Source organism: Hemiscyllium ocellatum, chromosome 24, assembly GCF_020745735.1.
Source record: "Hemiscyllium ocellatum isolate sHemOce1 chromosome 24, sHemOce1.pat.X.cur, whole genome shotgun sequence".
Lineage (NCBI taxonomy): Eukaryota > Metazoa > Chordata > Chondrichthyes > Orectolobiformes > Hemiscylliidae > Hemiscyllium > Hemiscyllium ocellatum.
Window position 1 is genome coordinate 30,707 of NC_083424.1, and position 144,179 is coordinate 174,885.

The 144,179-nt window shown below is 44.3% G+C and overlaps 1 protein-coding gene across 6 annotated transcripts; it reads left to right on the forward strand.

Annotated features, from left to right (window-relative positions):
* Positions 1 to 1,245: 1,245 nt before the first annotated feature.
* Positions 1,246 to 115,504, forward strand: scarb1 (scavenger receptor class B, member 1). Of its 6 annotated transcripts, XM_060843891.1 has the most exons (16): positions 1,246 to 1,394; positions 1,500 to 1,617; positions 12,870 to 12,951; positions 21,736 to 21,914; positions 22,631 to 22,791; positions 33,178 to 33,319; positions 37,818 to 38,021; positions 51,623 to 51,718; positions 52,214 to 52,329; positions 55,529 to 55,695; positions 66,081 to 66,199; positions 81,195 to 81,268; positions 81,527 to 81,578; positions 82,474 to 82,629; positions 104,563 to 104,679; positions 114,487 to 115,504. In XM_060843891.1, exons 5-16 carry the CDS (start codon positions 22,670 to 22,672, stop codon positions 114,583 to 114,585), a joined length of 1,464 nt encoding a protein of 487 aa, XP_060699874.1. In that variant the 5' UTR covers positions 1,246 to 1,394; positions 1,500 to 1,617; positions 12,870 to 12,951; positions 21,736 to 21,914; positions 22,631 to 22,669; the 3' UTR covers positions 114,586 to 115,504. The 6 variants fall into 6 exon arrangements, with proteins under 6 accessions (XP_060699874.1, XP_060699875.1, XP_060699871.1 ...); XM_060843892.1 differs by lacking the exon at positions 21,736 to 21,914; XM_060843888.1 differs by lacking the exons at positions 12,870 to 12,951; positions 21,736 to 21,914.
* Positions 115,505 to 144,179: the final 28,675 nt, after the last annotated feature.

Sequence of the window (144,179 nt, forward strand, 5' to 3'; positions counted from 1 at the left end):
CATCTTCCGCCTGGGAACCCTACAACCACAAGGGACGAACTCCGATTTCTCCAGTTTCCTCATTTCCCCTCCCCCCACCTTGCCTCAGTCGAATCCCTCGAACTCAGCACCGCCTTCCTAACCTGCAATCTTCTTCCTGACCTCTCCGCCCCCAACCCACTCCGGCCTATCACCCTCACCTTGACCTCCTTCCACCTATCACATCTCCATCACCCCTCCCCAAAGTCCCTCCTCCCTACCTTTTATCTTAGCCTGCCTGGCACCCTCTCCTCATTCCTGAAGAAGGGCTTATGCCCGAAACGTTGAATTTCCTGTTCCTTGGATGCTGCCTGACCTGCTGCGCTTTTCCAGCAACACATTTTCAGACCAGTGTATCAGAGGCAGCTGTGGCAGAGGGAGTTGACTTTGTGTTCCCAGCAATGGAGCTGAGTTTGGGCCCACTGCAGGACCTGGCAGTTTCAGTGGTGGCTGTATTGCCGAGGGCAGTAGCAGCACTGGTTAAGACAAGATGCAGCTGAAGAACGGTGACACAGTTCTGCAATGGCGGTGAGGTGAAGGGACTCGAGGCAGGCTGACTGTTTTGTGCTGGTGACGGTCTCACTGTTGGGGAGGATGAAGCCAGATCCAGGCCCATTGCTAAGCCCTCAAGGACTGTAATTTTGAACTTTTGCCCTTCTTTATTTTTCCACTTTAAACCGAAGATTTTGTACCTAAGTACCTTTGTACCTCAAGTGGCACCAGAGAATGGTGACTTTGTCCATTTTTCACTTTACTCCGATACCCCTGTATTTCAGTACACGTGGCAATAAAACATTCTAATTCTAGTTGAAGGGCTAATAATAAGGGCACAATTTTAAGGTGAAAGGCAAGGAATTCAGAGGAGATTTAAGAGACAAAAATACCATCCAGACGGGAATCTGAATGCACTGCCTGGCAGGAAGCTCCAATCCTTAAAATGTACTTGGAGGAGCATTTGAACTATTATAGGCTGGAAAGTGGGACTAGGATAGATCGGTCGGCATACACTCAGTCGGCCCAATGGCCTCTTCTATGCTACATGACCTTTTCGGAATTGAACGTGCATCTCCTGGCTCAGAGGTAGACATTCAAACGGCCCTGGTCAACTACACAACAACAACTTCAACTCCAGAGATAAATGAAATCAATGAGAAGCAATCGCAACGGTGGCTGGATTAGGGGTCATGTGATTTCGACAGTTCACGTGATCAGATCTCACATGATGACTTTGAGATTAAGGTTGACATTTGCGATCCTGTGGACAAGTGGAGTTTGCGAAATGGAGAGAGTTATTGTTGTTGGAGGAGGCGCTAGGTCAGGTTGTGGTACTGACTCTTTATAAAAGGTTCGGAAGCGAAGCTAATTCTCATTCCGTGGTACAGGAACAGAAATTACTGTAAATTTCCAGCATTCATAGTTATCAGTTTTAGTTCAGATTGTGGTAACTGAAGGATTTTGTTTCTTGGCTTTAAACTAAATAGAGATCTGGGTATGAAGTTCCAGCCGAGGTTTCTGGCGGTGCCTGGAGTTTTGCTCCTTTTGTTCGGTGTGGTTTTGTTGTTCGCTGTCCCAGCGATAATGAAGCGGAAAGTGATGGCGGTGAGTGTCTGCGAACGCCACTGGGCTCTTTGACTTCCTCACCTTGATTCTCTGCCTCTTTCTTGCGTCGTCCTATCCCCTCTTCGATTCTGGATCACTTTATATTCTAGGTCACTGTAAATCTTTTATCTTTAGTAAGAAACATGAGCTCAAGATCATCAGCCAGTGTTTACGAGTTGAGATTTTGTTTCTTTATAATTTACTGAAGGTTAAAATGTTGAACTCCTCTGTTCAGGTTTGTTTAAAATGCTCGAGTTCGAACTGTCTTATTTTAGCAATGGGATGTGCTTTGGAAGAAAGGCCAAGTTCAGGGAGTTTCTCACGAATGGCAGGATACTATCTCAGAGGGACAGAGAACAGTGATGCTGGGGATTGTTGGAGAAACTCAACCAGCCAGGCAGCATCTGTGGACAGAGAAACAGTTAACATTTTGAATTTTGAGTCTAGTGACCCTTTCAAAACTAATCAGAAACTAAGGAAAAGTGATATTTAAAAAGTAAGCAGATAGGTGTAAATAGGGTCCAGAGATGATGACACTTAGACAAACGAAGGGTTAGCTGAATGTTTTTACCTTGGGATACAATGACTGCAGATGCTGGAAACCAGGGTCTAGATTAGAGTGTTGCTGGAAAAGCACAGCAGTTCAGGCAGCATCCAAGGAGCAGGAAAATCAACGTTTCGGGCAAAAGCCATTCATCGGGAATACAGTCAGAGGCTGAGGCGCTTATAAACTTGAGGGGCATGGATAGGGTAAATAGGCAAAGTCTTTTGCCTGGGGTCGGGGAATCCAGAACTAGAGGGCATAGGTTTAGGGTGAGATGGGAAAGATATAGAAGAGATGTACAGGGCAACTTTTTCTCAGAGGGTGGTATGGGTATGAAATGAGCTGCCGGAGGAAGTGGTGGAGGCTGGTACAACTGTGCCATTTAAGAGGCATTTGGATGAATATATGATTAGGAAAAGTTTGGAGGGATGTGGGACTAGATTGGGTTTGGATATCTGGCTGGCATGAACGGGTTGGACCGAAGGGTCTGTTTCCGTGCTGTACAGTATTCCTGATTGTATCCCAAGGCAAGAGAATGGTTGATTACTGGGAGAACAGAAGTGGGTGAAAGTGGTTTGGCTCTGAAAACTGTCCCATGTTGCGACCGAGCTGGGGGTGTGTGGATGTGTCAAGAACATCAGAGTGTGTTCAATTCTAAAGTGATTGAATTCAAAGTTGAGTCTTGAGGCCATGATGTGGAGATACCGGTGTTGGACTGGGATGGACAAAGTTTAAAAATTCAACAACGCCAGGTTATAGTCCAACAGGTTTATTTAGAAGCACTAGCTTTAGGAGCGCTGCTCTTTCATCAGGTGGTTGTGGAGTATAAGATCGTAAGACACAATTCATATCAAAAGGTTAGTGTGATGTAACTGAAATTATATATTGAAAAAGACCTGGATTGTTTAAGTGTCTCATCTTTTAGAATGGCCATGTTGGTTTCAGTTCTTTCATATGTAGATTGCAAAACCTTTTAAAGTTACATTCTCAAATGAACTTTAACAATTGGTGTCATGTCGGCCCAGATAATGTATTGAAGGTGTGAGCCTCCCTGTGAGGCGGTCTGTGCCACAATGGTCAGACTGATTCTAACCTTAAAAAAAACGGATTTGCAAAATCTTCCATGGATTCATGCAGTTTTGCGCAAAGTAACATGTAATTCTGCAAGTACAAATTCACCCCACAAACATGTGTATGTGGAGGGGAGGGGAGGGGATTGGGGGGGGGGGGTGGTGTGGCAGGGGTTATGAGTGTAAAGGGGTATAAGTATGTGAGAGGTTCTGCACCTCTTTGTCTGGCTTGCTTGCTTTCTAGCTCTCTCTTGGCTGCAGGGTCCAAACAGCAGCAGACCCAAATGTGCTGGAGTGGCAGGCGACTGGAAGCTTGGGGTCGTTTTTTGTGAACACAGTGTGGGTGTTCTGCAAACAGTCATCCAGTCTGCGCTTTGTTTCCCTGGTGTAGAGGTGACCATGTGTGAGCAGCGAATACAGTCGACTAAGATTGAGTGAAGTGCACGTAAATTGTTGCTTCTCCTGGAAGGTGTGTTTGGGGCCTCGGGTAGTGAGGAGGTAGGAAGTATACAGGCACCTCTGCACTTGCAAAGGCACATGCTGTGAAGTGGTAGGGAGGTGTTTCGAGTGGACCAGTGTCTCCTGGAAGGAACGGTCCCCACAGAAGGCTGGCGAGAGGGTAGGGGAATATGTCTGGTGGCATCCCATTGGAGATGGTGGAAATGGCAACTTATGATCCTTTGGATGCAGAGACTGATGGGATGGTAAGTGAGGACCAGCAGGACCTTATCGTTGTAGGGGGGGAAGGGATGAGGGCAGAAGTGCAGGAGATTGGTTGGATGCTGCTGAAGATCCTGTCAACCATGGTAGTGGGGAATTCCTGGTTGAGGTTAAGGTGAACATTTCTAATGCCCCCTCCCCTGCAGAGTGCAGCATCATCATAACAGATGTGATGAACAAGGTAACTGGGACTCATTGGGTTTGTCATGGATATTGGTGGCCAGCCTATTCCCAGATCTGGAAACTGGTGGAAAGGAAAGGAGACAGAAGTGAATCAGGTGAAGTTGAAGGCAGGGTGGAAATTGGAAGCAAAATTAATTTTTTCCAATTGAACAGAATGGGCCCTGGAGAAATATCGGAAGAGTAGGGCCAGTCTTGAACGAGGAATAAAGCAGGATAAAAGGGGTCATGAAATAGCTTTAATGAGCAGAATTAAGTAGAATCCCAAAGCATTTTATCATATAAGCAGCAAGTGGGTAACTAGGGAAAGGATTGGCCCACTAAAGGATAATGAAGGAAGGCTGTGTGTTGAACCTGAGGGAATGGGTGAGATCCTGAATGATTACTTTGCATCCAGTGTTCACTGAGGAGAGGAACATGAATGTTGAGATCAGGGATAGAAGTTTGGTTAGTCTGGATCACGTTGATATTAGTATGGAAGATGTGTTGGGTAGGCGAGAGGTTATTAAGGTGGACAAATCCTCAGGACCAGATGGGATTTATCCCAGGTTGCTGAGCGAGGCGGGAGAGGAAATAGCTGGGCCCTGACCGATATCTTTGTGGCATCCTTAAATACAGGTGAGGTGCCGGAGGACTGGAAGGTTGCTCATCATGTCCCCCTGTACAAGAAGGGTAGTAGGGATATTCTGGGTAACTACAGGCCAGTGAGCCTGATGTCAGTGGTGGGAAAGTTGCTGGAGCAGGTACTGAGAGATAGGATCCATTTATATTTAGAAAAGAATGGGCTTATCAGTGATAGGCAGCATGTTTTTGTGTGGATGTATTGGTGTCATATACATGGGTAAAAAGTGAGGTCTGCAGATGCTGGAGGTCAGAGCTGAAAATGTGTTGCTGGTTAAAGCACAGCAGGTCAGGCAGCATCCAAGGAACAGGAAATTCGACGTTTCGGGCCAGAGCCCTTCATCAGAGCCCTTCATATACATGGGCTTTAGTAAGGTGTTTGATAAGGTTGCCCATGGTAAACTAATAGAGAAAATAAAGTCCCATGGTGTGCAGGGTGTCCTGCCAAGGTGAAGAAAGAACTGGTTGTGCAACAGGAGTCAGTAATATTGAAGGGAGTTTCTCGAAATGGAGAAAGGTGACCACAGGGATCTGTGCTGGGGCCACTGTTTGTGATATACATGAATGATCTGGAAGAGAGCACTGTTGGTATGATTAGCAAGTTTGCAGGTGACACAAAGATTGGTGGAATAGCAGAAAACATAGGGGACGATCGAAGAATACAGGAGAATATAGATAGACTGGAGTATTGGGTGGAAAAGTGGCAGATGGAGTTCAATCCAGGCAAATGTGAGGTGATGCATTTTGGCAAGTCCAATTCTAGAGCAAATTATACTGTAAAAGGAAGAGCCTTGGGAAAAGTTGTTGGGCAGAGAGATCTGGGAGTGCAGGTCCATTGTACCCTGAAGGTTGCTGCACAGGTGGATATAGTGGTCAAGAAGAAATATAGTATGCTTGCCTTCATCAGACAGGGTATTGAGTATAAGAGCTGGCAAGTCATGTTAAAATTGTACAAGACATTGGTTCGGCCGCATTTAGAATACTGTGTACAGTTCTGGTCGCCACATTACCAAAAGGATATGGATGCTTTGGAGAGGGTGCAGAGAAGGTTTACGAGGATGTTGCCTGGTATGGAAGGTGCTAGCTATGAAGAGCGGTTGAGTGGGTTAGGTTTATTTTCATTAGCAAAAAAGAGACTGAGGGAGGACCTGATTTGAGGTTTACAAAATCATGAAGGGTGTAGACAGAGTGGACGGAGATAAGCTTTTTCCCAGGGTGAAGGAAACAATAACGAGATGTCATGCTTTCAAGGTGAGGGGTGAAAAGTTTAAGGGGGATACACGCGGCAAGTACTTTACACAGAGGGTGGTAGGTGACTGGAACACGTTGCCAGTAGAGGTGGGCACGGTAGATTCATCTTAAGATGTCTGGACAGATGCATGAGTAGATTAGATTTAGAATAGATTCCCGACTGTGTGGAAACAAGCCCACACCGACCCTCCGAAGAGTAACTCACCCAGAACCATTTCCCTTTGACAAATGGACCTAACACTGGCCAATTTAGCATGGCCAACTCACCTGACCTGCACATTTTTGGACTGTGGGAGGAAACCGGAGCACCTGGAGAATGTGCAAACTTCCATAGACAGTTGCGCAAGGCTGGAATCGAACTCCGGTTCCTTACGCTGTGAGGCAGCAGTGCTAACCACTGAGACGCCATGCCGTGGGTGGGGAGCTGAGGGATACGGATGCTTAGATGGCTGACAGGTTTAGGTAGTGGATTTGGATCAGCTCAGGCTTGGAGGGCCAAAGGCCCTGTTCCTGGGCTATAAATGTTCTTTGTTTGTTCAGTTATGACTGGCTTGACCAGACAGGAGGCTGGGTGGTGGAAGGTGATGGTCAGCCCATCTGAATTCTCCTGTAATCTCGGGCTACCCTCCTCACTATTTTACTGCTCTCCAATTTTTGTGTTATCTGCAAACTTACAGATCAATCCTCTTTCATTCAAGTCGAAATCACGTGTTAATGCCACAAATGGCAAGATTAAAAAAATCTCTCACCACCAGGTTGCAGCCCAACAGGGTTTATTTGGAAGCACTAGCTTTTGGAGCGTTGTTCGTTCATCAGGTGGTCACAACCACCTGATGAAGGAGCAGTGTTCTGAAAGCAAGTGCTTCCAAATAAACCCTGGTGGTGTGATTTTTAACTCTGTACACCCCAGTCCAACACCAGCATCTCCGTTTCATGACAAGCAGCAAGGGTTTCAATGCTGATCCACTCCAGTGACTTGACCATCACTCTGTACCAGACAGTCAAGTCTGGATCCAATTATCTGTCAATCACCCATGCAAGAGAGGACAGCTTAAAACAATAAAGGAGGAGATGATGAAATATGAGGGTAAGCTAACTCAAAAGAAGATTGCAAGATTTTTTAGGAATGAATAAAAGAGGCAAGGCTGAACATTCTTCATTTGAAATGAGGTTGGAGAAGTATTAATGGAGAGCCAAGGAATGGTAGAGGAACTGAAAAGGTACTTTGCATCATTGTTCATGGTGGAAGACACAAGCACACTGGAATTTTGAGTCTGGGCAGAGGAGAGTGTAGTGGACATTACCACAGAGAAGATGCTCGGGAAGCTGAAGGGTCTGAAGATGGATAAATCAACTAGACTAGATGGACTACACATCAAGGTTCTGAAGAAGATAACTGTGGAGATTGTAGAGGCATTGGTGGCGATCTTTCAAGATTCACTGGAGTCAGGGAGGACCTAATACCAAGATCCCTGTATAAAAAGAGAGAGGGAGGCAGGAAACTGGAAATTATAGGCTGGTTATCCTGACCTTGGTCACTGGCAAGATTTTAGAGTCCACTGTTAAGGATGAGATTGTGGAGTACTTGGAAGCGCAGCTTCATCAAGGTGAAGTCATGCCTGATAAATCTGTTAAATTAGAGTCATGGAGTCCTACAGCACGGAGGATAAAGTGAGGTCTGCAGATGCTAGAGATCAGAGCTGAAAATGTGTTGCTGGAAAAGCGCAGCAGGTCAGGCAGCATCCAAGGAACAGGAAATTCAATGTTTCGTGCATAAGCCCTTCATCAGGAATGAGGAAAGTGTCCAGCAGGCTAAGATAAAAGGTAGGGAGGAGGGACTTGGGGAGGGGCGATGGAGATGTGATAGGTGGAAGGAGGTCAAGGTGAGGGTGATAGGCCGGAGTGGGTTGGGGGCGGAGAGGTCAGGAAGAAGATTGCAGGTTAGGAAGGTGGTGCTGAGTTCGAGGGATTCGACTGAGACAAGGTGGGGGGAGGGGAAATGAGGAAACTGGAGAAATCGGAGTTCGTCCCTTGTGGTTGTAGGGTTCCCAGGCGGAAGATGAGGCGCTCTTCCTCCAACCGTCGTGTTGTTATGGTCTGGCGATGGAGGAGTCCAAGGACCTGCATGTCCTTGATGGAGTGGGAGGGGGAGTTAGTGTTGAGTCACGGGGTGGTTGGGTTGGTTAGTCCGGGTGTCCCAGAGGTGTTCCCTGAAGCGTTCCGCAAGTAGGCGGCCTGTCCCGGCACCTTCCTCTGCAACCGCAAGAAATGCAAAACTTGCGCCCACACCTCCTCCCTTACTTCTCTCCAAGGCCCCAAGGGATCCTTCCATATCCGCCACAAATTCACCTGCACCTCCACACACATCATCTATTGCATCCGCTGCACCCGATGTGGCCTCCTCCTATATTGGGGAGACAGGAGTCCTTGGACTCCTCCATTGCCAGACCATAACAACACAACGCTTGGAGGAAGAGCGCCTCATCTTCCGCCTGGGAACCCTCCAACTACAAGGGATGAACTCTGATTTCTCCAGTTTCCTCATTCCCCCCCCCCCACCTTGTCTCAGTCGAATCCCTCGAACTCAGCACCGCCTTCCTGACCTCGCCGCCCCCACCCCACTCTGGCCTATCACCCTCACCTTGACGTCCTTCCACCTATCACATCTCCATCACCCCTCCCCCAAGTCCCTCCTCCCTACCTTTTATCTTAGCCTGCTGGACACACTTTCCTCATTCCTGATGAAGGGCTTATGCCCGAAACGTTGAATTTCCTGTTCCTTGGATGCTGCCTGACCTGCGCTTCTCCAGCAACACATTTTCAGCTCCTGCAGCACGGAGACAGGCCCTTTGATCCAAACTGATCCATACTGCCCAAAATGTCCATGCATGCTAACCCCATTCCCAAGCACTTGGCCCATGTCCTTCTAATCCTTTCCTATCCATGTATTTATTTAAATACCCTTTAAATGTTGTTACTGTGCCCACCTCAACCACTTCCACTGGCAGCTCATTCTGTTTGCATACCACCCTTTTTTTTAAAACAAATTGCCCCTCCTATTCCCTCTTATTCATTCTCCTCTAACCTTAAATTGATGCCCTTTATTTCCCTAACCCTTGGACAAAGACTGAGTGCATTCACCTTATCCATACCTCTCATGATCTTGTACACTTCAGTCTTCTCTGCTGTAAAGAAGAAAGCCCTAGTTTGTCCAACCTCTCCCTATAACTCAGACAGTTGGCTCCAGGCAACATCCTTGTAAATTTCTTCTGCACTCTTTTCGATCCTTCTTGTAGCAGTGACCAAAGCTGAACACAATATTCCAAGAGCAGTCTCGCCAACGTCCTGTATAACTGCAACATAACTTCCCAACTTCTGTATTCCATGCCCTGACTGATGAAGGCCAGTGCGCTAAAAGCTGCCTTCACTGCCCTGTCTACCTATAACTCCACCTTCGGAGAATTATGAACTCGTGAGCCTGAGAACTCCTGCAGGTAATGAGAATTTAGACAAAGGAGAACCAATGGCTGTGATCTATTTGGATTTCCAGAAGACCTGCTGTGCAGGAGCTGCTAAATAATATGCTCCCATTGTACTCAGCACAAGAAACTGGCATGGAGAGAGGGTTGGCTGACTGGCAGAAGACCGAGTGGGAATAGAGAGATCTTTGTCAGAATGACTGCTCGTGATCAGTGGAGTTCCATAGGGGTCTGTATTGAATGAAGAATAATAGTGCACAGGAACAGGCCCTTTGGCCCTTCAAGCCTGCATTAATATATTTTGCCTTTCCATACTAAAACAGCTTTCACTTATAGGATCCATATCTCTCCTTCCCTTCCTACTCATGTATTTGTCCAGGTGTTTCTTAAATGCTGCTATTGTGTCTGCTTCCACCACCACCTCTGGCAACCCATTCAAGGCACACTCTATTCTTTGTGGAAAAAGTAGCCTCACACATGTCTTTTAAACAACTCCCCCACCACCACCACACCTTGAGTCTGTGTCCCCCAGTAACTCTCCTCCACCCTAGGGAAAAGCCTCATTTTTCACACTATCCATGCCATTCACAATCTTTTAAACTTGTAGATCATCCCTCATCTTCCTGCATCCCAGTGAAAACAAATTTCTTTCTGGATAGCTAAGATCCCCAATACGAGGCAACATCCTGGTAAACCTTTTCTGTATCCTCTCGAAAGCATCCTTCACCTATTAATGTGTGCAATATTCCGAGTGTGCCTAACTAAAGTTTTACCAGTTGCAAGAAAAGAAGCGTAGACTATTTTCAAACAGGGTAAGGTTTAAGAAATTGAAGCACAGTGACTTGGGAGTCCTCGTTCAGGATTGTCTTAAGGTTAACATGCAGGTTCAATTTGAAAAGGGTGGTGCTGGAAAAGCACACTAGGTCAGATAGCATCTGAGAAGAGGAGAATCGATATTTTGGAGATAAACTCTTCATTAGCACATCCCTGAGGAAGGGCTCATGCCCAAACTGTCAGCTCTGTTCCTCGGATGTTGCCTGACCTGTGCTTTTCCAGCGCCACTCTTTTTTTCAACTGACTCTCCAGCATCTGCAGTTCTTTCTCCCAGCAGGTTCACTTATGAATAGGAAGGCAAATGCAATGTCAGTATATATCTCAAGAGCGAGTATACAAGAGCAGGGATGTACTGCTTGGAATAACCTCTCACAGGCTGGTATCCTGTCACAGTCACTTCATTTACACACTAACAGTCCTTGACTATAGTATTGCCTCATACGGAGTCAGGTACCAGAGAGTTAGTATCTTTGACACTCAACCCTTTTTAAGTCAGCCAGGTCTCCCTGACTGGACCAGATTAACAACCTAATCAGAGGTTCAACTGGCTGAACCCTCTTACCATCACTGCAACTCTTTCCTCCTAAGTCCACTGACATTGGTCTTTTTTTTTCTTGGAGGGTCTCCTGGAGTGTTTTAGTACCAGGTCAAGTCTGATCTCAACTGGACGGCACGGTGGCTCAGTGGTTAGCACTGCTACCTTACAGCAACAGGGTTCTGGATTCGATTCCAGCCTTGGGCGTCTGTCTGTGTGGAGTTTGCACATTCTCCGTGTTTGTGGATGGCACGGTGGCACAGTGGTTAGCACTGCTGCCTCACAGCACCAGAGACCCGGGTTCAATTCCCGCCTCAGGCGACTGTGCAAACTCCACACAGTCATTCTCCCCGTGTCTGTGTGGGTTTCCTCCGGGTGCTCTGGTTTCCTCCACAGTCCAAAGATGTGCGGGCCAGGTGAATTGGCCATGCTAAATTGCCCGTAGTGTTAGGTAAGGGGGAAATGTAGGGGTATGGTTGGGTTGTGCTTCAGTGGGTCGGTATGGACTTGTTGGGCCGAAGGGCCTGTTTCCACACTAAGTAATCTAATCTAATCTTTCTGGACGTGGATGGTGAAATGACATCAGGAACTCCAATACCAGACCCAAGACTGCCAATCGAGAGAGACAGTTTGACAAAAGTTGGTGTAAGAATCACAAATGGCCCCACGTAGATCAGAGGTGTGGTCAATACTTTGTGCTGCTGGTCCTGACCTTGCATGGGTAGGTGTGATTGTCCCGAATACTCGGATGGACCAAAGATGCTGCCAGAACCTTCTGTCAAATGTTGTTGAGTTCTCTGAATCAGAGATGGACATGACAAAAGTAGCCACCTGGATACCTGTCACGCCAGTAAGGTGACGGTGAAATTCTACCGAGGCAATCCTGGAACAAGATGCTAGCTCCCGTGCATTACACAACTGAGGCAGTATCAGGCTTTGGTCAGACCACATTTGGGATATTGAGTAGCTTTTGGCCCCTTATCAAAGAATATGCTGATCTTGGAGAGAGTTGGAGTTCAGAAAGATGAGTGGGTGTCTTTTTGAAACTTGCAAAATACTGAGAAATTTCCACAAAAAGGAGAGACATGGACCTGAGGGCAAGCCTTTGAGTGAAGGGACGGTCCTTTAGAAGTAGAGCGAGGAGGAATTCCTTCAGCCAGAGGGTGGTGAATCTGTGGAATTCATTGTACAGAAGGCTGTGGAGGCTAAATTGTTCGGTATATTTAAGATCGAATATAGCACAGGGCCAGGCCCTTCAATCCACCATGTCTGCCGACTATGATGCTATTCTCTATTAATCCCATCTGCCTGCACATGATCTATATTCCTCTCTTTCTTGCATCTGTCTAAATCTAATATCTCTTAGAATAGTAATATTTATCTACTTCTACCCTCTCTCCTGGATATCACCTTTTTTTATTTTGGGGGAAAAAAAGGCTTTCCTCATATTTTAAAGCTCTTTCCCCCCCCTCTCATCTTTAAATGTATGCCCTCTGTATTTGACATTTCCACCCTGGGGGTGGGGTGGGCAAGAATCTGACTCTTCAGAGATGGATTATGGGGAGAAGGCAAGTGAACGGGTTTGAGAAAGAGATATGTCATGATCAGATTGCAGTTGATGGGCCAAATGGCTTAATTCTGCTCTGACATCTTATGGTCTTGTATATGAAAGAGACCTTTTGGCCCATTGAATCTGTACTGTCAAAAACGTACTAGTACCTACAGTCAACTCCCTTCCTTGCATTAGGCCTGTAGCCTTGAACGTTATGACATGTCAAATGCTTATCCAAATTTTTTAAAGGTTGTGAAGTTTCCTGTCTTAATTACCCTCCCAGGCAGGTCATTCCAGATGCCCACCAATATCTGGGTGCAAATGTTTTTTCACAAGTTGCCTCTGAACCACTTGTTTTCGCTTTAAAATTTATGCTCTTTTGTTATTGACTGATTTTGACTTAGGGGAACAGCTGCTTTCTGTTTGCCCTGTCTATGCATTTCATAATCTTATACAACTCTTTCAGGTGCCCCTTCTCCACCCCAACCTTCTCTGCCTTAAAGAAGTAAACTCAAGCCGATCTTGTTAGCTAAACTGCTCCATCCCAGGTAATGTGTTGCTGAATTTCATTTGCATTCTCTCCAATACAATCTCATCCTTCCAATAATGCAGAGACCAGAACTCTACGCAGTTCTGTAAAGTTCCAACATAACCACCCTGATCTTAAGTTTTTAAAATTTTTGACCCCTTCTGAATAGGTTGATTTTGGAAAAATGTTATTCCACACTTTGAATGGGTGGGACTTTAAATCTGGCCACTCTGGTCCAGGGGTAAGGACACTACCACTGTGCCACAAAAGGGTCTCCTCTCTCTTCCTTTAATGTACATCACAATTGATGAGCATTGTATCTATTGCTAAATTGCTTTATTAACTTGTGCTGCCACTTTTTCACGGATCTGTGGACAGGTGTCCCAAGATCCTTCTGTTAGATTCTTTTCCTGAGGTTTCTCTCACGATGCAATTCGCACACACCAACTTCTGCAGATGGTTAAAGTTTATGAAAGCTTGTACAAGCTAGGTGACCCCCTCTTTTGACACACACACACACACATACATACACACACACACACACACACACACACACACACACACACACACACATATATTGCAGGCATGCGAAATCAAGAGGCCCTGAATGAAGAAAACTCATCCCCTTTATACAGGTCAGTTGGTCATGCTTCAGAATTTCCGGCTTGCAGGCACCAGCTGTCTCCTCTTCACCATGGACATGCCACCTCCATCAGGATGGTCTTGGGCTTCTCCGCTTCTTCCTGGGAAGAACCATTCCCATCAGCAATTAGCCGAAGGGCCTCTGCTGTTTGGCCTTCTGACTCTGACTTTAAAGTATTGACAGATTGGAAGGTGGTTTTCCTGCACTTCTGGTCCAGAAAGAAAGGAATCTGTCCATGGTGAAGAAGAAATAGCTGGTGGCTGCAAGCTGGAAATTCTGATTCTGGTATGAAGTTTCGGAAGAATCACAGATCGAAGTGGGAAGGCTCTGGACAAGGAGAGACAGCAAAAAAACAAGAGGACAGGTCGGAAGACATAAGTTGGCTGAGAAGATTAGGGTGAATCCAAATAGATTCTTTAAATATATTAAGAAAAAAGAATAACTAGAGAGAGAATAAAACCCCACATGACCACCTTGTTCCTTATTCGTACAATTCCTACAATGAATCATTGAGGAAAATCTACACCTCACTATTTGAGAGAACCCAAGCCATCGAGAAATAGGGTCAACCTTCCTGTCCTGTCTCTGACAGTATAACATAAAGAAAGCAATTTTATGCACTTGTTTTTTCAATCTGGACAATGTTTGAGAGGCCAAGGTGTCACATTGGTATGCCACATTTGAGTAAGAGGTGGATGTAACAAGTGCAGATTCAGCAACAAAGCTTTAAAAAAATCACAATACCAGGTTATAGTCCAACAGGTTTATTTGAAAGCACTAGCTTTCAGAGTGCTGCTCCTTCATCAGGTGGTTGTGGAGTATAAGATCATAAGACAATTTATATCCAATGTTTAGTGTGATGCAACTGAAATTATATGTTGAAAAAGACCTGGATTGTTTAAGTTTCTCATCTTTTAGGATGATTGTGTTGGTTTCAGCTCGCTCTTATGTAAATTCAAGAACTTTTTTTAAAAAAGTTACATTCTCAAGTGAACTTTTGTAGGTCCCTTGACATCTCCGATAGTGCATTGAAGGTGTGAGGTGCTGTGTGAGGCTGTCTGTGCCCCATTGCCCACTATGCTTTGCATTGTTTTGCTCATATTATTTGTTGAGCTCCACACCAGAACTGGTTGAAGGTACAGTCCCTCTTGGTAGGTGGGCAAAGTTTAAAAATCACAATACCAGGTTATAGTCCAACAGGTTTATTTGAAAGCACTAGCTTTCAGAGTGCTGCTCCTTCATCAGGTGGTTGTGGAGTATAAGATCATAAGACAATTTATATCCAATGTTTAGTGTGATGCAACTGAAATTATATGTTGAAAAAGACCTGGATTGTTTAAGTTTCTCATCTTTTAGGATGATTGTGTTGGTTTCAGCTCGCTCTTATGTAAATTCAAGAACTTTTTTAAAAAAAGTTACATTCTCAAGTGAACTTTTGTAGGTCCCTTGACATCTCCGATAGTGCATTGAAGGTGTGAGGTGCTGTGTGAGGCTGTCTGTGCCCCATTGCCCACTATGCTTTGCATTGTTTTGCTCATATTATTTGTTGAGCTCCACACCAGAACTGGTTGAAGGTACAGTCCCTCTTGGTAGGTGGGCAAAGTTTAAAAATCACACAACACAGGTTATAGTCCAACAGGTTTAATTGGAAGCACACTAGCTTTCGGAGCGACGCTCCTTCAAATCATTGGTAGGTGGGGTTTGACTTCCACAGCTTTGACAGTGAAAAGAATCTGAATTTTGGACATGGCACCTTCCTAGCTCTTGAGACTGATACATTCCCAAATGTAATTTGTTCCCATGCGTAAAGGAGCACTTTATCTAATCTAATGCTCATTTCTTGCCATAGAATTGCCCAATCTTTATCACTATTAATGGTGAAATTACAAAGAGATCTTGACCAAATGGGTCAATGGGCTGAAAAATTGCAGATGGAGTTCAACTTGGATTATTGCAAGTTTTTGCATTTTGGTACAACAAATAGGCAGGATGTTTACAATTAATGACAGGGCCTTGGATAATGTTGGAGAACAGAGGGACCTAAGGGTTCAGGTATGTAATTTTGAAGCTAGGATCACATATAGACAGAGTTGTTTAAAAAGGTGTTTGGCATGCTTGTCTTTGCTCAATCTTTTGAGTATGATTTGGGGTGTTATGTTGAGGTTATACAGGACATTGGTGAGGCCTTTTCTGGATTACTGTGTCCAGTTTTGGTTGCTCTGTTTATAGGAAGAATACTATTAATGTGGAGAGGGTTCAGAAGAGACTTACCAGAATGTTGCTGGGTATGGAAGGTTGAACACTAGAACATTACAGCAGAGTACAGGCCATTCAGCTCTCGATGGTTTCACAGCTCGGTGCAACAATCTGAAGCCCATCTAACCATCGCTATTCCATTTTCATCCATATGTCTATCCAATGACCATTTAAATGCCCTTAAAGTTGGCAAGTCTACTACTATTGCAGGCAGTGCATTCCATACCCCTACTACTGAGTAAAGAAACTACCTCTGACATCTGTCCTCAATTTGAAGCTATGTTCCCCTCATGCTAGCCATCACCGTCTAACCCTTTTGATTACCTTATGTCTCAATTAAGTCACATCTCAACTTTCTTCTCTCTAACAAAAAACAGTCTCCAGTTCATCAGCCTTTCCTCATAAGACCTTCCCTTCAGGCAACATCCTAGTATATTTCCACGATCAAAGCTTCCACATCCTTCCTATAATGCGGTGACCAGAACTGTAAGCAATACTCCGTGTGGCCGCACCAGTGTTTTGTACAGCTGCAGCGTGACCTCATAGCTCTGAAACTCAAGCCTCCTCCTGATAAAAGCTAACCAAACGTGCACTATCTTAACAACCCTATCAACCTGGGTGGCAACTTTCAGGGATCTACGTACATGGACACAGATCTCTCCACTCCTCTACACTACCAAGAATCTTACCAATAGCCTAGTACTTGGCATTCCTGTTGCTCCTTCCAAAGTGAATCACTTCAAACTTTTCCAGATTAAAACCCATTTGCCACCTCTCAGCCCAACTCTGCAGCTTATCTATGTGCATCTGTAACCTGCAACATCCTTTTGGCACTATCCACAACTCCACTGACTTTAGTGTCATCTGCAAGTTTACTAACCCATTCTCCCATGCCCTCATGTAGGTCGTTTCTAAAAATGGCCAGCAGCACTGACCCCAAACAAATCCTTGCAATACACGGCTATTAACAACTCCAGGATGAACATTTTCCATCAACCACCATTCTGTCTTCTTTCAGCTAGCCAATTTCTGACCCAAACTGCTAAATCACCCTCTATTCCATCTGTATTTTGTGTAATCGCCTACCATGGGGAACCCTCTCAAATGTCTTACTGAAATCCATATACACCACATCAACTGCTTTACCCTCCTCCACCTATTTGGTCACCTTCTCAAAGAACCCGATAAGGTTAGTGAGGCATGACCTACACTTCTCAAAACTGTGGTGACCTATCCCTAATTAACTTATTCTTCTCTAGATGATTATGAATCCTATAACCTTTTCCAACACTTTACCCACAACCAAAGTAAGACTGACGGGTCTACAATTACCAGGGTTGTCTCTACTCACCTTCTTGAACAAGGGAATAACATTTGCTATCCTCCAGTCCTCTGGCACTATTCCTGTCGGCAATGACGACATACAGATCAAAGCCAAAGGCTCTGCAATGTCCTCCCTGGCTTCCCAGAGAATCAGAATAAATCCCATTCCGCACCGGGGACTTATCTATTTTTACACTTTGCAGAATTGCTAATACCTCCTTGTGAATCTCAATCCCATCTAGTCTAACAGCCTGTATCTCCGTATTCTCCTCAACAACATTGTCTTTTTCCAGCGTGCATGGTGACGAAAAAGATTCATTTAGCACTTCCCCTATCTCCTGAAACTCTCTGCATAACTTCCCACTACTATCCTTGATTGGCCCTTATCTTAGTCTAGTCATTCTTTTTACTCCTGATATATTGATCGAAAGCCTTAGGATTTTCCTTGGTCCTATTTGCCAATGACTTCTCATGTCCTGTCTTGGCTCTCTCTTTGATCTTTCCTGGCTAAATTGTAACTCTCAAGTACCCTAACCTGAGCCTTCATGTCTCATCCTAACACAAGCCTTTTTCCTCTTGACAAGAGCTTCAACCTCTTCAGTGAACCATGACTCCCTTGCTTGACAAATTCCTCCCTGCCTGTCAGGTAATACTTAAGGACAAGCAGTAGCTCTTCCTTGAATAAACTCCACATTTCAATTGTGCCCATCCCCTGCAGTTTCCTTCCCCATCCTATGCATCCTAGATCTTACCTAATGGCATCATAATCGTCTTTCCCCCAGCTATAACTTTTGCCCTGTGGTGTATGTACCTATCCCTTTCCATTGCTAAAGTAAACATAACCAAATTGTGATCACCTAAGAGCAAAGTGCTTACCTCCTCCAAATCTAACACCTGGCCACGTTCATTACCCAGTACCAAATCCAATCTGGCCTTGTCCCTTGTTGGCCTGTCTATTTACTTTGTCAAGAAACCCTCCAGGATACATGGGTCAGGTTTTGTCCAATCTAAAGTAGTCAAACTATAGTATTCCCAGCCAATGTTTGGCAAGTTGAAGTCTCCCATAACAATTACCTTGTTACACTCGCTCCAATCCAGAATCATCTTTGCTACCTTTTCTTCTGAATTTGGAAGTGTTTGGAGCCCTGAATAAAACTCCCAACAAGGTGACCTCTCCTTTCCTGTTTCTAACCTCAGTCCATACAGCCTCAGTAGATGAGTCCTTCAGCATCCTTTCTGCCATTGTAATACTGTCCTTGACTAACAATGCCACACCTCTTTCTCTCCCCGCGCCCCCCCCAAATATTTTCTGTTTTACTGAAACATCTAAACCACGGAACCTGCAACAATTATTCCTGTCCTTGCTTGACCCATGTCTTTGAAATGGCCACACCATTCCAGATCGGAAGATCTGGACAAAGGCCAGGTTTAGCTGAAAGTGACAACTAATTTTCATGCCCCATAAATGTAAAGACCACGTTATTAAAAAAAATTCACGTATTTTTAATGGTGGATAGGAATGAGAAAATAACATTCTTTAAAAAATCAAGGATTGTTGCATGTTTTGAAAGCCAGTAACCTGATGCCCATCATAAGCACCATTGCTTGTCTGAACAGTGGCTGAAGTGAGCTTGCAGTTGAACTGGAGACAAGAGGTTGACTACTGGTGGAGCTTTGGTTCGTACAAGAAGCTGAGTGGTGGCTGATTGCTTCAGAGATCAATGACAAAGGTCTTCTACTTACCAACAGTTATGTGATTGGTTCTTAAGTAGTTGAATAGAACAATAGAGCGCAGAACAGGCCCTTCGGACCTCGATATTGCACCGACCTGTGAACAACTCTGTCCTTTCCGCACTCTGCGTAAAAAAAACCCGCCTCTGATGTCCATCTTAAATCTATCACCCCTCAATTTGTAGCTATGTCCCCTCATGCAAGCTGACATCATCATCCTCGGAAAAAGACTTTCACTCTCTACCCTATCTAATCCTCTGATCATCTTGTATGTCTCTATCAATTCCCCTCTTAGCTGCCTTCTTTCCAATGAAAACAGACCCAAGTCTCTCAGCCTTTCCTCATAAGACATTCCCTTCAGACCAGGCAATATCCTTGTAGATCTCCTCTGCACCTTTTCCAATGCTTCCACATCCTTCCCGGAATATGGCGACCAGAACTGTACACAATATTCCAAGGGTGGCCGCACCAGCGTTTTGTATAGTTGCAGCATGCTATTGCGGCTCCGGAACTCAAAATCTCTACGAATGAAACCCAACACACCGTGTGCCTTCTTAACAACACTAGCCACCTGGGTGGCAATTTTCAGGGATCTATGTACATGGACTCCACGATCCCTCTGTACATCCACACTACCGAGAATCTTTCCATTGACCCAGTACTCTGCCTTCCTGTTATTCTTCCCAAAGTGCATCACCTCACATTTAGCTGCATTGAACTGCATTTGCCACCCCTCAGCTCAATCCTGCAGTTTATCCAAGTCCCCCTGCAACCTGTAACTTTCTTCCAAACTGTCCGCTACTCCACCGACTTTAGTGTCGTCTGCAAATTTACTAATCCATCCACCTATGCCTGCGTCCAAGTCATTTATGAAAATGACAAACTGTAGCAGTCCCAAAACAGATCCTAATGGCACCACTAGTAACCGGACTCCAGATTGAATATTTTCCATCAACCACCATTCGCTGCCTTATTTCAGAAATCCTGTTTCCAATCCAAACTGCTAAATCACCCTCAATCCCATGCCCCTGTATTTTCTCCAACAGCCTACCATGTGGAAAGTTATCAAAGGCTTGACTGAAGTCCATGTATACCACGTCAACTGCCCTACCCTTATCTACATACTTGATCACCTTCTCAGAAAACTGAGGTTTGTGAGGCATGACCGGCCATTGACGAAACCATGTTGACTATCTGAAATCAAATTGTTGCTTGCTAGATGATTATAAATCTTGTCTCTCAATCCTTTCCAAAGCCTTTCCTACAACAGAAGTAAGGCTCACAGGTCTATAATTACCTGGGTCATCTCTACTGCCCTTCTTGAAAAAGGGTACAACATTTGCAGTCCTCTGGTACTAAACTTGTAGACAATGACGACTCAAATATCAAAGCCAAATGCTCTATCTCCTCCCTAGCTTCCCAGAGAATTCTTGGATAAATCCCGTTCAGTCCTGGAGACTTGTCTACTTTCACTCCTTTTAGAATTGATAACACCTGTTTGTAACAAACCTCGATCCTTTCTAGTCTAATATCTCGTACCTCATTCTTCTTCTCTACAATACTCTCCTTTTCCTGAGTGGAAACTGATGAGAAATGTTCATTTAGCACCTCTCTGATCTCTACATGGTCCACAGTCAACTTCACACTTCTGTCTTTGACTGGCCCTATTCCGACCCTAGTCATTCTTTTATTCCTAACCTACCTATAGAAAGATTTAGGGTTCTCCTTTATTCTATTTGCTAAAGAATGCTCATGTCCTCTTTGCTCTTCTTAACTCTCTTTAAATCCTTCCTAGCTGATCCGTAACTCTCCATCACCTCATCTGAACCATTTTGCCTCATCAACACACAAGCCGCCGCCTTCTGTTTAACAAGAGATGCAACTTCTGTAGTAAACCGCAGTTCCCTTACCTTTATCACTTCCTCCCTGCCTGACAGGGACATACCTATCAAGGGCATGCAATATCTGTTCCTTAAACCAGCTCCACATTTCCATTGTCTGCATCCCCTGCATTTTGCTATCCCATTTTATGCATCCTAATTCTTGCCTAATCACATTATAATTGCCCTTCCCCCATCGATAACTCTTGACCAGTGACATGTACTTATCCCTTTCCATCGCTAAACTAAACGTAACTGAATTATGGTCACTCTCTCCAAAGTGCTCACCTACCACTAAATCAAACACCAGGCCTGGTTTATTACCAAGCACCAGATCCAGTGTGACCTCCCCTCTTGTCGGCCCTTTGATCCATCCGACATATTAGATTTATAGCATTTCCAGTAAATAGCTTAGGGCTTTGTACAAGATACAGAAAAATCTTCAGATTATTACTAGTTTAGTAACTCTCTCTGTAGTATAGGGTTGCCTTATACTTAAAGAGAACCATTTTTTCCCTTCAGTAGCTGAAAGCTGTGACTTTTAATTGAAAAGCCAGAGACCTTTTATAAGTGAACCAGCTGCTCTGTGCCTCTTGCAAACTAGTGAAATCATCCAGAGAGGGGCAACTGTGAAACTGTTCTGAACAGTTCAAGAATCAGAACTATGTCAGGAACAGGATTCCTGTAAATAGGAATCGCTGAACTGCCACCTTTAGTCTTTCTGCCCATCCATAACCCCTATGTTTTCAAGTGCGTGTGTAAATGGGGAATGGTTTATGACAGGCTTTAGCCAGTAGGAATATGTCAACCGTGTCTATTGTTAACCTGTAGGTAGAATTATTTATCTAAAATAATTTGTCATTCTTGTTGGATGCAGAAACCTAATCCATATTTTCTGCCAACGTGTCTTTTGACTAGAAAATTGCATAGTCTTCAAATTTATCTTTTGTGATTACTCTGGGAATAGCAGGGTTCAGTTTCCAGCATGTTACCTCAGTGAGGTGTAATGAAATTCCAGACAAGGACTGTCTTCGACAAAAGAGAATTTAACCACTGTTCCTTGACATTCAGTGCCATTACCATCACTGTATCCCTCAGTATCTACATCCTGGGAATACCATTGACCAAGAACTGTGCTGAATCATCCACGTAAGTACACTGGCTTCAGGTTGGAGGCTATTCTCTACGGGGTAAAAACCATGACTGCAGATGCTAGAAACCAAATTCTGGATTAGTGGTGCTAGAAGAGCACAGCAGTTCAGACAGCATCCAAGGAACAGTAAAATCGATGTTTCGGGCAAAAGCCCTTCATTTTACTGCTCCTCGGATGCTGCCTGAACTGCTGTGCTCTTCCAGCACCACTAATCCAGCTATTCTCTACTAGCCTGGGTAAGTGTGACCACCACCAGCTCCATTACTGGCTCATGATCCCAGAAGGCCTTTCTGTGTACTGTGGGTGTAATTAGGACTTCAAGAAGGTGGCTTACTGCCTCTTCATGAGGGTATTTAGACATGGGGCAATAAAATCTGGTTCAGCCTACTATGCTTATTCTGTGAAAGAATTTCAATTGAACAAAACCAGCTGTGATTGCATTCACAGTTGGATTGAACAAGTATGTGAAGGAAGGTGTCAAAAAGGATATGAAAACAGTGGTTTCACATGGTGAAGGCTAGCTTCTATGTCGGGTAAATGCTAAAGTGAGGCGTTAAGATAATTTGATTCTGATTCAAAATATTGACGTAGCCATATAACCAGGAAGCCAACTTTGATTTTAGGCCTTTTGGGAAGCTGCTAACTCTGTAATTTTAATTTTGAGGAGTTTTTAACTTGAACTGAATTTTTTCCACATTTTTATTGTGACTAGAAAGTTCAGATTGATCCAGATAGTGGCCTGGCCTACACCATGTGGCGAGACATTCCCGTACCATTCTACATGTCGCTGTATTTCTTTGAGGTTAAAAATCCTCAAGAAATTCTGCGTGGTGAGAAACCAGTTCTTGAGCAGCGTGGGCCTTATGTTTACAGGTATGTTTCACAGTCATGTTCTCTAGTTTTTTTTAAACTTTCAAATGCAACCCACCATTTAAATGTGAAAGGGAAAGAGTTGAAGTTGAAATGTTACTGTTGATCGGTGTTTCTTTTCTGGATGAATCCTCTTGTGGTGTCACAGAGTTGACTGGACAAAGTAGATAGAAAAAAGTTGTTTCCACTCATAAAAGAAATACTGAGAGCGCTTCGATTCTCCTTTTTAACTCCTTTCTCCCTCTTCAGATCCAAGATATGGCTACCTTCTTGGGACATTCCTTATTCCAGTCCTATTTCAGCCCCCCATCTCCAACTCTCTACAGCACGTCAGTGACATTTAGTGCTCCTTCCCTCTTCCATTTGAAATTAGAAAAAGTATAGATTTCGATTTCCACCGTGTGCTCTCCTTCACCTGGTCTATCTCTGACTCCTCCCTTCTTTGATAGCTTTGCCCATTTTGGGGGATAGGTTGGCCACCAACATTTACTATAAACCCACTGATTGTTACAGTTTTCTTGACTATACGTCCACTCACCTTGCTTCCTGTAGACTCCTTCCCATTGTCTCAGTTTCTTCATCTCCATTTGCATCTGTTCCAAAGATGCCAACTTCTAAAAGCAGTTACAGAACTGAAACCAGCATAACCATTCTAAAAGATGAGACTTAACAAACAGTCCGTCTTTTTCAATATATAATTTCAGTTACATCATACTGTAAACTTTGCTATAGATTCTTACGATCTTATACTCAAAATCACCTGATGAAGAAGCAACACTCTGAAAGCTTGGACTTCCAAATAAACCTGTTGGACTATAACCTGGTGTTGTGATTTTTAACTTTGTTCACCCTAGTCCCACACCAGCACCTCCAAATCATCACAATGAGAGTCATCACATTCAGCGTTGCTCAGACCTTTGAGTAAAGCAGTTGGGACGTTACTGAGGTTGTGCAGTACATTGGGGAGGCCTCTTAAGTACTGTGTCCAGTTCTGGTCGTTCTGCAATAGGAAGAATGATATTAAGCTGGAGAAGGTTCAGAAGAGATTCCCTAGGATGTTCCTGGGAATGGAGGATTTAGGCTATCAGGAGAGGCTGGAAGATTTTTCACTGGAGCTTGGAAGTTGAGGGGTGACCTTGTAGAGGTTTATAAAATCATGAGGGATGTAGACCAAGTGAATGGCAGGTGTCTTTTTCCCCAAGATGGGGGATTTCGATATTAGAGGGCATATTTTTAAGGTGAGAAGAGAGATCTTAAAGACATGGGGGCAGGAGAGTTAATTTTTTGTGTGTGTTTCATGTGTGGCATGAGGTGCCAGAGGAAGTGGTGGATATGGCTACAATTACAACATTTAAAAGAGAAGTACATGCAGAAATATTTGGAGGGATATGACCTGCAGGCAAGTGGGATTAGATTAGTTTGATTGATTAGCTTGGACTGTTTCTGTACTGAATGACTGACTACAAATAGATTGCAAAGGGATTTGAGTGACCTAATGCATAGATAAGAGTTAGCATGTAGGTTTAGAAAGTACTTAGGAAAGCTAATAGTTCATTGCAAGGGTTATTGAATGCAAATGTCAGGAGGTTATTCCATGTTACACAGGACATTGTTGAGACCACATCTGGAGTAGTGTGCAGTTTTTGTCTCATTTAAGGAAGAACATAAATGTGTTGGAATCAGTCTAGTGAAAGTTTACCATAATAACTGGAATGGGTGGTTGTCTTGAGGGAAGAGTGGATGGACGAGGCTTGGAACCACTATTTTACAATAAGAGTCTACATAATCGAACAAATTCCTGAGGGATCTTGACAAGGTGGATGTGGAGAGGATGATATCCATTTGGTATGAGAGGTTTTGACAGAAATCCAAACTACACCTGTTTTAATTGAATGTATTTCTCTTTCCTTTGTTGAAGTTTAACCGTTTCTTTCTTGATCAGTTTTTAAGTGTTGATTGTGTGCAGTTATATCCAGTGATCAAGGTCATGCTGATTACAGTAGTCATGACTGACCAGGTCATTCTCCCCTTTGATTCCAGCAGTTACTCTCTCGCACTCTGCTAGTAACAGTTTGCAATTAGGAAGAGGTTTCGGTCAGTGATTTTTGATTTGTTCATTGACAGCATGATGGCAATACTCCTTAAAGTACTGGCAACATTCCAGTTGCCCCAGATCTTTGAGCAATTTGTTGCATTTCTTTTTGATTAGAGTTTGTTTGTTAGTTACAAAATACAGAGTAAAGTATGTTGTACAGTGTCGTCACTCTCCGGCACCATCTTAAAGCACAAAAATAAACCAAATCATAGAATATGAAGGCAGAAAGATAAAGTATTCACATTTACAGTCCTTCTTGTCAAGTGCTCCTCCATGGGTTTGGTAGCCAAGCAGGAAGTTTCTACTTCCTCTGGTCTGAGATGTTTTTAAGTAATTACTTTTATTTTAACTACCTTCCGATTTGCGAACGAACTCTTAATTTCTACTTGACCATAAAGAATGAATGAGTGATTTGTCAAGCAGCAAAACTGGGGTAAGGGTAGAAATTAATTTTTCACAACTTTCCAATCCTCCTCTAGTAGAATCTGTTATTAAAATTGTATTTTGCTATGCTTTACAAATACTGCTGTTGTACACAAACTAATTTGTTCATTCAGTGACATTTGGAGAACTTTAAATAAAAGTTTTGGGACTGATTTGCTTTGTTTGAATATATCAGTTGACTACATTTTGTTTATACTTCAAAATCTCATTTTGTTTCGCTTGATGCATCCTTTTTTTAAAAAAGGAAGTGCATTGTATGCAACACTGCATGTGATTCCATGTAACTTGTATAGATGTTGCATGACCAATTCATTCCTGTTTGAATCTAGAATATCTGACTTCATTTGGCCGAAATCTCAAACAATTTTAAATATGTAATGTTGAAAGCTACTTAATACAGTAGTTCATTATCTCTTTCAAGATAAAATGTAATCCATGGATAATAAATTTGTGAAAGACTGCATTCCGGTCTACTTATTTGTTCATGAGTGTTTTGCCCAAAGCCAGCTCTTTGCTTGTTTTTGTTTTCTCTCTTTTAATGCTTCCGTCTGAACCACTTTTGATTTACCACGAGCTTCACTCAGGGTGGAAATGTAGGTCTCCAGTTGACTCTTTTAGTTTGGAATTGAACTATTGCTATTTGTTGTGAACTGTACACTGGCTAATTAGTCCTTTTGATTCCCTGAAGTACAGCATCTTAATGGCATTTAAAAAGCAACATTATTCAAAATCACTGATTTAGGTCTCGTTTGGGGAAATGGGCCCAGTTTGAACATCCACCTTTTTAGAAGGATTCCAATTTTCCTGTGGCTCAATGGCAGTCTGACTGGATGATTTTAATCCAGGAGCCCAAGCTAATGTTCCAGGCCAGTGGAATCTATAATCCAAGTCAGTTAATTCCTCCTTCCTCCCCCTCCCCCCACCCCCCAACCCCCCACCACCCCCCCACCCACCCACCCACACCAACCACTCGTAATGTTTACTAACCTACTGTGGACTTTGGGATTTCTCCTTACCTGCTAATCCTTAATCCTAATTCCTCTTTGCTCTCTCTAAGCCCTTGATATTTCTATTGATTCTCAATTTATTTTGTTTCCACTGTCAAAAGCGCACCTTATTTTAATTTCTAACTCCTTGGTCATCCAGGGAACTCTGGATTTGTTTGTCCACACGTTTGCATGAGAAGGAATATACCTCGAGTCCATTGAAGCCATTTGTCATTTTCATAACAGTGCAAATAAATTGCATGTTGAAATAAATAAATATGATCTGATAGCTAGTATGCAGATGTAACGACAGGATGACCAAGGTTTGGGCCCTGAATACTGACAAGATTGACATTCAAGGGGAAGAAAAGACCAGTTAAGGTGAAGGGTGACACTCTTAATCAAGGGTGGTATTTAAGCAATTGTCCGAGATCAGTTCAGGACATCAGATGGTACAAGTGTTTTGAGTGGAGATGAGAAACAGTAGTGGAAAAGTAAGTACTTGGAGGTATGTACAGCCCCCTAACAGTAACCACAATGTTAAATGAAATATTGGGGGTATCTCTATTACTGCAGTGATTACTTGTGAACATCCAAGGGTGCAATCTTAGAAGTAATGTAAGCTGGGTCCCCAAATAACAATCTTTGAAGCTGTTAACTTTTGAACCCAACTTCAAAATAATTCTTTTTAATCTTACAACAAGATATTCACTTTGAACTGGAAGGTACCAAAAGATCTTAATCTCATTCACTTTGTTTCCAACTGAGCTGAGTCTGTTCTACAATGATCAGATAACTGGCTAAAAGATGATCGTCATAAGGGCTGTTTGTACCAAATAGGCTCCTGAGCTAGCAGGTCATTTGGTGACAAGCTAGGACTGTCCAAGGATGTAAAAGGCAACAGATTTGTAATTCTGCCAGCTCTATAGCAAAGCATGCTAGACCACATACCAGTCAGGAGAAAGTGAGGTCTGCAGATGCTGGAGATCAGGGCTGAAAATGTGTTGCTGGAAAAACGCAGCAGGTCAAGCAGCATCCAAGGAACAGGAAATTCAATGTTTCGGGCATAAGCCCTTCTTCAGGAAGAAGGACTTATGCCCGAAACGTTGAATTTCCTGTTCCTTGGATGCTGCCTGACCTGCTGCGCTTTTCCAGCAACACATTTTCAGCATCTACCAGTCACATGAGTACGGAAGAAAATGCCCAGTTTGTGCATAAATCCATTAATTGGTCTGTCATTAATAAGGATGTTGATCAACTCATCACTTCATCAGAAATTTGTTGATTCCATCAACCTCAACAATTGAACTCCTCACTCCATGCAAAGTTCCTTGTGAACAGCGTTTCAAGATTGCAACTGACTTTCATGTCCGAGGACATGGCTACATTCTGGTGTCTGACTATTTCACTAAAGTTCCTCCTTGAGACAAAATGAAGATGCTGCGAGTTGTGGGGATGAATACATTGACCCCCTATATTCATTAGAAGTCACACAACACCAGTCCAACAGGTTTATTTGAAGTCATAAGCTTTAAGAGCAGTGCTCCTTCATCAGGTGCAGCCTAGTCGTGAGGACCAATATTTTTTCATAAATTGTCTGACAATGGTACTCAGTTCACTAATTATCCTACAAAATGTGGAGGAAATGGGGTATTCAACCTATTGCTTCTTCGCCCTACCCTCTAGTGAATGTCTCACAAGTCACACTGTTTGCTATAAAATCCGTAATTATTCTGAGGCAGACCTTCGCGCTCTGGTCAAAAGTAAGCTTCCATCTGTTCGTTCATTGGGCCTTTTACAGACCGGAGTACAAGCTGACTTGTCAAAATGAAAACCTTTCTTGGGATGTGGGCAATGAAGTAAAAAGAATAGTTATTGCCTGTTCCTAGTTGCCTTTGAGAAAGTGGTGGTGAACTGCCATGTTGAACTACTGCGATCTGTGCCCTGTCTTTAGGGAGGGAGTACCAGCATCTTAATCCAACAACAGTGAACGATATTCTTCCAAGTCAGGATGATGATTGGTTTGGTTTGGCGAGGAACTTGCAGGTCATTCTCATGTTTCTGCTGCCCTTCACATTTTGGATGGTCATGGAACTATTGACATCATAGAATTATCTGCCGTGTGGAAAGAGCCTATTCAGCTCATCAAGTCTGCCCCAACCCTCCAAAGAGCATCCAGTTCAGACCCAGGTCCCTATACTAATGTAATCCTGCATTTACCATGTCTAATCCCCCAAGCTTGCAAGTTTGAGAATTAAATTAACAAACAGTGAAATTCACGACTGGTCTTGGAGGAACTGTTTGGGTGAAGTTCACAGCACAGAAGCAGACAAGTATACTGTTTTTAAGTGTGACATCCAGAAAGTCTGCAGTAGCAAGTAGAGTGGGTTCTTTCTTTGTTTTTTGAGATATGCCTCTTGATTTAAACTTAAAAATAAGCCATAACTATTAATTTAACCTGGGGCAGTGTTTTGTAGAGGAATAAGACAGTGTTATTTTCTGGGTTTGTAGGAGCAAAAATGGCCTTTAATAGAGTGATATGTGCTTCTTGTCAGACATGGGAGTTTAAAGAGAGTTTAAGGGTTACTGCAGATTATATCTGCAATAAATACTGTTGGTTGTGAATCATTATCGGATCGAATTGATCAGTTGGAGAGACAGTTAGAAGCAATGAGGGATTTGCAACAGCAACAGTATGTGTTGTATGGCAGTTATAGGAAGGGGGTAAAGTCTCCGATACAGTCACCAAGATAGGGTAACTCCAGAAAAGGTAAGAGAGGTAGGCAGCTAGAGCGGGAGCCATCTGTGGCTGTACCCATTTCAAACAAGTATGCTGTTTTTGAAAATGTAGGGGGTTGACGGATTCTCAGGAGAACGTAGCACGAGCAGCCAAGTTTCTGGGATTGAGACTGGCCCGAAAGCAACGAGGGGTTTGTCGGGTTCCAAGAGATCAATTGTGTTAGGGATTCTGTAGTCAGAGGTACAGACAGAAGTTGCTGTGGACAGTAGCAAAAAATCAGAATGGTGTGTTGCTTTCCTGGTGCCAGGATCAAGGATGTCTAGGAGGGTGCGAATGTTCTCACGGGGGAGAGGGGCCAGCAAGAGGTAATTGGTTCTGATGTGGACAATGACATAGGAAGGGAAAAGGTTGACGTTCTGAAGGGAGGTTACAGAGAGTTAGTGACATAGTGAGGAAATCTGAGACTGGTACAGTTGAGAACAGAAGCGAGTCAAACAGTCAGGGCAGGCAGGGACAAGGTAGGACTGATAAATTAAACTGCATTTATTTCAATGCAAGGGACCTAACAGGGAAGGCAGATGAACTCAGGGCATGGTTAGGAACATGTGACTGGGATATCATTGCAATTAAAGAGACGTGGCTCCGGGATGGGCAGAACTGACAGCTTAATGTTCCAGGATACAAATGCTACAGGAAGGACAGAAAGGGAGGCAAGAGAGGAGGGGAATGGCGTCTTTGGTAAGGAATAGCATTACAGCTGTGCTAAGGGAGGATATTCCTGGAAATACATCCAGGAAAGTTATTTGGGTGGAACTGAGAAATAAAAGGGATGATCACCTTTATTGGGATTGTATTATAGACCCCCTAATAGTCAGAGGGAAATTGAGAAACAAACTTGTAAGGGGATCTCAGCCATCTGTAAGAATAATAGGGTTGTTATGGTAGGGGATTTTAACTTTCCAAACGTAGACTGGGAATGCCGTAGTGTTAAGTGTGTACAAGACAATTTTCTGATTCAGTATGTGGATGTACCTACCAGAGAAGGTGCAAAACTTGACCTACTCTTGGGAAATAAGACAGGGCTGGTAACTGAGGTGTCAGTGAGGGAGCACTTTGGGGCCAAATCCATTAGATTTAAAATAGTGATGGAAAAGGATAGACCAGATCTAAAAGTTGAAATTCTAAATTGGAGAAAGGCCAATTTTGACGGTATTAGGCAAGAACTTTTGAAAGCTGATTGGAGGCAGATGTTCGCAGGTAAAGGGACGGCTGGAAAATGGGAAGCCTTCAGAAATGAGATAACGAGAATCCAGAGAAAGTATATTCCTGTTCAGGTGAAAGGGAAGGCTGGTAGGTATAGGGAATGCTGGATGACTAAAGAAATTGAGGGTTTGATCAAGAAAAAGAGGGAAGCATATGTCAGATATAGACAGGATAGATCGAGTGAATCCTTAGAGTATAAAGGCAGTAGGAATATACTTAAGAGGGAAATCAGGAGGGCAAAAAGGGGACATGAAATAGATTTGGCAAATAGAATTAAGGAAAATCCAAAGGGTTTTTATAAATACATTAAGGACAAAAGGGTAACTAGGGAGAGAATAGGGCCCCTCAAAGATCAGCAAGGCGGCCTTTGTGTGGAGCCACAGAAAATGGGGGAGATGCTAAACGAGCATTTTGCTTCAGTATTTACTGTGGAAAAGGATATGGAAGCTATAGACTGTAAGGAAATAGATGGTGGCACCTTGCAGAAGAGGAAGTGCTGGATGTCTTGAAACGCATAAAGGTGGATAAATCCCCAGCACCTGATCAGGTGTACCTGAGAACTCTGTGGGAAGCTAGAGAAGTGATTGCTGGGCCTCTTGCTGAGATATTTGTATCATCGATAGTCACAGGTGAGGATCCAGAAGACTGGAGGTTGGCAAACATGGTGCCACTGTTTAAGAAAGGTGGTAAGGAAAGTCAGGGAATTATAAACCAGTGAGCCTGACATCGGTGGTGGGCAAATTGTTGGAGGAAATCCTGATGGTCAGGCTGTACATGTATTTGGAAATGCAATGACTGATTAGGGATACTCAACATGGCTTTGTGTGTGGGAAATAATGTCTCTCAAACTTGATTGAGTTTTTTGAAGAAGTAACAAAGAGGATTGATGAGGGCGCAGTAATGCGTTTGACAAGGTTTTCATGAGACAGGTTAACAAGGTTAGATCTCATAGAATACAGGGAGAACTCTCCATTTGGATACAGAACTGGCTCAAAGGTAGAAGACAGAGGGTGGTGGTGGAGGGTTATCTTTCAGACTGGAGGCCTGTGACCAGTGGAGTGCCACAAGGATCAGTGCTTGGTCCTCTTTTTTTTGTCATTTTTATATAAATGATTTAGATGTGAGTATAAGAGGTACAGTTAGTAAATTTGCAGATGACACCAAAATTGGAGGTGTAGTGGACGGCGAAGAAGTTTACCTCAGATTGCAACCGGATCTTGACCAGATGGGTCAATGGGCCGAGAAGTGGCAGATGGAGTTTAATTCGGATAAATGCGCGGTTCTGCATTTTGGGAAAGCAAATCTAAGCAGGACTTACACACTTAATGGTAAGGTCCTAGGGAGTGTTGCTGAACAAAGAGACCTTGGAGTGCAGGTTCATAGCTCCTTGAAAGTGGAGTCGCAGGTAGCTAGGATAGTGAAGGTGTTTGGTATGCTTTCCTTTATTGGTCAGAGTATTGAGTACAGGAGTTGGGAGATCGTGTTGCAGCTGTACAGGACATTGCTTAGGCCACTGTTGGAATATTGCAATTCTGGTCTCCTTCCTTTTGGAAAGATGTTGTGAAATTTGAAAGGGTTTAGGAAAGATTTACAAGGATTTTGCAGGGTTGGAGGATTTGCACTGTGGGGAGAAGCTGAACAGGCTGGGGTGTTTTCCCTGGAGCGTCAGAGGCAGAGGGGTGGCCTTAGAGGTTTATAAAATCATGAGGGGCATGGATCGGATAAATAGACAAAGTCTTTTCCCTGGGGTCGGGGAGTCCAGAACTAGAGGGCATAGGTTTAGGGTGAGAGGGGAAAGATATAAAAGGGACCTAAGGAGCAACTTTTTTATGCAGAGGGTGGTACACGTATGGAATGAGCTGCCAGAGGATGTGGTGGAGGCTGGTACAATGGCAACATTTGGATGGGTATATGAATAGGAAGGGTTTGGAGGGATATGGGCTGGGTGCTGGCAGGTTGGAATGTGAGTGCACTTGTCCCTAAAGATAGCAGGACAGCTAGATAAATTGTTATGAAGGTCTATGGAATACTCCCCTTCATTGGCAGAGCTATAAATACAATATATATTAATCAAACTGTATAAGACACTGGAGTATTGTTTAAACTCTGGTCACCTCAGTGCAGGAAGGACATAATTGCTCTGGACAACAGGCAGAGACTATTTTACTAGAATGTTGCCAGGCTATAGAATTGTAGTCCTGAGGAGTGATTTGAAGAAGTTGAGTTTGCCTTTCTTGGAACAGAGAAGGCTGAGGTGTGATATGATTGAGATATACAGAAATGTGGGCAGTACAGACACAGAGTAGACAGGAAGAACCTGTTACTCTTGCCAGAGAGTTCAAACCCAAGGGTCATAGATTTAAGCTCAGTGACAGAAGGATTAAAAGTGATGGGGAAAAATGTCTTTACGCATGGGATGGTGGCTGTCTGGAATTTTCCGCTGGAGGTGGAGATCTTTAAAACTGTTTCATAAAGTGCCCAGATCCGCACCATAGGTGCTGCAGGGCTGTGGGTCTTGTGCAGGAAGATGGGGTTAAAAAGATTATCTGGGTCGGCATGAACAAGCTAGACTGAATGGCTGCCTTCTGTGCTGTAACGTTTCTGTGGTTCTGTGCCCATGTTATACCTGGGTTGGAAGTGTAGCTAATTCTGAAGCATGAACCTTCAGTGATCTAGTGAATTTATTAGTATAGGAATGTGGCTGTCTTCTCAGAATATGATTTTAGTCCACACCACCTTGTACATAATGGAAACCCTTGCAAGTGTAGCTGTCTTCATATTTGATATTTTAACATTTTGTTATTGTACCTCTGTTAGGATGTGTTTGACTCTCAGCACTCATTATTGGTTCTGATTTTCAGGGAGTACAGACAGAAAAGCAACATAACGTTTCACAGTAATTATACTGTCACATACCGAGAATATCGGCATTACCATTTCTGTCCTGAACGGTCAGCTGGGAATGAGAGTGATGAACTAATCTTGCCCAATATGCTTGCTCTGGTAGGTACATGATTTGAACCAGTCCTTTTTTCGTTAAACACTGATCCAGCTCCCTCAGGCAGCTCTGAGTGAACAGAACCTCTGACGCACCTGTTTTTATTTTTCTTCCCCCACACTACTGCCCAACAGCGGTAGTACTTATTTTTCCCCAGCACCCGTGTGTGTGCGCGCGCGCGCACGTGCAGGTGTTGGACACAGTGAAGAACAACCTATAATTGGGGCCAAGTTAAACTATTTAACAAGGCTGTAATTGTCTCGAGCCTGATTAACAGGAGTGGGTGTCCATTGATTTTTATGCTGGTGGTTGTACTAATTGTCTCCCAGCTCGTTACCTTTTCCTAACATTTGCTCATTCCTTTCTGCCTCCTGGAACATTACAGTGCAGTACAGGCCCTTCGGCCCTCGATGTTGCACCTACCTGTCATACCAATCTGAAGCCCACCTAACCTACACTGTTCCATTTATGTCCATATGCTTGTCCAATGGCAACTTAATTGTACTTAAAATTGGCGAACCTACTACTGTCGCGGGCAAAGAAATGTTTGTATTTAGCCTCCTGCTAATGCATCCCTGCTCTCGCTTTAATTATTTCTGCTGGCAACCGGTTATCTTCCATATTCTCTCAATTCAAAAGAAATATCACCCTTGAGCTTACTGAGGACCGATCCCCTCTGTCTTTCAGACATGGCTATTTGGTTGAAGCATATGCAGTATATTTGCCCCTAAATTGTTGGCACATGCTGTAGGTGTGATATTGATGTATCATGGTGTCATAAAGTGTCGCATTCTCTCATTTGACTATTCTGTGCTCCTCACTATGACCAACTGCCAACTAAGAAAATGCAAGCTTTAAGACACTAGCAATCTCCAGGCTCATTCAAAATGAGTGAGGGCTGCAAAATGAAGTTAAAACGATGTGATAAAATTCCTGTTTAAGCAGATCCTATGTCCCTTTATCTCATGCGACCTGGTAGAAGTGTGTAAGTAGTAGATGACTTTGAGCTCCACGGTAGACCTGAAGGATGAAGTTGATGTGAGAGTTGATCCAGGAGCAGCCATGATGCTGTGGTGAAACTGAGAGTTGGCCAGTGTGCTTGAATGAAGAGAAATTAGGATGTTGTCCTGGAGCATTCAGAATGTGACTGAGATATAGTTGGATTCAGGTGTGGAAAAGGAAGTGGTAAATTATTGCAAGATGATAACCTTTTAATTTCAAGACTGACAGTCCAGTTACTCATTAGCAAGGTTCAGAGCTCTCATTTAAACCTTAAGGGGGGGATTTCTCTTCATTGCAAATGTGTTGCTGGTCAAAGCACAGCAGGCCAGGCAGCATCTCAGGAATAGAGAATTCGACGTTTCGAGCATAAGCCCTTCATCAGGCATAAGAGAGAGTAGCCAAGCAGGCTAAGATAAAAGGTAGGGAGGAGGGACTAGGGGAGGGGCGATGGAGGTGGGATAGGTGGAAGGAGGTCAAGGTGAGGGTGATAGGCTGGAGTGGGGTGGGGGCGGAGAGGTCAGGAAGAGGATTGCAGGTTAGGAGGGCGGTGCTGAGTTGAGGGAACCGACTGAGACAAGGTATCGGCGCTGCCTCGTGCTCCCATGAGGAGGTTGAACAGTTCATCAACTTTACTAACACCTTCCATCCCGACCTGAAATTCACCTGGACTGTCTCAGACTCCTCCCTCCCCTTCCTAGACCTTTCCATTTCTATCTCGGGCGACCGACTCAACACAGACATCTATTATAAACCGACTGACTCCCACAGCTACCTGGACTACACCTCCTCCCACCCTGCCCCCTGTAAAAACGCCATCCCATATTCCCAACTCCTTCATCTCCGCCGCATCTGCTCCCAGGAGGACCAATTCCAACACCGCACAGCCCAGATGGCCTCCTTCTTCAAGGACCGCAGATTCCCCCCAGACGTGATCGACGATGCCCTCCACCGCATCTCCTCCACTTCCTGCTCCTCCGCCCTTGAGCCCCGCTGCTCCAACCGCCACCAAGACAGAACCCCACTGGTTCTCACCTACCACCCCACCAACCTCCGCATACAACGTATCATCCGCCGCCATTTCCGCCACCTCCAAACGTACCCCACCACCAAGGATATATTTCCCTCCCCTCCCCTATCAGCGTTCCGCAAGGACCACTCCCTTCGTGACTCCCTCGTCAGATCCACACCCCCCATCAACCCAACCTCCACCCCCGGCACCTTCCCCTGCAACCGCAGGACATGTAAAACTTGCGCCCACACCTCCACACTCACTTCCCTCCAAGGCCCCAAGGGATCCTTCCATATCCGCCACAAGTTCACCTGTACCTCCACACACATCATCTATTGCATCCGCTGCGGCCTCCTCTATATTGGTGAGACAGGCCGCTTACTTGCGGAACGCTTCAGAGAACACCTCCGGGCCGCCTGAACCAACCAACCCAATCACCCCGTGGCTCAACACTTTAACTCTCCCTCCCACTCCACTGAGGACATGCAGGTCCTTGGACTCCTCCACCGGCAGAACATAACACGACGGCTGGAGGAGGAGCGCCTCATCTTCCGCCTGGGAACCCTCCAACCACAAGGTATGAATTCAGATTTCTCCAGTTTCCTCATTTCCCCTCCCCCCACCTTGTCTCAGTCGGTTCCCTCAACTCAGCACCGCCCTCCTAACCTGCAATCCTCTTCCTGACCTCTCCGCCCCCACCCCACTCCGGCCTATCACCCTCACCTTGACCTCCTTCCACCTATCCCACCTCCATCGCCCCTCCCCCTAGTCCCTCCTCCCTACCTTTTTATCTTAGCCTGCTTGGCTACTCTCTCTTATGCCTGATGAAGGGCTTATGCTCGAAACATCAAATTCTCTATTCCTGAGATGCTGCCTGGCCTGCTGTGCTTTGACCAGCAACACATTTGCAGCTGTGATCTCCAGCATCTGCAGACCTCATTTTTTACTCGAGGATTTCTCTTAATGTCAAGACTGGGACTTTTCATTTCATTTTCAATTTCAATCAATTGCCCATGTAGCTGAAGGAATCGGGGAAGATCCATCAGAATCCCAACCCAGGTATCTCTCCTTTTTTTTTCTCTCTGCCTCTCCTCTCCTTCCACACCGTCCCCCACCCTCCCAACCTCTTCCTAGCCTATGTAAAACAAGGTCCTGAGTATCGATGTAAACACCACAGTACAATCTAGCTGATGATCTTGAATTTGTTTTTCGTGTGACTCTTAGTACAGGTCCAAGTTATATAAATGGCAGAATCACACTTTCTTGCATCCTAAATTTTGATGAGTGCAAGACAAAAACCTTCAACTTCTAGTCTCCTTTTAGCAATGTTTGTGTTTACTGAGTTGCAATCTCCATCACTGAAAAGCTCCCCACTGACAATTCTACAATTTGCCAATTTATTTCTGAACATTAGGTCCAGCCAGCCCCATGTATAACTGGATACATTGAGAATTCTGCAACAAATGTTTCCCAGAAAACATGCCCAATATAAATGTGAAACCAGGGAACCACCTTAAACTCTGATCTTTTGGTTTATGTAGCCCTCATTTACAGTTTTCTATTTGATCTGATGAAGTGACTATTTTACAGTCTGTCAGAATTCAGTAAATACTTTTCACTAATTTAGCATCTACTTCCAAGACACATGATTTCTCTGGTCACTAACTGCTCCCAGCTATGTAGACTTGCAGCTTATCCAAGTTGTCCTGTTGTTTCTGATCCTATCTCTCTCGCTGTTCATCCTTTAATGCTATATGACCACAGTCTGTTTAGTGCTTCATAATTCAAGGGACTTCAGTCACATTTATTCCATTTTCTACAGTTACACTTTAATTCCTAATCTAAAATGTAGGATGAACTTTTAAAAAAAAAACACTCTTAACTCTCTTTGCGCCTCTGAATTTTGTATAAAAACCTCTTCATACACGACTGTTGAGTACAGGATTGGGGCTTTATTTTGAGGTTATACAGGATGTTGGTGTGGTCGCTTGTTGAGGTCTGTGTGTACAAGTCTGGTCACCCTGCTATTGGAAGGATATTATTAAATTGGAGAGGGTTCAGAAAAGATTTACTAGGATTTTGCTGAGACTGAAGGATTTGAGCTGTAAAGGGAGGCTAGATAGGCTGTGACTTTCTTCGCTCTCGCGAAGAAGGTTAATGACAATATATATCCTTCCTAAGGTGTGGTGCCTAGATTCTGCTCTCAGTACTCCAAGTGGAGTCTAACCATGGTTTTGTATAACTGCACTATAACTTCTGTATCACTAAACCAGAAAAAACACAAAACTGAGGCTGCTGGCAATTGGAAATAAAAACTGCTGGAAAAATCTAAGGACTGACTGATTTCTCTCCAAGATTCTAAGTTAAAGTTTCAGATCCACTGACGCTCCTCAATTTTGCTATTCCTTAAGGGGAAGGGTTTGCCAATCCAACTTTTATTTGGTGGTTATTGATTTACTTCCTTTATTTGTTATTGCTTGGTTTAATTACAGGGTACAGCTTTAATGGTTGAAGATTTGCCTTATGCTTTGAAACTGATCTTCAGCACTGCCTTGAAGACATTTAATGAAACCCCGTTTATTAAGAAATCTGTGAAGGAGATCATGTGGGGATATGATGATCCACTTGTTGATTTTCTTAATCGAGTTTTTCCAGGCTTACTCCCATTTAAAGGAAAGTTTGGTTTGTTTGCTGATGTAAGTATCTTTTATTTATTTCAGATTTTAGTATTAAAAAATGTTTCTATGTTAAGGGCAAGTTGTGTATAATGTGTAGCCTCATTTGAAGAAATGAAAGTGCACACTGGATTTGAGACATTATCTGACTTATTTGATTGTTCTCTTTGGTAAAGCAACTGTGAAGGTCAATTAGGGCACCTTGGTTTTTGGAGTTTGCTAAAGTACAAATTAGCTGGCATGGTTCTGCAGTTAAAGCTCTAACATCTACATATAATGAAAATAGGACTTGAGATCAGGATTAGGCTATTTGACTTCATTGTAAGACACTTTGAAGTTGTGAAAGATGGTTTATAAATCTATGTTTGGATTTCATTGGATCAGAAATTGCTGAAAAAGAAGACAGTGGGTGGTGGTTGATGGGAAATGTTCATCCTCTAGTTCAGTTTCCAGTCGTGTGCTGCAAGGATCTGTTTGTCATTTTTAAAAATTATCTGGATTTGGGCATAGAAGGATGGGTTAGTAAATTTGCAGATGACGCAAAGGTAGGCAGAGTTGTACATTAGTGCTGAAAGCCGTTGTGGGTTACAGAGGAACGTGAATAAGATGCAAAGCTGGGCTGAGAGGTGGCAAATGGAATTTAATGTGGAAAATTGTGAGGTAGTTCATTTGGAAGAAATAACAGGACTGCAGAGTACTGGGCTAATGGTAAAATTCTTGGCAGTGTAGATGGACAGAGATCGCGGTGCGCAGTTGAGGCCCTTTGGCCCTCGATGTTGTGCCGATCCAAGCCCACCTAACCTACACTAGCCCACTATCCTCCATATGCCTATCCAATGCCCGTTTAAATGCCCAAAAAGAGGGAGAGTCCACCACTGCTACAGGCAGGGCATTCCATGAACTCTCAACTCGAATCACGATATAAATCCCTGAAAGTTGCCATCCGGGTTTATTGGGGTTGTTAAGAAGGCATACGGTGTGTTGGTGTTTTATTGGTAGGGGGATTAAGTTTTGGAGCCATGAGGATGTGTTTCAGCTGTACAAGGCACTGGTGAGGCCACACCTGGAGTATTGCGTGCAGTTCTGTTCACCGCATCATAGGAAGATTAGATTCCCTACAGCGTGGAAACAGGCTCTTCAGCCTAACCAATCCACACCAACCCTCCGAAGAGTAACCCACCCAGACCCATTTCCCTCTGACTAATGCACCTAACGCTATGGGCAATTTAGCATGGCCAATTCACCTGACTTGCACATCTTTTGGACTGTGGGAGGAAACCGGAGCATCCGGAGGAAACCCACGCAGACACTGGGAGAACGTGCAAACTCCACACAATCGGCCGAGGCTGGAATCGAACCTGGGACCCTGGTGCTCTGAGGCAGCAGTGCTAACCACTGAGCCACCGTGCCACCCCAGAGGATGTGGAAGCCTTGGAAAGGGTTCAGAGGAAATTTACTCGGATGTTTCCTGGTATGGCAGGGAGGTCTTACAAGGAAAGGCTGAAGGAACTGAGGCTGTATTTGTTGGAGCAAAGGTGGTTGAGAGGTGACTTAATGGAGATGTATAAGATAATCAGAGGGTTAAGGTGGATAACGAGAGCCTTTTTCCTCCGACGATGAAGGCTAACAGGAGGGGACATAGCTTTAAATTGAGGGATGGTAGATTTAGGACAGATATTAGGGATAGTTTCTTCACTCAGGGGTGTGGAACAGCCTGTCTGCAATAATAGTAGACTCTCTTATGTTAAGGGCATTTAAATGGGCATTGGACATACATATGGATGATGGAACGGTATGGGTTAGCTGGGCACCAGATTATTTTCAGGTCGGCACAGCATCGAGGGCTGAAGGGTCTGTACTGCGCTGTAACTTTCTATGTTCTATGTTTCTATCTTTTCCACGGGACTAGACTGCTGCGTTTTTGAATTTGTATTCATGATCTGGACCTCTCTGTTTGCAAGGAATTATTTCAAAGTTTGAAGATGACTTAAAAATGAGATTTGAGTGGGATAGTAAGTTGCTTCAGGTGGACACAGGTGGCTAGAACAGATTTAATAATTAATGCAGAAAAAAAATGTGAAATACATTTTAGTAGAAAGACCAAGAGGGGCACAAAGTAAATGGTAAAATCTTAATGGAGATGCAAAACAGAGGAACAAACCATTAAAAATAGCACGGCAAGGCTACAGGATTCTTGGCATTATTTAGGATAGGGGATGCCTGACTGGAATTAAATCACTGATAAGGGAGTTTGGTTGTGCGGAGAAACTGAAATGGCTTAGATTAGATTACTTAGTGTGGAAACAGGCCCTTCGGCCCAACAAGTCCACACCGACCCGCCGAAGCGCAACCCACCCACACCCCTACATATTACTCCTTACCTAACACTACGGGCAATTTAGCACGGCCAATTCACCTGACCCACACATCTTTGGACTGTGGGAGGAAACCGGAGCACCCGGAGGAAACCCACGCAGACACTGGGAGAACGTGCAAACTCCACACAGTCAGTCGGATATCTCTCTTAAGTTTAAGAAGGGATTTCATCGATTTTGATGTAGAAGGGACGAAAATATTTTCGATGGCAGACGGTGCATAAAAGAAGGGATAGATTTTTTACTAACGCTCTGAGAAAGTCATAGCATTAAAACATGTCTTTAAATATTTAGACTAAAATGTAATGCTGAATTATAGAACACATTTACTGCACTAGAAATTAGGCAGGAAGGCCCAGAAAAAGGGGGGAAACTCAAGGAATGCAGAAGATAGGAACATCTGGGCTCACCAAGTGATAACAGGATTTTAAAAGGCAATTAAAAAATTTGCCTTTGCATCGGTGAATCTGTGTGAATAGGACACCAAGTGATAACATTCACAGCAGTTCCCTTGTGAAATTAATGATAGTGTTTGATTCTGACCCGGAAATGAAATTCTGTACTATCGAAAGCTTTGTAATTAACGGTCAGATGCTGTTAATTATAATGGATTCTTATTACCTCCTGCAAGCGGGGCAGACACAGAAAAAAATCTGCTGTTATAAAACCCTGACTTTGAGAGTTCAAAAAGGCACGACAGAGTGCATTTTAGTGCTGAGGCTGTTGGAGCAGTAGAAAATTAACTCTTAGTGCTTATCTGCGATAGATTGAATTTAATTGCATTTTGGGACTTTATGATGATATTGAGCAATTAAATACAAATTCTGTAAAAGGTAATATTGAAGCCTGAACTAACTTGCTGTTCTTGCAGACTGTCCCACTCTCAATTCTAACTAATCAGATCTTCTGTCTTATTTGAATTGGAATCACAGTACAGTCCTGAAAAGAAAGCATGTTAATTCAAAGACTAATGAGTCAGTTTAAATGCAACCTTACGGTAACGTCTCGGCCTCTGGTACAGAATGATGCAGTGCTCAAAAAGCAGGAGCCTGCTCCGAGCTTGGAAACTATTTGAAGCCTAACATTGTGCCAGAATCTCTTCAATGTGTCAGGAAGCCTTTTTATGGTCAAAAGTTTGCCCTCCTTGCTAAGAAACCATTTTGTAAAATAATTGTATCAAACATTGTAACTGTGCAAGGTTATCTTATGAACTCTTCAATTAGCTCAGACTGGTACATCTAACACAGGAGTTTACCTCACTAGCAGGCGCCTAACTCGGCTGGGTATGTTTTTCCCACCTGATGAATGGCTTGGGGCCTGTGATTAGTCAAGCATACACAGACCTGTCAATTAACTTTTTTTTCTTCCTTACAAATTATTGTCTTTCAATGTTATCTGTCTAATTAAGAACATGCAATTTTTAAAAAAACTTTTATATAAAGGAAGTCACTTTGTATCAGTACGTCGGGGTAACTTGCTGGGGCACTGGAAGAGCTGGTACCCTACTCTCCTAGGTTATCAGAACCTAGTTAGTTTAGCATATAGGTGTCAGTGTTATGTTGTAACAGTGATGTTCTTAGTGAATAAAGGGGATGACTAAAATGAAACTAAACTGTCTGTAAGAGGTTTTTATTCCAGACTTCCAAAGAACGTGGTGGCACAATGTTAGCACTGCTGCCTCGCAGTGCCAGAGACCCGGGTTCAAATCCTGCCTCGGGCAATTGTCTGTGTGGAGTTTGCACATTCTTCCCGTGTCTGTGTGGGTTTCCTCCCACAGTCTAAAGATGTGCAGGTCAGGTGAATTGGCCATGTTAAATTGCCCCTAGTGTTAGGTGAAGGGGTAAATGTAGGGGAATGGGTCTGGGTGGGTCTGCTCTTCAGAGGGTCGGTGTGGACTTGTTGAGCTGAAGGGCCTGTTTCCACAATGTAGGTAATCTAATCTACCCAGCACGATCTCCATGACGAACCGAGGGTGGGCCTATTCCCATTGGAGTTAGAAGAAAGTAAGGCAACTTTATTGAATCATCTGGAATTCTTGGACGTGACAGGGTAGATCTAGAAAGGCTGGTTAGAGTCAGAGATATGCAGCATGGAAACAGACTCTTCAGTCCAACTCAACCATGCCAACCTCATCTAGTCCCATTTGCCAACACCCAGCCCATGTCACTCCAAATCCTTCCTATCCATATCCATCCAGATGCTTTCTAATGTTGCGATGTACCAGCCCCCACCATGTTCTCTGGCAGCTCATTCCATACTTTGAAGCTTTTAAAGAGTGGTTGATTAGAGTTCAGGAGGGATACGTTCCTATAAAAATGAGGGATAGAAAGGGCAAGATTAAGGAACCATGGGTGATAGGTGAAATTATGAGACTAGCTAAGAGGACAAAGGATGTATACATAAGGTCTAGGCGACTGAAGACAGACGATGCTTTGGAAGAATATTGGGAATGTAGGACCGATCTGAAATGAGCAATTGAGGGCTAACAAAGGTCATAAGAGATCTTTAGTGAACAGGGTTAAGGAAACCCCAAAGCCTTTTATTCATATATAAAGAACAAGAGGGTAACTAGAGAAAGGGTAGGTCCACTCAAGGTCAAAGGAGGGAAGATATGTGTGGAGTCAGAGAAAATAGGTGAGCTTCTTAATGAGTACTTTATATCGGTATTCAGGACAATGTTGGAGCCCCCAGGGAACTCCAGGGAAAGCGTGGGGAGAGAGAGAGAGGGCGGGAGGTCCGTCATTTGGAGACGGTGCCTGTTTAATCACTAAACAAAAGACCCGATCACTGCTGGAAACACATCTTTGTGTGATGTTTCCATTGGGGCCTCAAGATGTCCTTCAGATAATCCGATTTTCAGATAATTGGTATTCGGATAATCGAGGTTCCTCTGTGTATGAATTTGGAAAGAAATGGGCTTATCGGTGATAGGCAGCGTGGTTTTGTGCAGGGAAAGTCATGTCTTACAAACTGAGTAGAATTCTTTTGAAGAGGTGACAGTTGATTGAGGGAAGGGATGTAGATGTTATATACATGGTCTTTAGTACAGTGGTTGATAAGGTTCCCCATGGTAAATTGATGGAGAAAGTGAAGTTGCATGGGTCTAGGGTATTCTAGCTAGATGGTTAGAGAACTGGTTGGACAGCAGGGGACAGTAGTAGAAGGGAGCTTCTCAAACTGAGCGGTGTCCCACAGGGGTCTGTGCTGGGACCACTGTTTGTAATTTGGAGGAAGGTGTTATTAGCAAGTTTGCAGATGACACGAAGACTGGTGGAGTAGCAGAGAGTGAAGAGGACCGTCAGAGAATACAACAGAATATAGATTAGAGACATGGGCAGAAGAAATGGCAGATAGAGTTTAATCCAGACAAATGCAAGATGATGCATTTTTGAAGATGCAATTCAAGAGTGACCTTTACAGTAAATGGCAAAGCCCTGGGGAAAATTGATGTACAGAGAGATCTGGGTGTTCAGGCCCACTGTTCCCTGAAGGTGGCAATGCAGATCAGTAGAGTCGTCAAGAAGGCGTACAGCATGCTTTCCTCAATCGGGCGGGGTATTGAGTACAAGGGTTGGCAGGTCATGTTGCAGTTGTATAAGACTTTGGTTCAGCCACATTTTGGAATCGGCGTATATTTCTGGTCGCCATGTTACCAAAAGGATGTGGATGCTTTGGAGAGGGTGCAGAGAACGGTTAATTCGGTTGTTGCCTGGTATGGGGGTGCTAGCTGTGAGGAGAGGTTGAGTAGATTAGGATTATTTTCATTGGAAAGGAGGAGCTTGAGGGGGGACCTGATTGAGACCTACAAATCGAGAGGTGTGAACAGAGTGCATAGCAAGAAACTCCCCCAGAGTGGAGGATTCAATTACTAGGTGTCATGAGTTCAAAGTGGGAGGGGGGAAACTTTTGGAGAAATGTACATGGAAAGTCCTTCATGTGGTGGGTGCCTGGAATACGTTGCCAACGGAGGTAGTAGGGGCGGGACTGATTAGCGTCATTAAAATGTATCTCGACAGATACATGAATGGGCAGGGAGCAGAGGGATACAGATCCTTGGAAATAGGCGACAGGTTTAGATGGAGGATCTGGATTGGTGCAGGATTGGAGGGCCAAAGGGCCTGTTCCTGTGCTGCGATTTTCTTTCTTCTTTATTCATGCACACTCCACCCTCTGCGTGAAAAATTTGCCCTTCAGGTTTCTTTTATATCTTTCCCCTCTCACCTATGTCCTCTCATTCTGGACTGCCCCGCTCCCCACTCCAGGGACAAGACTTTGTCCATTTATCCTATCCATGCCCTTCATGAATTTACAAATCTCTATAAGATCGCCCCTCAGCCTCCAACGCTCCAGGGAATACAGCCTCCGCCTATTCAGCCGCTCCCTCTAGCTTAACAACCTGGCAACATGCTTGTAAATCTTTTCTGAATGCTTTCAAGTTTCACAACATCCTTCCGATAGGAAGGAGTACAATATTCCAAAAGCGGCCTAACCAATGTCCTGTACAGCCACAACATGACTTCCCAACTCCTGTCCTCAATACTCTGACCAATAAAAGAAAGCATACCAAATGCTGCCTTCACTCCCCTATCTATCTGCGACTCCACTTTCAAGGAGCTATGAACCTGTACTCCAAGGTCTCTTTGTTTAACAACAACACCCTAGGACCTTACCATGAAGTGTATAAGTCCCGCGAAGATTTGCTTTTGCAAAATGCAGCAATTTGCATTTATTTAAATTAAACTCCATCTGCCACTCCTCAGCACGTTGGGCCATCTGATCAAGATCTTGTTGTAATCTGAGGTAACCTCCTTCGCTGTCCACTGCACCTCCAATTTTGGATGTTCACATCCAAATTGTTTATGATTCCCCTTGTCTAGGACCAAAGGGCAAAATCTGAGTCAATTGGGAGGAGGCGGGGGGTTGGGGTGGAGCAGTATACATACTTAAGAACAGTTTGAGGAGGAATTTCTCTCAAGGTGGTCAATCTGGAATTCCGTAATGCAGATGAGGATGACTTCTTTAGTATGTTCAAGGTTGTGAAAGATTGATTTTTTAATCAGTAGTGGAATCAAGGGCTGTGGGGACGTTGCAGAAACGTAGAGTTGAACCTGAGCTGGTGGAGGTCTGAGGGCGTCTCATTATTTTATTCACAATCCATAGTTATTTGGCTCCCTGGAAGCCAATTGCATAGTTGTTGACAGGCAGCCTATGCTTGGCACTAATCTACAGACCAAACAGCTACTTGTTGCCAGCTGAATCTCCATTATTACACACCCATGACTTGGACTCATCTGTCAACAACAGTTCAACTACTATTTGAACTAACAGATGTGTAAACAGATTTGGAAAGAGCATCAGATAAATTGTTTTTAAAAACTGCAATAAGACTTCAGCAATCCGTGGCAGGAGGAGGGGGCACAAAGCATCAATACAGTAGAAGCTCAACATTTTTGTAAAGAAATGAATGCAGAGGAGGTTTCAGCCATGTTGAGTTTCAGGAGAGTAAGGTGAGCATGGATGACCTCTATTCCTAGCATTAAATATTACAGGTAAGACAGTTAAGTTAAGGGCACAAGTTGAAATTCCTTATGTCAATTAAGGAATATGTAAGAATGGAGATGGTGTTGCATTTAACTAATAAGTGAGGTGTTGCAGTAACAAGGGAATAATGCCATGGAAAGGGCTTCAAAAGAGGTTTTGTGGGTAGAGCTGAGGAATCGAAAGGAGGCAGTCACGTTGGGAGTGTTACTGCCCCTCCAAACAGTCAGCAGGTAAGAGAGGATCTGATATGTAGACAAGTCACTGACGTGTGCAAAAACAGTAATAGATTGTTTACAGTAGGGGATTTCAACTTTCCTCAATATTAGTTGGGATAGTCATAGTCTAAAAAGTTTAGTGGGGGTGGGTTTCTTGAAACATATTCAGGCGAGCTTTTTATATCAACATGTAGAAGATCGGCACGGTGACTCAGTGGTTAGCACCGCTGCCTCACAGCGCCAGAGACCCGGGTTCAATTCCCGCCTCAGGCAACTGTCTGTGTGGAGTTTGCACATTCTCCCCGTGTCTGTGTGGGTTTCCTCCGGTGCTCCGGTTTCCTCCCACAGTCCAAAGATGTGCAGGTTAGCTGAATTGGCCATGCTAAATTGCCTGTAGCCTTAGGTGAAGGGGTAAATGTAGGGGAATGGGTCTGGATGGATTGCTCTTCAGAGGGTCTTGTTGGGCCGAAGGGTCTGTTTTCACACTGTGTAAGTAATCTAATCTAATCTAAATAAGGGAAGATGCAAACTCTAGGGATTGAAGCAGGACAGGTATTTGTAATGACAGTGTTTAGTGATAGTGACCAGAACACTATATTTTTAAACAAATAACTTCAGATTCTGGAATCTGAAAGCAAAAATAGCCGAAGAAACTCCGGAGTGGCAGCATCTGTGGACAGAAAACTGAGTCAACCTTTCGGGTCCAGTAACAGTCCTTCAGAACTGGGTTATGGAGCTGAAACATTGACAGTATATTTTAAGCTTGTTACGGAGAGTACAGTTCTGACATTCTCACTTTAGGGTGAAATGTAGGAGCAAGTGAGGACTGCAGATGCTGGAGATTAGAGCGGTGCTGGAAAAGCGCAGTAGCTGAGGCAGCATCTGAGGAGCAGGAAAAGCGACGTTTCGGGCAGAAGCCCTTCATCAGGAATCAAGGGCTACAGCCCAAAACGTCGATTTTCCTGCTCCTCGGATCCTGCCTGACCTGCTGTGCTTTTCCAGCACCGCTCTAAACTGGACTGAAATGTAGGAGCAACAAGCTCAAAGAATCGTAGATGTCCAGGAATATTCAGGATTAGATAAGAAGGAAAAGTGAGACTGGAATGAATCTGTGGAGGTCCCGGGAAAGTGTAGAAAATGGGAGAAGATGACAGAGCGATTTGGGATGCAATGTGAGGCATTAGAAAACATTGTCAAGTAAAATTATCGGTAATCCCAAGACATCCTTAAGTGTTGCAGAGAGGCTGGCAAGTAGCACTGAGTTTAAAGTGGTATGGCACGGACGGGTGGAGGAAACCAGAGCAGTAGGTCAGTATGGTGAGCGATTTGAAAAGCAGGTTGAAGCTAACTCAAGTAAGTCTGATGGGAAGAACAGGCAGGGCCAGGTTAATGAGCACTGTGGGACTGGCAGCCTGAAGTGTGTTTATTATAATACAAGGAGTATAACGGGTAAGGCAGGGTGAGCTTTGAGCCTTAGTTCCTGCCATTACACAGAGCTATGAGGGTGTAGCCATTACAGAAACCTGGTTGACATAAGGTCAGGACTAGCAGCTCAACAGTCTAGCTACATCCTCCGAATTCCAGTAGATTTGTCAAGCATAATTTCTTATGCGGAAAGTCAGGAGGCATGGGATAGTGGGAAATTTGGCCAGTTGGATAGAGAACTGGCGAATCAGTCAAAGTCAGAGTGGTGGTAGATGGTAAATATTCAGCCTGGAGCCCAGTTACAAGTGAAGTTCCACAGGGATCAGTTCTGGGTCCTCTGCTGTTTGTAATTTTTATTAATGACTTGGAAGAGGGGTCAGTAAATTTGCAGACGATACGAAGATTGGTGGATTTGTGGATAGTGAGGAGGGCTGTTGTCAGCTGCAAAGGGACTTAGATATGATGCAGAGCTGGGCTGAGGAGTGGCAGCTGGAATTCAACCCTGTCAAGTGTGAGGTTGTCCATTTTGGAAGGACAAATAAAAATGTGGAATACAGGGTTAATAGTAGGGTTCTTAGTAAGGTGGAGGAGCAGAGGGATCTTGGGGTCTGTGTTCATAGCTCTTTGAAAGTTGCCACTCAGGTGGATAGAGCTTGTAAGAAGGCCTATGGTGTATTAGCTTTCATTAGATTGGATTAGATTAGATTAGATTACTTAGTGTGGAAACGCCCTCCGGCCCAACAAGTCCACACCGACCCGCTGAAGCTCAACCCACCCATACCCTTACGTTTACCTCTTTACCTAACACTACGGGCAATTTAGCATGGTCAATTCACCTGATCTGCACATCTTTGGACTGTGGGAGGAAACCCACGCAGACACAGGGAGAATGTGCAAACTCCACACAGTCAGTCGCCTGAGTCGGGAATTGAACCCGGGTCTCTGGTGCTGTGAGGCAGCAGTGCTAACCGCTGTGCCACCATGCCGCCCACAGAGTGGTGTCCCAGAGGGATTGAATTCAAGAGTCGTGAGATGATGTTGCAGCTGTACAGGACCTTGGTAAGGCCACATTTGGAGTATGTGTGCAGTTCTGGCCACCTCACCTCAGGAAAGATGTGGAAGCTTTGGAGAGGGTGCAGAGGAGATTTACCAGGATGTTGCTTGGAATGGAGAATAGGTCGTACGAGGAAAGGTTGAGAGTGCTAGGCCTTTTCTCATTGGAACGGCGAAGGATGAGGGGTGACTTGGTAGAGGTTTATAAGATGATCAGGGGAATAGATAGAGTAGACGGTCAGACTTTTTCCCCGGGTACAACAGTGTGTTACAAGGGGACATAAATTTAAGGTGAAGGGTGGAAGGTATAGGGGGGATGTCAGGGGTAGGTTCTTTACCCTGAGAGTGGTGGGGGCATGGAATGCGCTGCCTGCGGGAGTGGTAGAGGCAGAATCATTGGTGACCTTTAAGTGGCAATTGGATAGGTACATGGATAGGTGCTTAAGCTAGGACAAATGTTCGGCACAACATCGTGGGCCGAAGGGCCTGTTCTGTGCTGCATTGTTCTGTTTTATGTTCCCTTGTGTAACCAGGGAAAGAATCAGGTCCAGTCTGTGTCGGTGTGTCTGTGTCCTCCATTTGGAAAAGGAGGAATGTAGGTACAGACTTCTGGAAGAGTTACTGCAAGGTTTTTGAGCAAATTTACTTCTGGGATGAGGAGATATTGGAGGTTTTGCTGGGCTTGAAAAAGGTCAAGTACCTAAGTCCAGATGAGTTGTATCACAGGCTATTGTGGGATATGAGGGAGGAAATTTCAGTGGCTCTGATCCAAATTTTTATTTCTTCCCTGGACACGAGGTGCCAGAGGGCTAATATGATATTCTTTTTAACACCGGGTTGGTAGAGAGAAACCAGGGAATGACAAACCCGTGAGTCTTACTCCATTGATACAAATAGTGTTATAGAAAATTCTGAAGGAGAAAATTAATCTCCATTGGAGAGGCAAGATTTGATCAGACGTGGTCGACGTGGCCTTTTCAGAGGGAGGTCATACTTAACACATTTGAATCTTTTGAGGAGGTGACTAGGTGTGTGGGTGAGGATAATGCAGCTGAGGTAATTTCTAAGGATCTCGGCAAGGCTTTTGACCAGGTGCAATGTGCGAGACTGATAAAGAAGGTAAAATCTCTTAGGATCTAGGGTAACAAGGCACGTTGAATCCAAAATTGGCTCAGTGCCAGGAGACAGAGGGTGATGGTAAGGGCTGTTTGTGTGACTGGAACCCAGTGTGCAGTGGCGTACCACAGGGGTCTGTGCTGGGTCCCTTTTATTGTTTGTGATATTTAAAAATAATGCATATGAGAATGGCTGGGGGAGGTCTGATGATAAGTTGGTAGATAATTGGCAAGGTGGTTGGCAATAAGGTTGGTTTACAGGAAGATGTATACAAATTTGGTCAGATCAGTGGCAGAATACTTGCCACCCTATCAGAAGGGTGTGGATGCTTTGGAAAGAGGATAGTAAAAGTTTACCAGGATGCTGCCTGGCATGGAGGAAACTTACTTATGAAGAAAGCTTGGATAGGCTGGGTTTGTTTTCACTGGAATGCAGGAGGTTGAGGGGCGAACTGAGAAGTTTACAGGATTATGAATGGCACGGATAGAGTGGAAAGTGAGGCTTTTTCACAGGGTGGAGGGGTCAATTACTAGAGGACAGCAGGTTCAAGATGCGGGGTGGGAGGTGAGTGGACTTAGTGATGTGCAAGGCAAGGTTTTCACAAACAGTGTGGTGGCGGTTTGGCGGGGGGGGGGGGGGGGGGGGAGGTGGCAGGAGACCTGATCGAGGTGTATAAAATTATGTGGGATATGGACAGGCTGGATAGAAACCTTGCTCGAAAGGTCAATAAGTAGGGGCGTAATTATAAAATAGAAGGTTTAGAAGAGATTAGTGAAAAAGTTTTGTTGTCCAGAGAATGGTGCGAATCTGGAGTCTACTGCCTGAGAAGGTAGCTGAGGTGGGAAAATGAATAATTTTTAAAAAAAAATTACTTGGATGAGCTTTTAAAATGTCATCACATTCAAGTGCTGGTAAGTGAGACTCAGATGTAGAGTAGGTTTTTTTGTCAGTATAGACTAGATGGGCCAAAAGGCTGCTTTTTTATAGAATTTTTGTGAATCCTTTATTTTCAAACTGGTTCTTTTTTCATTTCGGTGCACAATCAAAGATACAGAATAATAAAAAACAGTCTTTACAATGGTGTTATAATCTTGGTGTATACTAGTGACTTTTGGGGAAAAACAATTGAATTTTGTAACTGGATTTCATGTTTTAAGCAAACTTGTTATAACACATAAGAGTGAAGGAAAGTGGCTTAACTTTATATTTTGTGAGCACTTGTCATTTACACCTGAGAATGTCATCAGTACACCTATTGATCTACCTTCCTTTCCAGTCAATCGTTTCTCATACTTTACACGATCCTGACACCAAACTGTAGCGGGTCCCAGCTCTCGGGAATTCACTAAGCTCCTTGGTGTTCTGTTATAATCTGTAGTATATTGGCATCTGGCTAGGCTGCCTTCCAACTCTTTGTAAGCATCTTGTGATTCTAGACATTGCAATCCATGAACCTTATTTGCTTAGTTATTTCGGTTCAGAAAATATTCTTGGTTTGTGAAGGCCCTCTGCTACTGGTCTGCAGTTTCTGGTATTTTCTTTCTATTTTTGTTTTGTATATATTTTAAAAACTTTTGTTCCCGAACCAAAATTATATTAAAATATTTGATTTTTGAAATTTGGCATTCACAATAATAGCTCTTTCAAAATGCCAGCACAGACGAGAGATTGATCTGTCTGATTCTATGATCAACACTGATTCCAGTGGAATACCCCTGAGTTTGTCGAATATAAACCTTTGATATTAGGTTATTGCTGGGGTCAAAGTTGAACCTCTGCATGAATTAGATGAGGTGAGCAGCTGATTTCCATAATATAAGAAGCCTGGAAGGTCAAACTTCAGATCTTTACATTGCATAAGGAAGTTATTGATGCAGATTTTGCCATTTCTTTATAGATGAACAACTCGAATACTGGGTTATTCACAGTTTACACAGGAGTTGATAATATTACGAAAGTTCATCTTATAGACAATTGGAACGGTGTTAAAGAGGTGCGTGAATTAGGAATTGCTACTTGTTGAGGCCAAGCTTGCATCATTGATTACTCATGTCTTTTCGATCCACTTTGTCACATTTAACCTTTGATAGTACTTTCCAAAGGCAGCGTCTGCTGACACCCACAACTGCTCATGATCCCAGACCCAGCAGCTCATCAGGCAGCTTGTGAGTGATATCACATTTAAAGTTAACACTATGCATGTGCATAAAGGAAAGGCACATTGGAAATGGGTTTCACGGGTGAGGAGAGTCCAATTTAATGAGCAGGAGGGAGTGGTGCAAGGGCAGCGGAGGAGGGAAGGATGGGCAAAGGGGAGGGGTACAAGGGAGAAAGAGAAGTAAAGGTGGGGGACGAGAGTGAGGCAGGGGTCCTGGGAGGCTCTGCTGTCTTCTGGCCACATTTCCCTACCCCAAATCTGTTCAAATGCATGTGCACCAGTATCAGCAAATGCAGCCTTGATTTTTTTTCCCTTTTCTTTCCAATCCAGGTTAACTACTGGCATTCCCAGCAGTGTAACCTGATAAATGGGACAGCGGGTGAAATGTGGCCTCCATTTATCACTCCTTCAGACACGTTAACCTTTTACAGCCCAGACTCCTGCAGGTAGGAAACAATCACTCTCTGTTCTAATAGGTTACACCAAAAAATTATGGAAGTCTCTTAGAAGGCTTAATAGGTTAAAAGCAATGCAATTCAATAGAATGCTTTTGTTTGCAGAATTGTTGAGTGGAAATCCTGAGAAACAGAGTCCTGTGGCGTAGTGGTAATATCACTGGACAAGCAATCCAGGGCTCCAGTTAATGTTTTGGAGAAACAGGTTCAAATTTCATCATGGCTAACCAGTGAAATGGAATTCAATAAGAATCTGAAATCATAGCTAACCTAATGGTGACCACGTAACCATTATCAATTGTTGTGAAAACCCATCATGTCCTTTAGGAAAGGAAATGTGCTCTCTTCTGAGTCTGGTCTACGTGACTCCAGACCCACACAAACATGGTTTCAAGCCAACCAATTCATGGGGACCAGTACTGAGTGACAAATGTTGGCCTTTCCACCGATGTCCACATCTCATACAAGAATTCTTTAAGGTCCAGTAAATTAGCTGCATCTCTGCTGTACTGTTACCTCTGACTACTTGATAATTAATATAGCCATTAAAACCTAGGTTCAAAGGGCCGAATAGCCTATTTCTGCTCCTAGTTTCTATGTTCCTATCGCTTGGGAAAGTTTGCGGGAGAGAATTGTGGAAAGTTTGCTGGATTTTTAGAGGCCACTTAGCCCGCTACATCTGTTGGTCAAATACAATCCATCCATACTAACCCCATTTCCCAGTCATTGGTCCATCGCAGGTTACAGTACCTGAAAGGCATGTCCAGGCACCTTTTATTTTTTTAATGAGTTGAAGGTTTCTTCATCTGCTACCTTTTTTGTTTTTTGTGTATTGGACTGAGCAAAAAGTGGGAAAAAAAGATTTTTAGAAGAAGTATGATTGAAGGAATGACTGCACCTTCTAGAAATGGGCGCTCATTGTAAGTGCTGTTTATCTTGTATGGGATGTGGTTTGTTCAAGCAGCTGAAGGTTTAGTTGTCGATGAGTTTGTTACGTTCAGTATTAACTGTATTTAAAAAACACAACTTTCTTCAGTTAACCCCTTTGCCTGAAGATGGAATGTCTTGAGGTAGTCTTAATTGTCTATAATGTTTGTCAAGAGGCAGCAGTTTATCGAGTTACCTTTAGCTTTTGTGTTTGTTGCTTTAATGACTTCTTCCCAGGGATGGTTAATTAGCATATTGCTTCTAATTGCTTTGAGTTTCTCTGGAAACTTCGTTTATTCCAGAAAGGTTTATTAATGATTCTTTTCAATCCCTGAACAGTTATTACAGTTTTGAAGTTTAAAATATCACAGTTGTTAAAGTTACGGTTCCACAATGTACTGGCTGTTCACATAACAGAATCTATTTTTTTTTCTAAATTGCGATTTTTCATAACAAGGAAGCAAGTATGAAGTATTGACGCGTAACTCTACTCAACATTGACACCTTTAACCTTCAATTCACCCCCCTCGCTCGCGCTCTCATTGTTGAGTGTGATGCAGGAGTATGTGGTGCAGAGGAAAAGATTGGGTAGGCAGTTCAATGATTGTGGTTGGCAAGGTACATGTTTGCCAGAACTTGCTGCTCCTTGATTCTCCTCTGGAGACTTTCTCTTGCTTGCAGAAAGTACTTAATGCCTGGTTCTCATTTATAAAGTGTAACAACACAAGCTGAAGGAGCAACACTTCATTTCCTGTTTAGGCACTTTGCAGCCTCTGGATCTCCAATATTGAGTTCCACACCTTCAGAGTGTGATCTCTTGAATCCAATTTTCTTCTGTGTCCCCTACCTCCCTCAGCCCTGTCTTACTGGTTTTGCTCTCAGGTGAGTGCATCCATTTTCTCCTTTTTTGCAGATAACATTTATAAAGAACAAAGACAACTTACAGCCGTGGAAAAGGCCCTTCGGCCCTCTGAGCCTGAGCCAATCCAAATCCACTGTCTAGCCCTATCGTCCAATTCTAAGCATAGATGGCACAGTGGTTAGCACTGCTACCTCACAGCGCCAGACACCCAGGTTCAATTTCCGCCTCAGGCAACTGTCTGTGTGGAGTTTGCACGTTCTCCCTGTGTCTGCGTGGGTTTCCTCCGGGTGCTTCGCTTTCCTTTCACAGTCCAAAGATGTGCAGGTTAGGTGAATTGGCCATGTTAAATTGTTCGTAGTGTTAGGTGAAGATGGGTTACTTTTCAGAAGGTCGGTGTGGACTTGTTGGGCTGAAGGGCCTGTTTCCACACTGTAAGTAATCTAATCTAATGTAACCTGTATCCCTCTGCTCCCCACCTACTCGTGCATCTGTCCAGAAGCATCTTAAATGAATCTACTCTGCCTGTTTCTACTACTTCTGCTGGCAACGTGTTCCAGGCACCCCTCACCCTCTAAAATATTTGCCGTGTATATCCCCCTTAAACTTTTCACCCCTCACCTTGAATGCATGACCTTTTGTTATTGAATCCCTCACCCTGGGAAAAAGCTTATCTCAATCCATCCTGTCTATCCCTTTCATGATTTTGCAGATCTCAATCTGGTCCCCCCTCAATCTCCTTTTTTTCTAATTAAAAACAATCCTAACTAACTCAACCTCTCTTCATAACTCTCTTCACATCTCTCTCTCTATTATCACAGCCTGTGCACCCTCACCATTATGATTCTCCTCCCATTTTGCCAGCAGTATTTTTAAAAATACTGTTTTTCCAGTTTCTTTCATTTCCAATGAAGAATCGCAATGGACTCAGACGTTTACTCTGTTTCTCTCTCCACAGATTACTTTCAGACTTGTGGAGTTTCGCCAGCTATTTCTGCTTTCGAATCCTCCAGAAATTTGTGGTTTCAAAATCTGACCTTTTTCCCAATTTAATACCGAGAAATAAAAAGATATGATCTGAACAGAGTGATGGGTGATTTTAGCCTGAGGGTCACCACACCTTGGGCAATGGTCACCTTCATGGTGACCTCCACTGATCGAGGAATTGAATCCGAACTGTTGGCATCTCTCTCTGCATCAGAAACCAGTTATATAATGCAAGCAAACCAATCGAAATTTGGAAAATATCACTAGTGAAGACTTAATAGGTTGAATGGGCTATTTGTGTTGGATCTTTCTACAGACCTGACCTTTCGTTCTGTTCAGAGTTTATTCAGAGCCATTGGAGTACAGAAAGAAATTCATTAAAATTATTAATATATATCTTTATTTTTAATTAAACAGAACATTGGAACTAGTGTTTCAGAAATCTGGTTGGACTTTAGATATACCTTCTTACCACTATGTTGCCCCAAAGACCATGTTTGCAAATGGGACTGTGTATCCTCCCAACGAAGGCTTCTGTCCATGCAGAGAGTCTGGAGTTCTGAATGTCAGTACGTGCAGACACAGTGAGTATCTGAACTCCTTTTATACTCAATCCTTTCAAGTCTAATAGTCCATATCTCAGTCTTCTCTACAATATTCGCCTTTTTCCTGAGTGAAAACAGATGAGAAATGTTCGTTTAGCACCTCTCCGACCTCCACGGGGTCCACGCTCAACTTCCCACTTTTGTCTTTGACTGGCCCTATTCCTACCTTTTGTCATCCGTTTATTCCTCACATACCTATACAAAGCTTTAGGGTTCTCCTTTATTCTACTTGTTAAAGAATGCTCATGTCCTCTCTTTGCTTCTCTTAACACTCTCTCTTTAAATCCTTCCGAGCTGATCTGTAACTCTCCATCGCCTTATCTGAACCATCTTGTCTCAACGTCACATTAGCCTCCCTCTTTTGCTTAATGAGATACAATTTCTTTTGTAAACAAAGGTTCCATTACCTTATCACTTCCTCCCTGTCTGACAGGGACATACCTATCAAAGATATGCAATATCTGTTCCTTAATCCAGCTCCACATTTCGATTTTCCCCATTCTGTGCCTCCAAAATCTTGTCTAATTGCATTATAATTGCCCTTCCCCATAGATAACTCTTGCCCTGTGGCATGTACATGTCCCTTTCCATCGCTAAACTAAATGTAACTGAATTATGGTCACTCTCTCCAAAGTGCTCACCTACCACTAAATCAAACACCTGGCCTGATTCATTACCAAGCACCAGATCCAGTGTGGCCTCCCCTCTTGTCAGCCCTTTGACATACTGTGTCAGGAAACCCTCCTGTACACGTTGGACAAAAACTGATCCATCCGACGTACTGGAGTTATAGCATTTCTGGTCAATGTTGGGGAAGTTAAAGTCCCCCATAATGACCACCCTGTTCCTTTCACTCCTACCCTGAATCATTTTGCCAATCCTCTCCTCCACATCCCTGGAACTTTGTGGAGGCCTATTTTTTAAAAAAGCTCCCACCAGTGTGACCTCTCCTCTCCTGTTTCTAACCTCAGTAGACAAGTCCTCGTCAAAAGTTCTTTCAGCCACCATTATACTGTCCTTGATAAACAAAGCCACACCTCCCCCTCTTTTACCACCTTCCTTGATCTTAATGAAAGATCTAAACCCTAGAACCTGCAGCATCCATTCCTGAGCACAAATGGGGACTGCAGATGTTGGAAATCGAAGTCTAGATTAGAGAAGGGCTTTTGCCCGAAACATTGATTTTCCTGCTCCTCAAATGCTGCCTGACCTGCTATGCTTTTCCAGCACCACTCTAAGCTAGACATCCATTCCTGACCCTGTTTTATCCATGTAAGGCCACAACATCGAAGTCCCACAACATAAGGTTTCGCATTTTTAAACATAAATAAAGCACATTGTACATTTAAAAAATTAAAGCAAGCACTACTACAACAGCCCACTGTGTTGGAGGAAGTTGATTGCATGTGTAGAGTATTGGCTCAGGGCAGGAAACTGAATTAATCACTGGTTCTTTTTCAGGTTAGTGACCAGTGGGTTTCTCAGGGATCAGTGCTGAGACTGTTGCTGTTTACAATAAATATTGATGACTTGGAGTCGTAGAGATGTACAGCATGGAAACAGACCCTTCAGTCCAACTTGTCCATGCTGAATAGCTATCCTAAATTAATCTAGTCCCAATTGCCATCACTTGCCCCATACCTCCCTATCCTTTCCTATTCACATACCCATCCACATGCCTTTTTTAAATGCAGTAATTGTACCAACCTCCACCACTTCCTCTGGCAGTTCATTCCATACACGCATCGTGAAAAAATTGCCTCCCTAGGTCCCTTTTGTTTTAAATCCCCTCTCACCTGAAACCTATGCCCTCTAGTTTTGGATGACTCCACCCCAGGAAAAAGACCTTGTCTATTTATCCTATCCATGTTCCTCCTGATCTTACAAACCTCTACAAGGTTACCCCTAAGCCTCCGATGCTCCAGGGAAAACAGCCCCAATCTGTTCAGCCTCTCCCTGTAGCTCAAATCCTCCAATCCTGGCAACATCCTTGTAAATCTTTTCTGAACCTTTTCAAGTTTCACAACATCTTTCCGATAGGAAGGAGACCAGAATTCCATGCAATATTCCAAAATTGTCAACCACCTGATGAAGGAGCAGCGCTCCGAAAGCTAGTGCTTTCAATTAAACCTGTTGGACTATAAGCTGGTGTTGTGATTTTTAACTTCATACCAAACACCACCTTCAGTATCCTATCTACCCGTGACTCCACTTGCAAGGAACTATGAACCTGCACTAAGGTCTTTGTTCAGCAACACTCCCCAGAACCTTACCATTAAGTATACAATTTCTGCCCTGAATTGTCTTTCCAAAATGCAGCACGTCACATTTATCTAAACTAAACTCCATCTGCCACTCCTCAGCCCATTGGCCCACCTGATCAAAATGTCGTCGTAATCTGCGGTAATCTTCGTCACTGTCCACTACATCTCCAATTTTGGTGTCATCTGCAAACTTAACAACTATACCTCCTATGTTCACATCCAAATCATTTATGTAAATGACAAAAAACAGTGGACCCAGTACCGATCCTTGTGGCACATCACTGGTCACAAGCCTTCAGTCTGAAAAGTAACTCTCCACCACCACGCTCTGTCTTCTACCTTTTGAGCCAGTTCTGTATCCAAGTGGCTAGTTCTCCTTGTATTCCATGTGATCTAACCTCGCTAACCAGTCTCCCACGAAGAACCTTGCTGAATGCCTGACTGAAGATATGGATTATGTCCACCGCTCTGCCCTCAATCCTCCTCGTTACTACGTCAAAAATCTCTCTCACATTAGTGAGATGTATTTTCTCCCGCACAAAGCCATGTTGACTATCCCTAATCGGTCTGTGCCTTTCCAAATACATAAAAATCTTTATCCCTCAGGATTCCTTCGTGCCCACCATTGTCAGGCTTACTGGTTTATAGTTCCTTGGCTTTTTTTTTAAACCACCTTTCTTCAACAGTGGTACCACGTTGGCCAACCTCCAGTCTTTCGGCACCTTGCCCATGGCTATTTATGATACAAATGTCTCAGCAAGGGGTCCAGCAGTCACTTGCCTAGCTTTCCACAGAGTTCTGGGGTACACCTGATCAGGTCCTGGGAGTTTATCCATCTTGTGTTTTTAGATATCCAACATCTTTACCTCCTGTAATGTGGACATTTTTCAAGATGTCACCATCTGTTTCCTCACATTCTATATCTTCCATGTCCTTATCCATGGTAAACTCTGGATGCAAAGTACTCATTTATAATCTTCCCCCATCTCCTGCATTCCACTCATAAGGTGCCTTGCTGATCTTTCAGGGGCCCTATGCTCTCCCTAGTTACCCTTTTGTCTTTTTAATGTAGTTATAAAATCCCTTTGGATTCTCCTTAACCTTATTTGTCAAAGCTCTCATGTCCCCTTTTTGCACTCCTGATTCCCCTCTTAAGTATACTCCTACTGCCTTTATACTCTTTTATAGGGATTCAGTCGATCTGTCCTGACTATACCTGGCACATGCTTTCTCCCCCTCCTTAACCAAAATGTTAATTTCTCTAGTCATCCAGCTTTCCTGACACCTACCAACCCTGCGATTTACCCTGACAGGAATATACCATCTCTGGACTCTTGTTATCTCATTTTTCAAGGCTTCCCATTTTTCAGCTGTCTGTTTACCTGCAAACATCCTCCTGCAATCAGCTTTTGAAAGTTACATAGAACATAGGAAAGTACAGTGACCCTTTGACCCACGATGTTGTGCCGAGGATCGATCCTAATGTAAAGTAAAATAAGCTAACCTACACACCCCTCAACTCACTGCTATCCATGTGCATGTCCAGTAGTCGCTTAAATGTCCTTAATGACTCTGCTTCCACCACCACCGCTGGCAACGCATTCCATGCATTCACAACTCTCTGCATAAAGAACCTACATCTGATGTCCCCTTTATACCTTCCTCCTAATATCTTCAAACTATGACCCCTCGTACCAGTCAATCCTGCCTTGGGGAAAAGTCTCTGGCTATTGACCCTATCCATGCCTCTTGTTACCTGTATACCTCGAACAGGTCACCTGTCGTCTTCCTCCTCTCCAGAGAGAAAAGTCTGAGCTTAGTCAACCTCTCTCGTAAGGCAAGCTCTCCAGTCCAGGCAGCATCCTGGTAAACCTTCTTTGCATCCTCTCTCCGAAGCCCTCTGTCTTTCCTATAGTAGGGCGACCAGAACTGAACACAATATTCCAAGTGTGGTCTCACCCGGGACTTGTAGAGCTGCAGCCAAGCCTCACGGCTCTTAAACTCAACCCCTCCTGTTACTGAAAGCCAGAACGCCATATGCTTTAACAACCCTATCCACTTGGATGGCAATTTTGAGGGATCTATGTACTTGAGCACCAAGATCCCTCTGTTCCTCCACACTGCCAAGAATCCTGTCTTTAATACCATATTCAGCATTCAAGTTCGACCTTCCAAAATGCACCACTTTGCATTTATCCAGGTTGAACACCATCTGCCATTTCTCAGCCCAGCTCTGCAGCCTGCAATAGCCTTCTATACTATCAACAGGACCTCCAACCTTTGTGTCATCAGCAAATTTACTAACCCACCCTCCAACCTCCTCATCCAAGTTCATTGTAAAAACTACAAAGAGCATAGGCCCAAGAACAGAGCCCCTGCAGGACCCCACTCAACACTGTCCTCTAGGCAGAATACTTTCCATCTACAACCACTCTCTGCCTTCTGTCGGCCAGCCAATTCTGAATGCAGATAGCCAAATCTCCCAGTATCCCATACTTCCTGACTTTATGAATGAGCCTACCATGGGGAACCCGATCAATGCCTTGCTGATTTCCTTATATACCACATCCACTGCTCGACCTTCGTCGACTTAACTTAACACCTCCAAGAACTCAATAAGGTTTGTGAGGCATGACCGGTCCCCAAAGCTATATGGACTGCCTTTAATCTCACTATGCTTCGTCAAATAGCTATAAATCCTATCCCTCAGAATTCTTTCCAAAATTTTGCTGACCACAGACGTAAGACTGACTGGTCTGTAATTGCCAGGGTTTTCCCTATTCCCCTTCTTGAAAAGAGGAACAACATTCATCTCCCTCCAATCCTCTGGTATGACTCTGTGGAGAGTGAGGAAGCAAAGATCTTCGCCAGCAGCTTAGCAACCTCCTTACTCACTTCCCGAAGCAATCGGGGATAAATCTGGCCTGGCCCTGGAGACTTGTCAATCTTGATGTTTGCCAAAATTTCCAGCACATCAATTTCATCAATTTTGATCTGTTCAAGCCTGTATCCCAGCTCCTCAAAGTTCTCATTCACAACAAGGTCCCCTTCCTTAGTGAAAACCAAAGCAAAAATCTCATTTAGGGCCTCCCCCATCTGTTCAGACTCCATGCACAAGTTCCCTACCCTATCCCTAATTGGCCCTACCTTCTCCCTGATTGTTCTCTTATTCCTCACGTATGAGTAAAATGCCTTTGGATTCTCCCTAATTCTTCCTGCCAAGCCTTTCTTGTGTCCCCTCCTTGCTCTCCTCAGTCCATTTCTGAGCTCCTTTCTAGCAAGCCTGTAATCCTCTAAAGCTGTGCTAGATCCTTGCTTCCTCCACCTTATGTAAACTGCCTTCTTCCTTTTGACGAGAAGCTCCTTTGTTCTCGTCATCCAAGACTCCTTAATCTTACCCCTTCTTACCTGTCTCAGAGGAACAAATTCAGGCATCACTCGCAACAACTGCTCCTTAAACAGTCTCCACATGTCTGCTGTGCCCTTTCTGTGGAACAGTTGCTCCCAGTCTGTATTTCCCAATTCTTGTCTGATAGTATCTTAATTTCCTTTTCCCCAAATAAATGTCTTTCCTCGGTAACTGCTCCTTTCCCTCTCCAAGGCAATTGTAATCATTGTCACCAAAGTGCTCTTCTACCATGAGATCTGACACCTGTCCTGGCTCATTGCCGAGCACCAAATCCAAAATGGCCTCTCCCCTCATCGGCCTGTCTGCATATTGAGTAAGGAAACCCTCCTGAACACATCTGACAAAAACGGCTCCATCCAAACCATCTGCATTAAGGAGGTTCCAGTTGATATTGGGAAAGTTGAAGTCACCCATAACAACAACCCTGCTACATCTGCATTTTTCCAAAATCTGCCGGCCTATGAGAACTTCAATCTCCCTACTGCTATTAGGGGGTCTGCAGAAAGCCCCCAATGAGGTGGCTGCTCCCTTGCTGTTCCTAACTTCCACCCATACTGACTCAGTAGATAAACCTTCCTCAACAATCTTCATTTCTGTAGTTGTGGTGCGCACTCTGATCAGCAATGCTACACACCCTCTTCGTTTTCCACCCCCCCTCCCCACCGTTCTTTTTAAACGTTCTAAACCCTGGAACATCTAACAACTATTCCTGCCCCAGTGAAACCTACGTCTGTTATGGCCACAACATCATAGCCCCAAGTACTGATCCATGCTCTAAGTTCTTCACTCTTATTTGAGACACTGCTTGTATTAAAGCAGACACACTTTAACTGATCCCTTTATTTCATCATATGAGGAACCTTTCCGATAGATTCACTACATCCTGTCACTGCTCCATCTTCAACTACCCACCTCTCAGATATGTAGCTCTGAGAGCAAGGTGGCTTAGTGGTTAGCACTGCGCCAGGGACCCCGGTTCAATTCCCACCCTGGGGTGACTGTCTGTCTGTGTGAAGTTTGCACATTCTCCCCGTGTCTGCGTGGGTTTCTTCTGGGTGCTCCAGTTTCCTTCCACAGTCCAAAGATGTGCAGGTCAGGTGAATTGGCTGTGCTAAATTGCCCCTAGTGTTAGGTGCATTAGTCAGGGGTAAATGTGGGGGAGTGAGTGTAGGTGGTTGCTCTTCAGAGGGTCGATGGCCCAACAAGTCCACAAAGTGCCTGTTTCCATACTGTAGGGAATCTAATCATTCCCACCCCCTTGTCAAACTAGTTTAAACCCTCCCAAACCACATGAGCAAATCTCCCACCCGGGACATTTGTGCCCCTCCAGTTCAGGTACAACCCGTCCTTCATGTACAGGTCCCACCTTCCCCAGAAGGTATCCCAATGGTCTAGGTATCTGAAGCCCTCCCTCCTTCACCAGTCTCACAGCCACGAGTTAAACTGCATTCATTGACTGTTCCTCACCTCACTATCTTGTGGCATCGGTAGCAAGCCTGAGATCACTACTCTACTCGTCCTGCTCTTCAGCTTCTAACCTAACTCTCTGTAGTCACTTTTTAGGTTCTCAATTCCTTTCCTGGCTATATCATTGGTGCCAAAATGTACCACGATTTCTGGCTGCTCACCCTCCCCCTTCAGAATCCTGTAAACCCAATCGGCGACAAAATATCTTCCTGGAGTCCCGTTCCTGACCACAAAATCTCCTGTCAATCTGTATAATTATTGTCTGTCTCTATCTCATTGTCGGGTCTCTGTCGGGTCTCTGTCGGGTCTCTGTCGGGTCTCTGTCGGGTCTCTGTCGGGTCTCTGTCGGGTCTCTGTCGGGTCTCTGTCGGGTCTCTGTCGGGTCTCTGTCGGGTCTCTGTCGGGTCTCTGTCGGGTCTCTGCCTCTCTCGCTCTGCCTCTCTCGCTCTGCCTCTCTCGCTCTGCCTCTCTCGCTCTGCCTCTCTCGCTCTGCCTCTCTCGCTCTGCCTCTCTCGCTCTGCCTCTCTCGCTCTGCCTCTCTCGCTCTGCCTCTCTCGCTCTGCCTCTCTCGCTCTGCCTCTCTCGCTCTGCCTCTGTCTGTCTCCACCTTCCCTTCTGAGCCTCTGTGCCAGCGACCTTGCTATGCAAGCAGAGCAGTATCCAAAACGGTCTATCTTTTGCTAAGGGGAACGGCCACAGGGGGTCCCTTGCCCAGTCTGTTGGTTCTCTTTCTTTCTCCTGACTGTAACCCAGCTGTCCTTATCCTGTGTCTGGGGAGTGACCACCTCCCTGTACATCTTCTCAATTTTCCCCCTCAGCCCCCAGGATGATCCATAGTTCATCCAGTTCCGGCTCCAGTTCCCCAACCCGGTTCTCGACAAGTTGGAGTTGGGTGCACTTCCTGCTAATGTGGTTGACTAAGACATGTGAAGTGTCTCTCCCCTGCCGCATTCTGCAGGAGGAACATGCAACTGCCCTAACATCCATATCCCACTATGCTGAAAGCCCGCACAGGACTAAACAAAGGAAGAGAATAAAAGAAAATGAAATGAGAGAACCTGAAAACTTACCGAGTTTACAGACTCTTAGTAAGGTTAGAGGTGGTGGGTGGGAGGGAGGCCCTATGGTGTAGGGTCTCAGGTTTAGATCTCACCCACTTAAAAACTTCCAGCAGCCCTCGTTCCTCTCCGCCCCCTCTCCTCACTGCTTTGTTCAAAAACAGTTTGCTTTTTATTCACATTCCCAGCAGTCCTCCACTCCTCCCTCGGACCTCTCATCAAAAATTCTTGCCTAATACCATCAAAATTAGCCTTCCTCCAATTTTGAACTTCAACTTTTAGATCTCGTCTATCCTTTTCCATCACTATTTTAAAACAAATAGAATTATGGTCGCTGGCCCCAAAGTGCTGCCCCACTGACACCTCAGATACCTGCCCTGCCTTATTTCCCAAGAGTAGGTCAGGTTTTGCACCTTCTCTAGTAGGTACATCCACATACTGAATCAGAAAATTGTCTTGTATACACTTAACAAACTCCTCTCCATCTAAATCCTTAGCTCTACGGCAGTCCCAGTCTGTTTGGAAAATTAAAATCCTGGTGGAAGGAAGCAAATGTACGAAAGCTGAATTTACAGAAGATACAAAATTGGGTGGAAAAGCGGATTGCGAGGGATAAAACACTTTACAGAGAGCTATTGATGGATTTGGAAGATAATGTAGAAAAACGTGATCATTTTGGAAGGGACAGCAAAAGAACGGTATCATGTACATAGAGAAAAATTGCAAAAAGCTGCAACACAAAGGAATTGAGGGAAATTGTGCATGACACAAAAAGCTACCATATAACGGCGGCAAGTAATCAGGAAGGCTAATGGAGTGTTGGCGCTCATCTCAGAGGTTGGAGTCTTACTGCAACTGTACAAGGTGCTGGTGAGGTCACTTCCAGTGTACTGAGAGTAGGTTTGATCCCCTTATTTAAACAAAGATATTGTTTCATTCGAAACAGTTCACTAGGATGATCCCTAGGGTGAGGGGATGGTCTCATGAGCAAGCATTAAACAGGTTGGAACTCTCCTGGAGTCTCAAAGATTAGATTACTTAATATTGGCCCTTCGGCCCAACAAGTCCACACTGACCCCCCCCCCCCCTGCCCGAAGAGCAACCCACCCAGACCCATTCCCCTACGTTTATCCTTCCACCTAACACTATGGGCAATTTAGCATGGCCAGTTCCCCTAACCTGTATGTCTTTAAACTGTGGGAGGAAACCGGAGCACCCAGAGGGAGCCCACACAGACACACGGAGAATGTGCAAACTCCACACACAGTTCTCTGAGGTGGGAATTGAACCCGGGTCTCTGGAGCTGTGAGGCAGCAGTGCTGACCACTGTGCCACCGGGCTGCCCCAAGAATGAGAGGTGATCTCATTGAAACCAGTTCTTAAGGAGCATGACAGGGTAAATGCTGAGAGGATGTTTGCCCTCCTGAGTGAGTCCAAGACCAGAAAGCAAAGAAAGGGGTGTCTGTTTAAGTGAGATAAGGAGGGACTTCTTCTCTTGGAGGGTTGAATGTCTTTGGAACTCCTTACCAGAGGGCAGTCACGTCAGTGTCCTTGTGTGTATTTAAAATCGTGATTGATAGTTTCTGGATCAATGGGGGAATCGAGGGTTGCGAGAAAAAGGCATGAAAATGGACATAACGTATGTCGTGGCTGACGCAACATTCTATTGAGTGATGGAGCAGGATCAAGGAGCTGAACAGTCTGCACCTGTCCCTCATTTTTATGGGGTTATGGTTGTCTTAGGTCTCATGTTACAGCATTAGAGTCTGTGCAATGCATCATGAATAGTGAGTGAGCAGAAACCGTGCATGTATTAATAGGTTAAATATGGCACAAAAAAGAAGAGACGAGAGACTGAACAATATCTGGGTTTGTGTTGACAAATAGTAAGTAATGCTTGTGTCACAGAAATGCCAAGCAATGACCATTGCCGCTTAACGTTGCCACCACTGAACCCCCACTAACAACATGCTGGGGTGACCACTGACCACAAACTGAACTGGACTTGCCAGAGGAGGTCACAGGACTGGAACACCATGGCAAGTAACTCATCTCTTGACTCCTCAAAGCCTATCCCCCATCAACAAGACACAAGTGAGGAATTTGATGGAATACTCCTCACTTTAATGCTCTGTGTAATATGGTTTTGTTTTTTCTGTTCTTCAGATTCTCAAGTCTTTATCTCCCAGCCGCATTTCTACAATGCTGACCCTGTGCTATGGAAAGCTGTTGATGGACTAACTCCCAATGAGGAAGATCATGCACTCTTCATTGAGATCCATCCTGTGAGTATTGTAGTGAATGATGTTTAGTTATATGTTGGGATTAATGATCTGTCTTTCATTTACTTGCCAATTATAAATATCCACAGTGTCAAGTAATTAATCAGTGATTTTAATTTTTCTTCTGTACCCAGGTTTGTAACTGTACCTTAATCAAGAGTTGAATAATTGAACAGTTCTCTGCAGTAGTTAGTCACATCTTGTCTGTGTTTATGCAATATTTGAGAAATTATAACATAAAGAGAAACAGATGTGGGCCATTCAGCCATTCTGGCCTATTCTATCATTCACCAAAATCCATAGCTTTTCTGCAACCTAAGGTACACCATTCTGTGTTGTCTCCATATTTATTTATTTATTTGGTGTGACGGGTGGATCGGGTGGTGTTGGACCTAGAATAAAAGCAGAAGAGGAGAACAATGAACTCTGGATATAAAAGAGTTGGGAAGGTTGTAATACTTGACAGATTGATCTGCATTTGCAACAACAATTGAGGCATCTCTTTGAGCATTCTTGGAAACTTCTGTTCCACATAGTCCTTGCCAAACTGAAGAATGTGGCTGAACATGTCGCAGGTAGATAGGATAGTGAAGAAGGCGTTTGGTATGCTTTCCTTTATTGGTCAAAGTATTGAGTATTGGGAGGTCATGTTGTGGTTGTACAGGACATTGATTAGGCCACTTTTGGAATATTGTGTGCAATTCTGGTCTCCCTGCTATAGGAAAGATGTTGTGAAGCTTGAAAGGATTCAGAAAAGATTTACAAGGATGTTGTCAGGGTTTTCACTGGAGTGTCGGAGGCTGAGGGGTGACCTTCTAGAGGTTTACAAAATTGAGGGGCATGGATAGGGTAAATAGACATGATGTTTTAGAATATAGAACATTACAGTGCAGTACATGCCCTTCGCCCCTCAATGGTTCCACAGGTCAGCACAACAATCTGAAGCCTGTCTATTCTACACTATTTCATTTTCATCCATATATTTATCCAATGACCATTTAAAATGCCCTTTAAAGTTGGCGAGTTTGCTACAGTTCCACATCCCGACTATTGAGTTAAGAAACTACCTCTGATATCTGTCCTATATCTATCACACCTCAATTTGAATCTATGTCCCCTCGTGTTAGCCATCTCCATCTGAGGAAAAAGGTTTCCATCCTATCTAACCCTCTGATTATTTTGTGTTTTAATTAAGTCGCCCCTCAACCTTCTTCTCTCGAATGAAAACAGCCTAAATTCCCTCAGCCTTTCCTCATAAGACCTTCCCTCCATCCCAGGCAGTATCCAAGTAAGTCTCCTCTGAATCCTTTCCAAAACTTCCACATGTTTTCTGTTAGGTGCGTTAGTCAGGGGTAAATGTAAGAAAATGGATCTGAGTGAATTGCTCTTTGAAGGGTCAGTGTAGACTTGTTGGGCTAAATGGCCTGTTTCCATGTGTAGGGAATCTAATCTAATCTAACGCACCCAACACTATGGGCAAATTAGCTTGACCAATTCACCTGACATGCACATCTTTTGGAATGTGGAAGGAAACCAGAGCACCTGAAGAAAACCCATGCAGACATGGAGAATGTGCAAATGCCACACCGATAATTGCCTCAGGCTGGAATTGAACCCTGGTCCCTAGGGCTCTGAGGCAGCAGTGCTAACCATTGAGCCACCGTGCCGCCCCTCTGATCTCTCTGTTCATCTACACTATCAAGAATCTTACTATTAGCCTAGTACTGTGTTTTCCAAAGTGAATCACCTCACACATTTCCACATTAAACTCCATTTGCCATCTCTCAGTCCAGCTCTGCAGCTTATCTATGACCCTGTGTAACCTGCAACATCCTTCAGCGCTATCCACAACTCCACCGACCGTATTGTCTACAAATTTACTAACCCACCCTCTACACCCTCATCCAGGTCATTTATAAAAATGACAAACAGCAGTGGCCACAAAACAGATCCTTGCAGTACACCATTAGTAACTGAACTTCAGGATGAACATCTCCCATCACCCACCATCCTTTCTGCTCTTGCAGCTAGCCAATTTCTGATCCAAACCAATAAATCACCCTCCATCTTATGCCTCCGTATTTTGTGCAATCCATGGGGAACCTTATCACATGCCTTACTGAAATCCATGTGCACCACATAAACCACTTTACCTTCATCCACCTGTTTGGTCACCTTCTCAAAGATTAATGGGGCACGTCCTACCCTTCACAAAACCGTGTTGACAATCCCTAACTGACTTATTCCTTTTCTAGATGATTATAAATCCTATCTCTTATAACCTTTTACAACACTTTACCCACAACCGAAGTAAGGCTTACGGGTCTGTAATTACCAAGGTTGTCTCTGCTCACCTCCCTGAACCAGGGGACAAAATTTGCTATTCTCCAGTCTTCTGTCACTATATTCCTGTGGATAATAACGACATAAAATCAAAGCCAAAGACTTTGCAGTCTCCTCCCTGGTTTCCTAGAGAATCCTGGGATAAATCCCATATGGCCCAGGGAACTTGGCAATTCTGGAAAGTATAAAAATAGATATCATCTCCTCCTTGTGAACCTTAATCCTATCTAGATTCTGGATCAGTGGTGCTGAAAGAGCACAGCAGTTCAGGCAGCATCCAACGAGCATCTAGTCTAGTAGCCTGTATCTCAGTATTCTCCTCAACAGCATTGTTTATTTTCTGGTGAATACTGACGAAAAACACTCGTTTAGCGCTTCCCCAATCTTCTCAAACTCCAGTACAACTTCCCACTACTAACCTTGATTGGCCCTAGTCTTTCTCTAGTCATTCTTTTATTTCTGTTGTACTGATAAAGTTTTAGGATTTTCCATGATCCTATCTGCTAACGTCTTCTCATGTCTCCTTCTGGGACTACTTAGCACTCTCTTTAGATCATTCCTGGCTAACTTGTAACTCTCACATCTCATCCTAACATAAGCCACTTTCTTTCTCCTGACAAGAGAATCATCTTGGAGTCATAGAGATGTACAGCACGAAAATAAACTCTTTCGGTCCAACTCATCTATGCCGACCAGATATCCCAACCCAATCTATTCCTTGCTCCAGCACCCGGCCCATATCCCTCCAAACCCTTCCTATTCGTATACCCATCCAGATGCCTTTTAAATGTTCCGGCCTCCTCCACTTCCTCTGGCAGCCCATTCTACGTGCACCACCCTCTGCATGGAAAAAGTTGCCCCTTAGGTGTCTCTTATATTTTCCCCTCTCACCCTAAACCTATGTCCTCTCTAGTTCTGGACTCCCCCCCCCCCCCCCCCCCCCCCCCCCCCCCCCCCACCCCAGGGAAAAGACCTTGTCTATTTACCCTATCCATGCTCCTCATGATTTTATAAACCACTGTAAGGTCACCCCTCTGGCACACCACAGTTCCCTCACTTGACCACTTCGTCCCTGTTTGACAGGTACATACTTATCAAGGACACACAGTAGCTGTTCATTGAATAAGCTGTACATTTCAATTGTGCCCATCCCTCCAGTTTCCTTCCCTATCGTATGTATCCTAAATCTTGCCTTATTTCATCCTAATTGCCTTTCCCCCAGCTATAACTTTTGCCCTGCAGTATATACCTATCCCTTTCCATCGCTAAAGTAGACGTAAATGAATTGTGGTCACTCATCCAAAGTGCTCACCTACCTCCAAATCTAACACCTGGCCTGGTTCATTGTCCAGTACCAAATCCAATGTGGCCTCACCCCTTGTTCGTCTGTTTACATATTGTGTCAAGAAGCTCTTCTGCATACATTGGACAAAATCTGACCCATCTAAAATTCTTCAACTATAGTATTTCCATTCCATATTTGGAAAGTTGAAGTCCCCCATAACTACGATGTTACTCTAGCTCCTTTCCTCTACATCGCTGGAACTATTTGGAGTCCTATTTAAAAAAAACTCCTAACAGGGTGACTTCTCCTTTCTTGTTTTAGCCCAGATATCCCAGTAGGCTACGACTCAAGCATCCTTTCTGGCACTGTAATACTGTTCTTAACTAACAATGCCGCACCTCCCCCTCTTTTACCATCTTCTATGTTCTTACTGAAACATCTAAATCTTAGAATCTGCAACAACCATTCCTCTCCCTGCTCTACCCAGGCCTCTGAAGTGGCTACAACATTGAAATCCCAGATATCAACCCATGCTGCAAGTTCATCCACCTCATTCCGAATGCTCCTGGCGTTGAAATAGGCACACTTCAAACCACCCTCCTGCTTGCCGGTGAACTCTTGCGACCTTGAAACCTCATTTCTGACCTCTCTACTCTTAACCTCCTGGACACTGGAGCTACAATTTAGGTTCCTAACCCCCCCAATCCTTCCGAAGAGCATGAGCAAATTTCAAACTCCAGGATTTTGGAACCCCTCTGGTTCAGGTGAAGACTGTCCTGTTTGTAGAGGCCAACCAAAACCATCCATGTCTGTAGCCATGTGTTCAACTTCTCTCACTCACTCTCTCACCTCACTCTCTCACTCACACTCTCTCACACTCTCTCTCTCACACTCTCTCACACTCTCTCACACTCTCTCACACTCTCTCTCACTCTCTCTCACTCTCTCTCACTCTCTCTCACTCTCTCTCACTCTCTCTCACTCTCTCTCACTCTCTCTCACTCTCCCGTCGTCCTCACCTCGCTAGCAAATGTCAGGGGCAACAGACCAAAGACGACAACTCTGTTCGTTCTAGCTCTAAGCTTCCATCCTGGCTCCCTGAAGGTCTGCCTTAAATCCCCATCTCTCTTCCTACCAATGTCATTGGTGCCAATGTGGACCATGACTTGGGGCTGGTCCATCATTCTCCCCACCCCCTGCAGCAAGAATCCCAAAAACACAATCAGAGACATCATGGACCCTGGCTCCTGGGAGGCGAGACTCCTCCCCCAACTACGGAGTCTCCATTGACTCATGCTTTGCTATTCCATCCCCCGCACACACCCCCCCCCCCCCCCCCCCCCCCCCCCGCCCCCAAACCCACCGAGGGACAAGCTTTGTGCCAGAGACCCGTACACCATGGCTTACCTCTGGTTGGTCGTACTCCACCACCACCCCTCAACAGTCTCTAAAACGGTATACTACTTGTTGAGGGGAACAGCCACAGGGATCCCTGCACTGCCTGCCGGTTCGCTTTCTGTCCACTAACTGTAATCCATCTGCCTCTTTCTCGTACCTGAGGTGTGACTGTCCGGGTTGCTGAGGGCAGGAACAGGGTGTGGCTGAGGAACTGGTGCGGGAAGCGAGGAATTCTTGGATCACTGGGGTATGTTTTGCGGTGAGGATAAATTATACAAGAGGGACAGGTTGCACCTTGAGGGGGAGGGGGGGTGGAAAACCAGCATTTTGGAGGCAGGTTGGCCACTGCAACACAGGTGTGTTTAAACTAAGTAGGAGGGGTGGAGGGGACAGACTGGAAATTCAAGGAGGAAATTAAGGGGAAATTGAGAATAAGAGAAGTTAAGAAAGACAACAGAATTAAAGGAGCAGAAAACTTGGGATCATACAGTATGGTCAAGTGAAATAGGGTTTGATAGGGTGAGGGGAGTAACAAATTAAACATATATATGAATGCACGAAGTATATGAAATATGGTATACTAGCTTGAGGTTTAGTTGGAAATTGGCATGTATGGTTTTTGTGGGGATAATAGGCGTGGCTTCAAGTGGACAGGGCCTGGGAAATCAGTATTCAAGGCTATCCGTGCTATTGAAAGGACAGACAGACAGACAGGGTGGGGTGGCCTTGTTGATGAGGAATGATATTCAGTCCCTTGGGAGGGGGGGGTGGAAATGTAGAGTCAGTATGGATAGAGCTGAAAAATTCGAAGGGTAGAAAGACCCTAATGGGAGTTATCTACAGGCCCCTGAAAAGTAGTCTGGATGTAGGGTGTAAGTTGAATAAGTAGTTGAAATTGGCCTGTCGCAAAAGTTTTGCTACAGTTATGTGGGATTTCAACATGCAGGTAGACAAGGAGAATCAGGATGGTACTGGAGCCCAAGAAAGGGAGTTTGTGGAGTGCCTCTGAGATGGATTCTTAGAACAGCTGGTGCTGGAGCCTACCAGGGAGAAGGCAATTCTGGATCTGGTGTTGTGCAACGAACTGGAGTTATTTGGAGATAGTTACTATAATGAGTTTTAATCTACAATTTGAGAGGGAGAAGGGAGAATCGCAACTGTCAGTATTGCAGTTGCACAAAGGAACTATGGAGCTATGAGGGAGGAGCTGGCCAAAGTTCAATGGCTCAATACCCTCACAGGGATGGCAGTGGAACAACAATGGCAGGTATTTCTGGGTATAATGCAGAAGGTGCAGCACCAGTTCATTCCAAAGAGGAAGAAAGATCCCAAGGGGAGGCAGGGGCAGCCGTGGCTGACGAGGGAAGTTAAGGACTGTATAAAGATAAAAGAGAAGTATAACATAGCAAAGATGAGCGGGAAGCGAAGGACTGGGAAACGTTTAAAGAGCAACAGAGGATAACTAAAAAGGCAATACGAGGAGAAAAAAAGAGATACAAAGGCAAACTGGCCAAAAATATAAAGGAGGATAGTAAAGGCTTTTTTAGGGATGTGAAAAGAAAAAAAAAATTGAAGACTAAAATTGGGCACTTGAAGACAAACGGGTGAATTTATTACTGGGTACAAGGAATTGGCAGAATAGGGTTAAATAGGTACTTTGGACCTGTCTTCATTGGGGGAGATACAAGCAATTTCCCAGATGTAATAGTGGCTGAAGGACTAGGGTAATGGATGAACTGAAGGGAATTTATATTAGGCAGAAAATGGTGTTGGATAGACTAAGTCTGAAGGCTAATAAGTCCCAGGGTACTTAAGGAAATGGCTCTAGAAATCATGGATGCGTTGGTAATAATTTTCCAATGTTCTATAGATTCAGGATCAGTTCTTGCCGATTGGAGGGTGGCTAATTTTTTTTAGATTAGATTACTTACAGTGTGGAAACAGGCCCTTCGGCCCAACAAGTCCACACCGACCCGCCGAAGCGCAACCCACCCATACCCCTACATATACCCCTTACCTAACACTGCGGGCAATTTAGCATGGCCAATTCACCTGACCTGCACATCTTTGGACTGTGGGAGGAAACCGGAGCACCCGGAGGAAACCCACGCAGACACAGGGAGAACGTGCAAACTCCACAGAGTCAGTTGCCTGAGGCGGGAATTGAACCCAGGTCTCTGGCGCTGTGAGGCAGCAGTGCTAACCACTGTGCCACCGTGCCGCCCCCAGTGTTGTCCCACTTCTCAAGAAAGAAGGGAGAGAGAAAACAGGGAATTAAAGACCGGTTAGCCTGACATCAGTGGTGGGAGGGATGTTGTAGTCAATTATAAAAGATGAAATTATGACTCATTTGGATAGCAGTCACAGGATAGGTCAGAGTTAGCATGGATTTATGAAAGGGAAAGCGTGCTTGACTAATCTTCTGGAAGTTTTTGAGGATGTAACGATGAAAGTGGACAAGAGCGAGCCAGTGGATATCGTGTACCTGGACTTTCAGAAAGCCTTTGATAAAATCCTACATAGGAGATTTAGTGAGCAAAATTAGGGCACATGGTATTGGGGCAAAATGCTGACTTGGATTGAAAAATTGGCCGTCTGACAGGAAGCAAAGAGTAGTGATTAACTGGTCCCTTTCAGAATGGCAGGCGGTGACCAGTGGGGTACCATAAGGTTCGGTGCTGGGACCACAGCTATTTACAATATACATCAATGATATAGATGAAGGTATTAAAAGTAATAGCATATTTGCTGAGGAGACAAAGCTGGGTGGCAGGGTGAAATGTGAGGAGGATGTTAGGAGATTACAGGGTGACTCTGACAGGCTAGGTGAGTGGACAGATGCATGGCAGATGCAGTTTAATGTGGATAAATGTGTGGTTATCCACTTTGGCAAGAACAGGAAGGCAGATTACTATCTAAATGGAGTCAAGTTAAGCAAAGGGGAATTACAATAAGATTGAGGTGTTCTTGTACATCAAGGCAAAAGTGAGACTGCAGATGTTGGAAACCAGAGTTTAAATCAGAGTGGTGCTGGAAAAGCACAGCAGGTCAGGCAGCATCCGAGGAGCAGGGAAATCGATGTTTTGGGCAAAAGCCCTTCATTCTATGTTCCTGCTCTATTCCTGATGAAGGGCTTTTGCCTGAAATGTCGATTTTCCTGTTCTTGTATATCATTCAATGAAAGCAAGCATGCAGGTACAGCAGGCAGTGAAGAAAGCTAATGACAGGCTTGCCTTCATAACGAGAGGAATTGAATCTTGGAGCAAAGAGGTCCTTCTGCTGCTGTTCAGGGCCCTGGTGAGACCACACTTGGAGTATTGTGTGCAGTTTTAGTCTCCAAATTTGAGTAAGGACATTCTGCCTATTGAGGGAGTACAGCGTAGGTTCACGGGGTCAATTCTCAGAATGGCAGGACTATTATATGTTGACAGCTTGGAGTTACTGAGCTTGTATACACTTTGGCTTAGAAGACTGAGAGGGGATCTGATTGAAACGCATAAGATTATTAAAGGATTGGACACTCTCTGGAGGCAGGAAACATGCTTTCACTGATAGCTGAGTCCAGAACCAGAGGACATGGTTTAAAAATAAGGGATAGGCCACTTAGAACAGGGTTGAGGAGAAACTTCTTCACCCAAAGTGGTGGAATATGGAATAGTATGCCCCAGAAGGCAGTGAAGCCAAGTCTCTGGATACTTTCAAGAAAGTGATGGCTAGAGCTCTTAAAGATAGTGGAATCAACGGTTATGGGGGTAAGGCAGGAACAGGATACTGATTGTGGATGATCAGCTATGATCATAATGAATGATGGTGCTGGCTCGAAGGGCCAAATGGCCTACTGCTGCACCTATTGTCTACCTCCCTGTAACTCCTCTCAATAACCCCCTCTGTGTCTTGAATGATCCGAAGTTCCTCCAGCTTCAGTTTCCCAACACTGTTTTCAAGGAGCTGGAGTTGGGTACACTTCCCACGGACACAGTTAGCAGGGTCACTAGTGGTGACCCTTACCTGCCACATTCTGCAGGAGAAATAGTTAACTTCCATTTCCACTATTCTGAATTCTCAAAGAGACTGTAGAAAAATTTTTAAAAATTAGTTACCTTGCCAATGCGGTGCACAGAACCTTTTTTTTTTGGTTAGAGGAAGAGGATGGTGGGAGACACTACCCAGTTTTGGATAAAGTAACTGCCCAAATGTAAAGCCTAACTTACCCAGCAGTCCAGTGTCTGCTCCTGCTTGGTGTGTGCTCTGCCTATTCGTGTGGTAAGTTGTTAATTTGGTAATTCACCTTCCCAGCAGCCCCTAGTCGACGCTCCAACTCCTCCTCCAGCTGAAACCAAACACTTCTCTGGGGTGGGGGAATCCAGAACTAGAGGGTGAGGGGGGAAAAGGTTTTAAAAGAGATTGAAGGGGCAACTTTTTCATGCAGAGGGTAGTGCGTGTATGGGATGAGCTGCCAGAGGGAAGTGATGGAGGCTGGTACAATTTACAACATCTGGATGGATATATGAATAGGAAGGGTTTGGAGGGATATGGGCCAGTTGCTGGCAGGTGGGACTAGTTTAACCATGGACAGGTTGGACTGAAAGATCCCTTTCCGTGCTGTCCAATTCCGACTTTATCTCAAACTACAATCTGATTTCAAAACTGAAAAGATCTACAATTGACGTGGTTCTTTTTTAGTTCCGTACCTGCATGGGAGATGCTGCAAACAAAGGAGACCATTATGTTACGTTCAGTTATTCAATCGTGTGAGCAGAAGAGATCCATGTGAGCTGCTGGAAAAAAGGGACTTCCTGCTGAAGCTGCTCAACATGATCCCTTTCTAGAAGGAGATGATGGGCACAGTCAGCAATAACCTTTAACATCTGCAGTGGAGGGTGAACAGTGTTGTGTTCTGGCACTGAACTTATGGCATATTTTTCTCTTCGCTGCTGTGTGTCACCTTCAGACCAGAATGGACAGAAAGCTGTTCACTGCTCACCTGAGATCCATGTCAAAGGTGCTCCGAGCCCTCGACACGGAGTGGTTCTGTGCTGACGATGCCACACTAACATTCCACACTGAGGAACAGCTGCAGCAGCAAATGGACAGACACTCTCTCTTTCTCACGCTGAGAAAGGGTTTGGTTTGACCATCAGCTTCAGGAAGGCAAAGGTCATGCTCCAGGATGTTGCCACTATGTCAGCTGTCAGCATTGACAATGTGACCCTGGAGGGTGTCGATAGTTTTACATCACTCCACAATCACCAGCAATCTGTCACTTGATGCTGAAAGCTCACTCCCATCACAAACACTGCAGCTGGAGTGTGTGAGAGTACAACAAAGACTGCAGACAACATGACACACCATATTCAGGTGTACAGGTTTCTTAAACGCTAAAACACAGACAACTTGGAAAGGTGAATCAATAGCTGTGCCTTTTTGGAGTCTGACTGGAGCAAAAAATGCAGCTGATTGCCAATGAAAAGTTTGGATTCCTGGGTCATACCTGTTAGCGTTTTTTTAAATGCACGGTGTTAAATTTATTAATCCATACGATTTCAACCTTCATTCGGGGTATACTTTGTTAGAATTTTAGGTGATTTTTGAGTAATCATGAATGATTTTTTTGTTGTTGGTCTGCCCCTAAGCCCACTTTTCTTAGAGACCCCAATATTTATATTAAGTGACTTTTCTATTAAGTGAGTTTTTTAATCTGGAATACAACCATGACATTATAGGAGAATTACCTGTATTTGTATTTTTATTCTTTCTTTTATCAACTTTGGTTTGGAGCTGTGAACTGAAAATGACATTTTGGACTGTGGGCAATAGCTTGTACTATTGGAAGGAAGCAATTGTTTGTTTGTGAGGTAAGGCCTGGAAGTTAATTGCAGTTTGGGTTTTGATCAAAAGGTTCTGCAGATGCTTCATCCCCGAGGGAGAGCAGTGTGTTTAAACGGATAGCAAGTAAGTAACCAAGAACAGTACGGTAAATATTGGCCACTTGGGTCAGTGCCTGGGAATTGGCTCCAGTAAGCTGGGGAGAGACTTTATTCTCAAGGAGGTGGTAGAAGCTGGAACCTTGAGATGGTCAACCTGTCAAAGCGCAGAAATTTTGAACTGGGTTCTGGACTGTTTTCTGTGGGAAGTTTGGCTATCGATGCAACAGCATGAAGATTTGAAAGCTGTCTGCCCAACCTCTGTTGGAAGTTCAGAGAATAGAAACATAAATTTGTAAGTATTGCTGGTTTTCCTCTGAAAGAATAGAAAAGGAGACTTTAAGTGTATCTTCAGAAAATCAACCTAGAGACCATGATTTATGCCTATGGTACAACAAGTCTTAAATAATGATGTGCTTCAGTAATCTGGCCAATTTTGTCAAGTTCTTTAAATTCCCGACTCAGGCGACTGACTGTGTGGAGTTTGCACGTTCTCCCCGTGTCTGCGTGGGTTTCCTCCGGGTGCTCCGGTTTCCTCCCACAGTCACAAAGACGTGCGGGTCAGGTGAATCGGCCAAGCTAAATTGCCCGTAGTATTAGGTAAGGGGTAAATGTAGGGGTATGGGTGTGTTGCGCTTCGGCGGGTCGGTGTGGACTTGTTGGGCCGAAGGGCCTGTTTCCACACTGTAAGTCTAATCTAATCTTCCTGACCCCACTATCCACCTGTGCAGCAACCTTCAGGGTACAATGGACCTGAACTCTCTGATCTCTCTGCTCATCAACTTTTCCCAAGGCTCTTCCATTTACAGTGTAGTTCACTCTGGAATTAGACTTCCCAAAATGCATCATCCCTCACTTGCCTGGATTGAACTCTATCTGCCACTTCTCCACCCAACTCTCCAGTCTATCTACATTCTCCTGTATTCTTTGACAGTGCCCTATGCATTCTGCTACTCCATCAATCTTTGTGTCATCTGCAAACTTACTGATCATACCAACAGTGCCCTCTTCCAGATCATTTATGTATATCACAAACAACACTGACCCCAGCTCTGATCCCCATGGAACACCACTGGTCACCTTTCTCCACTTCGACAAACTCCCTTCAACTACTACTCTCTGTCTCCTGTTGCTCAACCAGTTCTTTATCCACCGAGCTAGAACACCCTGCACACCATGTGACTTCACTTTCTCCATTAGTTTACCATGGGGAACCTTATCAAATGCCTTACTAGCCCACACGATTCCTTGTTTAAGATTGGTCCTACTCTCCCAATATTCCTCCAAGGCATTCTGTTCGCAGCTGCCTGGACCTTATAAACGCTTCCCTTTTCCTCTTGGCTAGTTGTATGATTTCTCCTGTCATCCACAGTTCACAAATCTTGCCTTTCCTATCCCTTGTTTTCAAAAGTGCAGGATTAGGCATGTCCCATCTTCAACCTATCTTTGAAAGCCTCCTACATATCAAATGTGGACTTCCCTTCAAACAGCTGCCCCCAATCTACATTTCCCAGTTCCTGCTGAATTTTGATATAATTGGCTTTGGCCCAATTTAGTTCTCTTCCCTGAGGGCCATTCTTAAATTGGTCTGAGTATTCTAAAACTTACAGAATTGGGGTCTCTATTCCCAAATAAATAACCCACTGCAACTTCTACCACCTGGCCTGGCTCATTCCCCAACACCAGGTCCATTATGTCCCCTTTCCTAGTTGGACTACTAACATAGTGCTCTAGAAAACTTCCCTGGATGCTCTTTACAAATTCTGCCCCATCCAGACCTCGGATGCTAAATGTATCCCAGTCAATGGTTGGAAAATTAAAATCTCCCATCACCACCACCCTGTTGCCTCTACATCCTTCCATGATATGTTTGCTTATTTGTTCTTCTAGCTCATGCTCACTGTTGGATGATCTGTAGTACAGCCCCGACAATGTAACCTTTCCTATTTCTCAGCTCTACCCATAATGCCTCACTGCTCAATCCCTCTGTAGTGTCCTCCTTTAGCACAGCCTGACCGTGCTTTTTGGCCCACGATGTTGTGCCAAGGATTAATCCTAATGTAAAATAAAATACCTTAACCTATGCACCCCTCAATTCACAGCTGTCCGTGTGCATGTCCAGCAGTTGCTTATATGTCCCCAGTAACTCTGCTTCCACCACCACTGCTGGCAACACATTCCATGCATTCACAAATTTTTGCGTAAAGAACCTACCTGTAATGTCCCCTCTATACCTTCCTCCTCATAGTTTTAAGATATGACCCCTCGTGCCAGTCAGTCCTGACCTGGGGAATAGTCTCTGGCTATTGACTCCATCTGCACCTCTCCTTATTTTGTACACCTCGATCAGGTCTCCTCTCTTCCTCTTTCTCTCTGGAGAGAAAAACCCAAGCTTATTCAACCTTTCTTCATAAGGCAAGCTCTCCAGTCCAGGCAGCATCCTGGTAAACCCTCTTTGCACCCTCTCCAAAGCCTCTATCTTTCCTCTGGTAGGGCGACCAGAACTGGACACAATATTCCAAGTGTAGTCTCACCAGGGTCTTGTAGAGCTGCAGCAAAACCTCGCGGCTCTTAAACTCGAACCCCCTGTTAATGAAAGCCAGAATACCATATGCTTTCTTAACAACCCTATCCACTTGGGTGGCAATTTTGAGGGATCTATGTACTTGAACACCCAGATCCCTCTGATCCTCCACACTGCCAAGAATCCTGTCTTTAATCCTATAGTCAGCATTCAAGTTCGACCTTCCAAAATGCATCACTTTGCATTTATCCAGGTTGAACTCCATTTGCCATTTCTCAGCCCAGCCCTGCATCCTGCATCAACCTCCAAACTGCAAATTTACTAACCCACCCCTCCACCACCTCATTGAAGTCATTTGTAAAAACTACAAAGAGCAGAGGTGAAAAATGTGTTGCTGGAAAAACGCAGCTGGTCAGGCAGCATCCAAGGAGCAGGAGAATCGACGATTCAGGCATAAGCCCTTGCTCAGGAAAAGAGCAGAGGCCCAAAAACACAGCCCTGTGGGACCCCACGCAACACTGACCTCCAGGCAGAATACTTTCTGTCTACAACCACTCTGCCTTCTGTGAGCCAGCCAATTCTGAATCCAGACAGCGAAATCTCCCTGTATCCCATACTTCCTGACTTTATGAATGAGCCTACTAAAAACCCTCCCAAGTGCCTTGCTGGAGTCCATATACATCACATCCACTGCTCTACTGTCGTCAACCTGTCTCGTCACCTCCTCAAATAACTCAATAAACTTTGAGGCATGACCTGCCCCTCACAAAGCCATGCTGACTGCTTTTAATCATGCTATGCTTTTCCAAATAATCATAAATCCTATCTCTCAGAATTCTTTCCAAAGCCTTGCTAACCACAGGCGTAAGACTCGCTGGTCTGTAATTGCCAGGGTTTTCCCTATTACCCTTCTTGAAAAGAGGAACAACATTCCCCTCCTTCCAATCCTCCAGTACAACTCCCGTGGAGAGTGAGGAGGCAAAGATCCTCGCCAGCAGCTTAGCAACCTTCTTTCTCACTTCCTGGAGCAGCCTAGGATAAATCTGCTCTGGCCCTGGGGACTTATCAATCTTAATATTTACCAAAATTTCCAGCACATCAACTTCCTCAACCTCGATCTGTTCAGACCTGTTTCCCAGTTCCTCAAAGTTCTCATTCACAACAAGGTCCCTTTCCTTAGGTGAAAACCAAAGCAAAAAACTCATAGGACTTCCCCTATCTGCTCCGACTCCGCGCACAAGTTCTCTACCCTATCCCTGACAGGCCCTACTACTTCCTGACCATTCTCAGAGTACATGTCTATTCTGACTCTGACTGTGTATGTGGATTGGCTGAATGACCTATTCCTGTTGTGTATTTTATATGTAATTGCAGTTTAAAGATCATTCGAGCAGCAGATACCAGGATTCCAGTTTTCGATGTTTGGATGAGCCTTGTGTTCCTGCTAGTTAAAACTGTACACTTTTTGAGTAACAGCTGTAACACATTTATCAGTTTATAGTATGATCTATGTCTTTCTTTCAGTTAACTGGAATCCCTTTGAATGTCTCCATCAAATTGCAACTAAATCTGTTTGTGAAGGCAGTGCAAGGAATCTCGTGAGTACCTGTAAAAAACATGACCATCAACGCTTCCTCACTCTGGCAGACAACCCAGCAAACAGCAGATATTGTTCACCTTCTCAACTCGGACAGGGGTAAAATCCCCATGGTCTGGGTCACTATTCAGTTGCTAGGGCTGAGCTTTCAGATTCAAAGTCTTTTTCAAGCTCCTGCTCAGGATGGTGTTGTGTATTTTTAGAGAGCAGACAGTCGTGTGTATTCTTAATTACACTTTTTGTACCTTTTTATTTCAAGGGAAACTGGAAAAATCAAGCCTGTGCTGTTGCCATTGCTTTGGTTTGATGAGGTGAGGTCATAAAACTCATTTTACGATGGAATGTCTTATCTGATGTTTATAAAGATGGGAAAGGGGCTGGGATCTACACAAGCTCCCCCCATTGAATCTGGTTAAACTTCACTTCACTGGGTTGAATCTTGGTAGGCGAGGGCTTTGGAGTGTTTCGTGGGGTTTTGTTGCTGTGGGTCACTCGACAGTTTTTCAGTTTTTGAAGAAATAGAAACAAATAGATGGTTTTACTTGAAGCCATTTGCAAATATTATTCCCTGGAAAATCTCTAAAAATTCTGAAATGGTTTGTGTTTTGGTGTAAGAACAGACAGCTGGCTCCATATCCTGCATGTAGATACCAAGCCTCATCTCCTTCAGTGGGAGGCCATTTGGCCCATCGTGCCTGCAGCAGCTCTTGAAACGAGCATCATTGGCGTTTGGTCATCTGCTTTTCCCCGTATCTTTCCTCGACACTGATTTTATCCAAATAATCATATAATGCCCTCTTGAGTACCTCAATTGAACCTGCCTCTGCCTTTTTTCTAAGCGGTGCATTCCTTACCTCAACTCATTGTGTGAAAACTGTTTTTCTCACTTCACCCTTTGTTCCATTTAAACATCACTTTAAATCATTGCTTTTTTGTTTTTGGAGTGGGAACAGCTTGTCCTTATCTACTCTGACCAGTCCTCTTGTGATTTTTGAAATGCTGTATCAAATCTCCTCTCAGCTGCTTACACTCCAGGGAGAACAGTCCCAACGTCTTCAATCTATTCTCATCCTGGAACCACTTTTGTAAATCATACTACATTCTCTCCAGTGCATTCATATCGATCTTGGTGCCCAAATCTCAACACAATACTCTACTCTTTGAAGTAATGCAAATTTAATTTTTTTTAATCATTTTGTTTTTCAGACAGGATACATCGATGGTGCGCCTCTGCAAACTTTCTATAATTTCCTGGTGTTGGTGCCGACTATTTTGGAATATTTGCAGTACATCCTGATTGCTGTTGGTTGCCTTTTGGTGTTAGTTGCGATAGTTCTTGAAATTGCTTGCTGGAAAAAGCAGGTAAGATCTGAAAGTTATTGATGGAAGTATAAATGAGAGGCACGTAAACACCAACTGAAACACCTTGGTTATAGTGCTCTGGGTTAAAGATAAATTGAAAACATGCCAGGAATATGAAAATAATCAAAGTATGCTTTTGTCTCTCACTAAATGAATTAAAATAACTAAACACATTATATTTAATTTCAACCCATTTTAAATAATAACAGAAATGCTTGAAATTCTGGTCATGTATCTTGTCGAGAGAATCTAATTTAACCATTCAGCTCAATTACCTTTCAGCAGAAATAGGAATAATTCAAGATTTAACAGGTTGTAAACAAATAAAAATACAAAGAAGAGGCAGCAGGAAGGACCAGATTGAAGGGTCAGGCAAAGGAAGCAGGGTTAAAAGGGATGTTGGTGCAATGGGAGGCAGATGGTTATAGACAAGGTTGCTAAAGCAGAGTATTACATCATCATCTGATGCCCAAAATAATGGGAGCAGTGTTACCTCTGTGAACTTGTAGAATTCTGTGTTGAGCTGGAAAAATGCAAAGTCTGAGTCAAAGGTTGGTGTGTGTTTGTGGAGCTTTCGGTTATTCTGGAGGCACTCATCTCCCAAATCCTCACTCTTAGTGAGGGTACTGGGAGGAAAAATTGAAATGACAGCTTGGAAGCTGGAAACACACAGATGGAATGGCAATGCTGTACAAATTAGCCACCCAATTTGTGTATTGTTCCTGTTTCTGAGGAGATGGCAAGATGCCAGGCAATGGTGATGTAGATTCATCAATTGGTTGCAGCACAGGAGGAAGCCATTCAGCCTACTGTGTTCGTGTCAGCTCTGAGCAAAACAATTCAGGTTTGTATCCCCACCCAACCCCCACAAATATCAGCTTGCAAATTTTGCAAATAGTTTCTCCACTCTTAAGGAACATCCAGATCCTAATCTTTTTAATGTGAAACAGCTTTTCCTTCTGCTTTTGTTGTTCTGTTTTCTTGCTCTCGATCTTTCCACCAATGGGAACAATTTTTCCCTCTTTACTGCTCCCTCATGATTTAGTAAACCTCAATCTAATCTCATCTCAGCCTTCTGCCCTCCAAGGAGAACTGTCCCAATTTCTCTAATCACTGCAGTTCCTCATTCCTGCAGCCATTCTCTGAATATTTTCTGCACTCGCTTCCTGAAGTGTCTGTCCTGGAAAAGGATGTGATCTTCCAGCTGAGGCCCACACTAATGTTTTACAAAGATTCATCATAACTTTCTTGCCTTAGTCTCTCTTTTAGGCAGCCCCATTTTGCAACGGGACCTGGATTTGACTTGGCAATATCTAAAGCTGGTCTGTGACTTGATGGTCCAGGACAGCAGTCAACCTCTCTTGCTAGTTCCCCAGCTCACGGCTTACCTCCTGCAAGTCAAAGTTGTTCTTCCTGCCTTTTGCCACTCATCTCCCAAATCCTCACTCTTAGTGAGGGTACTGGGTGGGGAAATATGAGAGGCAAAAATAGGGATCTGCAGTGACCAGAAGGGTGAGGGAGCAGCAGAGACCATAAACTGTAGTGTCCACAGTGACTGAGTTGCTCTGGGAGTGGAATGTGTGGTGAGCAGGAGTGAAGTGGAAATGTAGCATCATTCCTTTTAACATGTTTGTTTGGGTGGGCAGCACTTACTGTGGAATCAAGAATATGGGGCCACAGCTTCCGAATGAAGACTGAGATGAAGATGCAGTATTTCAGTAAAGGTTGCGAATCTTTGAACTACCCTGTCCCAGAGGGTTGGGGATGTTGGGTCATTGCATACATTCATGGGTAAGATGGACAAAATTGTTTTTGAAAGTCTTGTTTATTCACTCTGTGGGAGTCATTGGTTGGAACAACCTTTCTTGTCCTTTCCTAATTGCTGGTGCCTCGACTGAGCATCAGTAGAGAAGGGAGTGGATATTTGTGGATGTGGTGTCAATCCAGCATCAGCTGCTTTGTCCTGGATGGTGTCAAGCTGCTGGAGTGTTGTTGGAGCTGCCCCTTTCCAGCCAAGTGGGGAGTATCCCACCACACTCGTGACTTGTGTCTTGTAAATGTTAGATAGGCTTTGGAGAGCCAGGGGATGAGTTACCCAAGTATTACTAACCTCTGACCTTTTTTTATTTTATTTTATTAATTCATGGGATGTGGGTGTCACTGTCTGGACCAGCATTTATCACCCATCCCTGATGCAGTTAAGAGTTGACCACATTGTTATAGAGTCATAGAGGTGTACAGCACAGAAACAGCCCGTTCAGTCCAACCCGTCCATGCTGACCAGATATCCCAACCCAATCTAGTCCCACCTGCCAGCCCCTGGCCCATATCCCTCCAAACCCTCCCTATTCATATACCCATCTAGATCCCTTTTAAATGCTGCAATTGTACCAGCCTCCACCACACCCTTTGGCAGCTCATACAACATAGAACATTCCAGTGCAGTACAGGCCCTTCGGCCCTCGATGTTGTGCTAACCAGTCGTACCAATCTGAAGCCCATCTAACCTACACTATTCCATGTACGTCCATATGTTTGTCCAATGACGACTTAAATGCACTTAGTTGGCGAATCTACTACCATTGTAGGCAAAGCATTCCATACTCTAACTACTGAGGTGGAAAATGGAGTTTAATGCGGACAAGTGTGAGGTGATTCACTTTGGTCGGTGTAACTGGAATGCAAAGTACTGGGCTAATGGTATGATTCTTGGTGTGTATATGAGCAGAGAGATCTCTGTGTCCATGTACACAGATCCTTGAAAGTTGCCACCCAGGTTGACAGGGTTGTTAAGAAGTGATATTTTGGGGTGATAGATATAGGACAGATGTCAGAGGTAGTTTCTTTACTCAGAGTAATAAGGGTATGGAATGCCTTACCTGCAAAGGTAGTAGATTTGCCAACTTTAAGTACATTTAACATTGGACAAGCTTATGGACGTACGTGGAATAGTGTAGGTTAGATGGGCTTCAGATTGGTATGACATGTCCTATATCTATCACCCCTCAATTTAAAGCTATGTCCTCTCGTGCTCGCTGTCACTATTCTTGGAAAAAGGCTCTCCCTGTCCACCCTATCTAACCCTCTGATTATCTTATATGTCTCTATTAAGTCACCTCTCAACCTCCTTCTCTCCAATGAAAACAGCCTCAAGTCCCTCAGCCTTTCCTCGTAAGACCTTCCCTCCATACCAGGCAACATCCAAGTAAATCTCCTCTGCACCCTTTCCAAAGCTTCCACATCCTCCTTATAATGCAGTGACCAGAACTGTACACAATACTCCAAGTGCGGCCGCACCAGAGTTTTGTACAGCTGTAGCATAACCTCATGGTTCCGGAACTCAATCCCTCTATTAATAAAAGGTAAAACACTGTATGCCTTCTTAACAACCCTGTCAACCTGGGTGGCAACTTTCAAGGATCTGTGTACTTGGACACCAAGATCTCTCTGCTCATCTACACTACCAAGAATCTTACTATTAGCCCAGTACTTTGTATTCCAGTTACTTTGACCAAAGTGAATCACCTCACACTTGTCCGCATTAAACTCCATTTGCCACCTCTCAGCCCAGCTCTGCAGCTTATCTATGTGTCTTCGTAACCTACAACATCCTTCGTCACTATCCATGACTCCACCGACCTTATTGTCGTCTGCGAATTTACTAACACACCTTTCTACACCCTCATCCAGGTCATTTATAAAAATGACGAACAGCATATAAAAACGACCAACATCGACCCTTGTGGTATACCACTAGTAACTGGAATCCAGGATGAACGTTTCCCATCAACCATCAACCTCTGTCATCTTTCAGCAAGCCAATTACTGATACAAAATGTTATATCTCCCACAATCCATTCCTCCGCATTTTGTACATTAGCCTACTGTGGGGAACCTTATCGAAAGCTTTGAAATCCATATACACCACATTAACCGGTTTACTCTCATCTACCTGTTTGGTCACCTTCTCAAAGAACTCCATAAGGTTTGTGAGGCACGACTTACCCTTCACAAAACCATGCTGATGATCCCTAATCAAATTATTCTTTTCTAGATGATTATGAAACCTATCTCTCATAACCTCTTCCAACACTTTACCAACAACTGAAGTAAGGCTCACTGGTCTATAATTACCAGGGTTGTCTCTACTCCCCTTCTTGAACAGGGGAACCACATTTGTTATCCTCCAGTCTTCTGGCACTATTCCTGTAGACAATGACGATTTAAAGATCAATGCCAAAGGCTCGGCAATCTCCTCCGTGGCTTCCCAGAGGATCCTCGGATAAATCCCATCCGGCCCAGGGGACTTATCTATTTTCACACTCTGCAGGATTTCTAATACCTCCTCCTTGTGAACCTCAATCCCACATAGTCTAGTAGCCTGTATCTCAGTATTCTCCTCGACAACATTGTCATTTTCTAGAGTGAATACTGTTGAAAAATATTCATTTAGTGCTTCCCCTATCTCCTCTGACTCCACACACAACTTCCCACTACTATCCTTGATTGGCCCTAATCTTACTCTCGTCATTCTTTTATTCCTTAAATACCTATAGAAAGCCTTAGGGTTTACCCTGATCCTAGCCACCAACTTCCCATGTCTCCTCCTGGCTCTTCTGAGCTTTCTCTTTAGGCCTTTCCTGGCTACCTTGTAACCCTCAAGCGCCTTAACTGAGCCTTCACATCTCATCCTAACATAAGCCGCCGCTTTCCTCTTGACCAGAGATTCCACTTCCTTCGTAAACCACGGCTCCTGTGCTCTACAGCTTCCTCCCTGTCTGACAGGTACATGCTTATCGAGGACACACAGGAGCTTTTCCTTGAATAGGCTCCACATTTCTAATGTGCCCATCCCCTGCAGTTTCCTTCCCCATCCTATGCTTCCTAAATCTTGCCTAATCGCATCGTAATTGCCTTTCTCCCAGCTGTAACTCTTGCCCAGTGGTATACACCTATCCCTTTCTATCACTAAAGTAAACATAACAGAATTGTGATCGCTATCAGCAAAGTGCTCACCTACTTCCAAATCTAACACCTGGCTGGGCTCATTATCCAGTACCAAGTCTAATGTGGCTTTGCCCCTTGTTGGCCTGTCTACATACTGTGTCAGGAAGGCCTCCTGCGCACACTGGACAAAAATTGACCCATCGATTGTACTCGTACTATAGTGTTCCGAGTCAATATTTGGAAAGTTGAAGTCCCCCATGACAACTACCCTGTCTCTCTCACTCCTATCGAAAATCATTTTGCTATCCTTTCCTCTGCATCTCTGGAACTATTCAGAGGCCTATAGAAAACTCTCAACAGGGTGACCTCTCCTTTCCTGTTTCTAACCTCAGCCCATACTACCTCAGTTGACGAGTCTCCAAACATCCTTTCTGCAACTACAATACTGTCTTTGACCAACAATGCCACACCTCCCCCTCTTTTACCATCTTCTCTGTTCTTAGTGAAACATCTAAATCCTGGAACCTGCAACAACCATTCCTGTTCCTGCTCTATCCATGTCTCCAAAATGGCCACAACATCGAAGTCCCAGGTACCAACCCATGCTGCAAGTTCACCCACCTTATTCCGGATGTTCCTGGCGTTGAAGTAGACGCACTTCAAACCAACTTCTTGCTTGCTGGTGCCATTTTGCGTCCCTGAAACTTGAGTTCGCACCTCCCTACTCTCAACCTTTTCTATACACGAACTACAATTTTGGTTCCCATCTCCCTGCTGGATTAGTTTAAACCCACCCCAATAGCCTTAGTGAATTTCCCCCCCCAGGATACTGGTACCCCTCTGGTTCAGATGAAGACCATCCTGCTTGTAGATGTCCCACCTACCCCAGAAAGAGCCCCAATTATCCAAGAATCCAAAACCCTCCCTCCTGCACCATCCTGTAGCCACGTGTTCAACTCCTCTCGCTCCCTATTCCTCGCCTCACTGACACGTAGCACAGGCAACAAACCAGAGACGACAACTCTGTTTTGTCATAGCTCTCAGCTTCCATCCTAGCTCCATGAATTTCTGCCTTGAATCCCCATCTCTCTTCCTACCTATGTCGTTGGTGCCTAGGTGGACCACGACTTGGGGCTGCTCCCCCTCCCTCTTAAGGATCCCAAAAGCACGATCAGAGCCATCACGAACCCAGGCACCTGGGAGGCAACACACCAACCGTGAGTCTCTCTCGTCCCCACAGAACCTCCTATCTGTCCCCCTAAGTATGGAGTCCTCAATGACTACTCCTCTGCTCCTCTTTCCCCCCCCCCCCCCCCCCCCCCACCCCTTCCCTTCTGAGCAGCAGGGACAGACTCTGTGCCAGAGTCCAGTGCCCCACTGCCTTCCCCTGGTAAGTCGATTTCCCCCCTCCCCCCAACAGTATCCAAAATGGTATACTTATTGTTGAGGGGAATGGCCACAGAGGATCCCTTCACTGCCTGTCGGTTCCCTTTCCGTCCCCTGACTGTAACCCATCTGCCTTTTTCTTGTACCTGAGGAGGGACTACCTCCCTGTAACTCCCCTCAATGACCCCCTCTGCCTCCCAAATGATGTGAAGTTCATCCAGCTCCAGCTCCCTAACGTGGTTTTCGAGGGGCTGGAGTTGGGTGCACTTCCCGCAGATGTAGTCAGCAGGGACACTAGTGGTGACCCTTACCTCCCACATGCTGCAGGAGGAACATTCAACTGCCCTCACCTCCATTCCCACTATTCTAAATTCCCAAAGAGACTGTTGAAAAATAAGGAATAAAAAATAAACTCGCTACCTTACTAATCTGACACACCGGTCCTTTTTTGTTTGGTTAGAGGAGGAGGAGGGTGGGAGACACTACCCGAGTAATGTTTCAGGTAATACAATTACACAAATATGACTTCCCAGAAGTCCTTTGCTCCTCCCTCTCACCTCTCAGCAAATGGAGACCTGACTCCCAAGGTAAGTTCCTTTTAATGCGGGAAAACTCTCCCTTCCCGGCAGTCCTTGCTTCACTTCTCCTTCTCTCCTTGTCGCTCTGGCAAAATCATTCCATAGACGTACCATCCTCTGTGTGAAAGGTTGCCCCTTGGGTCTCTTTTATATCTTTCCCCTCTCACCCTAAACGTGTACTCTCCAGTTCTGGACTCCCCCACCCCAGGGAAAAGACTTTGTGTATTTATCCTATCCATGCCCCTCATGATTTTATCAACCTCTATATGGTCACCCCTCAGCCTCCAGTATTCCAGGGAAAACAGCCCCAGCCTATTCAACCTCTCCCTATTGTTCAAATCCTCCAACCCTGGCAACATCCTTGAAAGTGTTCAGAAAAGATTTACAAGTTTCACAACTTCCTTCCAATAGGAAGGAGACCCGAATAAAACACCGTATTCCAACAGTGGCCTTGCTTCAAATTTCATACGAACAGGTACCTTTCAGAGTAATTTTGCAGACAGTCTGTGTTTGGTACTCTTTGCTGCTCTGGCTAACTGTTCAAAATGCCTGATTTTTATACTCTAAAACATCAGAGCATCTCATTGGTCTCATGTCGTCAAAACAGTAAAATTCAAATTTGATTGGACTTGGGTGTCTGGGGCATGATTTAAACTGATTAGCCAAATTTGAATTTGTGTCCCATGGCATCAGCTCAGCTAGTTGTTTCACAGCCAAATGTTACATGTTTAAATGTTTCAGCACGCTCTGTACTTGTTAAGTCCTTGCCAACTTTCACTCTCCCAAAGATACAATACACAGCTATACCTTCATAACACAACTCAGACAGTTAATTTCACCTAATCCTATTTGCTCTAATCCAAATTTGCAAACATCTTGTGTGAAACCTTATCACAAGAATACACAACATCCACTGGTTCTCCCTTATCAATGCTGTAAGGAACATGCTCAAAAAGATCCAACAAGCTGTCAAACAAGCGTTTCCTTCCATAAATCCACGTTAACCCTGGCCAATTTTACCACTCCTTGTCAAAACAGTCTGTAATCCCTTCCTTTAAAATAGATTCTGATACTTTACAGATTATTGATATTAAATTTTAAAAAATGTAGCTCTCCATTCTCCCTCTCCTTTCGTAAATAGTGAAGTTACATATGCTGTTTTCAGTCGACAGAACCTTTTTCAGGATCAGTAGAATTTTTGAAAGTCAACAGCCAAAACATCAATGGGCTCTCTAGATGTGAACCATTTCCAACAAGAGTCTAACTACCTCCCCTTGACAACAAGTGTCTAACCTGAGCAGGTCAGGTGAACGCCTTTACATGCTGCAGTGAATAACGCACGTTCCAGCATGGCAATGAGTAATTTGGTGATTGGGAAAATAAGCATTCGGTTGTGTTTAAGAGCACTTTAGGATCAGCTCAGATCAGAGTCATACTGCACAGGAACAGACCCTTAGGTCCAACCAATCCACGCCAAACATAGCCCCACTTGCCTGCTCCTGGCCCATATCCCTCCAAACCTTTCTTATTCATGTACCTATCCAAATGTCTTTTAAACATTGTAATTATAAACACTAACCACTTCCTCTGAAAGATCATTACATACACGAATCACCTTGTGTTTAAAAAAAATTACCCCTCATCTTGTTTAACCTCTCTCTCTCTCTCCTCTCACCTGAAAATGTGCCTCCTAGTCTTGAAATCTCCCATCCTAGGGAAAAGACAACTACCATTAACTCTGGCTATACCACTCATTATTTTGCAAATTTCTATCAGGTCACCTGTCAACCTCTTGTGCTCCAGTGCATAGCTGACTGGGTTTGAGAAACCCATTCTCCCGCTTTCTCCCAGTAACACTTGATCCCTTTACTAATCCCTTTACTATCCATCTGTCTTACATACACTCAATGATTTGGCCTTCACAGCCCTCTGCAGAAATGAGTTCCAGGGTCACTACCTTCTGGCTGGAAAAAAAGTTTGTCCTCTCAGTTCCCAGTGATTGCCCCTTCACTCTGAGGCTGTGCTCTCACGTCCTAGTCTTTCTTACTAGTGGAAACATGTTCTCTGCAAGTACTCTATCCATGCCTCTCAGTAGTCGTGAAATTCTAAACTCCATTGCGTACAGACCCAGAATACTCAACCACTTTCCATATGGTCTTCATCCCTGGGATCATTCTTGTAAACTTCCTCTAGACCCCCTTCCAACTCAGCACATCCTTCCCCTGATGTGGGGCCCAAAACAGCTCACAATCTTCCAAATAAAGTCTAACCACAGGCTGATAGAGACTCAGCAGCACATCTCTGCTCTTGTTTTTGAACCCCCTTGAAATGAATGTTAACATTGCATTTGCCTTCCTAACTGTCAAATGAACCTGCATGACAGCTTTAAGAGAATCTTGAACTAGGACTTGCAAGTCTCTTTGTGCTTCAGATTTCCAAAGTCTTGCTCCATTTAGAAAATAGTCTATGTCTCTATTCTTTCTACTAAACTGTATAACCTCTCTCTTTCCCACATTGTATTTCATCTGCCACTTCTGTGCCCACTCTGTGAGCTATCCAAGTCTTTCCGCAGCCTATCTGCTTCCCCAACACTACTTGCTCCTCCTTTTTGAGTCACCTGCAAACTTGGCAACAATGCCCTCAGTTCCTTAGTCCAGATCATTAATGGATGCCTTGAATAGTTATATACCCAATACTGACCCCTGCAGAACTCCGAGTTACAAGCAGCCATCCTGAAAAAGACTCCTTTATCCCAACTGTCTGCCTTCTGCCAGTCAGCCAATCATCTAACTATGCCAATTCCTCACCCCTAATGCCATGAGTTCTTATACTTAGCAGCCTCCTTTGCAGCACCTTGTCAAAAGCCTTCTGGAAATCCAAATACATCTCACCACTGGCTCTCCTCCAACTTGCCCATTACCTCTTCAAAAGAATTCTAACAGGTTCGCAGTGAAAATTAACTATATTCTAAGAACTGAAAATGTGTTGCTGGAAAAGCGCAGCAGATCAGGTAGCATCCAAGGAGCAGGAGAATCGACGTTTCAGGCATAAGCCTGAAGAAGGGATCATGCCCGAAACGTCAATTCTCCTGTTCCTTGGATGCTGCCTGACCTGCTGTGCTTTTCCAGCAACACATTTTCAGCTCTGATCTCCAGCATCCGCAGTCCTCACTTTCTCCTCGTATATTCTAAGAACACCAACTATCGTGCGTGATTGATCAAAACTCCATTCTATTTCCCAAAGTATTGCCACTAGCCACAATTTCAACTTTCAAACGTTAATTGGCAGTCTATGAACACAAATCTGTACTAACCTGGTTTCCTTTTGTATTTGGTGATAATGAAGTAGGAAATTGTGTACAAAATAGCAAAGAAAAGGAAACAAATTGTGTACTCCCGGACCTGAATGACCTATATAGTCCAGACCGGGTAAGGCATGGTAGTTTCCTTCCCTAAAGGACATTAGTGAACCAGATTTTTTTTCCCCGACAATCAGTGGATTCATGGTCATCATTTGACTCTTAAGTTCATATTTTTATTGAATTCAAATTCCACCATCTGTCATGGCAGGATTCAAGCCCTGGTCCTGGAACATTACCGGAGTGTCTCAATTAATAATCCAGCAATAATACCTCTCCAGTTCTTCTCACTAATAAAAGGTGCATCCAGTTGAGTTTCTAGTCAGCAGTAATCCCCACGATGTTGAAGGATTCAGTGACGTTCATGCTATTCAATGTCAAGGGGTGATGTTTAGATTGTCTCTTATTGGAAATAGTCCTTGCCTGACATTTGTGTGGCATGAAAGTTATTTGCAACATTTCAGCCCAAGCCTGCATATTGTCCAGATCTTGTTGCATTTGAACCTGGACTGTTTCAGTATCGGAGATTTGTAAATGGTGTTGAGCATTGTGTGAACATCCCCATCTCTGATCTTCTGATGGAGGGAAGATCATTGAAGTAGCTGAAGATGATTAGGCCTAGGACACTACCCTGAGGAACTCGCACAGAGATGTCCTGGAGCTGAGATGACTAACCACCAACAACTACAACCACATTCCTTTGTGCCAGGTATGACTCCAACCAGCAGAGAGTTTGCCCCTGATTCCCATTGGTTCCAGTTTTGTTCCGGTTGCTTGATGCCACACCCATCGAATGCAGCCTTGATGTCAAGGGCTTTCACACTCCCCTCCCCTCTGGAATTCAGCTCTCTTGTCCATGTTTGAACTGAAGCTGTAATGAGATCAGGAGCAGAGTGGGTCTGGGGGAACCCAAACTGGGTGTCACTGAGCAGGTTATTGTTGAACAGATGCTGCTTGATATCACTGTGGGTGACATCTTCCATCACTTCACTGATGCTTGAGAGAAAGCTGATGGGGTGTTATTTGGGTCGGGTTAGAATAGTCCTGTTTTTAATGTACTGGACCTATCTGGACAGTTTTCCATATTGATGAGTAGCTGCCAGTGTTGTAACTGTACTGGAGCAGTTTGGCTGGGGGAGCAGCAAGTTCTGGAGCACAAGTCTTCAGTACTATTGCTGGAATGTTGTCAGGGCCCCCATAGCCTTTGCAGTATCTAATAGTTTCTTGATATCATATGGAGTGAATCAAATTGACTGAAGACTGGTTTCTGTAACGCTGGAGACCACTGGAGGAGGCTGAGATGGATCATCCACTTGGCATTTCTGGCTGAAGTTTGCTTCAAATGCTGGACTCCATCATTGTTGAGGATGAGGATATTTGTGGAGCCTCTTCCTCCAGTGATTTGTTTAATTGTCCATCACCATTCATGACTGGCTGAGGCAGGACTGCAGAGCTTCGATCTGATCCATTGGTTGTGGGTTCGCTTAATGATCAAGAACAATCAAAGGCATCTTTGGGAGAAATATAAAGGAGGCAGAAATTCAGCCATGGTCTTGTTGTATGGTAGGAGAGGCTTGATGGGCTGAATGGCCTAATACTCCTCCCTCTGCAATGTGGTTCTGGGATGGAGCGTGAGTGTGGTAAATGTGCCCAATACACATGAGTATGAGCAAAAAAGGAGGAAATGTCAAAAGTACCAATGTGGAAGCCTACTTCACACTTCCTGCCTCCAACACTCCTTTCAGGTGAAACATTTACGTGTTTCTCTCTGTGTTCACAGTACTCTGTGTTCACAGTCCATGCAGTCTAGATACAATGCAGACCTAAACACTGATTAGGTGACAAGTTTACAGATGACTTTGTTCACTCCACAAGCATGACCTCAAACTCCCTGTCGCTTGTATTTTTATTCTTCACCTAATCTGTAAATTGGGCCCTTTGTAGCGATTCCGAATCAACGCTGAGTTCATCTATTTCAGATCAAAACCATTCCTAATCCTTTGGGCATCAAGAGGTTGAGGGGCCTCGGCCTACCACGTTTTCTGGAATTTCAAAGAATGAGTGGTAGTTTCACTCAACACAGTGGTTACAGGCAGGGTGTCTGCCCCTCGCTGCAGCAGGTTTGGTATAGAGGGAGTCTCTGAGTGAGAGGGAGCCTCTGAGTAGAGTGATGGAGATAAACAGCGTGGAAACACCCTTTGGTCCATGCCTGAAGAAGGGCTCATGCCCGAAACGTCGATTCTCCTGCTCCTTGGATGCTGCCTGACCTGCTGTGCTTTTCCAGCAACATATTTTCAGCTCTGATCTCCAGCATCTGCAGTCCTCACTTTCTCCTTTGCTCCATGCAACCAGATATTCTAAATTTAATCCAGTCCCATTCGCCACGTCTCTCTAAATCCTTCCTGTTCATATATCCATCCAGATGCCTTTTAAATGTTATAATTGTACTAGCTCATTCCATGCATGTACTATCTCCTGAGTGAGAAAGTTGCCCCTTAGGCCCTTTCTACATCTTTCCCCTTTCATTCTAAAACCTTTTGACCTCTAGTTCTGGACTCTCCCACCCCAGGGTAAAGACTTTGTCTATTTATCCTATCCATGCTCCCATGATTTTATAAACCTCTATAAGGTCATGCTTCAGCCTTCGACATTCCAGGGAAAACAGCCCCAGCCTGTTCAGCCGCTCCCTGTAGCACAAACCCTCCAACCCTGGCAACATCCTTGTAAATCTTTTCTGGACCCTTTCAAGTTTCCCCAACATCTTTCCAATAGGAAGGAAACCAGAATTGCATACAATATTCCAGCAGTGGCCTAACCAATGTCCTGTACAGCCGCAACATGACCTCCCAACTCCTGTACTCAATACTCTGACCAATAAAGGAAAGCGTACCAAACGCCTTCTTCACTATCCCATCTACCTGCGACTCCACTTTCAAGGAGCTATGAACCTGCACTCCAAGGTCTCTTTGTTTAGCAACACTCCCTAGGACCCTACCATTAAGTGGATAAGTCCTGTGAAGATTTGCTTTTGCAAAATGCAGCAATTTGCATTTATCTGAATTAAATTCTATTTGCCACTTCTCAGCCCATTGGCCCATCTGGTCCAGATACTGTTGTAATCTGAGTTAACCTTCTTCGCTGTACACTGCACCTCCAATTTTGGTGTCATCTGCAAACTTACTAACTGTACCTCTTATGTTTAATATAAATGATGAAAAGTAATGGAACCAGCATCGATCCTTGTGGCACACCACTGGTCACAAGCCTGCAGTCTGAAGATCAATAGCTTTAGGGATATGAGGATAGTGTGGGCATCTAGTGAGAGAGGATGGTGGAGGGGGCTGAAGGGGCTGAATGTCCTCCCATCTGCTCCTTTGTTCCTATTCAGCTATACCATTTACACCATCTCTATATCCTCCTTTTATCTCTTTCTTTGTTATGATGCTGCCCCTCTTCCAGTTACATCAGCACCCCCTTTGTCTTTAATTTTTCCTCCATCTTCTAACAATTTCCCCTTTAATCTTTCATCCTCTACTTTTCCTTATTTCTGTGAATGGGCAAAAACTAAAATGTCCTTCAAATCTGAAAGGTGTCTGATCTGTATATCTCTATAGATGCTGTCAGACCAGCTGAAAATTCATACTTTTTGTTCTTATCTCCAATCTGCAGTTTTTTTTGTATTAATTACAGTAACTTTATCTATTGTTATGCATTCTGCAAGATTTCACCATTGAACTAAATGATGTCATCCTACTCCAGATTTAAATTGTTTGAAGTTGGATGCTTTTGCAGAGCTTGGGATGTAGACTCAGTTGTGTTGTGAGTTCCGGATGGCAGGTTTGGTCGAAGTTCAAATGGTGTTCCTGACCATTTGTTCAAAAGTAGTGTTGTAGTTGATGAGTTTGGCTGGGGGCTCTGTTTTGCTGGGATTGATTCTGTACCCACCAAAGCTTGTCAGAATGTTTTGATTGGAATTGTGAATGATGGCCCGAGTAGGACTGGAACAAGGAATGTTCCATGTGTCCCACAAAAAGACAGTTGTAGCTGGGGCCCGTTCAGCTACCCATGGGCCAGCCCTTTTTCACTTCAAGAAAGTGAGAGGAATTAAAAGAACAGTTCAGGTTGAGGATGAGCTCAGCTGAGCAGCAGAGTGTGCTGTTGGATGGGGATGGGGATGGGTTCAGGCCATTTTCCCAAGTCCCTGCAGAGAGCCAATAGACCATAGGTGCAGGATTAGGCCATTCTGCCCTTCGAGCCAGCACCACCATTTATTATGATCATGGCTGACCATCCACGATCTGTATCCTGTTCCTGCCCTATCCCCATAAACCTTGATCCCACTATCCTTAAGAGCTCTATCCAACTCTTTCTTGAAAGTATCCAGAGACTTGCCCTCCAAGCCTTCTGGGGCAGAGCCCTGAGACCATCCTAATGGGGGAATGGGCATGTAAGGGGAATGTGCATCCGTGATGAAGAGGAGACGGCTGGAGTGTGTACACTGTAGATTCTGAAACTGATGTAAGTGGGAAGGGACTGGACAAGGGCAGAAAAATATCTAGTCTAGGTTGGAAGAGATGGGTTCTGTGGGACTGGACCAAAAACAATGGATCTGCTTGGGCAGCTATTGTTTGGAATGGAGGTAGGAACGAGCTGTGCGGTGTTGGAGGCAGTGGAAGGGAATTAAATATCCTTTTATTGTCACGTACTGAAGTACAGGAGTACAGTGAAAAGTTTACAATGTCACCTCTCATGGCATCACCTTAGGTACAGATGTTAGATACCAAGAGGATTAAAAAAAAAATAATTCTTGTATCACTTAGAAACAAGACATGGTTAAAATGATAGTTATTATGGTCAGATAAACAAATTACAATAAACATTACGTTGCAGTAGCTCAGTGCAGGAGCTTCCACACGTGGGCCGACCCCAGTCCAATAACTGTCTCCCCTCCTGCAGCTCTTGGCTGCTCCAGGCCTCCAGTCCCCTCCCCTCCACTCTAACCCTCGGCTGTTCCAAGGTAAGTTTTCTTAAGAGGAGAAAAAAACCCACCAAAATCTTAAATGAGAAAGAGAGATGAAGAAAGGTGGGAGGAGAAAAGCACACGGATTGAGGAGTCCAAACACTGCCTACTTCATCACTGCTGAACATGTTGGTGACCATTGTGGACATGATGGCCTGATGTTCCTTGGTGGGGTGCTGGCCCAGGGGGGTATAGGAGGATGTATCTGAGAGCTGGCGCTCAGCCTCTGCAATGCATCTCTACAGGGGTTCCTCAGAATATTTGATATTTCCTTATGACTATTTGGAAAAGCATAGTTTGACTAGAGAAAGTCAGCATGGCTTTGTGAGGGGCAGGTCATGCCTTGCAAGCCTTAATGAATTCTTTTGAGGATGTGACAAACTACAGTGAAGGTAGGGCAATGGATATGGTGTGCATGGATTTTTAGCGAGGTGTTTGATAACGTTCCCCATGGTAGGCTCAGTCAAAGTACACAGGGATACAGGGAAACCTGTCTGTCTGGATATAGAATTGGCTGGCCCATAGATGAGAGGGTGGTGGTGGATGGAAAGTATTTAGCCTGGAGCTTGGTGAACAGTGGTGTTCCACAGGGATCTGTTCTTTGCGATTTTTATAAATTACTTAGATGAGGAAGTGGATGAGTGGATTAGTAAGTTTGCCAATGACATCAAGGTTGGTGGAGTTGTGCATAGTGTGGAGGGCTGTTGTAGGTTGCAACGGAACATTGACAGGTTGTAGAACTGAGTTGAGAAGTGGCAGAAGGAATTCACCCTGGAAAAGGTGTGAAGTGATTCACTTTGGGAGATCAAATTTGAATGCAGAATACAGGGTTAAAGGCAGGATTCTTGGCAGTGTGGAGGAACAAGGGGATCTTGAGGTCCATGAGCATAGATCCCTCAAAGTTGTCACTTAAGTTGATGGGGTTGTTAAGGAGGCATATAGTGTTTTGGCTTTCATTAACAGGGTCATCTTCTCAAAAAATGTTTGTGAGCCACGATCTGCCCTTGACGAATCCATGTTGACTATTTCCAATCAAATTGCTTGCTAGATGATAAATCCTATCTCTTATAAGCCTTTCCAAAACCTTTCTTACAACAGAAATAAGGCTGACTGGTCTATAATGACCTGGGTCATCTCTGCTGCCCTCAACAAGGGCACAGCATTTGCAATTCTCCAGTCCTCTGGTACTAAACCTGTAGACAATGATGACTCAAAGATCAAAGCCAAAGGCTCTGCCATCTCCTTCTGAGCTTCCTAGAGAATCCTTGGAAAAATCCCATCATGCCCAGGGGACTTATCTACTTTCACACCTTTTAGAATTGATCACACCACCTCCTTACTAACCTCAATCCTTTCAAGTCTAATAGTCCATATCTCTGTCTTCTCCTCTACAATATTCTCCTTTTTCCTGAGTGAAAACATGAGAAATGTTCATTTAGCACCTCTCTGATCTCCACAGGGCCCACACACAACTTCCCACTTCTGTCTTTGACTGGCCCTATTTCCTACCCTCTTCATCCTTTTATTCCTCACATATCTATAGAAAGCTTTAGGGTGCTCCTTTATTCTACCTGCTAAAGACTGCTGATGTCCCCTTCTTGCTCCTCTTAACTCTGTCTATAAATCCTTCCTAGCTGATCTGTAACTCTCCATCACCTTATCTGAACCATTTTGTTCATCGTCACATAAGCCTCCATCTTCCGCTTAACAAGAGATACAATTTCTGTAGTAAACCACAGTTCCCTAACTTTATCACTTCCTGCCTGACAGGGACGTATCAAAGACTCACAATATCTGTTCCTTAAACCAGCTCCACATCTTGATTGTCCCCATCCCCTGCATTTTGCTACCTCATTCTATGCCTCCTAAGTCTTGCCTATCTCATTATAACTGCCCTTCCCCCATCGATAACTCTTGCCCTGTGGCATGTACCTATCCCTTTCCATCGCTAAACTAAACGTAACCGAATTATGGTCACTCTTCCTAAAGTGCTGACCTATCACTAAATCAAACACCTGGCCTGATTCATTACCAAGCACCAGATCCAGTGCGGCCTCCCTTCTTGTCAGCCCTTTGACATACTGTGTCAGGAAACCCTCCTGTACACGTTGGACAAAAACTGATCCATCCGACGTACTAGAGTTATAGCATTTCCAATCAATGTTGGGGAAGTTAAAGTCCATCCTGTTCCTTTCACTCCTACCAGAATTGTTTTGCTAATTCTCTCCTCCACATCCCTGGAACTTTGCGGTGACCTATTTTAAAAAAAAACTCCCAGTAATGTGACCTCCCTCCTGTTTCTAATCTCAGCCCATACCACCTCAGTAGACGGGTTCTCATCTAAAGTTCTTTCAGCCACCATTACACCGTCCTTGACTAAGAAAGCCACAACTACCCCTCTTTTTACCACCTTCCCCAGTCTTTTCTTAAGATCTAAACCCTGGAACCTGCATCGTCCATTCCTGACCCTGCTTTATCCATGGCTCATTAATGGCTCATCCAGTGTCAGAGGTAGATTATTCACTGAATGGTGAGTGTGGAATGCACTGCCAGCAGTAGTAGTAGAGTCAGATATGTCAGGGACAGTTAAACGACTCTTGGATAGGCACATGGATGATAGTAAAAATGTAGGGTATGTCGGTTCGTTTGATATTTGACTAAGATAAAATGTTGACACAACATAGAGGGCCGAAGGGCCTGTCCTGTGCAGTACTGTTCTATGCTCTAATCGGTTCTCGGCCCAACCATTTTCAGCTGCTTCGTCAATGACCTCCCTCTCTATAAGATCAGACTGAAGATATCCATCATCGACTGTGAATGGTGTTGAACATTGTTTCAGTATTGCAGCATTGTGCAGTCTTTGTCCAGACCTTGCTGTATTTGAACACTGTCCAGGCTTGGGCTGACAAGTGGCAAATAACATTTGTGCCACACATGCCACGGAATGACCATCTCCAAAAAGAGACCTAACCATCTGTCCCTTGACAGTCAATGGTGTTGTCATCACTGAATACTATCAACATCTTGAGGGTTATCCTTGATGAAAAACTCAACTGGATTCTCCATACAAACACTGGCTACAAAAGCAGTTCAGAAATCATGCGGTAAGTGACTCACTTCCTGACTCGTCAAAGCCTCCACCATCTACAAGGCACAAGTCAGGATTATGATGGAATGCTCCCCACTTGCCTGGATGGGGGCAGCTCCAATAACATTCGAGAAGCTTGACACCATCGAGGGCAAAGCAGCCTGCTAGGTTGGTACCACATCCACGAACCCCCAATGCCTCCTCCATCAAAATTCACTAGCAGCAGTTTGTAAATCTACAAGATGCGCTACAAAAATTCACCAAATTCCCTTGGGCAGTGACCTCCAAACCTATGACTACCTCCATCTTGAATGGCAAGACCAGTATCCTCAGGAGGATGGAATTTGCTAATGCTTTTTTTGAGGGGGGTGGGGGTGGGGTTTAAACTAATGCATCAGGGGAATGGGAACCTGAATTGTAGTTCCAGTATACAGGAGGTGGAGGGTAGTGAGGTCAGGGATAGGTTTACAAAGTCGCAAGAGGGCACCAGGGATGTTGGTTTGAAATGTGTCTACTTTAATGCCAGGAGCATCCAGAATAAGGTGGGTGAACTTGCAGCATGGGTTGGTACATAGGATTTTCATGTGTGGCCACCTCAGACATTGGTTGAGGATGGACAGGAATGGTTGTTGCAGATTCTGGGATTTGATGTTTCTGGGATTTGATGTTTCAGCAAGAACAGATGATGGTAAAAAAGGGGAGCTGTGGCATTGTTAATGAAGGGTCGTATTAAAGCAACTGAGAACACGTTTGAGGACAACTCTACTGAGGTTCAAAACAGGAAAGGAGAGATCACCCTGTTGGGAGTTTTCTATAGGCTTCCGAATTGAACCAGGGATGTAGAGGAAAGATAGGAAAGAGGTTTCTCGATAGGAGTGAGAGTAACTGGATAGTTGTTAAAGGGGATCTTTAACTTTCCCAGTATTGACTGAGGATACTATAGTTCAAGTAGTTTAGATGGGTCAGTTTTTGTTCAGTGTGTGCAGGAGGGTTTTCTGACACAGTATGTAGACTGGCCAACAAGGGGTAATGCCAAATTGGATTTGGTACTGGGGAATTAACCTGGCTGGGTGTCAGATTTGAAGGTGGATGAATATCTTGGCAATAGTGATCATAATTTGATTATGTTTACAATAAAAATGGGCAGGGATAGGTGTATTCCACCGGGAAAGCGGTATAACTGGGGGAAAGGCAATTATGATGCAATTAGGTAAGATTTAGGATGCATAGGATGGGGAAGGAAACTGCAGGGGATGGGCACGCTTGAAATGTGGAGCTTGTTAAAGGAACAGCTACTGCGAGTCCTTGGTAAGTATATACCTGTCAGGCAGGGAAGTACTTGTCAAGAGAAGGAGCCATGGTTTACTAAACAAGTTGAAACTGTTGTCAAGAGGAGGAAGAAGAAGGCTTATGTTAGGATGAGACATGAAGGCTCAGATAGGGGGCTTGATTGTTATATGTTAACCAGGAAAGACCTAAAGAGAGGGCTAAGAAGAGGCAGGAGGAGACATGAGAAGTCGTTGACGGATAGGATCAAGGAAAACCCTAAGGCTTTCTATAGGTATATCTGGAATAAAAGAATAACTAGAGTAAGGTTAGGGTCAATCAAATACAGTGAAAAGTTGTGTATGGAATGTAAGGACAAAGAGGAATCAATGAATGAGTACTTTTTGTCTGTATTCATATTGGAAAAGGGCAGTGTTAGTGAGAATACGGAGATACAAGCTACAAGATTAGATGGGATTGAGATTGGCAAAGAGGCGGTTTTAGCAATTTTGGGAGATCTGAAAATAGATAAGACCCCTGGGCCAGATGAGATTTATCCTTGGATTCTTTCGGAAGCCAGGGAAGAGATTTCTGAGCCTTTGGCTTCTATCTTTCTGTCATCATTGTCGACAGGAATAGTGTCAGAAGACTGGAGGATAGCAAATGTTGTTCCCTTGTTTAAGAAGAAGTCAGGACAACCCTGGTAATTATAGGCCAGTGAGCCTTACTTTGGTTGTGGGTAAGATGTTGGAAAAGATTGTAAGAGAGGGGAGTTTTAATCATCAGGAAAGGAATAATTTGATTAGGGATAGTCAACGTGGTTTTGTGAAGGGTAGGTCATGCATCACTAACCTTGAGTTCTTTTGAGAAGGTGATAAAACAGGTGGATGAAGGTTGATGTGGTGGTTATGGACTTCAGTAAGGCGTTTGATAAGGTTCCACGCAGTAGGCTATTGCACAAAATGAGTTTTGGGATTGAAGGTGATTTAGCGGTTTGGATCAGAAATTGGCTAGCTGAAAGAAGACAGGGTGGTGGTTGATGGAAAATGTTCACCCTGGAGTTCAGTTACTAGTGGTATGCTGCAACGATCTATTTTGGGTCCACTGCTGTTTGTCATTTTTAAAAATGGATGTGGGCATAGAAGATTGGGTTAGTAAATTTGCAGATGACCCTAAGGTAGGCAGAGTTGTGGATAGTGCCGAAGGATGTTGTGGGTTACAGAGGGACATGGATAAGATGCAGAGCTGGGCTGAGAAGCAGAAAATGGAGTTTAATGTGGAAAAGTGTGAGATAGTTCACTTCGTAAGAAGAAACAAAAATGTAGAGTACCGGGCTAATGGTAAAATTCTTGGCAGTGTAGATGAACGGAGATCTGTGTCCAGGTGCATAAATCCCTGAAAGTTGTCACTCAGGTTGTTACGAGGGCGTATGATGTGTTGGCGTTTATTGGTAGGGGGATTGAGTTTCTGAGCCACAAGGTCATGCTTCAGCTGCACAAGGCAGTGGTAAGGCCGCACCAGGAGTATTGCATACAGTTCTGGTCATCACATTACAGGAACGATGTGGAAGCTTTTGAAAAGGTTCATAAGAGATTTACTTGGATGTAGTAATGTTCTATGTTCTATTGGTTAATGGACAAAAATCTGTCAAATTGTTCACTTTGGCTGGAAGGGTAAAAAAAGAAACATGTTTCCTCAGTGTAGGCTAGGGGGGTTTTCTTTGTTGCTGTTGTCAATTGTTCACTTACAGATAGATTCAACTGATTCACTCCTGGCACATCCTGACTTTTTTTTGCTAGTTCTTCTAGTTTAAAATCATGATGCTGTTTGAAATAAGGTAACTGGCTTAAAAAAAAACAGATCAAATCACAACACACTTTAAAAAAAATAAAATCTGAACATGCTACCTAAAAGGGCAGTGGAGGCAAATTCAATGGCAACTTTAAAAATTTCAGGTCCAGTTTACAGGTCTATGGGAGTGTGACTGAAGAGCCAGCAGATGGGCAATGTGCTGGATGACTGTTTTCTAATGGTGGTTATGAGAAGCATATTAATGATTAAGAGGTTTAAAGCTGTAAAACACCTAACAAATTTTAAATATCATTAGATACTATGAAATATTAATAAACTAACCTTGTGCATGATCTGTAAGCATTTCATAATGCCCTAAAACATCATTGTAACTATTTTAAAAAAAACCTAAAACCCACCTGAAGCAAAAAATGTACAACCTGCATTTTTAACTTTAAAAATAAATTAATTTGTTCCATAAATTCTGAGTGCTTTGTAGGACAAAAACATTTTATTTTGGAGTAGTAAGCAATGCACCAAGGACAAACCATTTCCTTCAGCAAAATCTAACCCTGTGACTTTGACCAAGAAACGGGAGGTCGAAGTCTCTCTCCAGGTGGGTAACTATTTACTGGTGTATCCATGTTGATGTATGTCATAACTGGTATCTGATCCTCCCCCTTTGCTGCCCATTCAGTTTGGTCATTGTGTCAGAGGATGCCTCAAAGCTAATAGGAAGCAGTGTTTTGGAAATGTCTAACAGAATCTTCCACCAGCATTAAACAAGTAAAATGATGTAGAAGATTACCAAGGGTTTATCATTCAAAAGTTAGTGTTCTTTTGGATTCAAGATTTTGAACTGAAAATGGTCTTTGGCATAATATTTTGAGAAATGAATGATCCTCCGGTAAAATGGGGGTAATTTGTAGCATGTTTGATTTGCAGAGAAAGGACAGCCTAGTGGTATTATCATTAGACTCTTAATCCAGAGACCCAGGTAATATTCTGGGGACCCAGGTTCAAATCCTGCTATGGCAGACAGTGGAATGTGACTTCAATAAAACATATGGAATGAAGAGTCTAATAATGATGATCTGTTTCACTAATTCCCTATAGGGAAGAAAACTGACATACTTTTCTGGTCTGACTTACATGTGACTCCAGACTCTCAGCAATGTCATTGACTCTTAATCGCAATTAATGATGAGCCAAGAGGTTTATAAAATCATGAGGGGCATGGATAGGATAAATGGCCTAGCCAGCAAAGCTCTCGTCCGGTTAACGAATGCTTTTTAAAAAGTTCAATCTTTAATGTTGGACAAAGATTTTGAATGAGAGCGGATGTTTATTCATGTGATGTGGCCCTAACCCTCAAGTATTAAAGTCCCTATAGAAAGGGATAAGGATGCTGCAGAAGTTAAGATCTAAGTTGGTGAAAGGCAATTTCCATGTTATTAGACAAACACGTATTAGGTACAGCTACTTGCAGGTAGGTCTACATTTGGAAAGTGGAAGTCTTTTACAAGTAGTATAATGAGTTCAGGACCAGTGTGTTCCCCTTAGTGAAGTGAGAGAGCAGCTAGTCCAGGGACCCCTGTGTGACCAAGAGATAATGAGAGTTTGACAGAGAGAAAGAAAGAAGCTTTTGTAACATAGTGTATTAAAAACAGGGGAGGCCCTTTTGAAAGTATAGGGAGTGCTTAAAGGAAATTGAGGGTAACAAGGGGCTACAGATTAAGGAAACCCCAAGCAATTTTATATTGAGGATTACCAGGTGAAGTGTGGGGCCTAATAGACACCAAAGGAGCAATCTGTGCATTGAGCCAGAGGTCATGGGTGAGGTCTTAAATTACTATTTCTCATCTGTATTCAGGAGAAAGTCACTGCAACTAGGATTTCACTCAATGGTGAAGGTTCTAGGACATTAATGAGGTGGAATTAGATGTTTTAGTGGGCATAAAAATGCATACATCCCCAGGGCCTATGAGCGAGACTGGGGGGACAAGGAGGAGATTGCTGGGGCCCTGGTGGAGATTTCCAGTACTTCAATACTGCTGGCCACAGGTGAAGTGCCAGATGACTGGAAGATCGCTAATGTGGTTCCTTTGTTTAAGAAGGGCAGCAGGAATAAAGCAGTAGACTCAGCACTGATCCTTGTGGCACACCACTGGTCACAAGCCTCCCGTCTGAAAAGCAATCCTCCATCACCACCCTCTCTTCTACTTTCGAATCAGTTCTGCATCCAAATGACGAGTTCTCCTTGTATTCCACGTGATCCATTCTTGCTAACCAGTCTACTATGACGAACCTTGCCAAACACCTTACTGAAGTCCATATAGATCACGTCCACTAGTCTGCCCTCATCAATCCTCTTCTTTACTTCAAAAAATCACAATCACGTTAGTGAGACACTTTCCCAATCTTAAAGCCTTGTTGACTATCCCCAATCAGTTCTTGCCTTTCCAAATGCATGTAAATCATGTCCCTCAGGATTCCTTCCACCAACTTACCCACCACCAATGTCAAGCTCACCTGTCTAGTTCCCTGACTTGTCCTTATCACCTTTCTTTACTGGAGGCACTATTTTAACAAACGTCCAGTCTTCCGGCACCTCACCTGTGACTATCGATGATACAAATATCTCAGCAAGAGGCCCAGCAATCACTTCTCCAGCTTCACACTGTGTTCTAGGGTACACCTGATCAGGTCCTGGGGATTTATCAACTTTTATGCATTTTTTAAAATTTAGATGTGAGCATAAGAGGGATAATCAGTAAGTTTGCAGATGACACCAAAATTGGAGGTGTAGTGGACAGTGAAGAAGGTTACCTCAGATTACAACAGGATTTTGATCGGGTGGGCCAGTGGGCTGAGGAGTGGCAGATGGAGTTTAACTTAGATAAATGTGAGATGCTGCATTTTGGGAAAGCAAATCTTAGCAGGACTTATACACTTAATGGTAAGGTCCTAGAGAATGTTACTAAACAAAGAGACCTTGGCGTGCAGGTTCCTAGCACCTTGAAAGGAGAGTTGCAGGTAGATAGGATAATGAAGGTGCTTGGTATACTTTCCTTTATTGGTCAGAGTATTGAGTATCGGAGTTGGGAGATTATGTTGCATGTATACAGGATGTTGGTTAGGCCAGTTCTGGAATATTGCGAGCAATTCTGATCTCCTTCCTATTGGAAAGATATTGTGAAATTTGAAAGGGTTCAGAAAAGATTTATGAGGATGTTACCAGAATTGGAGGATTTGAGCTATAGGGAGAGGTTGAATAGAACAAAAAAGAAAATTTACAGCCCAGGAACAGGCCCTTCAGCCCTCCACGCTGTGCTGATCCAAAACAACTGTCTAAACCTATCGCTCAATTCCTAAGGATCTATCTCGTTCTTCTACCTCCTATTTGTGCATCTGTCCAGATGCATCTTAAATTAATCCACTGTGCTTGCCTCTACTACTACACGTTCCAGACACCCGCCACCCTCTGTGTAATGTACTTTCCGCATGTATTCCCCTTAAACTTCTCTCCTCTCACCTTGAACACGTGACCTCTCGTTAGTGAATCCCTCACCTTGTGAAAAAGTTTCTCTATCCACCCTGTCTATATCATTCATGATTTTGTATACCTCAATCAGATCCCCCCTCAATCATCATTTTCTCTAATGAAAGCAGTCCTAACCTACTCAACCTTCATAGCTAGCACCTTCCATACCAGGCAACAGCCTTGTAAACCTTCTCTGCACCCTCTCCAAAGCATCCACATCCTTTTGGTAATGTGGCGACCAGAACCGTACACCTTATTCTAAGTGTGGCCAAACCAATGTCTTGTACAATTTTAACATGACCTGCCAGCTCTTATACTCAATACCCCGTCGGGTGAAGGCAAGCATACCATATGCCTTCTTGACCACTGTATCCACCTGTGCAGCCACCTTCAGGGTACAATGGACCTGAACTCCCAGCCCTCTCTGCTCATCAACTTTTCCCAAGGCTCTTCCGTTTACAGTATAGTTTGCTCTAGAATTAGACTTCCCACAATGCATCACCTCACATTTGCCTGGATTGACCACCATCTGCCACTTCTCTGCCCAACTCTCCAGTCTATCTATATTTTCCTGTATTCTTTGACCGTCCCCTATGCTTTCTGTTACTCCACCAATCTTTGTGTCATCTGCAAACTTACTGATCAGACCACCAATGCCCTCTTTCAGATATTTTATGGATATCACAAACAACAGTGGCCCCAACACTGATCCCTGTGGAACACCACTGGTCACCTTTTTCTCCACTTCAAGAAACTCCCTTCAACTATTACTATTCTGTCTCCTGTTGATCAACCAGTTCTTTATCGACCTAATTAGCATACCCTGCACACCATGTGATTTCTCTTCCAATCCTCTTCTAAATATAAATAGATCCTATCCTCAGTACCTTCTCCAGCAACTTTCCCACCACCGACGTCAGGCTCATTGGTCTGAAGTTACCCGGAACATCCCTACTACCCTTCCTGTACAGGGGGGCAACATGAGCAGCCCTCCAGTCCTCCGGCACCTCACCTGTGTTTGAGGATGCCACAAAGATATGTCAGGGCCCCAGCTATTTACTCTCTCTCGCTTCCCTCAGCAACTTGGGATAGATCCCATCCGGTCCTGGGGATATGTCCACCTTAACCTCTAGCTTACCCAAACTCTAGCCTACCCTAAACTGGGCCTTGGCCGAGTTTAGTTTCTTCCTTTAGGACCACTCTCCTCTTTGTCCACGTGTATTCTAAAATTTACAGAATTGTGGTTACTATTCCCAAAAAAAAAACCTCCCCAGTGCAACTTCTGTACCTGGCCTGGCTCCTGCCCCAACATCAGGTCCAATATGGCCTCTTCCCTATTTGGGCTATTGACATACTGCTCTAGAAAACATTCCTGGATGCTCCTTACAAATTCTGCCCCACCAGACCTCTGACGCTAAGTGCATCCCAATCAATGTTGGGAAAATTAAAATCTCCCATCACCACCACCCTGTTGCCTCTATATCTTTCCATAATCTGTTTACCTATTTTATTCTTCTACCTCACGCTCACTGTTGGGAGGCCTTTAGTACAGCCCCAATAATGTACTCCACCTTTCTTGTTTCTCAGGTCCACCCATAATGCCTCACTGCTCAAGCCCTCCATTGTGTCCTCCTTTAGCACAGCTGTGATATCGTCCCTGATTAGCAATGCAACTCCTTCTCTTCACCCGCCCCTCCCCCTAGCCCACCCTTGTCCTATCTGAAGCGTCTACATCCTGGAACATTTAGTTGTCAATCGTGCCCGCCCTTCAGCCAAGTCTCTGTAATTGCAATAACGTCATACTCCCAGGCACCAATCCAAGCCCTAAGTTCAAGCGCCTTACCCACTATACTCCTTGCATTAAAGCATGTGCAGTTCAGACCAACAGTTCTTTTGTGTTCATCTGCTCTCTGCCTATTCTTCCCCTTGGTAATGCTAACTTCATGATTCTTTCAATCTCTAGTCTTCTCTTCTGGTTCCCAGCCCCCTGCCACATTAATTTAAACCCTCCCCAATAGCAGTAGCAAAAACTCCCTCAAGGACACTAGTTCTATTCTAGTTCAGATGTAGATCATCGAATTTGTAATTGTCCCACCTTCCTCAGAACCGGTCCCAATGTCCAACAAATCTGAACCTCTGCCTCTTACACCATCCCTCAAGCCACGTGTTCATCCTGCCTATTCTCTCGTTTCTACCCTGTCTAGAATGTGGCGCTGGTAGTAATGCCGAGATCACTACCTTTGACGTCCTCCTCTTTAACTTCTCTCCTAGTTCCCTGAATTCTGGTTTCAGGGCCTCATCTTGTTTTTTACTTGTATCATTGATGTCTATATGCATCAAGACAACTGGCTGTTCACCCTTCCCTTTTAGAATGCTCTGCAGCCGATTGGTGACATCCCTGACCCGAGCACTGGGAGGCAACATACCATCCAGGAGTCCCATTGTCGGCCACAGACTCTCCTATCTACTCCCCTCACAATAGAATCCCCTGTGACTATGGCCCTACGAGTCTTTTTCCCACCCTTCTGAACAGCAGTGCCCGCCACGGTGCCATGATCCTGGCAACTGTTGCCTTCCCCTGGTGAGCCATCTCCCCCAACATTATCCAAAATGGTATACCTGTTCTGGAGAGAGATGACTGCAGGGGACACCTGCACTGCCCTCCTACTCTTTTTCTGCCTTTTGGTCACCCACTCACTGTCTCCCTCAGCGATCCTAACCTGCGGTGTGACCAGTTCACTCAACGTGCTTTCCACTAGAGCTGTCATGCAGTCAAACAAGAGCTTCAGCTGGACATACTTCTTGCACATGTAAGAGTCAGGAACGTCAGACACATCCTTGAGCTCCCACATCAAGCAAGAGGCACATGCCATGGGTTTGAGGTCCCCTGTCATTGTACACCTTGAGCAAAGGAGAATATTGTAGAGGAGAAGAATGAGATACGACGCATTAAACTAGAAACGATCGAGGTTAGTAAGGAAGAGGTGTCATCAATTCTAGAAGGAGTGAAAGTAGACAAGTCCCCTGGGCTGGATGGGATTCATCTGAGAATTCTCTGAAGCTAGGGCGGAGGTGTTGGAGCCCTTGGCCTTGATCTTTGCGTCTTCATTGTCTACAGGTTTAGTACCAGAGGACTGGAGGATTGCAAATGTGCCCTTGTTCAAGAAGGGCAGTAGAGATGACCCAGGTAATTATAGACCAGTGAGCCTTATGTCTGTTGTAGGAAAGGTTTTGGAAAGGATTATGAGAGAGAGGATTAATTATCTAGCATGCAACAATTTGATTGAAGATGGTCAACATGGTTTTGTCAAGGGCAGGTCGTGTCTCTCAAACCTCATTGAGTTTTTTGAAAAGGTGACCAAGCATGTAGATGAGGGTAGGGCAGTTGATGTGGTATAAATGGACTTCAGTAAAGCCTTTACTAAGGTTCCACATGATAGGCTAATGGAGGAAATGCAGAGGGATGGGATTGAGGGTGGTTTAGCAGTTTGGATTAGAAACTGGCTTTCTGAAAGAAGGCAATGGGTGGTAGGTGATGGAAAATATTCAGCCTGGGGTCTGGTTACTAGAGGTGTGCCACAAGGATCTGTTTTGGGACCACTGCTCTTTGTCATTTATATAAATGACTTAGACGAAGACTTAGGTAGATGGGTTAGTAAGTTTGCAGATGATACTAAAGTCAGTGGAGTAGTGGACAGTGTGGAATAATGTTGCAGGGGGACTTGGATAAACTGCAGAATTGGGCTGAAAAGTGGCAAATGGTGTTCAATGCAGCTAAATGTGAGGTGATTCATTTTGGGAAGAATAACAGGAAGGCAGAGTACTGGGTCAATGGAAAGATTCTTGGTAGTGTGGATGTGCAGAGGGATCTTGGACTCCATGTACGTAGATCCCTAAAAGTTGCCACCCAGGTGGATAATGCTGTGAAGAAGGCATACGGTGTGTTAGGTTTCATTGGTAGAGGGATTGAGTTCCAGAACCGCAATAGCATGCTGTAACTATACAAAACGCTGGTGCGGCTGCACGTGGAATATTGTGTACAGTTCTGGTCGCCCCATTACAGGAAGGATGTGGAAGCATTGGAAAAGGGGCAGAGGAGATTTACCAGGATGTTGTCTGGTCTGGAGGGAAGGTCTTATGAGGAAAGGCTGAGAGACTTGGGTCTATTCTCATTGGAAAGAAAGCGGCTAAGGAGGTTTTGATAGAGACATACAAGATGATCAGAGGATTAGATAGGGTGGACAGTGAAAGTCTTTTTCCGAGGAAGATGACGTCAGCTTGTATGAGAGGGCACAACTACAAATTCTGGGGTGATAGATTTAAGACAGATGTCAGAGACAAGTTTCTTAGTCTGTGGTAAGGGCGTGGATGCCCTTCCTGCGAGTGCAGTTAACTCGGCCACAATAGGGACATTTAAACAATCCTTGGATAAGCACATGGATGAGGATGGGATAGTGTAGGGGGTTGGGCTAAGATTAATTCACAAGTTGGTACAACATTAAGGGCCAAAAGGCCTGTATTGTTCTCTGTTCTTTGTTCCAAACCATGTCCTGAGTTCATCTGCCTTCCCTGTTAGGCCTCTTTAATTTCCATCCTAGCTGCTCTAACTGTTTATGACTTGCTCCTTTTGTCCAACTGTACCAGTCTTGGACAGACGTCCAACAGTATGTTGGTTCCTTTCCAAATCGCTTGCAATCCATCCTTATACAGGTTACTTCTATACCAGAAGAAATTCCAAAGATCCAAAAATGTGAATCCTTCTTCCCACACCAATTCCTCAGCCATACATTCATCTGTTGTATCCTCTTATTCCTACTCTCACTAGCTCGTGGCACTGGGAGTAATCCAGATATTACTACTCATGCGGACCTCCTTTTTAAATTCTTGCATGATACCTAATATTCGCTCCTTAATCTCATCCTTTTCCCTTTCTATGTCATTAGTTCCAATCTGTACAATGACCTGCTAGTCCCTCTCCCCGTTGGAGAATATTCTGCACTGTCTCAGAGATTTCCTTGATCCTGGGGAGACAGTACACCATTCTGATGTCTTGCTGTCAGCTACAGAAACGTCTGTCTGTGCCTCTGACTGGAGAGCCCCCTATCACAATCGTTCGCTTGGAACCTGACGCACTCTTTGTTACATTAGAGCCAGTCTCGGTACCATACACCTGGCTGTCAGTACTACAATCCTCCGAGTCCATCACCACCTACATTTTCCAAACAGCGTACTTGTTTGAGATGGGGGTAGCTGAAGGAGACTCCTGCACTACCTGCTTCCCCCTCCCACCTTACCTGGAGGTAACCCATCTACCTGACTGTATCTTCAGTTTATCTCCTTTCCTGTAACTGCCATCTATCACACCCATAGCTCCTGTAAATTTCTCATTGCCTCTATCTACCTCTGTCACTGATCCATGCCATCTGATAGGATTCACAATCACATGTTTTCCTGCACACGCAATGATCAATAACGTGGAAACGCTCCATAATCTCCCACATTCACCAGACTTTACCTGGCAAAGGGGCAGCGCTCTGAAAGCTTGAAATTTCAAATAAACCTGGACTATAACCTGGTGTCATGTGACTTCTGATTGTTTATACACTGATACACAGACGTGTACCCACAGACGTGTACCCACAGACACATGCAAACACAGACACGCTTACTCACGCACTCTCTGACACATGCACATACTCTATCTTAGTGCTGCTGGTCGACTGCAGTTTACTGGCACCTCTTGATCAGCTGGTGGTCAAGGTTGATTGGTCTTGACCAATAATGCGTGCTGTATCAAGCCATAAATGGCTCCAGCTAGTTTTATTTTAATAACTGAGGTCCTTCCGAACAGTTTCATTGGGGGGGATGTGCAGGCGTAACCAAAATGCCATCCAAATTTAATGTCATTCTCTGGTTTTCAGTTCTATTTGTCTGTGTCCATTTTCTTTTTGTCTCCCCTTATTAACCTTTTTGTATCTGTATTCCTGAATAATGTATACCTTGCTGTATTTTGTCACGTTCTCCCTCCAATTCTGAGACAATACAAGTTTGAAATTGTATATTGTGTTCCTGAATCCAAATGATTTTTGCAAATCATCAACTACAAGAGCTAACACCAATCCTCGACCCACCATTTTTCACCTTCTGTTGTTCTGAAAGACTGGGTAAGTGTTATATGGGACTGCTTTGAAATGTTGGTGTATGCAATAACCTTAAAGTTATTGTAGTACAGAAAGAAGCCATCTAGCCCATTGAGTCAGCTCTCTAAGCAATGTGATCTGTTCCCTCAGGTTAATTTCCTTCAACTTACCAATAATTAAAACTAAAATACTTCTAAATCGCATTTAAAAAAAATACCAATCTAAGCATGTAGTATCTTTAACTAGTGCTTTGATCAATTACCTAAATATTTAATTGCACTTAGCCAGTCATTTGATTTAATGCTTTGGTTTATCAGTAGAGGTTGTTCCTCTATCACCTGTGAATTGTCTATAATGCGATTGACGAGTTTTGGACCTTGTTTGGATAATGCAAACTTTCTACCGAATGATAGCTATTTTCAATTAACAATCCTCTATAGTGCGATCCTCTACAGCGTGAGGTTGCAGAGGAATATAACTGTTGTGTTACAGCCGGGCAACTTGTAGTTATGCAACTGATTTACTGACTAACTTCTGAACAGTCCTTATGGAAATCCATTTTGGACCTTTTGAAGTACCTGAACCCACCATTAGTATTTGTATCGAAGTCTTTAGTACAGCTTTAAAGATAACGTTGAAATAATACTTTAATACTGGATGCATCTTAGATTCCAATGCATTGCTCATTGTACATCTGCTTCCTCTTTGACTGATAACGTTTTATTATTACTGTGCTTAGACTCCTGTTGAAGGGACTGCGATAGATGAAGAAAGTCATAAACCCTCTGAAGATGTCTCGCTGCTGCATACGGATTCCAATGAGACATTGCTGGAGTAAATCATTGTTTCATTTCAAGTTCGGATATAGTTTTTGATTACAAGGATTATTCCTACATTTCCTAAGATGTTCTTTCTGTAACTTGCACTGAATCCCTGACTCATGCTAGCTGAAATTTTCTGCAAGTAAACCACCATATTAGCAATTTATCCTTCACAAATAGCACAGAAATGCTTTTGTGTGAAGAAACTTTAACTTAGTGCAGTCAGTGTTTGCCGATGTTTTATTTAGTTATAGCTGCATTGGGATAACTGCCAAATATTGGCTGCATTGCTTGGTCACAATACATATCTCTGGCATTCACTGTTTATGAATGTAGCTGTGTGCATGGATCGTCAATGACACAGGAAGCAACATTCAGTCTTTAATAACTTCATTGGTTTAAACATGAAAATAATCTGATTCTTAAAGACGCAGATCTCGGAATGGGCGTTTTACTGGAAATATTTCTGATACTTTTCCTCTAACGCTGCTGTTGAGCAATCAGTCATTTACCATATGATAGATTTTAGGAGCTTGATGTACAATCTTTCATTATTACAGCCCCTGAGTACAAAAACAATACCTGATATTCCACTTAATGGAAGTTAGGGAAAGTAGCCACTCAATAAAATAGTGTTTATAGATATCTGAATCAGGTATCTTTTATTAATATTTTGTTAATGCACTGATAGACATAGTTGCACTCTTCTATTAAACTTTATGTAAAATATTTGATATAAACCATCACCCTTCTAGAAATACAGAATAAAGAATGAACTTTAGACATTCAGGTTGAAACCTTTTGAGTACAGGGTAAAAATCTTAATATGGATTGCTACAATAATATTGATTGTATCTGTTAAGTAGGAGAAAGTGAGGTCTGCAGATGTTGGAGATCAGAGCTGAAAATGTGTTGCTGGAAAAGCGCAGCAGGTCAGGCAGCATCCAAGGAACAGGAGAATCGACGTTTCAGGCATGAGCCCTTCTTCAGGAGGGCTGATTCCTGAAGAAGGGCTCATGCCCAAAACGTCGATTTTCCTGCTCTTTGGATGCTGCCTGATCTGCTGCGCTGTATCTGTTAAGTATCAAAGATCATTCAGTGTTTTGTCTTTTGTGTTGCACTATTATATCTGTTGAAGTGGATGTTGACAGTATTATGACTGTGATGCTGGAAAAGCACAGCAGCTCAGGCAGCTTCAGAGGAGCAGGAAAATCGACGTTTTGGACCGGACCCTTCATCAGGAATGAGGCTGGGAGCCTCTGGTGTGGGGAGATAAATGGGACGGGGGTGCAGCGGGGGAGCTGGGGCTGGGGAGGAGGTAGCTGAGAATGCAATAGGTGGGGGTAAAGGTGATAGATTAGATTCCCTACAGTGTGAAAACAGGCCCTTCGGTCCAACAAGTCCATGCCAACCATCTGGAGAGTAACCCACCCAGGCCCATTTCCCTCTGACTAATGCACCTAACACTGTGGGCAATTTGACGTGGCCAATCCACCTGACCTGCACATCTTTGGACTGGATAGGTCGGAGAGGAGGGTGAAGTGGATAGTTGGAAAAGATGATTGACAGGTGGGACAGGACATGAGGAAGGTGCTGAGCTGGAAGGTTAGAACTGGGGTAAGGTGGGGGGAGGGGAAATGAGGAAACTGATGAAGTCCCCATTGATGCCCTGGAGTTGAATGGTCCCGAGGCAGAAGATGAGGCGTTCTTTCTCCATACATCAGGTGGTGAGGGTCTGGCGATGGAGGCGGCCCAGGACCTGCATGTCCTTGGCGGTGTGGAGGGGATGTTGAAACATTCGGCCGCGGGGCGGTGGGGTTACTCCACCTCCATCCACCTATTGCACTCTCAGCTACCTTCACCCTAGCCCCACCCCCTCCCATTTATCTCTACACCCCGAGACTTGCAGCCTCATTCCTGACGAAGGGCTTTTGCCCGAAAAGTCGATTTTCCTGCTCCTCTGTTGCCTGATCTGCTGTGCTTTTCCAGCACCACTCTAATCTTTAAACTCCAGCATTTGCAGTAAAGACTTCTGCCTAGTATTATGAATGATCTGTGTAAAACTATATTATAGAACATAGAACAATACAGCACAGAACAGGCCCTTCGGCCCACGATGTTGTGCCGAACATCTATCCTAGATTAAGCACCCATCCATGTACCTATCCAATTGCTGCTTAAAGGTCGTCAATGATTCTGACAAAGAAAATTATGTTTCCCATTTTACTTTACCAGGACTTAGAATGGATGCTGAATGAGGAGGAGCTGGCATTGTAAGGGTTTGGTTATAACATGCACTAGAATTGGTATGGCTCTGAGGAGGTAGATGTACAGTCAGTGTTCAGTGGTTCACAAAATGAAGTTGTGGTGAAAATGAGGTTTAGCCGAGACAGGGTCAGTGGGTATGGATTGTCTGAGCTGTTCACCTGAGAAATGTCACAACCACTTCATCGGTTACACTTTCTCAATTTACTTCTGAAGTCAGTGATGCTTCATTCCAGTGTTGAATATTCTGAGTAAAATGTAGCAATTTAGGCATTTGAAGTGGCATTTCTATCACATTAGTTTTTTTTTATGGTCCAACAGATATGAGATTTATTTATTTTTTTGTTGTAGATATTTTTATTGAAATTTAACATTTTTGCAAATTTACAAAAATAAACAAAACTCTCAAATACAAACATTGATGTACAATTAAATCATATATACAATAGTCATAATTTAACAAAGAAAAAAGAAAGAAAGAAAACAAAAAAAGAAAAAAAAAGAAACGAAAAAAGAAAGAAAAAAAACCTCAACTTTCTACTAATCTAACCTATAACTAACCAGAGTGTATACCTAAGTCTCTTACATGCTCGGAATGTATAAACATCAAATATAATAAAACCCGTATTCGCGCAGGATTCCTCTCCCAAGGGGCCCCGGAGCAGCCCGGTCTGAAATCTTCATTAAATAAAAGCCCTTGTTAGGATAGCCGAAATATCTGCATTTATATAATTCAAAAAGGGCTGCCATATTTTATAAAATAATTCAGTCTTTCGGTGCACCGTATTTGTGAGGAAGTCAAGGGGGATATATTCCATAATTAATCTGTGCCAATTTGAAAGTCCAGGGGGGCCCTCAACCACCCAGTTCACCAAAATATTTTTCCTTGCACAGAAAGAGAGAATAGAAAATAGTCTCTTCCCATGCATATCCAGAGATGAGAGGTTCGAAAAGCCCAAAAGGAGAGATACAGGGTACACCCTAATTTCCGTTCCTAAAATTTCTGTCAGGGTATTTGCCACTTTAGTCCAGTATCTGCGGATTTTCTGACAAGTCCACAGACAATGTACAAGAGTACCCACCTCTATTTTGCATTTAGGACACATTGGAGATGCTCCTGCCTTAAATTTTGCCAGTCGAGCCGGAGCTATATGGGCCCTATGAAGTATCTTTAGTTGGATAGCCTGAGTTCTGTTACAGATAGCAATTCTTCTAGCATTTTCCCAAATGTCATTCCACATATCCTCAGAGATTTCTAGCCCCAAGTCCTGCTCCCATGTTTTAAGCAGGTCATCCATGTCTCCTGAGACTCCATCATGTAGCAAATGGTATATAGTACTAACGGAGGATGCCCCCGCTGGTCGTAAGACATTACGTTCTCTGTCTGATTTATAAAGACTATCTATTAATGTAGTCTTCCTCTGTATATAATCTCGAACTTGGAAGTATCGAAAGAGATCCCCATTAGGTATTCCGAATTTCAGACGCAGCTGCTCAAAGGACATCAGGATCCCATCTTTAAATAGGTCCCCTAAGCATGAGATGCCCCTGGATCTCCAGAGTTTAAAGGTGGCATCTGTAATCCCCGGTTGGAATCCCCATGCGCCTACTATTGGTGCATAGGGGGATGTTTTATGTGAGTTACCCTCATTTTGCCGCATTATATTCCAGGCCTTAATTGTGTTTAATATTATGGGATTTTTACAGTGGTCTGTAATGATTTTCCTCTTATCTGAAAATAAAAGGTTAATAAGTGGGTATTTTACTTGGGAGGCTTCGATATCCAGCCAAATTGATTGTGGATCAGATGAAACCCAATCAGCTATGTAACTTAGTAGGGAGCTTAACTGATATTTCCTAAAGTCTGGGAAGTCCAGTCCTCCCCTTGCCTGTGAAAGCTGTAGCTTCTTCAGCTTAATAAGGGGCCGTCTATGGTTCCAAATAAAGGAGCCCAACCAGCCATATAATTTACGTAGGGCTAGCCTTGGCTGCATCAGCGGGAGCATTCTCGTAGGATATAAGAGACGGGGCAGAACATTCATTTTAATTAATGCTATTCTCCCTAGCCAGGAAATCGGAAGGTCTCTCCATCGCTGGAGGTCCTGCCTTATCCTTTCCATTAATTGTACAAAATTAGCCCTATACAGCTGATCAAATACTGGCGTGATAAAAATACCTAAATATAAGAAGCCCTCCAGGGACCAACGGAAGGGAAAAGGGGATCCGTCCATTAAGTGGGGTATCATAGCCAGACCACCCATTGGCATGGCTTCCGATTTTGAAAAATTAATTTTATAGCCTGAGAATGCACTAAATGTATTAATAACTTGAATTAGACGAGGCACTGACATTAAAGGATTACTGAGGAATAAGAGAACGTCATCTGCATAGAGGGTAATTTTGTGTTTACCTGTACCAATCCTCGGGGCCATTATATTAGGATCAGTCCAGATGGCTTCTGCTAATGGTTCGATTATCAGTGTAAACAACAATGGTGAGAGAGGACATCCTTGACGGCAGCCCCTACCCACACTGAAGCCATCCGATCTTAACCCATTAGTAATAACAGCTGCTTTGGGGTCATTATACAATGTTGAAACCCATTTGGTAAACACCTGTCCAACGCCAAACCTTTCCAATGTGTAAAATAAATATGACCATTCAACCCTATCGAATGCCTTTTCCGCATCCAATGAAATTACTACTCCTGGTATCTTTCCCTGATGACAGGCTTGGATCATATTCAAGACCCTTCTGATATTATTGGATGATCTGCGGCCCTTAATAAATCCCGTCTGGTCCTCCTTTATAATATATGGCAGTACCCTTTCTAGTCTTAGTGCTAACATTTTTGAGAGAATTTTAAAGTCTACATTTAGTAAGGATATTGGTCTGTAAGATGCACAATCTTCTGGGTCTTTTCCTTTTTTGAGGATAAGAGAAATATTTGCTTCTTTCAGCGTGGGCGGGAGACAGACCTGACTATGCGCAAAATTATACATATCCATAAGTGGGTCAACCAATATTCCTGTAAATTCTTTATAGAATTCAGCTTGAAAACCATCCGGGACCGGTGCTTTTCCGCTCTGAAGTTGCCTAATTGCCTCAAGTATTTCTTGGACTGTTAAAGGGGTATTTAGGGCCGACACCTGTTCCGGAGTCAGGCCTGGGAAGGTCAAATTTTTAAAAAATGACTGCATCCTCCTAATCCTATCTTCACAATCCTGCGATCTATATAGTTCAGAATAAAATTCTTTAAAGGTCGCATTGATCTTTTTATGATCATGAGTCAGGGTACCTGTACTTTCCTTGATGGTCGGAATAGTTTGAGGGGCTTTCTTTTTCTTTGCAAGAAATGCTAAGTATCTACCCGGTTTGTCGCCATATTCATATAATCTTTGTTTCGCAAATAATATTTCCCTTTTAGCCGTTTGAGTAAGCACGGTGTTTAAAGCTGTCCTAAGAGCTGTAATCCTCTGCAATTTTGTGATAGAAGGTCTATCAGCGTATGCTGTTTCGGCTGCTTTTAGGCGAGCTTTGAGCAGACGCTGTTGCTCTCCCTTCATTTTCCTCTGGGTCGCTGAATAGGAGATGATCAAACCTCGTGCATAAGCTTTGATGGTCTCCCACATCATTGACGGATTGCTAGCCGTACCAGTATTAATTTCTAAAAAAGTTTTAAGTTCTTGGGAGAAGTACTTTAAAAATTTGCTATCTTTTATCAGGAAGGGGTCCATACGCCAATGCCGAGCAGATGTCCCATTGTTCTTTACCTTAGTTTCCATGTATACAGCGGCATGGTCAGAGATTGCTATAGTACCTATTTTACAGGTTGCTATAGAGTTTAGAAAAATCGATGGGGCAAAAAACATATCAATTCTTGTGTGACATTTATGTGGATTAGAGTAGAAAGAAAAATCTCTACCCTGTGGATGGAGACATCTCCATACATCTACCAATCCTAATTCTTTATTCAGGTCCGCCAGTTGTCTAGATCTGGGAGATACTCCAGCGGCACTCTTGGGAATCCTGTCTATTTCCGGATCCATAATACAATTAAAGTCTCCCCCTATAATTGTATGACGGGCACCAAAGGCCATCAGTTTTGAAAAAGCTTCCGTTATGAATTTAAAGGGGTGTGCCGGGGGACAGTACACATTTAAGATCCCATATTCCTCTCCATTTATGAGGGCTTTAATCAAAATATATCGTCCAGATTCGTCTTTTATCTGATTTAGAATTTTCAAAGGGAAGTTCTTCCGGACAAGGATAACGACTCCCCTGCTTTTTGAATTAAAAGAGGAAAAAAAGGCCTGATCAAATCCGCCCTGTCGTAATTTTAAGTGTTCTTTATCCGACAGGTGTGTCTCCTGTAGGAGAGCTATATCAACTCTCTCCTTCTTAAGATTTGATAATATTTTCTTCCTTTTAACTGGCGAATTACTCCCCCTGACATTCCAGGTGCACCACTTAACCGACTGTTCAGCCATAATCATCTGGACAGATCCGAGACCCCTCGGGAGGGGAAACCCTATCTAGACCATCCCGAGCATGGAGCATACAAGATTTACAAAAGTAAAGATTCTCTGATACACTCAAAACAATATAACAAAAAACTCTTTCTAAGTATAAAAAATATAAAACATTCCGAATTGGAGATTTTCTCCCTTGTTCCCAGGGAGCGTCACTTCCTCTCCCACAGTCCATCTTACCCTCTTCCAACCAGTGCCCCACCCTTGACCCAGGTGTTCCTCAATAAAATGAGGAGAATTCAAATATAATATAAAGCTAGAGTTAACAGTGAACACCCCACCCCCACCCACACCCACATCTAAATATATTTGGGAATATTAATACCATATATAACTATAAGATTACAATCTTAACACGTAATACTTAAATATAATACCACAAAATAACAGGGGAAAGAAAAACAACCCCGCTCCTAAAAACAGAAGTAAAATAGAATAAGGTAACCACCTCCCCCCATCAACATTAACCAAACGCCCCAACATATATATATATATACATACACACATAGGGGGAAAGATAAGAAAAGATGAAGGGATGTAAACCAAAATAATGGGAAAGGCAGACCAGCGTCCACAATCTCTTACAGCTTATTTAAGAGAGTCCAAGAATTCCTTAGCCTTCTCCGGTGATCCGAAGTTATATATGGATCCTTCGTGGCTAAGGCGTAGCGTCGCTGGATATCGTAAGGAGTACTGGATATTTAAGTCCCTTAAACGCTTCTTCGCCTCATCGAATGCCTTCCTCTTTCGGACCAAAGCTGGGGAGAAGTCCTGGAACAGCATGATCCTGGATCCTTTGTGGGTCATAGCTTGGGGATCTTTTCCCAGATTTCTTGAGGCTTCCAGGAGCATCTGCCTCTCCCTATAGCTCTGCAGCTGGAACAGGACCGGGCGTGGGCGCTGGGTTGAGCCGGGCCCACGTACTGTGACCCGGTAGGCCCATTCTACCCTTACCTGGCCTGATCCAGCCTGCAGATTTAAAAGTTGTGGCAGCCAATGCTCTAAGAATGCTGTCAGCTGACCTCCCTCTTCCTGCTCGGGCAGGCCCAACAACCGAATATTTTTTCTACGACATCGATTTTCGAGATCATCAATGTGGTTTTCTGGGTTCTGGACTCGATTCTCGAGAAAACGGATGTGGTCGGCTGTTGATTTTATCCCAGTCTCTGAGGCTGCGGCCTTCGACTCCACCTCTCTGACTCGGCACTCCAATTCCTGAATGTCTCTGCCCTGCTTCTGCAGCTCGGCTGATAGTGCTTCTCTGCTCTGCCGAGACTCATCGATAAAAGCATCAATCTTCGCCTCCCACCTGGCAAACATCTCCTCAAAGCTCATCTTCATTGGTAAATCTCCTGAAGTAGCTGAAGACACCTTTGTTGCAGCTGAAGAGGGAGAGGGTGGGGGAGGGGTCCCTGCTTTCTTAGAGCCGCCTGTTCCCTTCCCTTTACTCATTTTCCAGCTAGTATTAGACTATTTAAATGTACTAATAGGTAACTATTTAAGGTTAGCAACTATTATAAATGGTTTAGTGAGTGTGGTGGGGGTGGATAGCCCACTTTTCCCAAGTTTTGGGTAGAGCACTGTGGACTCAGTCTTGCTGGGTCGCCGCCATCTTGGATCCCCCCGCTATCACATTAGTTAAACCAGATGCATACATAAACAATAGTGATCGTTTACTTTCCTTATATGAGCTCACTCCTAACATAATTACTAACTAGAATGTTCCTTATTATCATTCCCATTTTTATTGAAAATTCTTTGTGCTTTGTGTATTTTATGCCATTTTGAGGACAGTGACAGTAACAAAATCATTCCTTGTTATTCAGTCTCTTTGAAATACAATTCAACATTACATTAATAAAGTTTACTTTCTGTACCCATCATCTAAACATCCTTTTTTTCTCTGAGGCTTGAGCTGGAGTTTGGATTTGTCCCTCTTCCTGAGTTCCCAATAGCCTGAAGGGGAGGTCAGGTGACAAATGGTCTTGAAATTGGCAGTTAATTGGTGGACATGACCTGACCACTCAGGCATAAATTGAGGCAAAGGATGGATCTACCTAGGCACTGAAAAGCAGAGCTTTGCACTGGGGAATAATCATCCCAATGTATAACAAAATATTTTCTCATACTGCAATATGTGCCAAGTGAAAGTTTCCACATGCATTGGTCAAAAAGTTGTTACCAAATTTGTATATTCCCTAGTTTATGCCGATGTCGTAAAGTTATCATTAGCTAGTTTTTATAATTAGACTTATACAAGTTAATTTTAAAAAACCAGGGGTGTGGGTGTCATTGGCTAGTCCAGAATTTATTGCCCAGAGGGCAGCTTGAGTCAGTCACATTGCTCTGGGTCTGAGGTCAGGTGTGGTCCAGACCAGGTAAGGATGGCAGTTTCTTTCCCTAAAGGGCATTAGTGATGCTTTATTCCAATAATTATTCATAGTTTCAGAGTCATCTTTAGATTTCTAATTCGGGATTTAAAAAAAATAAATTTAAATTCCACCATCTATGATAGTGGGATTACAACCCAGGTCCTCAGGACATGACCTGGCTGGCTGGATTAATTGTCTAGTGATGATGGCACCTACCAGTCAGTTTGTTCCTGTCAGTGTCTCCACATCCCAAAGGTGGTAGTTATTCAACAAAGCAGTTAGCCACCTACAAGGCAGTTAGGGAATGGCAATAACTTGACTTCAACCGCGACCCTCCTATCCTGATGACAAATCAAAACATTCATTTCTTCCATATGTTGCTGTCAATTTGACTCTTATCAGACTTTTGAACGAACTTCTCATGTTAATTCTAATGTCTCTCTTTACATTTTCTCTGCAGCTGTAACACTGTATTCTGTTCTTTATTCTGCTTTCCTGATGCACTGTGTGGGGTATGATCTGTCTGTACGCCACACACTTCGCAACTAATTTTGGAGGAACTGTTGGGCGAAGTTCACAGCAGAATCAGATAAGTTCATTGTTTTAAGTCTGTCCAAGAGAGGTTGCAGTAGTGAGCATAGTGGATTATTTCTTGATTGTGTTTTTTGGAGATAAGTCTCTTGATTAAACATAAAATATAAGCCATAGCTATTAATTTAACTTGGGGCAGTGTTTGTAGAGGAAGAAGACGGTGTTATTTTCTGGGTCTGTAGATTGTGAAAGAGCAAAAATGGTCTTTGCAGTGATATGTACTTCTTGTCAGATGTGGGAGTTTAAAGAGAGTTTAAGGGTTACTGCGGATTATATGTGCCATAAATGCTGTTGGATGTGAATCTTATCAAATCGAGGGATCGATTGGAGAGACAGAAGCGATGAGAAATTTGCAACAGCAACAGTATGTGATGGATGGCAGTTATAGGAAGGCGTGGTGGGGGGGGGGGCGGTGGGGGGAAGGTCTCGGATACAGTCGCAGAGATGGGTTAACTCCAGGAAGGGTAAGAGAGCTAGGCAGCTAGTGCAGGAGTCTTTTGTGGATGTGCTGCAAATGTGTTTGGCGCACTGACCTGTATACCGCTGAAGCCAAACGCCAGCTCGCGGACGCCTCCTCTTATCGCCCCCTTGACCACGACCCCACCTCCCACCACCAAACCATCATCTCCCAGACCATCCATAACCTCATCACCTCAGGGGATCTCCCATCCACCGCCTCCAACCTCATAGTCCCACAACCCCGCACCGCCCGTTTCTACCTCCTGCCCAAAATCCACAAACCTGCCTGCCCCGGCCGACCCATTGTCTCAGCCTGCCCCTGCCCCACCGAACTCATCTCCCAATACCTCGACACGGTCCTGTCCCCTTTAGTCCAAGAACTCCCCACCTACGTTCGGGACATCACCCACGCCCTCCACCTCCTCCAGGATTTTCGCTTCCCCGGTCCCCAACGCCTTATTTTTACTATGGACATCCAGTCCCTGTACACCTCCATCCCCCATCACGAAGGACTCAAAGCCCTCCGCTTCTTCCTTTCCCGCCGCACCAACCAGTACCCTTCCACTGACACCCTCCTTCGACTGACTGAACTGGTCCTCACCCTGAATAACTTCTCTTTTCAATCCTCCCACTTCCTCCAAACTAAAGGAGTTGCCATGGGCACCCGCATGGCCCCCAGCTATGCCTGCCTCTTCGTAGGATATGTGGAACAGTCCATCTTCCGCAACTACACTGGCACCACCCCCCACCTTTTCCTCCGCTACATCGATGACTGTATCGGCGCTGCCTCGTGCTCCCACGAGGAGGTTGAACAGTTCATCAACTTTACTAACACCTTCCATCCCGACCTGAAATTCACCTGGACCATCTCAGACTCCTCCCTCCCCTTCCTAGACCTCTCCATTTCTATCTCGGGCGACCAACTCAACACAGACATCTATTATAAACCGACTGACTCCCACAGCTACCTGGACTACACCTCCTCCCACCCTGCCCCCTGTAAAAATGCCATCCCATATTCCCAATTCCTTCGTCTCCGCCGCATCTGCTCCCAGGAGGACCAATTCCAACACCGCACAGCCCAGATGGCCTCCTTCTTCAAGGACCGCAGATTCCCCCCAGACGTGATCGACGATGCCCTCCACCGCATCTCCTCCACTTCCCGCTCCTCCGCCCTTGAGCCCCGCTCCTCCAACCGCCACCAAGACAGAACCCCACTGGTTCTCACCTACCACCCCACCAACCTCCGCATACAACGTATCATCCGCCGCCATTTCCGCCACCTCCAAACGGACCCCACCACCAAGGATATATTTCCCTCCCCTCCCCTATCAGCGTTCCGCAAGGACCACTCCCTTCGTGACTCCCTCGTCAGATCCACACCCCCCACCAACCCAACCTCCACCCCCGGCACCTTCCCCTGCAACCGCAGGAAATGTAAAACTTGCGTCCACACCTCCACACTCACTTCCCTCCAAGGCCCCAAGGGATCCTTCCATATCCACCACAAGTTCACCTGTACCTCCACACACATCATCTATTGCATCCGCTGCACCCGATGTGGCCTCCTCTATATTGGTGAAACAGGCTGCTTACTTGCGGAACGCTTCAGAGAACACCTCCGGGCCGCCCGAACCAACCAACCCAATCACCCCGAGGCTCAACACTTTAACTCTCCCTCCCACTCCACCGAGGACATGCAGGTCCTTGGACTCCTCCACCGGCAGAACACAACAACACGACGGCTGGAGGAGGAGCGCCTCATCTTCCGCCTGGGAACCCTCCAACCACAAGGTATGAATTCAGATTTCTCCAGTTTCCTCATTTCCCCTCCCCCCACCTTGTCTCAGTCGGTTCCCTTAACTCAGCACCGCCCTCCTAACCTGCAATCCTCTTCCTGACCTCTCCGCCCCCACCCCACTCCAGCCTATCACTCTCACCTTGACCTCCTTCCACCTATCCCACCTCCATCGCCCCTCCCCCTAGTCCCTCCTCCCTACCCTTTATCTTAGCCTGCTTGGCTCTCTCTCTCTCTTATTCCTGATGAAGGGCTTATGCTCGAAACGTCGAATTCTCTATTCCTGAGATGCTGCCTGGCCTGCTGTGCTTTGACCAGCAACACATTTGCAGCTGTGATCTCCAGCATCTGCAGACCTCTTTTTTTACTCTTTTGTGGATGTACCCATTTCAAACAGGTATGCTGTTTTGGAAAATGTAGGGGGTGATGGATTCTCAGGGGAACGTAGCATGAACAGCCAAGTTTCTGGTATGGAGACTGGCTCTAATGTGACCAGAGGTACATCGGGTTCCAAGCGATCGACTATATTAGGAGACTCTCTAGTCCGAGGTACAGACAGACGTTTCTGTGACCAGCAGAGAAAAAAGCAGAATGGTGTGTTGTTTCCCTGGTGCCAGGATCAAGGATGTCTCAGAGGGTGCAGAATGTTCTCACGGGGGAGAGGGGCCAGCAGGAGGCCATTTTCCACATTGGAACCAAACGACATAGGAAGGGAAAAGGTTGAGATGCTGAAGGGAGATTACAGAGAGTTAGGCAGAAATTTAACAAGGGGGTCCTCAAGGGTAGTAATATCTGGACTACTCCCAGTGCTGCGAGCTATTGAGGGCAGGAATAGGAGGATAGAGCAGATGAATGCATGACTGAGGAGCTGGTGCATGGGAGAAGGATTCACATTTTTGGACCATTGGAATCTCTTTGGGGTAGAAGTCACCTGTACAAGGAGGACGGATTGCATCTAAATTGGAAAGGGACTAATATACTGGCAGGAAATTTGCTAGAACTGCTTGGGAGGATTTAAACTAGTAAGGTGGGGGGGGGGGGGAGGGGACCCAGGGAGATTAGTGAGGAAAGAGATCGATCTGAGATTGGTACAGCTGAGAACAGAAGTGAGTCGAACAGGCAGGGACAAGGTAGGACTAATAAATTAAACTGCATTTATTTCAATGCAAGGGGCCTAACAGGGAAGGCAGATGAACTCAGGGCATGGTTAGGAACATGGGACTGGAATATCATAGCAATTATGGAAACATGGCTCAGGGATGGACAGGACTGGCAGCTTAATGTTCCAGGATACAAATGCTACAGGAAGGATAGAAAGGGAGGCAAGAGAGGAGGGGGAGTGGCATTTTTGATGAGGGAGGATATTCCTGGAAATACATCCAGGGAAGCTATTTGGGTGGAACTGAGAAATAAGAAAAGGATGATCACCTTATTGGGATTGTAGTATAGACCCCCCCCCCCCCCTTCAATAGTCGGAGGGAAATTGAGAAACAAATTTGTAAGGAGATCTCAGCTCTCTGTAAGAATAATAGGATAGTTATGGCAGGGGATTTTAACTTTACAAACATTGACTGGGACTGCCGTAGCATTAAGGGTTTAGATGGAGAGGAATGTGTTAAGTGTATACAAGACAATTTTCTGATTCAGTATGTGGATGTACCTACGAGAGAAGGTGCAAAACTTGACCTACTCTTGGGAAATAAGGCAGGGCAGGAGACTGAGGTGTCAGTGGGGGAGCACTTCGGGGCCAGCAACCATAATTTTATTTGTTTGAAAATTGTGATGGAAAAGGATAGACCAGATCTAAAAGTTGAAATTCTAAATTGGAGAAAGGCCAATTTTGATGGTATTAGGCAAGAACATTCAAAAGCTGATTGGAGGCAGATGATCGCAGGTAAAGGGACGGCTGGAAAATGGGAAACCTTCAGAAATGAGATAATGAGGATTCAGAGAAAGTGTATTCCCGTCAGGGTGAAAGGGAAGGCTGGTAGGGATAGGGAATGCTGGATGACTAAAGAAATTGAGGGCTTGGTTAAGAAACAGAAGAAAGCATATGTCAGGTATAGACAGGATCGACCGAGGGAATCCTTAGAGTATAAAGGCAGTAGGAGTATACTTAAGAAGGAAATCAGGAGGGCAAAAAGGGGCCATGAGATAGCTTAGGCAAAAAGAATTAAGGAGAATCCAAAGGGTTTTTACAAAAATATTAAGGACAAAAGGGTAACTAGGGAGAGAATAGGGCCCCTCGAAGATCAGCAAGGCGGCCTTTGTGTGGAGCCACAGAAAATGGGGGAGATACTAAATGAATATTTTGCATCAGTATTTACTGTGGAAAAGGATATGGAAGATATAGACTGTAGGGAAATAGATGGTGACATCTTGCAAAATGTCCACGTTACAGAGGAGGAAGTGCTGGATGTCTTGAAACGAATCCCCAGGACATGATCAGGTGTACCCGAGAACTCTGGGAAGCTAGAGAAGTGATTGCTGAGCCTCTTGCTGAGATATTTGGATCATCGATAGTCACCGGTGAGGTGCCGGAAGACTGGTAGTTGGCAAACGTGGTGCCACTGTTTAAGAAGGGCGGTAAGGACAAGCCAGGGAACTATACACAAGTGAGCCTGACCTCGGTGGTGTGCAAGTTGTTGGAGGGAATCCTGAGGAACAGGGTGTACATGTATTTGGAAAGGCAAGGACTGATTAGGGATAGTCAACATGGCTTTGTGTGTAGGAAATCATGTCTCACAAACTTGATTGAGCTTTTTGAAGAAGTAACAAAGAGGATTGATGAGGGCAGAGCAATAGATGTGATCTATATGGACTTCAGTAAGGCGTTCGACAAGGTTCCCCATGGAGACTGATTAGCAAGATTAGAACTCATGGAATAGAGGGAGAACTAACCATTTGGATACAGAACTGGCTCTGTAAAAGACAGGGTGGTGGTGGAGGGTTGTTTTTCAGACTGGAGGCCTGTGACCAGTGGAGTGCCACAAGGATCGGTGCTGGGCCCTCTACTTTTTGTCATTTACATAAATGATTTGGATGCGAGCATAAGAAGTACAGTTAGTAAGTTTGCAGATAACACCAAAATTGGAGATGTAGAAGGTTATCTTAGATAACAACATGATCTGGACCAGATGGGCCAATGGGCTGAGAAGTGGGAGGTGGAGTTTAATTTAGATAAATGCGAGGTGCTACATTTTGGGAAAGCAAATCTTAGCAGGACTTATACACTTAATGGTAGGGTCCTAGGGAGTGTTGCTAAACAAAGAGACCTTGGAGTGCAGGTTTATAGCTCCTTGAAAGTGGAGTTGCAGGTAGATAGATAGTGAAGGAGGTGTTTGGTATGCTTTCCTTTATTGGTCAGAGATTTGAGTACAGGAGTTGGGAGGTCATGCTGCAGCTGTACAGGACATTGGTAGGCCACTGTTGGAATATTGCGTGCAATTCTGGTCTCCTTCCTATCGGAAAGATGTTGTGAAACTTGAAAGGGTTCAGAAAAGACTTACAAGGATGTTGCCAGGGTTGGAGAATCTGAGCTACAGGGAGAGGCTGAACAGGCTGGGGCTGTTTTCCCTGGAGTGTGAGGCTGAGAGGTGACCTTTTATAGAGGTTTACAAAATTGAGGGACATGTATAAGCTAAATAGACAAAGTCTTTTCCCTGGGGTCGGGGAGTCAAGAACTAGAGGGTATAGGTTTAGGGTGAGCAGGGAAAGATATAAAAGACACCTAAGGGGCAACTTTTTCACGCAGAGGGTGGTACATGTATGGAATGAACTGCCAGAGGATGTGGTGGAGGCTGGTACAATTGCAACATTTAAGAGGCATTTGGATGGGTATATGAATAGGAAGGGTTTGGAGGGATAGGGGCCGGGTGCTGGCAGGTGGGACTAGATTGGGTTGGGATATCTGGTCAGCATGGACAAGTTGGACCGAAGGGTCTGTTTCCATGCTGTACATCTCTATGACTCTATTCTACATGTGACAATAGTAAATCAATCCATCAATATAGTTTATTGATGACCCACTAGTAAAATTCACTGGTCCCTGTCCTTTTTTAATTCAACGTGCTCTTTTCCAATGAGTACCTCTTTCCCCTAAGTCTGGTTCCAATGTTCTGGGAAGTTGAAGCCTTCACTGCTGTATCAAACAAGATATTTGATCCTCCCATCTTCCTGTTTGTCCTCTTGTTAGTTCAAGCGCTGAATTTGATCACAGAATACTATTTTTGAGGTTCCACTTAACTTTATTCTAACTGGCAAACATCTGACCTTATTACTTATTCCCTTTCTGTCACTGTCCTGGTGTGTGCCACAACGTGTGACTCTCACTATCTATGTAAAATCCTTTGCCCTGTCACCATGGCCACAGCAGACCTTGTGGGGAACGCAACTCTTTAAGATGAGAGTGGGAGAGTTTAAAGAGATGAGAGGAAAGGTTTTACAGAGTGTGGTAGGTCTCTGAAAGGTGCTGCCAGGAGAGGTAGGTACAATAGCAACATGTAAGAGGCATTCAGACAGACCTATAAACAGGCAGGAATAGAGAGAGACATCATTGTGCAGGCAGCTGGGATTAGTATAGTATGGCATTGTGGTCACGCACAGATATGGTGAACTTGAAGGGTCTGTTCCTGTGCTGTATTGTTCTATGTCTACGTACAGAAATTGCAGTCTGTCTGCACACCAATCAATGGAACTTTTTCTGTAATGACTACTTCTCTGCTTTGCATGAAGTACCTATTTCATAAGGGGGATTACAGACATAATTTCTTACAGCTATCAGACTCCAGCTCCTTGTCGACTTTCCTTTGACCTGTCTCTGGCAGTACATTTAGTGATGTTATAGAAATGAACAGTTAAACTGGCTTTCAATAGAAAATAGTACTTCTGTATATTTCAAGGCTGAGATGGATTCCTAATCAGTCGGGGAATCGAGGGTTGTGGAGCAAGGGCAGGAATGTCAGATCAGCCATGATGCTATTGAATGGTGAGGCTCAAGGGGCTGAATGGCCTCCTCTTCTTCCTGTTTCCATGCTCTAATAGATTACTGAAACTGCTCAGAGCTATAGTACTCTTGTACTTTCAATACATTTCCCTCCCAACTATTTCACAAACTGTTGTGTTGACACGTTTCAAATAATTTATTTTACTATTTGTGGAACACTCCAAGGTGCAGCTGTGTTGACCTTTAACCAGGTTACAGCAGCCTTTTTATTATGGTTATTGCATACTTAACCCGGATTGGTCAATAACAGCTTCTCATCAGCCAAGTTGAACAGCCTCATTGAACCTCAGTAATGACATTTTTTGATTTTATTGATAAAAGGTGGATATTGTTTGCTGGATCAGCATTTGTTCCAACCCTAATTGCCCTTGGTGGGGATGAGCTGCTGCCTTGAATTACTGCAGTCATTTTGCTGTAGGTAGACCCACAATACCATTAGCAATGGAAATTCAGGATTTGGATCAGTGACAGTGAAAGAATAGCAATATATTTCCAAGTCAGGATGGTGAGGGGCTCCATGTAAGATTTTGTAAATCCCATTTTAGGAATAGAATCCGTCTGAGCTAATATTGGGACACAGACAAACTTTAACTTCACACCTTCAATGTATTATCAGAGTTGAGATGACATCTATTATTAAAAGCTCTCTTGAGAATGTTTGGGATTTACATCTGAAGGAACTGAAACTGACATGATCATTCAAAAAATGAAAGACATAAGCTAAATTTGTTTAATATTACATTCTATGACACTGCGATCCTACTGCTGTGTCTTACGATTCTGCTCTGAAAGCTAGTGCTTCCAAATAAACCTGTTGGACTATAACCTAATGTTGTGTGATTTTTAACTTTATCTTCCTGACAGACTCTGCCTGTACCTGAATATTGGCACTCAGTTACAAGTAATGTTAATCTGAGATAAAACTCACTGATATGCTATGCATTGACAGTTGTAAAATTTCTTCTAAATTGTGTCTTTTGTGGATCTAATGTTTAGAACTGCTAATGTAATGAATATGAACTGCTCCTGATTAAAGGCACTTCTATTCAGTAATGTCTTGGCTTGGTTTATTTTTGTTGAAAGATTTCTGATCAATGTTTTTTCTCTTTGTAAAAAGAGAATGCTCCCAAAACAGACAAGAATAAATCATTGAGTCCCTAATGACAGACAAAAGTAATTTGCATCCTTTATTCCATTTTGGGGGAGGGAGTGCCCAGTTTGTTTTTTGGGGAATATTGTACAGTGCTATTCCAGAAACAAAAACAGACATTGCTGCAAAAGCTCAGCAGGTGGCAGCATCTGTGCGGAGAAATCAGAGTTAACCTTTCAGGTCCAGTGACCCTTCATCACAACGGATGACAGCGAGGAAAAGTTTAGTTTTTTGTCTTGACTCCCACATTACCACCTAACTCTGGGACTGTTTATATTTTCCCCAGCACCCGTGTTGTGTACGTGCAGGTGTGAGACACAATGAAAGGCAACAAGTTTAAATCATTATTCATTTTCCACCACCAGGAAGAAAGGAAACTCCCAATTGGCCAGTGACCAGCAGTGTCCTTCTCAAAGGGCAATGCTACATGATCAAACAGTGTAGTGGAGGGGAGGGTGAAATCAAAATGGAGTTGGAGGGGCAATTAATACACTCCATTCCCTGAAGGTTAGTTTTTATGCAGAGGCTAGGCTAGGCTAGGGTAGGGGAGGGGGGATAAAGAGTAAACGATAGGTGGAGGTAGAGCCCCGAGAGAGAGAAGAACATTGGACTGGGAAAAGAATGGATACTCAGCTTCAGAAATGAATAACGTCTAATGGGGACACTTAATGGCTAACAATGTAACAACAAGACCTGGTGTGTGGATGGTTTGGGTAAGGACATAGGAGAAAGTATCTCAAGTTCTAAAATTGTTGAACTTGATATTGAGTCCAGAAGGCTGTAGAATTATCAAATGGAAAATACAATGCAGTTCTTCCAGCTTTGCTGGAGTACTGCAGCAAGCCTGAGAGAGATGACCAGGGAACAAGGTCCTGTGTTGAAGTGGCAGGCAAGTGAAAGCTTGGTCTTTTTTGTGGACAGAACGTCTGTGGGATGGGGCCATCTGTGTCCTCTCCTACCATTCCATGAGAATCCACAGAGGATCACTAACTGCTATTTCCACCCCCTCCACTTGGATGTCAGCATCAGGCACTTTCTTTCTTCCCCTCCTCTGTCAGCTTTCCACAGGAACCATTACGTCTGGGACACTGGTCCACCCCTCCACTCAACTCTCCCATACACACACACACACACACACACACACACCCCACAACCTCTTCCCATGCAACAATATCCAAGTGCCCACTTGTACCTAGATGAAGCAGTGCTTATTCTGCACATCACTCAATGTGGTGTACTGTATTTACTACTCACAATGCAGTCTCTTCTACGTTGGGGGAGACAAAGTCTAGACTGGCTGACTGTAAGCCTATGTTCTGTCTGCAAAAAAGACCCTGAGCTTCCAGCTGCCTGCTACTTCAACATGTCACCGTGTTCCCTGGCCAATATCTCTGTCTCAGGCTCACTGCAGTGCTCCAACAAAGCCCAGTGCAAATGAGAACAGCATCTCATTTTCTGCACAAGCATCTTCTACCTCTACATCAATGCTCACAGTCTCAGTGAGTGTTTTTAATGGTGAGTCAGCTTGATGGGTTGCTACCAAGGAACTTCTGCTTATTACATCCTTTTGAGTTTCTACACTCCCAGTTAAAGTCTGTTAACCAGACCAGAAGGTCTTCTGTTTGTAGAACTCCAGCCTTCATTCTGCTTGACTGGCCATGGAATAGGTGAGTTCAGAATAAGGGAAAATGTTTCCTTCTATAGCTCTTCTTCGTCCCAGACCTCAGCAGATTTCTCGGAGACCACAGAGAACGCCGTTCACTTTGATTCCTGGCAAGTTATTTCTGAGGACCAGACCGGTCCTATCTACAAGCATAATCCCACAGTAGCTAGTGCTGACACACAATCACACTCCAGATGCATCAGTAAATGAGATGAGCATGTACCTCCCTTCAACCCTCTTCACTTATTGATTTTTCTCTGTGTCATCCTCAAATTTAGCCACCATGCCTTTACGCCGACGATGATGTCATTGACGTAAACTGTAAAAAGTTGAGATCCCAGGACAGATCCCTACACGACTTCACTCATATTCTGCCAATCAGAAAAGAACCCATGTTTGCGTACACTCCCACTTGCTTCTGGCCAATCTTCTATCCATACTATGTTGCCGTGACACAGGGTTTTATTTTCCACAATAACTTGTTAAGTGGCACCTCATGAAATCGCTTCTGGAAAATCAACTACAATATAACTCCTGGCTCGCCTTTATCCATTTGTTTCTCTTTCAAAGAACTCCAGTAAATTAGTTAAACATGATTTCCTTTCACACAACTGTATTAAGTCAGCTGATTACTTTGTTTTTTGACGTGTCTAGCTTTAACCTCTGTAATGATCCCACTCCCTCCGCGACTCCCTCGTCAGGTCCACACCCCCCACCAACCCAACCTCCACTCCCGGCACCTTCCCCTGCAACCGCAAGAAATGCAAAACTTGTGCCCACACGTCCCCCCTTACTTCCCTCCAAGGCCCCAAGGGATCCTTCCATATCCGCCACAAATTCATCTGCACCTCCACACACATCATTTACTGCATCCGCTGCACCTGATGTGGCCTCCTCTATATTGGGGAGACAGGCTGCCTACTTGCGGAATGTTTCAGGGAACACCTCTGGGACACCCAGACCAACCAACCCAACCACCCCGTGGCTCAACACTTCAACTCCCCCTCCCACTCCACCAAGGACATGCAGGTCCTTGGACTCCTCCATCGCCAGAACATAACAACACGACGGCTGGAGGAAGAACACCTCATCTTCCGCCTGGGAACCCTCCAACCACAAGGGATGAACTCCGATTTCTCCAGTTTTTCATTTCCCCTCCCTACCTTGTCTCAGTCAAATCCCTCGAACTCAGCCCCACCTTCCTAACCTGCAATCTTCTTCCTGACGTCTCCACCCCCACCCTCACTCTGGCCTATCACCCTCACCTTGACCTTCCACCTATCACATTTCCAATGCCCCTCCTTCCTACCTTTTATCTTAGCCTGCTTGGCACACTTTCCTCATTCCTGAAAAAGGGGTCATGCCCAAAACGTCGATTCTCCTGCTCTTTGGATGCTGCCTGCCCTGCTGTGCTTTTCCAGCAACACATTTTCAGCTCTGATCTCCAGCACCTGCAGTCCTCACTTTCTCCTCAATGATCCTTTCTTCCCATGTTGGATGTGAAGCCATTTGACTGATAGTCTCATATTTTCTTCCTCCTTTCTGTCTTGATCAGGGAGCTACTTTCCAATCTCATTGACATTTCCCGGGCACACCAACACCTCTCCAAGTGGAAGTGCAGGAAATTCAGTATGTCCATAAGCACCCTCACCAACTTTCGCTAACGTACCATTGAAAGCATACTGTCTGGGTGCTAAACGGCCTGGTGTGGCAGCAGCTCTAGCTGGGACTGTAACAAACCACAGAATGTTGTGTGCACAGCCCAGCCCAGGCCATCACAGGAGCCAACCTTCCATCGTGGATTCCATTTACATGGCTCACTGTGACAGAAAGGCTGCCAACATCATCAAAGACCCCTCTCCTCTCCACCCTGCTAATGCTCTCCTATAACCTCTTCCATCAGGCAGAAGGTACAGATGCTTGAGCACATGTGCCAGCAGGTTCAAGAACAGCTTCCTGCTGCCTGTTATTAGACTGATCAGCATTATTTAGGTTACATTAAAAAGTTGACCTTGCATTGCACACATCCTGTGGACATAACCTGTATGCCTCTAAGTTTTTTGTTTTCACACTCTGATCTCTACACCCTAGCTTACTATGATCACTCTGTACTGCTCGTAAACAAAGCTTTTCACTTGTACTTTGGTACATGTGACAATAAATAAATCAAATCATCTAGGAACTTTTGGAAGATTAATACCAGTGTTTCCACTACCTCATTAGCACCTTTTTTAAGACTCTTCCTTTGAAGTCAGTTCCCAGTTTCAGTACCACTTCCCTTGTGAATGAAATGTAAGTTTCTCTCTTCATTCCACCTCTTGATTGATAGCTATTACTAGATTTTTAAAAAACTTTCTATAGTGAAGACAAAAGCAAACTATCTGGCAATTTCCTCTGCCATTCCGTTATTAACTATGCATTTGGGAGACTTGACAAGTGAGGGAGAACAAGATGTAGGCTAGGAGAAAGTGCTTGGGGAGGAAGTGAGGGACATAGTTGGTACAGGAGAGCATTGAGAGGGAGGGAGTGACAGGCCTGGGACAGAGGGAGAGATAGTGAGTAAAGTAGGGACAGAGAGGTAGTAAGGGGGTCACTCACATCAGTACTGAGGAAAGACTGAGCTGTACTGCTGGGATTGTGCACAGGTGAGCAGTGAATTCGGGAGAAGATGTGATGAATTTAGTGAGAAGGCTAGGAAAAAGAAAGTGATATTAAGAGAAATGATAATCTTATCATTGAGGAGATGGTGGTGTAGTGGTGTTGCCATTGGATTCATAATTCAGGGAACCAGGTCAGTGCTCTAGGAATATGGGTTCAAATCCCAATGCAGCTGATCGAGTTGTAATTCAATAATAAAATTTGGATCTGAAGACACGTCTCAGTCATGGTGACTATGACAACCCTCATTAAGTGTTGTTAAAGATTTGCATCTGATTCATAAACTTAATGTTCTTCAGGGAAGGGAATCAGCTGTTTTCTCGGAGGTTGGTGAACACCCCCAGAGGGATTTTGTCCCTGTGAGGGTTTCTAAGGGAGTAAGCTGTTGAGGGTCCTGCTGGTCCTCGGCAGCATTTCAGCTCTTGTGCTGTTTCATACTTAAGTGCTTCACTTTTGATTTCTGTGATTTTGATTTCTCCTTAACCTCAATTACTGTTTAATATTCATCTAGTGACCGATTAGTCAAGGTGTGACTGCCCAGTGGATTTATGAAGTTCTGCCTCCACCCACTCAGTAACTGACAGTCCTCCCTCTCTCCCTCTCCTTCTCTCTCTCTCTCCCTGACACTTGCTCGGAGTCAGAGATGTGGCTCCCCGGTCCAAGGTCAGTGCTGCTGCTGCTGGGCTCCGGCCTCCTGCTCCTTACTCTCGGCTTGCTGCTGTACTTTACCGGGCCGCTCATTATCCGGGATCAGATCGCTCAGGTAAAACTGCAGAAAGAGGCACAATTGTCGGTTTGAAATGACAAAATGAAAAGTGGGACAGCTGATTTCTGAACATCAGCTCGGAGCCATGACCCCAGACAAGCGGCTCCCGTTATTGAGAGAGAGCGGGTTGTTTCGGTCGGGGAAAGTGCTCATGTCTCCCGCAAAAATAGAGAAATGGTCTGATTGTCACGGGTGCATCCCAAATGTTCACATTTGCTGCAGTTTCGTGTGTCCAAGAGGCACTGAAAGGTTCCAGGTGAGTGTGTTCCAGTCCAGGTGAGTGGGTTCCAGTCCAGGTGAGTGTGTTCCAGTCCAGGTGAGTGTGTTCCATTCCAGGTCGGTGTGTTCCATTCCAGGTCAGTGTATTCCAGTACAGGTGAGTGTGTTCCAGTCCAGGTGAGTGTGTTCCAATTCAGGTGAGTGTGTTCCAGTACAGGTGAGTGTGTTCCAGTCCAGGTGAGTGTCTTCCAGTCCAGGTGAGTGTATTCCAGTCCAGGTGAATGTATTCCAGTCCAGGTGAGTGTGTTCCAGTACAGGTGAGTGTGTTCCAATCCAGGTGAGTGTATTCCAATTCAGGTGAGTGTGTTCCAGTCCAGGTGAGTGTGTTCCAATCCAGGTGAGTGTGTTCCAGTCCAGGTCAGTGTATTCCAGTCCAGGTGAGTGTGTTCCAGTCCAGGTGAGTGTATTCCAGTCCAGGTGAGTGTGTTCCAGTACAGGTCAGTGTGTTCCAGTCCAGGTGAGTGTGTTCCATTCCAGGTTGGTGTGTTCCATTCCAGGTGAGTGTCTTCTAGTCCAGGTGAGTGTGTTCCAATTCAGGTGAGTGTGTTCCAGTCCAGGTGAGTGTGTTCCAATCCAGGTCAGTGTGTTCCAGTCCAGGTGAGTGTGTTCCAATCCAGGTGAGTGTGTTCCAGTCCAGGTGAGTGTACTCCAATTCAGGTGAGTGGGTTCCAATCCAGGCGAGTGTGTTCCAGTCCAGGTCAGTGTATTCCAGTCCAGGTGAGTGTGTTCCAGTCCAGGTGAGTGTATTCCAGTCCAGGTGAGTGTGTTCCAGTACAGGTCAGTGTGTTCCAGTCCAGGTGAGTGTGTTCCATTCCAGGTTGGTGTGTTCCATTCCAGGTGAGTGTCTTCCAGTCCAGGTGAGTGTGTTCCAATTCAGGTGAGTGTGTTCCAGTCCAGGTGAGTGTGTTCCAATCTAGGTCAGTGTGTTCCAGTCCAGGTGAGTGTGTTCCAATCCAGGTGAGTGTGTTCCAGTCCAGGTGAGTGTGTTCCATTCCAGGTCGGTGTGTTCCATTCCAGGTGAGTGTGTTCCAATCCAGGTGAGTGTATTCCAGTCAAGGTGAGTGTGTTCCAATTCAGGTGAGTGTGTTCCAATCCAGGTGAGTGCGTTCCAGTCCAGGTGAGTGTGTTCCATTCCAGGTCGGTGTGTTCCATTCCAGGTGAGTGTGTTCCAGTCCAGGTGAGTGTATTCCAGTCAAGGTGAGTGTGTTCCAATTCAGGTGAGTGTGTTCCAATCCAGGTCAGTGTGTTCCAGTCCAGGTGAGTGTGTTCCAATCCAGGTCACTGTGTTCCAGTCCAGGTGAGTGTGTTCCAATCCAGATGAGTGTGTTCCAGTCCAGGTGAGTGTGTTCCAATCCAGGTCAGTGTGTTCCAGTCCAGGTGAGTGTGTTCCAATCCAGGTGAGTGTGTTCCAGTCCAGGTCAGTGTATTCCAGTCCAGGTGAGTGTGTTCCAGTCCAGGTGAGTGTATTCCAGTCCAGGTGAGTGTGTTCCAGTACAGGTCAGTGTGTTCCAGTCCAGGTGAGTGTGTTCCATTCCAGGTTGGTGTGTTCCATTCCAGGTGAGTGTCTTCCAGTCCAGGTGAGTGTGTTCCAATTCAGGTGAGTGTGTTCCAGTCCAGGTGAGTGTGTTCCAATCCAGGTGAGTGTGTTCCAGTCCAGGTGAGTGTGTTCCAATCCAGGTGAGTGTGTTCCAGTCCAGGTGAGTGTATTCCAATTCAGGTGAGTGGGTTCCAGTCCAGGTGAGTGTGTTCCAATTCAGGTGAGTGTGTTCCAATCCAGGTCAGTGTGTTCCAGTCCAGGTGAGTGTGTTCCAATCCAGGTGAGTGTGTTCCAGTCCGGGTGAGTGTATTCCAATTCAGGTGAGTGGGTTCCAGTCCAGGTGAGTGTGTTCCAATCCAGGTGAGTGTGTTCCAGTCCAGGTGATTGTGTTCCAGTCCAGGTGAGTGTGTTCCAATCCAGGTGAGTGTGTTCCAGTCCAGGTGAGTGTGTTCCATTCCAGGTCGGTGTGTTCCATTCCAGGTGAGTGTGTTCCAATCCAGATGAGTGTGTTCCAGTCCAGGTGAGTGTGTTCCATTCCAGGTCGGTGTGTTCCATTCCAGGTGAGTGTGTTCCAGTCCAGGTGAGTGTGTTCCAGTCAAGGTGAGTGTGTTCCAATTCAGGTGAGTGTGTTCCAATCCAGGTGAGTGTGTTCCAATCCAGGTCACTGTGTTCCAGTCCAGGTGAGTGTGTTCCAATCCAGATGAGTGTGTTCCAGTCCAGGTGAGTGTGTGCCAATCCAGGTCACTGTGTTCCAGTCCAGGTGAGTGTGTTCCAATCCACGTCACTGTGTTCCATTTCAGGTGAGTGTGTTCCAATTCAGGTGTGCACATTCCAGTCCAGGTGAGTGTGTTCCAGTCCAGTTGAGCACAAAGAACAAAAAAAATTTACAGCTCAGGAACAGGCCCTTCAGCCCTCCAAGCCTGAGCTGATCCAAACCTACTGTCTAAACCTGCCGCCCAATTCCTAAGCATGTGTACCCCTCTGCTCCCCACCTACTCATGCATCTGTCCAGAAGCACTTAAATGAATCTATCATGCCTGCCTCTACCACCTCTGCTGACAATGTGTTCCAGCTACCTACCACCCTCTGTGGAAGGTACATGCTGCATGTATCCCTCTTAAACGTTTCACTTCTCACCTTGAATGCATGATCTGTTATTGAATCCTTTACCCTGGAAAAAAGCTTATCTCTGTCTACCCGGTCTATATCCTCATGATTTTGTAAACCTCAATCAGGTTCCCCGCCCCCATCTCCTTTTTTCTAATGAAAACAAACCTAACCTACTCAACCTCTCTTCATAGCTAGCACCTTCCATACCAGGCAACAGCCTCGTAAACCTTCTCTGCACCCTCTCCAAAGCGTCCACGTCCTATTGGTAATGTGGCACACAGAACTGTACACAGTATTCTAAATGCAGTCGAACCAATGTCTTGTACAATTTTAACAAGAAGCATAGGATGGGGAAGGAAACTGCAGGGGATTGGCACATTAGAAATGTGGAGCTTATTCAAGGAAAAGCTCCTGAGTGTCCTAGATAAGTATGTACCTGTCAGGCAGGGAGGAAGCTGAAGTGCGCAGGAGCCGTGGTTTACAAAGGAAGTGGAATCTCTGGTCAACAAGAAGAAGAAGGCTTATGTTAGGATGAGATGTGAAGGTTCAGTTAGGGCGCTTGAGGGTTACAAGGTAATCAGGAAAGACCTAAAAAGAGAGCACAGAAGAGCCAGGAGGAGACATGAGAAGTTGTTGATGGATAGGATCAGGGTAAACCCTAACGCTTTCTATAGGTATTTAAGGAATAAAAGAATGACAAAAATAAGATTAGGGCCAATCAAGGATAGTAGTGGGAAGTTGTGTATGGAGTTAGAGGAGATAGGGTAAGCACTAAATGAATATTTTTCAACAGTATTCACTCTAGAAAATGACAATGTTGTCGAGGAGAATACTGAGATACAGGCTACTAGACTATGTGGGATTGAGGTTCACAAGGAAGAGGTATTAGAAATCCTGCAGAGTGTGAAAATAGATAAGTCCCCTGGGCTGGATGGGATTTATCCGAGGATCCGCTGGGAAGCCAGGGAGGAGATTGCCGAGCCTTTGGCATTGATCTTTAAATCATCATTATCTACAGGAATAGTACCAGAAGACTGGAGGATGGCAGTTGATTAGGGATAGTCAGCACAGTTTTGTGAATGGTAGGTCTAGCCTCACAAACCTTATTGTGTTCTTTGAGAAGGTGACCAAAGAGGTAGATGAGAGTAAACTGGTTGATGTGGTGTATATGGATTTCAGCAAGGCATTCGATATGGTTCCCCACACTATTAAGTTGGTAAGGCATGACCTCTCCCCGCACATAACCATGTTGCCTATCACTGATAAGCCCATTCTTTTCCAAATATAATAGATTTTATCCCTCAGTACATTTACTAGCAACTTTCCCACCACTGATATCAGGCTCACTGATCTGTTGTTACCTGGAATAGCCCTACTACCCTTCTTGTATAGGGGGACAATGTTAGCAACCCTCCAGTCTTCCGGCACCTCACTTGTGTTTAAGGATGCTGCAAGGATATCTGACAGGGCCCCAGCTATTTCCTCAGAGATGTACAGCATGGAAACAGGCCTTTCGGTCCAACCCATCTATGCTGACCAGATATCCCAACCCGATCTAGTCCCACCTGCCAGCACCCAACCCATATCTCTCCACACCCTTCCTATTCATTTACCCATCCAGTTGCCTTTTAAATATTGCAATTGTACCAGCCTTCACCACTTCCTCTGGCAGCTCATTCCATACACGCACCACCCTCTGCGTGAAAAAGTTGCCCCTTAGGTCCCTTTTATATCTTTCCACTCTCGCCCTAAACCTATGCCCTCTAGTTCTGGACTCCCCCACCCCCGGGAAAAGACTTTGCTTATTTATCCTATCCATGTCCCCTCGTGATTTTATAAACCTCTATAAGGTCACCCCTCAGTCTCCGACGCTCCAGGGAAAATAGCCCCAGCTTGTTTAGTATCTCCCTACAGCTCAAATCCTACAACCCTGGCAACATCCTTGTAAATCTTTTATGAACCTTTTCAAGTTTCACAACATCTTTCTGATAGGAAGGAGACCAGAATTGCATGCAATATTTTATTGGTCAGAGTATTGAGTACAGGAGTTGGGAAGTTATGTTGCAGCTATCCAGGACGTTGGTTAGGCCACTGTTGGAATATTGTGTGCAATTCTGGCCTCCTTCCTATTGGAAAGATATTGTGAAGCTTGAAAGGGTTCAGAAAAGATTTACAAGGATGTTGCCAGGTTTGGAGGATTTGAGCTACAGGGAGAGGCTGAACAGTCTGGGGCTGTTTTCCCTCAGGTTGGTACGCGTATGGAATGAGCTGCCAGAGGATGTGGTGGAGACTGGTACAACTGCAACGTTTAAGAGGAATTTGGATGGGTATATGAATAGGAAGGGTTTGGAGGGATATGGGCCGGGTGCTGGCAGGTGGGACTAGATTGGGTTGGATATCTGGTCGGCATGGACGGGTTGGACCGAAGGAACTGTTTCCATGCTGTACACCTCTATGACCCTATGAGTGGCCTGACCAATGTCGTGTACAGCTGCAACATGACCTCCCAACTCCTGTACTCAATACTCTGACCAATAAAAGAAAACATACCAAACATCTTCTTCACTATCCTATTTACCTGCGACTTCACTTTCAAGGAGCTATGAACCTGCACTCCAAGGTCTCTTTGTTCAGCAACACTCCCAAGGACCTTACCATTAAATATGTAAGTCCTGCTAAGATTTGCTTTCCCAGCAACCTGGGATAGATCCCATCCGGTCCTGGGGATTTGTCCACCTTAATATCCTTTAGCCTACCCATCACATCTTCCCTCCTTGTGTCATCATGATCCAGAGTAAACAAACTTCTATCTCTAATCTCAACATTCATCATGTCCCTCTCCTCAGTGAATACTGATGCAAAGTAATCATTGAGAATCTCACTCATTTTCTCAGGTTAACACACAACCTTCCTTATCCTTTAGTGGACCAACCATTTCTCGAGTTACCCTCTTGCTTCTTATATATGAATAAAGGGCCTAGGGATGCTCCTTAATCTTCTGCTCGCTAAAGTTATTTCATGACCCCTTTTAGCCCGCTTGATTCCTAGTTTAAGATTGGTCCTACTTTCCCGATATTCCTCCAAAACCTGTTCTGTTCTTCACTGCCTGGACCTGTATGGTTCCCTTTTCTCTTGGCTAGTTGCACAATTTCTCCTGTCATCCACGGTTCATGTTCCAATCCGGGTGAGCGCCTTCCATTCCGGGTGAGCATGTTCCAATCTGGGTGAGCATGTTCTAGTCCAATAGTCAGTGATAGTTCTAACGATTGGAATAAATTCAGAATCCACTAAATGAGGCCAAAAAAGATAATAAAATATGAGAGCAGACTAGCGAGGAGTGGAAAAATTGACAATAATTCTGTGATTATATAAGAATGAAAAAATGGTCAAAATGAATATCGGTTCCTTGGAAAATGAATCTGGGGA

Excerpts from the sequence above, each read along its gene's own strand:
- scarb1 (XM_060843888.1), top strand. The coding sequence starts at position 1,510 with ATGAAGTTCCAGCCGAGGTTTCTGGCGGTGCCTGGAGTTTTGCTCCTT. Across the intron at positions 22,792-33,177 it reads CGTGGGCCTTATGTTTACAG|GGAGTACAGACAGAAAAGCA; the intron begins GTATGTTTCACA and ends TCTGATTTTCAG. Across the intron at positions 38,022-51,622 it reads AGTTTGGTTTGTTTGCTGAT|ATGAACAACTCGAATACTGG; the intron begins GTAAGTATCTTT and ends ATTTCTTTATAG.